This window comes from Amblyraja radiata, chromosome 14 (assembly GCF_010909765.2).
Source record: "Amblyraja radiata isolate CabotCenter1 chromosome 14, sAmbRad1.1.pri, whole genome shotgun sequence".
NCBI classification, from domain to species: Eukaryota; Metazoa; Chordata; class Chondrichthyes; order Rajiformes; family Rajidae; genus Amblyraja; species Amblyraja radiata.
Window position 1 is genome coordinate 71898 of NC_045969.1, and position 122745 is coordinate 194642.

Here is a 122745-nt window from a genome sequence, read left to right on the forward strand (position 1 = left end):
GTGCAGGAATCGTGGTCGGCGCGGACTCAGTGGGCCGAAGGGCCTGTTTACGTGCTGTATCTCTAAACTAGACTAAACTATAGGGATAGATTGGGCTGGCTCGGACTTTATTCCTTGGAGGCTGAGGGGTGATCTTCTAGAGCTGTATAAATTCATGAGAATAGATAGGGTGAACACACAGTCATTTACCCATGGACTCAAACCTACACAGGAAGTAGGTTTAAGGTGCAAAGGGCAAGATTTAATAAGGACCTGAGGGGCAACCTTTTCACTCAGAGGGTGGTGGGTATGAGCTGCCAGAGGAGGTAGTTGAGGCAGGTACTATAACAGCATTTAAAAGTGACTTGGACAGGTACATAGAAAACAAAGGTTTAGATGGATATGGAACAAACGGGCAAATGGTTTAGATGGAGCATCTTGGTCAGTGTGGATGAGCGAGGTCAAGGGGCCTGTTTCTGTGTTGTATGTCTCTATCTATCCAAATGCCATTTAAATGTTGTAATTGCATCTGCTCTCTCACCTCCTGACAACTTGTTCCATTTAACCTCCACACTGCATGAAAAGTATGACTGAGCGACAGAATGAATGATGTTAAAAGTGAAATGTTTGGAGTGTGAACAGAGAACCAATGTGATAAAGATGGGACGGTTCACTGCATAAAAGCGTGCTCAAACTGCCCAGCCCAGGGCCAGCAGAGAGGGCACTGAGACACGGCCCAAGGCACCGTTAGAGGGTGCTGAGTGACCCCAGCCCAGTCCACAGAGGGTTATCAGACCCCACAGAATAAAATTACAACATGATCAAGAGCTGTCTGTGGTCGTACTCGCTATGTCCCAGACAAAAGGCCTCAATGATGTACGGCTGCTCCAGTGAACTGACTCGAATCTTCTCATCGCGGTCGGCAGTAATCACAAATCGATCTTTAAGACTCACTGCCTATTGAGAGAAGCACAACAATTATTGGCAATAATCCTGAGAGAAGAGTCATTAACCACAGTATCAATAAACTGGCAAAGGTACGGAGCCTTGGCTCTGAAACGGTCCAGTTTGTTACTGAGCACAAGCATGCGTTTGTGGGTTCCCAACACGTGGAACCATGCACATTTGCTCCATCCACGCCAATCCCGATACTCACCACTGCTAACAACATGGAGAGGTGCCCGAGCTGCAGTTGCCCTGGTTTCTGTGGATCTACGATGGAGAAGCTGTAAACATCCCCAGATTTGTCAGCAAGTAAGATTTGATCCTCTGCCTCTGTAATTGCAAGCGAGGTAGATCGTCGAACAGCATGCCTGTAGTACAAGGGAAACAAGGTGTACATTTAAATGTACATGTGTGAGAAAGGACAGGGAGTATGGGCAGGCTCGAAAGGCTGCAAGGAACACCTTACCGCACACTAATGCACTCCCAGGGACTGGTCCGAAACAGGATCAGCTGCTTGTTGTCTGCAGTCACGGCAAGGTAGGTGCCCGAGGGAGAAAATACAAAGGCTACAACATCATCACTGCCCTCAGCATCAGCTTCCCTGATAAGTCAATAAAAATAACTATAAGCCAAGGGGGAAGTGGGAAATAGGAAAACACAGCAACTAGAATCCACACCCCATCTCCCCTCCCAACATCACATTAAGGCATGCCACCCAGAAGCCACAACCCTCCAATCAGGTCAGCTGTTGTCTCTTTGGTTTGTATGAAAACTCAAGCACGTCCAAGAGTCAGTGAGCACTCTGACAGTCAGAATGTTCCGGTGCCCACCACAGCGACCACTGTACTCAACGTTAGTGAAAGGGAAAGCAGTTCTGACCTGTCCTACATATTATGCTGCATAAAAACCCTGTCAGTATTGCGTACTATCAAGAATGATATTTGGCGAGGAAGCAGGGAACTTGAAGAGCTGCAATCAGATGATCTTGGGGGGTGGGGTGTCGAATGGGATAGTGGAGGATGGAGTTAAAGGGAAAGGGTTTCTTAAATGTGTGAGCGTAGAGACAGAGGGGTGTAAAATGAGGGTAGAAGCAATAGGTAGCAAGGTGAAAAGTAAAAGTGGCAGGCAGACAAAACCAGGGCAAAAATCAAAAAGGGCCACTTTTCAACATAATTGTATAAGGGGTAAGAGTGTTATAAAAACAAGCCTGAAGGCTTTGTGTCTCAATGCAAGGAGCATTCGTAATAAGGTGGATGAGTTTAATGTGCATGTTGAATAATGACTATGATATAGTTGGGATCACGGAGACATGGCTCCAGGGTGACCAAGGCTGGGAGCTGAACATCCAGGGATATTCAATATTCAGGAGGGATAGAGAAAGGAAAAGGAGGTGGGGTAGCGTTGCTGGTTAGAGAGGAGATTAACGCAATGGAAAGGAAGGACATTAGTTTGGAGGATGTGGAATCGGTATGGGTAGAGCTGCGAAACACTAAGGGGCAGAAAACGCTGGTGGGTGTTGTGTACAGGCCACCTAACAGTAGTAATGAAGTTGGAGATGGTATCAAACAAGAAATTAGAAATGCGTGCGACAAAGGCAAAACCGTTATAATGGGTGACTTCAAATTGGCAGGGGTGCTGAGGAAGAGGATTTCTTGGAATGTATGCGGGATAGTTATCTAAATCAACATGTAGAGGAACCAACAGGAGAGCAGGCTATTTTAGACTGGGTATTGAGTAATGAGGAAGGGTTAGTTAGCAGTCTTGTTGTACGTGCCCCCTTGGGCAAGAGTGACCATAATATGGTTGAGTTCTTCATTAGGATGGAGAGTGACATTGTTAATTCAGAAACAATGGTTCTGAACTTAAAGAAAGGTAACTTTGAGGGTATGAGACGTGAATTGGCCAAGATTGACTGGCAATTAATTCTAAAAGGGTTGACGGTGGATATGCAATGGAAGACATTTAAAGACTGCATGGATGAAGTACAAAAATTGTTCATCCCAGTTTGGCAAAAGAATAAATCAGGGAAGGTAGTACATCCGTGGATAACAAGGGAAATCAGGGATAGTATCAAAGCGAAGGATGATGCGTACAAATTAGCCAGAAAAATCAGCATACCGGAGGACTGGGAGAAATTCAGAGACCAGCAGAGGAGGACAAAGGGCTTAATTAGGAAAGGAAAAATAGACTATGAAAGAAAACTGGCAGGGAACATAAAAACTGACTGCAAAAGTTTTTATAGATATGTGAAAAGAAAGAGATTAGTTGAAACAAATGTAGGTCCCTTGCAGTCAGAAACAGGTGAGTTGATCATGGGGAACAAGGATATGGCGGACCAATTGAATAACTACTTTGGTTCCGTCTTCACTAAGGAAGACATAAATAATCTGCCGGAAATAGCAGTGGACCGCGGGTCAAAGGAGTTGGAGGAATTGAGTGAAATCCAGGTCTGCCGGGAAGTGGTGTTGGGTAAATTGAATGGATTAAAGGCCGATAAATCCCCAGGGCCAGATAGGCTGCATCCCAGAGTACTTAAGGAAGTAGCTCCAGAAATAGTGGATGCATCATGAACTCATCATCGACCTCAGACGCCAGCCACCCCCCAAAACTCCTGTGCTCATCAACGGCGAATCTATCATCATCACTGACACTTTCAAACTCCTTGGCACCCACATCAGCAACAATCTCAAATGGAGGACAAACGCAGACCACATTTATGGAAAAGCCCAGCAAAGACTTTTCCATCTTCGGCAGCTTAGGAAGTTCAGAGTAAGGCCTCATCTGATGCTCTGCTTCTATACAGCCATTATTGAAAGCATCCTCACTTCATCTATCACAGTTTGGTTCGGCAGCCTCGACTCACTCTCCCGGAAGAAACTACAACGCATTATAAACAGAGCTTCCAAAATTATTGGCTTACCCCTTCCATCACTTGAATCACTCTACCATAAACGGACACTTCACAAAGCCCGCAAGATCATCACTGACCCCACTCACCCTGCACACTATGCCTTTCAGCTACTGCCCTCTGGGAGGCGTTACAGGTCAATTGCCTCCAAAACAACCCGTTTCAAAAACAGTTTCATTCCTACCGCAATTAACTTTTTAAACTCCGTACGGTGAGGAAATACGAATAAGCATGGCCCTTATGTATTATGAAATGTGTCTGTTTGTATGTATATCTACGTTACGAGTTGAATGTTTGATGAAATGTTGGAACCTGTATCGAGCTGTACTGAGAACAAATTCCACCAGCCTGGCTGTGTGGTCATTAAAAAATACAATACAATACAATACAATTAGTAATAATCTTTCAAAACTCTTTAGATTCTGGAGTAGTTCCTGAGGATTGGCGGGTAGCAAACGTAACCCCACTTTTTAAGAAGGGAGGGAGGGAGAGAGAAAACGGGGAATTACAGACCAGTTAGTCTAACATCGGTAGTGGGGAAACTGCTAGTCAGTTATTAAAGATGGGATAGCAGCACATTTGGAAAGTGGTGAAATCATTGGACAAAGTCAGCATGGATTTACGAAAGGTAAATTATGTCTGACGAATCTTATAGAATTTTTCGAGGATGTAACTAGTAGCGTGGATAGGGGAGAACCAGTGGATGTGGTGTATCTGGACTTTCAGAAGGCTTTCGACAAGGTCCCACATAAGAGATCAGTATACAAACTTAAAGCACACGGCATTGGGGGTTCAGTATTGATGTGGATAGAGAACTGGCTGGCAAACAGGAAGCAAAGAGTAGGAGTAAACGGGTCCTTTTCACAATGGCAGGCAGTGACTAGTGGGGTACCGCAAGGCTCAGTGCTGGGACCCCAGCTATTTACAATATATATTAATGATCTGGATGAGGGAATTGAAGGCAATATCTCCAAGTTTGCGGATGACACTAAGCTGGGGGGCAGTGTTAGCTGTGAGGAGGATGCTAGGAGACTGCAAGGTGACTTGGATAGGCTGGGTGAGTGGGCAAATGTTTGGCAGATGCAGTATAATGTGGATAATGTGAGGTTATCCATTTTGGTGGCAAAAACAGGAAAGCAGACTATTATCTAAATGGTGGCCTGACTAGGAAAAGGAGAGATGCAACGAGACCTGGGTGTCATGGTACACCATGCAGGTGCAGCAGGCAGTGAAGAAAGCGAATGGTATGTTAGCTTTCATAGCAAAAGGATTTGAGTATACGAGCAGGGAGGTTCTACTGCAGTTGTACAGGGTCTTGGTGAGACCACACCTGGAGTATTGCGTACAGTTTTGGTCTCCAAATCTGAGGAAGGACATTATTGCCATAGCGGGAGTGCAGAGAAGGTTCACCAGACTGATTCCTGGGATGTCAGGACTGTCTTATGAAGAAAGACTGGATAGACTTGGTTTATACTCTCTAGAATTTAGGAGATTGAGAGGGGATCTTATAGAAACTTACAAAATTCTTAAGGGGTTGGACAGGCTAGATGCAGGAAGATTGCTCCCGATGTTGGGGAAGTCCAGGACAAGGGGTCACAGTTTAAGGATAAGGGGGAAATCCTTTAAAACCGAGATGAGAAGAACTTTTTTCACACAGAGAGTGGTGAATCTGTGGAATTCTCTGCCACAGAGGGTAGTCGAGGCCAGTTCATTGGCTATATTTAAGAGGGAGTTAGATGTGGCCCTTGTGGCTAAGGGGATCAGAGGGTATGGAGAGAAGGCAGGTACAGGATACTGAGTTGGATGATCAGCCATGATCATATTGAATGGCGGTGCAGGCTCGAAGGGCCGAATGGCCTACTCCTGCACCTAATTTCTATGTTTCTATCTGACAAGTTTCATTTTACATCAACATTTAAGCAGACAGCAGTGGTCTGTGTTGACATCCACCCCCCTCCACAGCACTGACCCTACTGTCAGCGTTCAAACCGGTTAGTGAGTAACAATCAAAGCTCACCCTTCTTCAGTTGTACAGTTGTAAACAAAAGGTTCCCTGCAAAGAAGAGAGAGCAATTAGAGACAAGTAATCTGTTAATAGGGTCGGGGAGATGGGGAGAGGAATGTGGGGGAAGGAGGTGTGTTGGGTGGGGTCATGTTGTGTCGTCCATCGTCCCCAACTGGTGACGTCTCTCACCCGCTGCTGCTGTTGCTGTCGCCCAGGCCCAGGCCCAGGCCGCCGTTGCCGCCGTTGTCCCCCAGGCCGCCGTTGCCGCCGTTGTCCCCCAGGCCCAGACCCAGGACGCGGGCGCCGTTGCCGCTGTTGTCCCCCAGACCCAGGTTGCCGCCGTTGTCCCCCAGGCCGCCGTTGTCCCCCAGGCCCAGGTTGCCCGCTGTTGTCCCCCAGGCCCAGACCCAGACCGCCGTTGCCGCTGATGCCCCCCAGACCCAGGCCCAGGACGCGGGCGCCGACGCTGAAGAACACGACGCGGCCGCAGCGGCCGAAGCGCATGTTGACCCTGCCCGGTGCGGTGCGTCGCGCCTGCGCGTCCCCCGGTGCCCCCGCGTTCAGTGTCCGTGCGGCGGCGCAGTTCCGGACCTTGGTTCCGCGCTGAGAAGATGGCGGCGGTGATGAGGCTGGGAGGCGGCGGCGCTCGGCGGGTAAGTGTCGGGGGGAGAAGGGGAGGTGTCGGGGGGCGAGGGGGAGGGAGGAGGTGTCGGGGGGCGGGGAGGGAGCATCGGGGCTCAGTCTGGGGCAACTCTGGGCCTCAGCCTGGGTTTATTGCCCGCGACCTTGTGCCGCCCTCTCGCAGGTCACTTGCCCTTCGGCCCGTCGTGTCCATACTGGCCATCATGCATCACTTCCCCCCGGCCCGGCCCGGCCCACCCGCCGCCTCTGGGCTCCCGGTGAAACCGCTCCAGCCGCTTGAGTCTCACACATGCCGGGGTGTGTGGGGACTGGGCCGGGGTGTGTGGGGACTGGGCCGGGGTGTGTGGGGACTGGGCCGGGGTTGGGGCGCTTTCACCCCGGGTGGCCGGGAGGATGGAAGAGGGGGAGGGAGGGAGGGACAGAGGGAGAGAGAGAGAGAGAGAGAGTGGAAAGGTGTTACACCTGCGGGCCGGAGCCGGCCCGTGGGCCGTATGTTGTCGACCCCTGACCTAGGGGTGAACTGAAGGAAATCCACATTAGGTAGGAGATTGTGTTGTGTAGACTGATGGGACTGAAGGCTGATAAATCCCCAGGGCCTGATGGTCTGCATCCCAGGGTACTTAAGGAAGTGGCTTTAGAAATCATGGATGCATTGGAGATTTTCCAATGTTCTATAGACTCGGGATCAGTTCCTGTAGATTGGAGGGTAGCTAATGTTATCCCACTTTCTAAGAAAGAAGGGAGAGAGAAAACGGGGAATTATAGACCAGTTTAGCCTGACATCGGTGGTGGGGAAGATGCTGGAGTCAGTAAAAGATGAAATAGCCGCACATTTGGAAAGCAGTAGCAGGATCGGTCCGAGTCAGCATGGATTTACGAAGGGGAAATCATGCTTGACTAATCTTCTGGAATTTTTTGAGGATGCAACAAGTAAAATGGACAAGGGAGAGCCAGTGGATCTAATGTACCTGGACTTTCAATAAGCATTTGAAAAGGTCATTTTGCCTAATTTAGTGGGCAAAATGAGAGCACACGGTATTGGGGGCAGAGTATTGACAAGGATAGAAAATTGGTTGGCAGACAGGAAACAAAGTGTAGGGATTAACGGGTCCCTTTCAGAATGGCAGGCAGTGACTAGTGGGGTGCCGCAAGGCTCGGTGCTGGGACCGCAGATATTTACAATATACGTTAATGATTTAGATGAATAAATTAAAAGTAACATTAGCAAATTTGTGGATGACACAAAGCTGGGTGGCAGTGTGAACTGTGATGAGGATGCTATGAGGATGCAGAGTAACTTGGACAGGTTGGGTGAGTGGGCAGATGCAGTTTAATGTGGATAAATGTGAGGTTATCCACTTTTGAGACCTGGGTGTCCTAGTACATTAGTCACTGAAAGTAAGCATACAGGTAAAACAGGCAGTGAAGAAAACAAATGGCATGTTGGCCTTCATAAAGAGAATAGTTGAGTATAGGAGCAAAGGGGTCCTTGGTGAGACCACACCTGGAGTATTGTGTGCAGTTTTGGTCTCCTAATTTGAGGAAGGACATTCTTGCTATTGAGGAAGTGCAGCGTAGGTTCACAAAGTTAATTCCCGGGATGGCGGGACTGTCATATGATGAAAGATTGGAGTGACTGGGCTTGTATACTCAGGAATCTAGAACAATCAGGGGATCTTATAGAAACATATAAAATTATTAAGGGACTGGACACACTAGATGCAGAAAACATGTTCCCGATGTTGGGGGAGCCAAGAACCAGGGGCCAGTTTAAGAATAAGGAGTAGGCCATTTAGATCTGAGATGAGGAAACAACACAAGTCCATGTGCACAATATCCACTGCCCTACCCTCAACAATCATTGTCTTTATCACTTCAAAAAACTAAATCAAGTTTCTAAGACGTGACTTCACACAAAGCAATGCTGACTCTGGAATGGGTGAATGGTTCTTTATTGTCACTATGCACAGCAGTGACATTCTTTTACACTCCCACAAATGCCACAATTATGGTGCCGTTTAAAATTTTTTAAAACAAAAACACAAACAGTCCAAAGTCCCTCGCCCTAATAAGTCTGTGCTTTTCCAGGTGTAATTAATTCCCATCCTTAAGAATATTCATCAATAATTTCATTGTGACAGGCATAGATAGAATAGTCAGAATATTTCTCCCAGGCCAGGGGAGGCAAAAATTAGAGGGCACATAAAGAGAGAGGGGAGAAAGTTAAAGGAGCCCTGAGATCTAGGTTTTTCACAGAGGGGGTGGTTATCTGGAACAAACTGCCATTGATCCCTGGGATGGCAGGACTGTCATATGAGGAAAGATTAAAAAGATTAGACTTGTATTCACTGGAGTTTAGAACGGTGAGGGGGAATCTTATAGAAACATATAAAATTATAAAAGGACTGAACAAGCTAGATGCAGGAAAAATAGTCCCAATGTTGGGTGAGTCCAGAACCAGGGGCCACAGTCTTAGAATAAAGGGGAGGCCATTTAAGACTGAGGTGAGAAAAAACTTTTTCACCCAGAGATTTGTGAATTTGTGGAATTTCCTGCCACAGAGGGCAGTGGAGGCCAAGTCACTGGATGGATTTAAGAGAGAGTTAGATAGAGCTCTAGGGGCCAGTGGAATCAAGGGATATGGGGAGAAGACAGGCACGGGTTATTGATTGGGGACGATCAGCCATGATCACAGTGAATGGCGGTGCTGGGTCGAAGGGCCGAATGACCTCCTCCTGCACCTATTTTCTACGTTTGTAGAAGGTGGTGCAGGCAGGAACAATTGCAATGTTTAAAAAGCGTTTGCGTAGGGAAGGCAGAGAGGGATGTGGCATATGGGGTTACTGTATAGGCTTTGTGTAGACCTGGACGGAAAGGGTTGTGTTCTATGCTGCCTGATTCTATGAAGTGTGGCCCCTAGGCAATGGACCCCGTGCTGGAAGCTGGAATATGACTGGTGGTCCCTTTCCAAATAGTGGCACATCTTCTCTGATTTTATCATTAATGTACTTTTATGTTACAATCTCAGATGCTGTTTCTGGGAAGACTGGAACTACAAGGGAAAGCTTTCACCACAAAAACACCTGGGCCACAGAAGAAGAAAAAAGTCAAGGGTAGGGGAAGTAGATTTTGCTCAAATCTGACAATAGACGATAGGTGCAGGAGTAGGCCATTCGGCCCTTTGAGCCAGCACTGCCATTCAATGTGATCATGGCTGATCATCCCCAATCAGTAACCCGTTCCTGCCTTCTCCCCATATCCCCTGACTCCGCTATCTTTAAGAGCCCTATCTAGCTCTCTCTTGAAAGCATCCAGAGAACCGGCCTTCACCGTCCTCTGAAGCAGAGAATTCCACAAACTCACAACTCTCTGTGAGAAAAAAAGTGTTTCTTCGTCTCCGTTCTAAATGGCTTACTCCTTATTTTTAAACTGTGGGGTGTGAATCAGCAAGAAAGCTCCACCCATTGAAAGTAGAGTGGACATAAGTCCTGCTTCAGAACTGTGTGGGGTTGTAGACACCAAGGCCTCAAACCAGGATATTACCTCAGCCTGGCTCTGGGTTCTGGTCACTAGCCATGGGTCTATTGCCCACTGCCTCATGGTCTCTCAGTGTGGAATGGTTACTGCTAGCATCATAGTGTCACAGTAAACTGATGGGGGAGGGAGGGGAGCTGGAATAGAGGAGGGGCAGGATCAGTCTCAAGAAGGGTCCCGACCCGAAATCACCTATCTATGTTCTCATGGGATGCTGCCTGACCCACTGAGGTACGCCAGGATTTTGTGTCCATCCCTTGGTAAACCAGCATCCACATCTCCTGGTTTCTACATTTCCTCCTACATTTAATGTCCAGGTTTTAAAAAGTTGGAACAAACTCCCAACTTCTGTATTCAATGCCTCGACTGATGGACCAGTACCCCATAGGTCATTCTAACCACGTTATCTACCTGCATCGCCACCTTCAAAGATCTAAGGTCTTGCACTCCGAGGTCCCTCTGTTCCTCCACACTCCCTAAGACATGAACATTCATGGTGTTTGCCCAGTGCCCCCAAAATGCACCACCTCACTGACTCACAAACTCCACCTGTCTCTGCCTGTTTCACCAACACACTATGTCATGATCACATTGAATGGCGGTGCTGGCTCGAAGGGCCGAATGGCCTACTCCTGCACCTATTGTCTATTGTCTCTCTGCCCTCCTACTATCAACAACTCTGCCAATCTTCATGTCACCCGCAAACCCAGTGATTGTGCCGCCCACATCACATCAGGTCATTCACTTGCATCATACACAATAAGGTTCTTAGCACTGCTGCGTTTGGGACACCAAGGACATCCCCTCTCACATTTCCTCACTATGTCATGTGATAGTAGAATTAGGCCATTCGGCCCATCAAGTCTACTCCACCATTCAATCACGGCTGATCTATCTCTCTCTTCTAATCCCATTCTCCTGCCTTCTCCCCATGACCTCTGACACCCTTACTAAGCAAGAATCTATCTAACTCTGCCTTAAAAATATCCACTGATTTGGCCTCCACAGCCTTCTGTGGCAAAGAATTCCACAATTCAAAGGTTTCAAAGAACTTTTATTGTCACGTGTACCAATTAAGGTGCAGTGATATGCGAATTACCATATAGCCATACGATAAAAAAGCAACAAGACACACAATTACATAAAAGTTAACATAAACATCCACCACAGTGGATTCCCCACATTCCTCACTGATGGAAGGCAATAAAGTCCAATCTTCTTCCTCTTTATTCTCCCGCGGTCGGGGCAGTCGAACCATCCACAGTCGGGGTGATCGTAGCTCCCGCAGCCGGCGGTGAATGCTCCCGTGTCGGGGCAGTCGAAGCTCCTGCGGCTTGGAGTTCCCGAAGTAGGTCTCTGACCAAAGACCGCGAGCTCTGTGATGTTAAGTCCGCAAGCACCCATAGTTGGAACTCCGAGGTCGATCCCTGGCAAAGGGATTGCGGGCTCCGTACGCTCCCCGCGGGGCAGCTCTCCAAAATCGGTGTCCAGCAAAGGCTGCCAACTCCTCGATGTTAGGCCGCAGTGCACAGAGATATCTCCGTCGAGGTAAGAGATTAGAAAAAGTTTCCCCCACACCCCACATAAAACAAGCTAAAGACCCTAAAAACATACATTTAACACATACTATTAAAACAAAAAGAAGGAAGGGACAGACAGACAGATTCACCACCCTCTGACTTAAGAAAACTTCCCTCATCTCCTTCCTAAAAGAATGTCCTTTAATTCTGAGGCTGTGACCTCTAGTCCTAGACTCTCCCACTAGTGGAAACATCCTCTCCACATCCACTCTATCCAAACCTTTCGCTATTCTGTACATTTCAATGAGGTCCACCCTCATTCTTCTAAACTCCAGCATGTACAGGCCCAGTGCCGACAAACGCTCATCATATGTTAACCTACTCATTCCTGGGACCATTCTTGTAAACCTCCTCCCTCAGATGTGGTGCTGAAAATTGCTCATAATATTCCAAATGTGGCCTGACCAGCGCCTTATAGAGCCTCAGCATTACATCCCTGTTTTTGCATACAAGCCCTCTTGAGATAAATGCTAGCATTGAGTTTGTTTTCTTTACTACCGATTCGACTGCAGATTAACTTTTGGGGAATCCTGCACCTGCTCCCAAGTCCTTTTGCACCTCTGATTTCTGGATTCTCACCCCATTTAGAAAATAGTCTACGCCTTTACTCCTTCTACCAAAATGCATGACTCCACACTTTGCTACACTATATTCCATCTGCCACTTCTCTGCCCACTCTCCCAATCTGTCCAAGTCCTTCTGCAGAGTCCCTGCTTTCTCTACACTACCTGCCCCTCCACCTATTTTCATATCATCCACAAACTTGGCCACAAAGCCTTCAATCCCCTCGGAATTCTTTCAGAATTTAACTTTTCAAATTGCATTATATACCATGTATGAATTAAATGTCCCCACTCCACCCAACCTAGCAGCTAATCTTTGCATCCTCATCTGTACTTACAATCCTAGCTCGTTTAGTCTCAGTCAGCAAACTTTGTCATTCTCCCCTCACTCAATATTGATGTTTAATAGCCTTACAAATTCTATTTGCTGGGCCGTAAATATCTCTGACCAAAGTTTTCTGCTTTTCTTGACCCTCGTTGATTTCAGCTCTGGGTCATGATTGAAAATCCAGGATCAGTTCTCAGAACCGCCTGACTCTTTCCCCCGTATTTATGATGTTAAACTGTCTTTTCCTTTATCAAATGCCCTGGAATAGTTCCGACCTTCGGAACCCTGAGGTGGCATTTCAATAAGCGCATTTGGATCATATTTGTTTAATTCAATTTGTGGCAATAATTTATTCGCTTTGTTGCAATGTTGGCAATACTCAAAACCAGTGCTTTTAATTTTTTCATTAACATGTTTTCGTACTTTAACCGTTTTGCTGTTTAATTTTAGTTTAGCCATCTATTTATTTTGCATACTATGTGTTAACTTCCTCTTTCCACTTTGTTCCTTTCCTTTCTTTGAGATTTCCACCCCCGTCAAGTTAGTTTAAACACTCCCCAATGGCACCTGGATAATGGTCCTGCTTCTGTTGAAGGTCCACCTGTTTGATTGGGACAAGCAACAGCAACAGTTCTATTTGCAGCAATGCCTCCCATAGTAACCTGAGATATCTCTCATCAGGGCATTAAACTCCATCAACCATTCATTCCGCAGCGCAAATGCCCAACCGATTAAGATCCTGCTGCAATTTTTGACAACCATCTTCACTATCTACAATACCACCCACTTTGGTGCATCTGCAAACTTACTAATCATGCCATGTATGTTCTCATCCACATCATTGATAGAGGACATACAGGTACGGGGCCAAGCACTGAACCCTGAGGCACATCACTGGTCACAGGCCTCCAGTCCAAAAAACAGCCTTCCACCATCACCTTCTGATTCCTCCCATGAAGTTAATTATCTATCCATTCGGCTAGATCTCCTTGGATCCCATGCGATCTAACTTTCAGGGCACCAACTGTACTGAACCTTGTCAAATAGCTTGCTAAAATCCATATAGAGAACATCTACAGCTCTGCCCTCATCAACATTTTTGGTCACATCTTCAAAAACCTCAATCAGATTCATGAGACATGACCACCCACATACAAAAACATGTTGACTATTCCTAATCAGCCCTTGTCCTTCTAATTACATGTATAACCTTTCCCTCAGAAAGGTCTCTGCTCAAAATACTCTTTAGTAACTTTCTGACCACAGATGTTAGACTTACTGGCCTGTAGTTCCCAGGCCTTTCCCTACAGCTCTTCTTGGAGGCATAACGTTTGCCACCTTCCAGTCTTCTGGCACCTCACCCATATATAACGATGACTCATAAATCTCAGCCAGGGCACCTGCAATTTCCTCTCAATGCCCTCGGATATATCTGATCAGGCCCAGATCTGTCTACCTTCAAACACGTCAGGACCTTCAACACTTCCTCAGCCGTGCAGTCTCTCTCTCTCTCTCTCTCTCTCTCCCTGCTGGTGTGTGTGTCTTATTGAGCTGTAGGGTTAACACCATCTTGCTCTGTGCTGTGGTGAGGTGCAGCCTGAGGCACTTTTCCTCTCATTGTCTTCTGAATCCAACCTACCTTCTTCAAAGATATTCTTTCTAACTTGATTGCCAGTGGCATTAATTGCTGCAACCCTTAATCTTGATGTGAGTGAATGATGTTGTTGCTGCCGCAGTGAGTGCTTGGACTGTGTTGCCATGAAATGCCTGTGCGCTACTGATGCCTTCTCCTCATGGTCTGTCGCACAGGACCCAGGGCTCAAGACCTTTCCCATGGGATTTCACTTGTTCGAGCTACAGACATGACGGCCAGAGAACGGGCAAAGCTCCTCACTACGAAAACACTGCTTCACTTTCCGGGGAAAAGTCCTGGCCCACCACAGGCAGCGCTCAGCCTGAGCGGGCAGAAGGAGGCCGGCTCCAGACCAGGACCTGAACATGGCCTGACGCAGACAATGGCAGCACGTCACCCGGGCATTACACAGGTGTCAGTGGGTGCAAAATCCGACTCCAGCTCCAGCTCCGACTCAGATGAAGAGACTGTGAGTGGGAATGCCCAAAAACGTCCGGTTAGATTTCTGAGGCATAATTCTCCGGCCGGGAGTGCTGACTGGTCAAAGGAGAGAAAACAAGTGGAGCAAAGGGCTTGGGCCAGCCAGCCCCAGACACATCTGGGAATTGCAGTGTCCAGCAGCTCTGACACACAATCTCCCTCACAGCCGAGCGGCCTGGATGAAAAGCAAGTTGCACAAGTTGCCCGTCCTGAAGCATCAGGCCAGAGGAATGCCCCTGAGGTTGCAGCAGCGCCAGTCAGTGCCACATCCATGGACCAAGACAGCGGATTTGGAAAGTCACGGATCACAGACGTGCTCCTCGCACAGAGAGGAACACAAGAGCAGGTGGTAGAGGAGGACGTGGCTGCTGATGAGGAGACTTCACCCTTGGCCCAGGCTGCAGACACATCACCGGGTATTTGTCGTGAGCAGGCGGTGTCCCATGCCAGGGGGCTGAGGGGTGGGGGTGGGGGAGACCCAGCACAGCAAATGTTGAGGGTGGAAAGGGCAAGGGGAGGATCTCAAACTGCTGACACTAATCCCAGACTGGCTGCTACAGTGAGGTTAGGGCATGGCCGTGAAGCCAGACTGAGTGAGACAGGATGGTGAGGCCAGGCTCAGTGGGTCAAAGCCCAGCAGATGACGTGCCAGCACTCAGATCTAGCCACAGACTGTGACCTGCATTTGAAAGGGGAAGGATGAGAAAGTAGTTCTGCTCGGCTAAATGCAGGAAAAATGTTCCCCATGTTGGGGGAGTCCAGAACCAGGGGTCACAGTTTAATTCCACAGATTCACAACTCTCTGGGTGAAAAAGTGTTTCCTCATCTCAGTCCTAAATGGCCTACCCCTTATTCTTAAACTGTGACCCCTGGTTCTGGACTCCCCCAACATCGGGAACTTTTTTCCTGCATCTCGCCTGTCCAATCCCTTAATAATTTTATATGTTTCTATAAGATCCCCTCTCATTCAAATTCCAGTGAATACAAGCCCAGTCGACCCATTCTTTCATCATATGCCAGTCACGCCATCCCGGGAATTAACCTGGTGAACCTACGCTGCACTCCCTCAATAGCAATAATGTCCTTCCTCAAATTAGGAGACCAAAACTGCACACAATACTCCAGGTGTGGTCTCACCAGGTGTAATGAGGCGAGTCATACGTACGTCAGGGTACAACACATGTTTATTAAAGTCTACTCACAGCATACGTCTGCAAGGTGTTACAGTAAGGTAGCAACTACACAGACTAATTACATAAGCAGACTTCTGATAATATAATCCGCATAGTAGGCGGAGCTTCTACTAACAAGCACTACAATTGGTTAGTAAAAAGTAACCAATCTACATCTTTCCTTGTAGAAACAAACTAAAGCATAGATACGTGGATACGTGGTGGCTAAATAATACAGTAGCCGAAACGTATATAGGGAAGTATAGATGGTTACACAAAATCACCGTATCTAAGGGGTGGCCTGCTGACCCGTCCGGCACATGCGGTACGAATCCGTGTCTCCTCCTTTCACCGGTGAAGTGACTGGGGAGGGGAGCGGGGATGTGACCGGGGACGGCACCGGAGACCCGCCGGGTGGAGGTGGTGAAATAGGTGAGCTGGGCGCTGAATGCCGTGGAGAGGCGCGGGGGACACAGTCTCTGGTTGTGGAGCAGTCGGCCCGGTAGTGGGAGGGTTTACAATACGCGAGACCTCTGGATACGGAGCCGCAGGACGTGGTTCCTTCACAGGAAGGAGGTGTTGACTTGTGTCTGTAAATGGCCCCATCCGCGCTTACCAGGTAAGAGCGCAGTTCTTTAGCAGGGCTGTGGATGTGACCCAGATGGCCATAGCCCTTGTTGGTCTGGAGGCGAACAACCTGTCCACTGGAGAGAGGTTTAAGTGGCTTACTGGGATTGTCAAAAAAACGTTTTTGTGCATCACGCTTCAATTGTAGTTGTTTCTGGACCACGGGAGGAGAACGGACCTGTGGCTGCAAAAGCTGCTGGGGTACAGGCTGGGCAGCATGGGTTTAACAAGACATCAGTCGTTGGGCTGGGGAACCCAGTATAGGATCCCTGGCAATGTTCCTGAAATTGAGCAGGTCCAGGTAGACGTCAGATTTTGCAAGATAAGAACGCTCCATTAGTGGTTTTGCGCTTCGGACGGCCCGTTCGGCGAGTCCATTGGACTGCGGAAACTCAGGACTGCTGGTGATATGTTGAAAGTCTCATCATTGAGCGAAGTTTCTGAAAAGCTGGCTGGTGAACTGAATGCCGTTGTCGAATAGAAAGCGTGCAGGGGAACCGTGCACAGAGAAATGGCGTTGCAACTTCTGGATAACTGCTTCAGATGTGATGGCTTGGAGTAGATCAATTTCAAACCAGCCCGAATATGAGTCGACGAGAACCAGAGAGTGTTTCCCATGCCATTCGAATATGTCGGTGGCTACCGTGGACCATGGTAGAGGAGGAACCGGGTGCGAGAGTAAGGGCTGCTCCTGCTGGTGTGGCGTCAGGCTTTTGCAGATGGAGCAGACTTCAGTTTTGTCACGTATGTACTTGGTCATGCCAGGCCAGTAAAACATGCTCTGTGTCCGTTGTAAGGTTGCCTCCACACCGGGGTGACCCCTGTGGACAGCATCGTAGTACTTGTCCCGGAGAACGGCTGGGATGACTGCTTTGTGACCCTTGATTATAATCTCGTCCTGTATCACCAGTTCATCGCGAACCAGGAAGTATGGGCGGACCGCGAGCGGGGTGCTGTGTTGTTTATCCGGCCAGCCACGCTGGATGACTGCGGACAGTCACATCAGCAGCCGTGTGCTCTGCCAGGCTACTTAGGCATTCAGTGGGAACATCCAATTGGAGGCATGGGTTCGAATCCCACTACTGACACCAGGTGTAATGAGGCGAGCCTTGCGTACGCCAGGGTACAACACATTTATTAAAGTCTACTCACAGCATACTTCTGCATGGTGTTACAGTAAGGTAGCAACTATTCAGACTAATTACATAAGCAGACTTCTGATAATACAAACCGCATAGTAGGCGGAGCTTCTACTAACAAGCACTACAATTGGTTAGTAACAAGTAATCAATCTACACCAGGGCTCTGTACAACTGCAGTAGGACCTCCTTACTCCTAAACTCAAATCCTCTCGCGATGAAGGCCAACATGCCATTAGCTTTCTTCACTGCCTGCTGTACCTGTATGCTTACTTTCAGTGACTGATGTACAAGCACACTCAGGGCTTGTTGCACCCCTTATCCTAATCTGACACCATTCAGATAATAATCTGCCTTCCTGTTCTTGCCACCTAAGTGGATGACCTCACATTTATCCACATTATACTGCATCTGCCGTGCATCTGCCCACTCACCCTGCAGCCTCATAGCATCCTCCTCGCAGCTCACACTGCCACCCAGCTTTATGACAAATAGCAATGGTCCCAGTGCCAATCCCTGAGTCCCTGGCTGAAAATAAACTTTCCACCACCACCTTCCGCTTCCTACCATCAAGCAAATTCTGTTAGCTAGCTCCCCCTGGATCACATGTGAACTAACCTTCTAGGGCAGCCTGCTGTGCAGAACTTAATGACAGATCTTCCTGGTCCATATATTTCATGTCTTTGGACTTGACCTCGTCAACTTCTTGGCTACTTCTAAAAACCTGAGTCAAATCTGTAAAACACAATCTCTCACATAAACCATGCTAACTATCCCTTTCAACCCCTGTATTCAAAATAAATGTATATCTTATTCCTCAGAATCCTCTCAGTAACTTAGCTACCACAGTTGTTAAACTCACTCGCCAATGATCCCAGGCTTTTCCCTGCAGCCCTTCTTTAATAGATGTACAGTAGCCACTCGATAGATACAAAAAGCTGGAGTAACCCAGTGGGGCAGGCAGCATCTCTGGGGAGAAGGAATGGGTGACGTTTTACAGAGTGCTGGAGTAACTCAGTGGGTCAGGCAGCATCCTTGGAGAGAAGGAATGGGCGACGTTTCGGGTCAAGACCCTTCTTCAGTGTCTATCTTCGGTTTAAACCAGCATCTGCAGTTCCTTCCTACTGTAGCCATTCTCCAGTTTTCTAGCAGCTCTTCCGTGTCTAACGATGATTCATATATCTCAACCAGTTTCTGCAATTTCTTCTATAGTTTCCCACTGTGTCCTTGGATACATCTGATCCAGAACAGGAGTTGCATTTACCTTCATACACATTAGAACGTCCAACACCTCCTCAATCATAACATGGACTATCTTCAAGATATCTATTAACTTTCCCAAGTTCCCAAGTCATCACCTCTTTCTCTGCATAAAAACAGAGGAGAGATTCTCCGGGGATACACATGATCCCAACTGCCTCTGCTTGATCCTTGCTTCCTCCGTTTTCCTGACCAGAGCCTCAGTTTCTCTTGTCATCCAGGGTTTCCAACTCCTGCTTACCTTGCTCTTCACTCTAACAGAAATTGAATGTTAGATGTAGAAACAATGCTGAGTTCCCCGTAATGGGCAGGAACCTGTTACATATTTTGGTTGACTCAAGGGTTAAAGTTCTCTGATAATCAGGTGGACAAACATAAACTGAGACTCATTGTCCAGGAAGATTTTGTGATGAACTAATGTCTGTCTCCCTGGTTCCTCTTTTGGCATCCTTTGTCATACAGTTATGCAGCACGGAAACAGGTCCTTCAGCCCAACTAATCCACACCGATCAAGATGCACCATCTTAGTTAGTCCCATTTACTGGCATTTTGCCCATATCCCTATCCATGTACTTGTCCAAATGTCTTTTAAATGTCAATATTATACCTGCATCAACTACTTCCTCTGGCAGCTCATTCTTTATACCCATCACCCTCTGTGTGGAAAAAGTTGCCCTTATGTTATCTCATGATTCACCTTAAACCTATGCCCTCTAGTTCTGATTCCCTACCCTTGGTAAAAACACTAATTCACCCTATCTCCCCATGATTTTATACACCCCCAACACTTTGTGTACAACCCGTAGGGATATGAGTCAAATGAAGGGAAAAGGAACTGGTGTTGAAGGACATCTTGGTCGGCGTGGAGGAGTTAGGCCAAAATGGCTGGTTTCATGCTGACTCCATATGACTCTCAAGGCCAGGCAACATCCTCTGTGCCCTTTCCAGCTTAACAACATCCTTCCTATTGCAGGGTAATCAAAACTGAACACAATCCTCCAAAAGTGGCCTCACCAAAGTCTTGTCAACTGTAACATAATGTTCCAACTTCTATATTCAATTCCCTAACAGCTAAAGGCTAAAGTACAAAAAGCTTTCTACACTTTCATTATCTATTTGTGATTCTATTTTCAGGGAACTAAATAACTTTGGTCCGAGATCCCTCTGCTCTACAACACTCTCCATTCATTGTGAAGGTTCTGCCCTGGTTTGGCTTTCGAAACTGCAACACTTATCTGAATTAAATTCTATTTGCCATTCCTCGGCCCACTTGCCCAGCTGATCATGCTCCCACTTTAATTCCTGATAACCATCTTCACTGTCTACACCACCTATTTCTGTGTCATCTGCAAACTTACTAAGCATGCCTTGTACATTCCCATCGAGATCATTGATGCAGATGATAAATAGCAATGGGCCCGGCAGAGATCCGAGAACACACCAGCAGGCACTGGGCTCCAGACACATGGATACTCACAGGACTCTAAAAATCAATTAAAATGTGATTAGTCCTGGCATCAATAAATCTACAGACGAAGAAAGTCAGACTAACTGAACTCTTTGTTAGCATGACATTAATTATTTAAGGCATTGTGGTTGAACTTGTGACCTCAGTCGCCAAGAGTCCTGACTGGCAAGAATCATTGGAGAGTGCAGCACTGGCATGATGTCCTGTCCTCACTCTCTGCTCAGCTGAGCTCAGGCAGCAGAGTGGGCTGTAGCAGGCTGTGGGGACTGTGACTGCAGACAGGGGACCACAGGTGGCTGCAGGACTGTGGACAGGGGACTACAGGAGACTGGGGACCACAGGTGGCTGTGGTGGCTGTGGACAGGGAACTACAGGAGACTGGGGACCACAGGTGGCTGTGGTGGCTGTGGACAGGGAACTACAGGAGACTGGGGACCACAGGTGGCTGCGGGACTGTGGACAGGGGACTACAGGAGACTGGGGACCACAGGTGGCTGTGGGGACTGTGACTGTGGCTGTGGACAGGGAACTACAGGAGACGGGTCGGTGGGGGCGCTGCGAGACGGCTGCCCTGCCAGCAGTGTGTTCGTCATTTCAACTCTTTTTGTTTTTTAATGTCCAAATGTGTGTTTTAATGTCTCTTAGTGTGTGTTGTGTGGGGCTGGTGACGGGGGAGAAATGGGGGAACTGCTTTCAGTCGCCTCCTCCACGGAGATGCGACTTCCTCGCGGCCTAACACAATGGATTGGTGCGGCCTTTCCCGGAGTCGGGCCCGGAGTTTCAGCAGCGGGCGCAAGCGTGGACTTTTTTCCAATCGCAGAGCGGGGCGAACCCATGCCGGGGTCACCAGAAGGGAGTGCTCCGATCGCTGGCCCGCGGACTGTTACAGCCTGAAGCCGCGGTCTGCGGAGCTTCTAGCCGAGGGCGCGGCGTCCGGAGCCTGGGATCCCTCGTTGGGGATCCCCGGAGAAGAGCTACGACCGCCGGCCCACGGCCTACAACATCCTGAAACTGTAGTCTGCGTTGCTTCTAGCCGCGGGTGCGGCGTGGACTTATCAACCGGAGCGGGATCCCTCACCGGGGATCCCTGGAGAAGAGCTCAGACTGCTGGTCTGCGGCCTACAACATCCTGAAGCCGCGGTCTCCGGTAGGCAAGCACCGATTCGGGACTTACCTTCCAGACAAGAGGGCCTGTACATCTGGCCGCCCGCAGCCACAACGGCGGAGGTTTATGGTCCCGACCACGGGGGAACAATGGAGGAGGACTGACTGTACTTTGTGCCTTCCACCACAGTGAAGAATGCTGTGGTGGATGTCTGTGTTAAATTTTATTGTGTATTGTGTGTTCTTTTTTATTGTACCGTTGCACTTTATTGTGTATGTGATGAATAAATCTGATTGATTGATTGATTGACTACAGGTGGCTGTGAGGACTGTGACTGCGGACAGGAGACTGGGTCTATTGGTGACTGGGGACTATAGGTGGCTGTGGGGACTGTAGGGGCTGTAGGGGCTGTAGGTGACTAGGGGGCTGTGGGGACTGTAGGGGGCTGTAGGTGACTGTAGGGGGCTGTGGGGACTGTAGGGGGCTGTGGCGACTGAGACTGCGGACAGGAGACTGGGGTCTGCGAGACAGGAGGTTGCGGGAACTGCAGGATGCTTGGTACTTGGAATAAAGAATAATTATCAGTTCTTTATTTGTGTTTTGTGCAGAACCAGTCAAGGAGCCTGCTGATGAAGCGTTGGACAATTCCACCTACAAGAATATTCAGCACCACGATTACACCCCGCTGACCTTTGTAGACCTAGACATGGAGATGGCAAAGTATCGGTTACCCCAACCCTCCTCAGGAAGATTGACTCCTCGTGACTGACTTGCTACTGGCAGCAAGAGTACGGGCTTGAAATAAACAGAATAAAATAGCTTCCTTCACTATCTGAATCCAGCTCCACTCATTTCTTCTCTAGTATTTTGATGCAAAACAATATGGGTAGAGCTAAAAAATAAGAAGGTCCAAATACTCATCAGAGATTATCCAATAGAGCTTGTGAGAATGGTGGTCAGCAGGAGCTTTGTGGGCCGAATGGCCTGTTTCCATGCTATATCTTTCAATTAATCCTCCTCTTGGTGATTAGGAAGGAACTGTAGATGCTGGAGTAACTCAGCGAGACAGGCAGCATCTCTGAAGAGAAGGAATGGGTAGCGTTTCGGGTCGAGACCCTTCTTCAGACTAGTCAGGAGTAAGGGAAACGAGAGATATAGACAGTGATGTAGAGATATGGAACAAATGAATGAAAGATGCAAAAAAGTAACGATGATAAAGGAAACAGGCCCTAGTTAGCTAGGTGTGAACAGGAACCTGGTGTGACTTGGGTGGGGGAGGGATGGAGAGGGAGTGCAGGGGTTATTTGAAGTTAGACAAATCAATATTCATACCACTGGGTTGTAAGCTGACCAAGTGAAATATAAGATGCTGTTCCTCCAATTTGTGAATAGCCTCACTCTGACAATGGAGGAGGCCTAGGACAGAAGGATCAGTGTGGGAATGGGAAGAATTAAAGTGTATAGCAACCGGGAGATCAGTTAGGTTCACGGGGACTGAGCGAAGGTGTTCAGTGAAAAGATCGCCCAGTCTACGTTTGATCTCGCCCATGTATGAGTTCGCATCTTGAACAACGGATACAGATGAGATTGGAGGTGCAACTGAACCTCTGCCGAACCTGAAAGGACTCTTAGGGTCCCTGGCCAGAGTCGAGGGAGGAGGTTTAGGGACAGGTGTTGCGTCTCCTGCTGTTGCAGGAGAAGGTACCTCGAGAGGGGGTGGTTTGAGTGCGAAGGGATGAGTTAACCAGGGAGTTGCAGAGAGAACAGTTTCTGCGGAAGGCGGAAAAGGATGGAGATGGGAAAATGCCGGGCTGCCAACATTGGGTGGGAGTTGGGAGTGAGAAATTGTGAGAGACCAAGCCCGAGGGAGCGTAGCGACTGAGGGGGGTGGGGGGGGATTGCTCCCCCCTCTGATGGTACGGAGCTTTCGCATTTTTCAGTTTGAAATTGTGCAATCTGGTGCATACTGTAACAAGTCTTTTAACTTACACTTGAATGCAATATTTATGCTTTAAATTGGATTAGCTATGAATAAGGTTAGGCTAAATTACATTCCTAATAATTCCACAGTAGAGCCAGGCTCTGATCAACAGGTGCAGCACATGAATGATCTTATGTATGGAAATCAGATTATAATCAAGCACTTGGCCCATGTTCACCAACCTGGGTCTCACTGCACACCTGGTACTACTACTGACCCTGACTCCAGTTGCATACCATCTCTCATTCCTGACCCTGAGCCAGCCTTACACCTGGCCCCCTATACTACCCTGATCATAGCTGCTTACCTGCTTAGGTTCCCAGTGCTGAACACTCCCATTGTCCCAGCTTTGACTGCACACCTAGTACTATTCCAGACCTTGAATCAGGATGCACACTTAGCCTTGCTCCTAGCCACTCTGCACTGACAATATATCTGGCCCACACATAAAGCCCCCTGGACTTAACCTATTACTTTCGTCCACAGGTGCTTATCTAATGTAGTAATCTTTTATGGGGCACTTCACAGACCAAATTTTGTATAACAAAATTTGCTACATCCATTGGCTTCCTTATTATCTAACATGCTAATTATTTTGTCAGAGTCATCAATTGGTTGAACACACTTTCTTATCCATAAAATTATACTCACTCAGCTGTATGCATGCTGTTATCACTTCCTTCATTTTCCTAAGAAGTTGTCCTGAAGTCATTTTCACCCCCAATATTTTCAGTATTTTGCTGTCTTCCTCTCAGCTGGGACTTTTCCGAAATGCAAAGTCCAATGACAATATATATTTAAGCAATAATATTCTATTTAATGTGATCGTGAGAGTACATAATATTTTCTGTGGTATTCATAACACAACAATGATAAAAAGATCTTTGTTTTGATTGCACCTACCAACATGCATACATTGTATTACAGTTAATATGTACAGAGGGCAAATTTTTGTTCCAATGCTCCCCATTCCTAATTACTTTTACATTGAAGTGATTGAAATCCAAATGAAGTTTAAATGGCATCAAAAACATCCAGAATGGATATTCTTTACGTGGTTGGTTGGAGTCAGTATCAGCACAATTACTATATTAAACTTTGAATGTTCAGATGTCCTGGTTCAAGCTGAAACTAAAGACAAATAATAACCTCCTCACACATTCCCCTACTTCTCTTGTAAAATATGCCCCTTATTTGAACAAGCTCTTAAACATCACATCTGAATCAGTTTCCATCTGATTACATTCCTTGAGATGTTCATCTACGTGTTCATAGAAAATAGGTGCAGGAGGAGGCCATTCGGCCCTTCGACCCAGCACCGCCATTCATTGTGATCATGGCTGATCATCCCCAATCAATAACCCATGCCTGCCTTCTCCCCATATCCCTTGATTCCACTAGCCCTTAGAGCTCTATCTAACTCTAGATCCATACAGTGATTTGGCCTCCACTGCCCTCTGTGGCAAGGAATTCCACAAATTCACAACTCTCTGGGTGAAAAAGTTTTTTCTCACCTCAGTCTTAACTGGCCTCGCCTTTATTCTAAGACCGTGGCCCCTGGTTCTGGACTCGCCCAACATTGGGAACATTTTTCATGCATCTAGCTTGTCCAGTCCTTTTATAATTTTATATGTTTCTATAAGATACCCCCTCATCATTCTAAACTCCAGTGAATACAAGCCTAGTCTTTTCAATCTTTCCTCATATGACAGTCTCGCCATCCCAGGGATCAATTTCGTGAACCTACGCTGCACTGCCTTAATCACAAGGATGTCCTTCCTCAAATTAGGAGACCAAAACTGTATGCAATACTCCAGATGTGGTCTTACCAGAGCCCTATACAACTGCAGAAGAACCTCTCTACTCCTATACTGAAATCCTCTTGTTATGAAGGCCAACATTCCATTAGCTTTCTTCACTGCCTGCTGTACCTGCACGCCAACCTTCAGTGACCAGTGTACAAGGACACCCAGGTCTCCCTGTACCTCCCCCTTACCTAAGGTTTCGTCCCGAAACGTTGCCTATTTCCTTCGTTCCATAGATGCTTCTGCACCCGCTGAGTTTCTCCAGCATTTTTGTGTACCTCCCATTGAGATAATAATCTGCCCCCTTGCTTTTGCCACCAAAGGGGATAACCTCACAATTAATTAATTCAATTAATAAAACAACGAGATTGGGGACATTTCTATTCAACCTGTCAATGGAATTTGGGGGGAGGGTTTAGAAATAGTCAGTGAGGTAAACAAACATAATAGTTGAGTGGCAAATGACAATAGTGCTACCTTCCCAATATTTAACCAAAGGAAATAATGGGTTATCGGGGCTGTATGTTGTGACAGACAGCCTGATACCTTGCATGTCATTTTAATATTGCACTTATCGTATCTCCCTGGATATTCCAGATTAATAAATTAAGGTTTTGTCAACTAATTACAAATCAGGCTAATTACAAATCAATAACATTAGCCAACTCTGAAATACGAAGCGCTGAGCATTGGGATCCAGACATCACGGACAACTGGCCTCAGTTCCCCGCTCACATCTGGCAGTGCTCTCCGTCTGAACCAGGGGCCGCGGAGCATTTTTGAAAGTGGGAGGGGGCTGAGCGATCACTGATCACTGGCCTTGGGGGTACCCAGCAAGGCAGTGGAGCAACCGAGTGGGGGGAGGGTGTGAGAGGGGGATGCTGTTTGAAATTTGTGAGAGTGCTCAATTTGTGCTCAATGCGTGAGTTGGCAGCTTTGGAAAATGTGACTCGTGGTGGGATCTTGTTGGAGGTAGCGAAAATGTCAGTGCATTTTTACTTCAAACCAATCATATTTTCATTTTCAAACCACATTAAGGGCACTCACAGTTGAGTAGACATGTGTTCAGTGTTATTCAGAGCTCAGATAGACGTAACCCTCTGGCTTCCTCCATCTTGCAGACTGTGAGGCACACCACTTCCTGATTTTATAGTCTCTCCTCCTCCCTCCAGCAGGGGCAGCAGAGAGAATAGGGATTTTTTTAAAAAACATTAATATCTCTCTGATTTTTCATCGATGGGAAAAATCCTCTGGTCCCGGAAGGCGGAGGGGGTCTCTGAGCGAGGTGGCCAAAAATGACGGCCGTAGGTGGTGGTGTTCTCCCAGAAATCGCAGCACAGTGGACCAAAAGCGGTCAAGATCAGACTTAGTAATATAGATGTCTGTTGATAATCTATCTCCGGTGATGGGCTGTGTCGCTGGATACTGTATATGGTAGGTATGTTATAATACTTACCTTCAGCGGCGCTGCAATTCTGCCACTGTCCGTGTGCGCGATTTTGGCGCGTTTGAGGGGGGGGCGGGGTTAAACGTGGTTTTCTGGTCCTGGTCCTGGATTATATTTTGTTGGAGTGCAAGTTTTTGCTGAAGAATCGTTCCGACGGCCATTCTGTGTGTTTTAAAAATAAATTCGCCCGACAAGTTAATCGCTGGAGTGATTTTAAAATCAGCTTCTGAAGCCGTCAACGCCGACAACGGGGCCGGATTTTACGTAGGGGACAGGTAAAAGAAAGTGATTTATTTTTATGTATAAAAGTGTTTCTTAAGATGCATTTAATTCACATTTTAAGTTGCGAAACGAACGAACCGGCAGTGTATTTGCTGCAGATATGGGTCTAAACCACCGCAACCGCAACATTCCAATTGATCGCGTTCCAGAAAAACCCACTCGCAAGCTGATTTAAATGGGCATTAATTTACAGGTATTAAACATTAAATTCCTTCCATTTGGCCTATAAACCCATGACAATGAGATTTAAAAATTATGTTATATTGTGAATTCTTGTGTTAATGTTATTTGGACACTTAGGCTATTTAAAAATGTTAATCTATTCTTAAGAAATGGATAGATGTTTAGATCTAGTAATTGAATTTTTTAATTAGCTACACTTAGAAACATAGACATAGAAACATAGAAATTAGGTGCAGGAGTAGGCCATTCGGCCCTTCGAGCCTGCACCGCCATTCAATATGATCATGGCTGATCATCCAACTCAGTATCCCGTACCTGCCTTCTCTCCATACCCTCTGATCCCCTTAGCCACAAGGGCCACATCTAACTCCCTCTTAAATATAGCCAATGAACTGGCCTCGACTACCCTCTGTGGCAGAGAGTTCCAGAGATTCACCACTCTCTATGTGAAAAAAGTTCTTCTCATCTCAGTTTTAAAGGATTTCCCCCTTATCCTTAAGCTGTGACCCCTTATCCTGGACTTCCCCAACATCGGGAGCAATCTTCCTGCATCTAGCCTGTCCAACCCCTTAAGAATTTTGTAAGTTTCTATAAGATCCCCTCTCAATCTCCTAAATTCTAGAGAACTTAGGTAACTAACTAATTATATGCTTTAATTTCAAGTCATCTAAGTAAGATTGTTTCATATTTGTCTCAGAATGCTTCAATCTATAATAACTGAAAATTTCTTTCAGTTCTCTTAATTTATAAGAAAGTTATGGGCTTTTGACTGTTCTCGATCACAGCTTTCGTGTTGTCAATGAAAAAGCAATAGGGAACAAGATGCTAATTTCCGAGTATGAAAATGGCCATAACTTTTTTAATACTGAAGATATGAAAGTGAATTAGGTGTCAAATTAAACTTCATTTTATGCTTTATCTGATGGGATAAATTACAGACTTGATTTTTAAAATCTCAAAATTTTGTAACATTGCTACATATGGGAGGCGATGGTGAGCCAGACCGGTGGGTGTGTGGGGACTGGGCCAGGCCGGGGTGTAGGGCCAGCCCGGGGTGTGTGGGGCCAGGCCAGGGTGTGTGGGCCCAGGCCAGGGTGTGTGGGGATTGGGCCAGGCCGGGCCGGGGTGTGTGGGGACTGGGCCGGGCCGGGGTGTGTGGGGACTGGGCCGGGGTGTGTGGGAACTGGGCCAGGCCAGGCCGGGGTATGTGGGGACTGGGCCAGGCCCGGGTGTGTGGGGACTGGGCCGGGGTGTGTGGGGACTGGGCCGAGCCAGGCCGGGGTATGTGGGGACTGGGCCAGGCCCGGGAGTGTGGGCAGGCTGGGGTGTATGAGGACTGGGCCGGGCCGGGATGTATGAGGACTGGGCCGGGCCGGGGTGTGGAGGGACAGGGTGTGTGGGGACTGGGCCAGGCGTTTGGGGACTGGGCCGGGCCGGGGTGTGTGGGGCCGGGGTGTGTGGGATTGGGCCAGGCCAGGCCGGGGTGTGTGGGATTGGGCCAGGCCAGGCCGGGGTGTGTGGAGATTGGGCCAGGCCCAGGTGTGTGTGGGGACTGGGCCAGGCCAGGCCGGGGTGTGTGGGGCCGGGGTGTGTGGAGACTGGGCCAGGCCGGGGTGTGTGGGGACTGGGGTGTGTGGGGACTGGGCCAGGCCGGGATGTTTGGGGATTAGGCCGGGGTGTGTGGGGCCGGGGTGTGTGGAGACTGGGCCAGGCCGGGGTGTTTGGGGACTGGGGTGTGTGGGGACTAGGCCAGGCCGGGGTGTGTGGGGACTGGGCCGGGCCGGGGTGTGTGGGGCCGGGGTGTGTGGGGACTGGGCTGAGCCAGGCCGGGGTATGTGGGGACTGGGCCAGGCCCGGGAGTGTGGGCAGGCTGGGGTGTATGAGGACTGGGCCGAGCCGGGATGTATGAGGACTGGGCCGGGCCGGGGTGTGGAGGGACAGGGTGTGTGGGGACTGGGCCAGGCGTGTGGGGACTGGGCCGGGCCGGGGTGTGTGGGGCTGGGGTGTGTGGGATTGGGCCAGGCCAGGCCGGGGTGTGTGGGATTGGGCCAGGCCAGGCCGGGGTGTGCGGAGATTGGGCCAGGCCCAGGTGTGTGTGGGGACTGGGCCAGGCCAGGCCGGGGTGTGTGGGACGGGGTGTGTGGAGACTGGGCCAGGCCGGGGTGTGTGGGGACTGGGGTGTGTGGGGACTGGGCCAGGCCGGGATGTTTGGGGACTGGGGTGTGTGGGGACTAGGCCAGGCCGGGGTGTGTGGGGACTGGGCCAGGCCCGGGAGTGTGGGCAGGCTGGGGTGTATGAGGACTGGGCCGAGCCGGGATGTATGAGGACTGGGCCGGGCCGGGGTGTGGAGGGACAGGGTGTGTGGGGACTGGGCCAGGCGTGTGGGGACTGGGCCGGGCCGGGGTGTGTGGGGCCGGGGTGTGTGGGATTGGGCCAGGCCAGGCCGGGGTGTGTGGGATTGGGCCAGGCCAGGCCGGGGTGTGTGGAGATTGGGCCAGGCCCAGGTGTGTGTGGGGACTGGGCCAGGCCAGGCCGGGGTGTGTGGGACGGGGTGTGTGGAGACTGGGCCAGGCCGGGGTGTGTGGGGACTGGGGTGTGTGGGGACTGGGCCAGGCCGGGATGTGTGGGGACTGGGGTGTGTGGGGACTGGGCCAGGCCGGGGTGTGTGGGGACTGGGCCAGGCCGGGGTGTTTGGGGACTGGGCCGGGCCGGGGTGTGTGGGGACGGGGGTGTGTGGAGGCTGGGCCAGGCGGGGCCGTGTGGGGGCCGGGGTGTGTGGGGCCGGGGTGTGTGGGGACTGGGCCGGGCCGGGGTGTGTGGGGGCTGGGCCGGCGTGTGTGGGGGACGGGCCGGGCCGGGGTGTGTGGGGGCCGGGGGGGTGTGTGGGGCGGGCAGGGGTGTATGGGGACCGGGCGGGGTGTGTGGGGGGGGGTGTGTGGGGCCGGGGTGTGTGGGGGCCGGGGTGTGTGGGGCCGGGGTGTGTGGGGTGTGTGGGGCCGGGGTGTGTTGGGCCGGGGTGTGTGGGGGCCGGGGTGTGTGGGGCCGGGGTGTGTTGGGCCGGGGTGTGTGGGGCCGGGGGGGTGTGTGGGGGGGGTGTGTGGGGCGGGGTGTGTGGGGCGGGGTGTGTGGGTGTGTGGGGCCGGGTGTGTGGGGCCGGATGTGTGGGTGTGTGGGGCCGGGTGTGTGGGTGTGTGGGGCGGGGTGTGTGGGGGTGGGGCGTGGTGGGGCCGGGGTGTGTGGGGCCGGGGTGTGTGGGGTGGGGTGTGGGGGGCCGGGGTGTGTGGGGACTGGGCCGGGGGGTGTGTGGGGACTGGGCGGGCGGGGTGTGTGGGGGGGCCGGGGTGTGTGTGGGGGCCGGGGGGTGTGTGGGGGCGGGGGGGTGTGGGGGGGGTGTGTGGGGGGGGGGTGTGTGGGGGAGGGGGGGGTGTGTGGGGGGGTGTGGGGGCCGGGGGGTGTGTGGGGGTGGGGGGGGTGGGGGGGGGGGTGTGTGGGTGTGGGGGCGGGGGGGGGGGGTGTGTGGGGGGGGGGTGGGGGTGGGGGGGGGGTGTGTGGGGGGGGGTGTGTGTGGGGTGTGTGGGGGGGGTGTGTGGGGGGGCCGGGGTGTGTGGGTGTGGGGCGGGGTGTGTGGGGCCGGGGTGTGGGCCGGGGTGTGTGGGCGGGCCGGGGTGTGTGGGGCGGGGTGTGTTGGGGGGGTGTGTGGGGGCGGGGTGTGTGGGGCCGGGTGTGTGGGGGGGGTGTGTGGGGCCGGGTGGGTGGGTGTGTGGGGCCGGGTGTGTGGGTGTGTGGGGCCGGGTGTGTGGGTGTGTGGGGCCGGGTGTGTGGGTGTGTGGGGCCGGGTGTGTGGGTGTGTGGGGCCGGGTGTGTGGGGGGGTGTGTGTGTGGGGGGGGGTGTGGGGGGGCCGGGTGTGGGGGGCGGGGTGTGCGGGTGTGCGGGGGGGTGTGCGGGGGAGGGGTGTGCGGGGGCGGGGTGTGGGGGCGGGGGTGTATGTGGGGGCGGGGGACTGTGTGGGGACGGTGTGGGGGCGGGGGTGTGTGGGGGCGGGGGTGTGTGTGGGGGCGGGGGGGTGTGTGGGGGGGGGTGTGTGTGGGGGCCGGGGTGTGTGGGGGGGAGGGGTGTGTGGGGGGGGTGTGTGGGTGTGGGGCGGGGGTGTGTGTGGGGGGGGTGTGTTGGGCCGGGGTGTGTGGGGGGGTGTGTTGGGGGGGTGTGGGGGTGGGGGGGGGGGGGGGGGGGGGTGGGGGGGGGGGGGGGGGGGGTGGGGGGGGGGGGGGGGGGGGGGGTGGGGGGGGGGGGGGGGGGGGGTGGGGGGGGGGGGGGGGGTGGGGGGGGGGGGGGGGGGGTGGGGGGGGGGGGGGGGGGGGGTGGGGGGGGGGGGGGGGGGGGGGGGGGGGGGGTGGGGGGGGGGGGGGGGGGGGGGGGGGGGGGGGGGGGGGGGGGGTGGGGGGGGGGGGGGGGGGGGGGGGGTGGGGGGGGGGGGGGGGGGGGGGGGGGTGGGGGGGGGGTGGGTGGGGGGGGGGGGGGGGGGGGGGGGGGGTGGGGGGGGGGGGGGTGGGGGGGGGGGGGGGGGGGGGGTGGGGGGGGGGGGGGGGGTGGGGGGGGGGGTGGGGGGGGGGGGGGGGGGGGGGTGGTGGGGTGTGTGGGGCCGGGGTGTGTGGGGTCGGGGTGTGTGGGGGACTGGGCCGGGCCGGGGCGTGTGGGGCCGGGGTGTGTGGGGCCGGGCCGTGTGGGGCCGGGGTGTGTGGGGCCGGGGTGTGTGGGGCCGGGGCGTGTGGGGCCGGGGTGTGTGGGGGCCGGGGCGTGTGGGGGCTGGGCCGGGGTGTGTGGGGCCGGGGTGTGTGGGGACTGGGCCGGGCCGGGGTGTGTGGGGGCCGGGGTGTGTGGGGTGTGTGGGGGCCGGGGTGTGTGGGGCCGGGGTGTGTGGGGGCCGGGGTGTGTGGGGGCCGGGGTGTGTGGGGTGTGCGGGGCCGGGGTGTGTGGGGGACTGGGCCGGACGCTGGGCCCAGAGGGGGCGGTGCCATAAGTACGTCACGCGCAGGGCGTGAGTGCGCGGCCCTGCGTGATGACGGGCGGCGCTGCGTGGGGCTGATTGCTGCAGCGCCTTGTCAGTCTGATGAAGATTGGCATTCAGGTAAGCTGTCAGTCAGCGCCCGCGGCCGCCCCGCTGCCGCCGCCCGGGCCCCGGCCCCGCACACACACACGCCCACGGTCCCGCACACATACACACGCACACACAGCCGGGCCCCGGCCCCGCACACACACATACACACGGTCCGAGCCCCGGCCTGGCCTCACCTCACACACACGGCCCGGGCCCGCCCGCCCGCCCGCTCGCTTTGTTGGGGCGCCTGTGAGGGGCGGGTTCGCGCCCTTGTGGCCGGGCGGGCGGGCGCGCGCATCCTGATGACTGGCGGGTCGGGTCGGGGTCGCGCGGCGGGGTTTGAAGAGCGGTGTGTGTGTGTGTGTGTGTGTGTGGGGGGGGGGGGTGGAGAGCCGGGGGGGGGGGATTGTGAGGGGGGGGCGGGCCGGCGGTGTGAGGCGGCAAAATGGCGTCGTCGCCACAAAGCGCGGGAGGTTCGGGGGCGGGGGCGCCAGTGATTGACGGTTGACAGTCCCGCCTCTGCAGTGATTGACAGCTGACCAAGCCCCGCCCCTGCAGACGGGCACCACACTGCGCGGCAATGACTGCGCGGCCACATCTCAGCCTTTGACAAATTGCCACCGTTTCTTGGTTTTTGTTAAACTACAGCCATTGGAGAAGAGTGATGAACCTTCTTAGCCTCCTTCGGTCATGGGTGTCCCCAGGGTGCTATTCCCTTTATAGAGGACGCCTGTGCGTGACTTTGTTTAACGTGGGGAGACAGAAAGACTGGTGCACAGAAAGCCACCCCATGGTCCATGACAGATCTGGGTCAGGATCCAGTGGCATGGAGTCCAAGACGACCGGGGACCCTTTTCTGTTGCAGCCTTCATCCGCCTTCCCAGCCGCTGTGACGCTCCACTAAAGTCAGCCATCATCCTCCGCCTGTTCCACCGTTGAGGTCTTGGTTGGATTGCTCTTTGTCAGAGACCTCCCCGTCGACCTTACCGCCATGGGTGGCCCTACCAGGAGCATAGCTCCAGACGGCATTGCTCTCAGGATCTCAGGTCCACACAAGCTTCTCCACCACGACAAGGTGACAATCCACGGAGAAGCATGAACCAATTAAGTGATGAACCATTGATATCAAATTAAACCAAAATGCTGGAAACACTGGCAGGTCTGGCACCAATGTTTGCATGCATTTATTTGGATCAGGATAAGGCCTGGTCTGCCCAATTCATCCATGCTGACCAAATTGCCTACCTGATCTAATCTCATTTGCCACACCTAGCCCATAACCCTCCAAACATTTCCACTTTTAAGGAACTATTTATGTACACTTCTAGATACCTCTGCAATTTTTTTTCTCTGACTTCCCTTAGTGTCCTTTGATATATCTGATCAGGCCCCCGAAAATGTATCTACCTTCCTCAAGACTTGCATGGTCCCCGGCTATGCCTGTCATTTTGTTGGTTCCGTTGAACACTCTTTGTTCCAAACCATTCCCCATTCTTTCTCTGCTACGTCGATGATTGCATTGCAGTTGCCTACTGTACTCGTGTAGAACTTGTTGATCTATTCAACTTTACCACTAATTCACACTTCGCTCAAATTAACTTTCACCCTCAAATCCCAGGCGCTTCTCTTCTCTTTCTTGATCTCTCTGTTTGCCTCATGGAATGGGTAAGTGCAAGCTCACAGAATCCCACAACTACCTTGACATTAACCACAGTTTAATGTGGATAAATGTGAGGTTATCCACTTTTATAGCAAAAACAGGAAGGCAAATTATTACCTAAATGGTGTCAAGTTGGGAAAAGGGGAAGTGCAACGGGATCTGGGGGTCTTTGTTCATCAGCCAATGAAAGTAAGTATGCAGGTACAGCAGGCAGTGAAGAAAGCGAATGGCATGTTGGCCTTTATAACAAGAGGAGTTGAGTATAGTAGCAAAGAGTTGTTCTTCTGCAGTTGTATAGGGCCCTAATGAGAGCACACCTGGAGTGTGTGCCGTTTTGGTCCCCTAATTTGAGGAAGGACATTATTGCTATTGAGGGAGTGCAGCGTAGGTTTACAATGTTAATTCCAGGGATGGTGGGACTGTCATATGCTGAGAGAATGAAGCGGCTGGGCTTGTATACTATGGAGTTTAGAAGGATAAGAGGGGATCTTATTGAAACATATAAGATTATTACGGGTTTGGACACGCTAGAGGCAGGAAACATGTTCCCGATGTTGGGGGATTCCAGAACCAAGGTCCATAGTTTAAGAATAACGGGTAAGCCATTTAGAACGGAGATGAGGAAAATCTTTTTCACACAGAGAGTTGTGAGTCTGTGGAACTCTTTGCCTCAGAGGGCGGTGGAGGCCGGTTCTGTGGATGCTTTCAAGAGAGAGCTAGATAGGGCTCTTAGGAAATTCAGAGTGTCTCCGAGGATCCTCCAGTGCTTCTACTCAGCGGCTGTGGAAAGCATCTTGTCCGGAAATATTACCATCTGGTTTGGGAATTGCTCTGCCCAGGACAAGAAGGCTCTGTAGAGAGTAGTGCATTCGGCCGAACGCACTATGGGAACTTCACTCGCCCCCCCTGCAGGAACTATACATCAGGAGGTGCAACTCCAGAGCCAATAAAATCATGGGAGACCCCTTCCACCCCTGCAACGGACTGTTCCAGCTGCTACAGTCAGGCAAACGCCTCCGTTGCCATACTGTGAGAACGGAGAGGTTGAGAAAGAGTTTCTTCCCAGAGGCCATTGGGACTGTAAACTCCTATCAGGGACTAACTTTTACTGTACCACTCGACTGCTTTTTTTTAAATTGCTGTTTTTTTCCCTTTTTCCTTCCGCCCACAATATTTAATATGTAAAAGAATATGTGATTCTGTTCCATTCTGTTTGTAGTTTGTTTGGTTGTTTGTTTGTTTGTCTTTTTGCACAAAGTCCGCGAGCATTGCCACTTTTCATTTCACTGCACATCTCGTATGTGTATGTGACGAATAAACTTGACTTGACTAAAGATAGCGGAGTCAGGGGATATGGGGAGAAGGCAGGAACGGGGTACTGATTGGGGATGATCATCCATGATTACAATGAATGGCGGTGCTGGCTACTCAGATTCAGATTCAGATTCAACTTTAATTGTCATTGTCCGTGTACAGTACAGAGACAACAAAATGCATTTAGCATCTCCCTGGAAGAGCGACATAGCATATGATTTGAATAAATATTTACATTAGCATATATACAGACATAGTGTTTTTCCTGTGGGAGGAGTGTCCGGGGGGGGGGGGTGATTGGCAGTCACCGAGGTACGTTGTTGAGTAGAGTGACAGCCGCCGGGAAGAAGCTGTTCCTGGACCTGCTGGTCCGGCAACGGAGAGACCTGTAGCGCCTCCCGGATGGTAGGAGGGTAAACAGTCCATGGTTGGGGTGAGAGCAGTCCTTGGCGATGCTGAGCGCCCTCCGCAGACAACGCTTGCTTTGGACAGACTCAATGGAGGGGAGCGAGGAACCGGTGATGCGTTGGGCAATTTTCACCACCCTCTGCAATGCCTTCCGGTCGGAGACAGAACAGTTGCCATACCATACTGTGATACAGTTGGTAAGGATGCTCTCGATGCAGCGGTAGAAGTTCACCAGGATCTGAGGAGACAGATGGACCTTCTTCAGTCTCCTCAGGAAGAAGAGAAGCCGGTGAGCCTTCTTGATCAGAGTTGAGGTATTGTGGGTCCAAGAGAGGTCATCGGAGATGTTAACACCCAGGAACCTGAAGCTAGAAACACGTTCCACCTCCGTCCCGTTAATGTGGATGGGGGTGTGCGTGCCGCCCCTGGACTTCCTGAAGTCTACAATGAGCTCCTTGGTCTTCTTGGAGTTAAGGGCCAGGTTGTTGTCAGCTCACCATGCTGCTAAGTGCTGGACCTCCTCCCTGTAGGCCGACTCATCGTTGTTGCTGATGAGGCCAATCACCGTTGTATCATCTGCATACTTGATGATGGTGTTAGTACCATGTACAGGTGTGCAGTCATAGGTGAAGAGGGAGTAGAGGAGGGGGCTCATCACAGCCCTGTGGAACGCCGGTGTTCAGGGTGAGGGTTGAAGAGGTGTGCTTGTCTAACCTAACAGACTGTGGTCTGTTGGTTAGAAAGTCCAGTATCCAGTTGCAGAGGGAGGGATCGATGCCCAGGTTACCGAGTTTGTGATCAGTTTAGATCTCCTGCACCTTTTGTCTATTGTCTACACCTCCACCCACCCTGCCTCTTGCAAGGATACTATCTCTTTCAATTTCTTTGTCTCTGCCAAATCTGCTTCCAAGATGATGCTTTGCACTCAAGACCATCGGAGATGTCCTCTTTCTTCAGTAAATGTGGTTTCACCTCTGCTGTTATGGATGGAGCCCTCACCTGTGCCTCCTGTTTCCCGTAGTTCTGCTCTGGCTGCCCCTTTCCCCAGACGATACCAGATAGAGCTCCCCTGACCCTTACCTATCACCCCACCAGCCTCCACATCCAACATATCATTCTACATAATTACCACCGCCTTCATCGTGATCGCATCGCCAATCAGATCATTCTGTCTCCAACCCTTTCTGTGGACATTACTCTCTCTGCAACTCCTTGTTTTGATCATCCCTCCCAACCCAACCCATGCACTCCCCAGCAACCACAAGAGATGTAACATGTGCCCCTACATCTCCATCCATGGATCCCAGCAGCCCTTCCAGATTAGACCTCTTCAAACCTCATTTTGATACTCCCGATGTGTTCTCCTCTACAAACATAGAATAGGCGACTGTTTCATTGAACACTGGCGCTCTGTTTGCCAAGGCCTGCTGAAACTCCCAGTTGCTAAGCATTTTAACTCCCCCTCCCATTCCCATACTGACCTTTCAGTCTTTGGCCTTCTCCACTGCCAGAGTGAGGCTACAAGCACACGGGAAGAACAGCACCTCCAATGCTGCTTGAACAGTATGAACATCGAATTCTCAAATTTTAAGCAATACTTCCCTACCCCCCTCTTCCCACCATCCACACCCCCCCCCCCCGCGATGCGCGCACATTACTCCCACCATCCCATCACATGGTTCTTTACCCTCCTCTGATTTCAAATACTCCCTCTTGTTTCCTTCGTATTGTTCCTTTCCAGCCATTTCCCTCCCTCCCGCTCTATGTTTCACTCTTTTTGTCTCCTTTTCACATAGCAACGGTTTGGATGAGAATGTACAAGGCATGATCAGTAAGTTTACAGATGGCACTACAATAGATGGTATCATAGACAGTGAAGATGGTTATCGAGAATTTTAGTGGAATCTTGATCAGCTGGGCAAATGGGCTGAGGAATGACAAAATAAAGTTTAATTCAGATAAGTGTGAGGTGTAGCCTTTTGGGAAGACAAACCAGGCCAGGAACTACACCATGAATGGTTGGGCCCTGGGTGGTCTGATAGAACAGAGGAATCTAGCTGGATTGTTTTTCCTACAACCGAAATGGGTAATGAAACATTTACTGAGCGGTGTCCAAATCTCAGGATTTGGGGGAATGGTTTGCAGGGATGGAAGAGTTGGTAAGCTGGGTCCAATGATTTAAAGTAATATATGAGAACCGGAGAGAGGATAAACGACAAAGAGAGGATGAATGGCTAAGCACTCCTAGCTGAAGAAGTCTGAAGAAGAGTTTCGGCCCGAAACGTTGCCTATTTCCTTCGTTCCATAGATGCTGCTGCACCCGCTGAATTTCTCCAGCATTTTTGTGTACCCACTCCTAGCTGAGTTAGGGCATTAAATTCAATCGTTTTCAAAAGAAAAGATGATAAATATTAAAAGAGGAAATGGCTATTGAGTAGAGCAGGAGGATATGGCTAATTGAAAAACTTGTTCAAAGAGCCAGATGGTCTGACTAATCTCCATTTGCACAATATAATTCTGTGATAACAGTTTACTTTTAAGTATTGGTAATTTCTGCCAACATATTAGCAAAGTGTCACAGCCACCATCCAACAAGTTGCTGAAGGTCAGATCATTGATAGCAAATACCCACCATTAAAGGACTGCCTTGGTTACAGCTGGATGGACTCTCATGTATTCCTTATCTTTTTAGACAATACTGCTTTTCACGAGGTGACCTTTGCTAACAAGGTGACCTTTGCTAAGGGCACTTTTGAGCTTGTTATTAATTGCAACCATGTGCTAATTTAAAAGACAATTGTATTGTGAGTCCTGTTTGAACTTCCCAGAATGTGAAGCTTTAACTTTTTGGACTTTCCCAGAGGCCAACAGCATGATTTAAACCATTTCTTGTGACCCACTTGAAAGACTTAGATCATTTTTCAGCAGTATCCTTATATGGAATTGGCTTCTGTGTAATTGCCTGCCCTCTCTTAGATATTCAGTGTCCGGGTTAATAGAGGGCAGAAAACGAATAGCCTACCAAAGAGAAATCTTAAATTTAATCCCAATCAACGATTGCACCAGGAAATTGTAGTAATGCAGTCCTCCATTTTGGTTATCCACATACAACCTTTTAGAACATGTATCATAGCGTTGCACAACACATTAACAGGCCCTTCATCCCATCACATTCATGCCCAACTTTTTTGAGTCATACAGTGTGGAAACAGACCCTTTAGCCTAACTTGCCAACACCAGCCAACATGTCCCTGCAACACCAGTCCCACCTGCCTGCATTTGGTCCATATCTCTCCAAACCTCTATGTTTAAAAATAATCTTTCCCCTCAAATCCCATTTCTCCTTTCTTTCACTTTAAACCTATGCCTTTTTGTATTTGATACCCCATCACGGGAGAAAGATTCTGATTACCAACTCTGTCTCTGCCTCTTATGATTTTGTATACCTCCATCAGGTTACCCCTCGGACTCCTTTGTTCTAGGAAGGAAATTCCAAGCCGATCTGTCACAGAATTTCTTCCATTCGTGTTCAGATAATCAAAATACATTTCACGATGTCTGATATGGAGCAGTCACTCACTGCAATAAATATTTTGTTGAAAGGATTTTCTGTGCATATATAAACAAGCCCTCTATTTCCGTAACACTGGAAGACATTTTCGCCCATTTTGTTCAGCCATCTAGTCAGTTGCCAGTTTTGTTGTGCCATTTTATTGTTTCTTACGTGTAAAATAAAAGCAAAACGTGTTAGATTTGAAGTGTGATGTTTGTGTGTTCTAATGTGAACAGCTTATGCTAGCATTTATTACTCATCCCTAATTGCCTTTAGGAAGGTGGTGATGTGTCACTTGGAATCACTGCAGTACCTCTGGTGAAGGAACTCCAACAGGGCTATTGGGTGAGGAGTTCAATTACCATGCTGCCTCTAATAATCTGGTCAACTCTATCAGTGTCCCTCAGAATTTTATCCACTTCCCTGTCTTATCCCTGCTGCCCTTGAATAAAGTTGTCCGCACCTCACCTATGGCAAGCAAAGATTTTAAAATCTCTGTCCCTGTCAGGATCCCAGCAATCTCCTCCCTTGCCACCTAAACAGTCCAGGATACATTGAACAACACAGCACAGGAACAGGCCCTTCTGTCCATATTGTCTGTGCTGACCATGATGCCAAATTTAAACTGCACATCTGTCTGCACACAGTCTATATCCCTCCATATCATGTCGCTCCATCTGTCTATAACCCTAATGCCTCTTAAACATTGCTATCTTATCTAGTGGCCCTGACAACCACCTACCATTCAGTGTAAAAAAACCTTCCCCCTTAAAGCTATGCCCTCTGTCTTTAACATTTCCAACATGGGTAAAAGGTTCTGTATCTATGCCTCCCATAATTCTATAAACTTCCATCAGGTCTCTGACGCTTCAGAGAAAACAATCCTTTTGGGAACTCATTATTAAAGTTGTTGGGGTACTTGCAGGTGGTGTTTTATAGGTCTTGTCTCATGATTGGCCTTCCCTAATTTAAAGGCACAGAGTTAGAGAGCAGCACAGCATGCAAACATGTCCTTCAAATAATCTTGTATATCCCGACATACTGCGCCATTTGTCTGAATTTGGCCCATAGCGCTCCAAATCCTTCCTTTCCATTTATCTGTCCAAATATCATTTAAAATGTGGAATTGTATCTGAATCTATAGCTTCCTTTGGCAGCTCATACCAGATGCAGATTACCCTCTGAGTGAAAATGCTACCCAAGTGTAGGATACCCAAATGAAATATGAGGTGTTGCTCCTCTCGTTTGCATGAGACCTCAGTTCCAATCCCCAATTTGCAGGTGTTTCAGGGATGTTACATATTAACGTGAATACAAAATAACATTTCCCATTTTATTTTCCTTAATTCATTAGACTTGCTTTCCTTGTTTAAAAATATCCACATAAAGTCTTACTATGTTTGTACATTCTAGCTACCTTTGTCTTGCATTCTATGATTAATAAGACAGGAAAAACCTACGTCACCTGGCAACAACCTACGTTAACCTGGTGACAACCTACGTTAACCTGGCGACAACTACGACAGCACCTATGTCAGAAGTCAAGTTACGCTCATTGGTGTCAAACCCACTGTCGCCGACTGTCTCCGAAAATGTTTCAACATGTTGAAAATCCAGCGTTGACCAGAAAGACGCTATGACTCTTTGAGTGCCTGAGGAGACTACTCACGACCATACAGGCGACACCCCGACGACCATGTGACGACAGCCTAGTCGCCTGTGGTCGCCTAAAAAATCATCTAAGTGGGACATGCCCTTTAGGCTATTCGACCCACCGAGTCTGCTCTGCCATTCAATATGGTTGATCTATCTTCCCCCTCAACCCCAGTCTCCTGCCTTCTCCCCATAACCTTTGACACCCATACTAATCAAGAACTTATCAATCCCCACGTCAAAAATACCCAATGACTTGGCAGCCATCAAAGCAATTCCTCCTCATCTTTCTTCTAAAGGTAGGATTCTTTTAATTTGAGGTTGTGCCCTCTGGTCCCAGTAGTGAAAACATCTTCTCTACATCCACTCTAATTGTGAACATGCAATAGATGACATTCCTGAGCGTGTCTTTATTCAGTACATGTGAGGCATCCTTAATTTTCCATTGTAAAGGCTGTCCATTCAATGAATAATTGTCAGTATTTCTAAAGTAAGCAAAAAGAACAATATTAGCTGGCTCAAATCACACCATCCCTTAATTTTCTATCTGGTTATATTTCAGGGGCATTGACTTCCTCCCTCATGATGCAAAAGTTGAAACTATGATGGCAACGCAGCCCATTCCTGTTGATTCCTATCAGGACGAACAGTTGGTAAGATTGTTTTCTAATAATTATCGAGTTCATGATTAAAATATTAAATTAATGCATGGAATAATTTAGAGAAGCTTCATAGAAATTTACAACAGAGCAGGAAGCCATAGGAAGCAGACCCTGAGACCCCCCCCCACACCCACGCCAAACAGGTTTTAAAACTGATCGGGTCCCATTTGCCTGCATTGAACCCATATCCCCCTAAACATTTCATACTATGTACCTATCTAAATGTCTTTTAAATGTTGTAATTGACCTGCCTCTACAGCTTCCTCTGGCATCTCATTCCATAGACCCATCAAAGTGTTGCCCCCTCAGGTCTCTTTGAGAAGACCATATGCCAGGAGCAGAATTAGGCCATTCGGCCCATCCAAATTTCTCTGCCATTCAATCATGGCTGATATTTATTTCCATCTCAACCCTATTCTCCTGCCTTGTGCTCGTAACCTTTGACGCCCTTCCTAATCAATAACCTATCAATTGCCGCCTTAAAAATACCCAATGTCTTGGCCTCTAAACCCACCCACTCGCCATCCTCTGGCTAAAAATATTCCGAGGATGTTCCCGATATTGGAGGAGTCCAGAACCAGGGGCCACAGTTTAAGAATAAGGGGTAAGCCATTTAGAACGGAGACGAGGAAACACTTTTTCTCACAGAGAGTTGTGAGTGGAATTCTTGCCTCAGAGGGCGGTGGAGGCCGGTTCTCTGGATACTTTCCAAGAGAGAGCTAGATAGGGCTCTTAAAGATAGCGGAGTCAGGGGATATGGGAAGAAGGCAGGAACAGGGTACTGATTGTGGATGATCAGCCATAATCACATTGAATGGCGGTGCTGGCTCGAGGGGCCGAATGACCTACTCCTGCATCTATTGTCTATTGTGTCTCCATTTTGAAGGTGCATCCTTTTATTCTGAGGCTGTGCCCTCTTGTTCGAGACTCTCCCATCACTGGAAACATCCTTTCCATGTCCACTCTATCTATGCCTTTCATTACTCAGTAGGTTTCAATGAGATACCCCATCATTCTCCTAAGCTCCGGTGAGTACCGGCCCAGAGCCTTCAAATATTTCTCAGAAATTAACCCAATCATTACATCCTTCCTCAGATATGGGGCCAAAAACAATTTTACAAATGTGGCCCAAACAGTGCCTGATAAAGCCTCAGCATTACATTCTTGCTCTTATATTCTGGTCCCCTTGAAACAAATGCTAGCATTGTATTTGCCTTCCTTGTTGCCAACTCAACCCGCAAATTAACCCTAGTGGTATTCTGCACCAGCACTCCCAAGTCCATCCTATTTCCGAATTCTCTCCCCTTTTAGAAAGTAATCTATGCCTTTATTCTTTCTACCAAAGTGCTGGAGCGTACTGGTATGCTGTATGCCAAACATTTGGTATGCTGTATTCCATTTGCCATTTCTTTGCCCACTCTCCCAACCTGTCCAAGTCTTTCTGCAGTTTCCCTGCTACCTCAATATTACCTGCCCCTCCGCCTATCTTTGTATTGTCTCCAAACTTGACGACAAAGCCATCAATTCTCTCATCTGGATTGTTAACATATAACATGAAAAGTAGTAGACCCAACACCGACCCCTGCTGAACAGCAAAACAGAAAAGGCCCCCTTTATTTCCACTCTTTGCCTTTTGTCTGTCAGCCAACATTCTATCCATGCTAGTACCTTGCCTCTAATGAGCTTCTACCTTGTTTAGCAGCCTCATGTGTGGCACCTTATCAAAGGCCTTCTTTTAAATCTTTCCCTTCTCACCTGAAAACTATGCTCTCTAATTATGGACTCCTCTATGCTGAGAAAAAGACTGTGACCATATATCTTGAAGAAGTAACCAAAAAGGTTGATGAGGGCAAAGCCATACACGTTGTCCACGTGGACCTCAGCAAGGCCTTTGATAAGGTTCAGCATGGTAGGCTGCTCAGGAAGGTTAGATAACATGGGATGCAAGCAGGTGGTGGAAGGTTATTTTTCAGAATGGAGATCTGTGACTAATGAAGTGCCTCAGGAATCGGTACTGTGTCTATTGCGTGATTTATATCAACGATTTGGATAAGAATGTACATGATTAGTAAGTTTGTAGATGGCACAAAAGCAGGTGGTTTCGACAAAAATGACAGCAGGATCTTGGAGGTGAATGGAGTTTAATGCAGATAAATGCAAGGTGTTGCATTTTGGGAAGTAAAATCAGGGTAGGATCCTCACAGTGAATAGTAGGTCCCAGGGCAGTGTAATAGGCCAGAGGGTACAGGTAGTACAGGTAGAATAGAAAGTGCTGGAGTAGCTCAATGGGTCAGGCAGCATCTCTGGAGGACATGGATAGACAACATTTCGGGTCCGAAGAAGGATCCCGACACAAAACAGCACCTGGGCATTTCCTCTGGAGATGCTGCCTGAAGTGTCGAGTTACTCTAGCACTTCCTTGTGTAAGGAGTACAGGTACATAGCTCCCTGAATGTGGCTTCACAGATAGATAGTAGTAAAAAAAACTTTTGTACATTGGCCTTTATCAGTTAGGGTCTTGAGTAGAGAAGTTGATATGTTGCACTGCTATAAGCTATTGGTGATATTATAGTTGGAGCACCGTGTGCAGTTTAAGTCACCTTGCAATAGGAAGGATGTCATTAAGCTGGAAAGATTTACGCGGATGTTGCCCGGACTCAACGGCCTGAGCTACAGGGAGAGGTTGGGCAGGCTAAGACTTTATTCCTTGGAGCGCAGGAAGATGTAGGATGTTCTTATAGAGGTACACAAAATCATGAGAGGAATACATCTGGTAAATTTACAGTCTTGTTCAAAAATTACAGTAGGATCTTGATCAGCTGGACAAGTGGACTGATGAATGGTGAGTGGAGTTTAATACAGATAAGTGCAGATTGTCTGTCCATTTCATCCACAGATGCTGCTCTGACTTGCTTGTTTGTTCCTCAAGATTCCAGCATCTGTAGTCTCTTGTCTTGCAAAGTTGTTTATGGTTGCAATCTAATGAACATTGCAGGTGTAAGAGAGCAGTGAGAGATTGCTTGAAACAGTACAAGGTGCTCCACTCACGGTACCTCTCCAGAGTCCCCCTCCCCCGACTCTGACCCCAGCCCTTACCCCTGTCGTGTTTTCACCACCACCCCTGACGTTCCTCTTTCTGATGCAGAATGGTAATTCCTCAGCATTTCTCAAAGGAAAGAGTAATCCCTGCTGGGGTTAAAAACCTGAGTGGTTGTCATTGTCTCGAGCCCCACCTATGAATGCAGTACTTGGATAGAATGTGGGAATCTGTTTCTCTCTGCTCCCTCAAGCTAGTTTCAAATATATATCCCTTAAACAACTTCAATCACTTACTGTAATTACAGTAGTTACCCACGGCAACAGTATTTTGCCATTGGGTATGAATATGTACGTATCAAAGCTTCATTAGCAAGTTGTAAATGTGTATTAATTAGACCATTGACTGTTGGTTCCTGTGAGAGAAGCAAACCTATCTCAGCTTGTCCTGTAGCTGGCTGTCAGCTGCTCTGATGGAATGTACCTCAAAGATAGCATTGTCCTTGTTCTCCCAAAACGTTGACAGTGCACTCCACTGGAAAGAAGGGCCAAAGTGAGAACAGATTCTTTTCAGAGGTTGGTCTAATCAGCGTGATGTTTACCTGAGCAGGGAAGGCAGTTAGTTAATGGTGGTTGGATCAGAGCATCTGGTTGGATAGAGTTTTAGAAATGGCTATTGAGCATATTCGTAACATTTTTGATGTAATTGTGGAAACAAACTCTTTTGAAGTGTTAAGTTTTGATTTAAAGTAGTGAATCATTTCTCCTTTCCAAAGTATTTGCTTATAAAAATCATATTTTTTTCAGAAATAAAATCTGTAATAATGTTAAATATTTTACTACATTGCAACTAAATTTAAAAAATAATTATAATCATGTTTGCTTTTGCAATATTTAGCAAGTTTGTATTAATATTGTGAACTGTATGCAGCTAAAATGAAAACAGAAAGTTCTAGAAATACTCTACAGGTCAGGCTGCATCTGTGGGAAGAGAAACAGAGGTAACAAAGTTCTGACAAAGGACATTCCATCTGAAACATTAGCCTTTTTCCCTCTTTCCATAGATTCATCCTGATCTGTATTTTAATCATTTCCTCATTGTTATTTTAGACTCCCAGCATTTGCAGCTTTTTTTTCAATTTTCTAGTGTGGCTATTTTTATTCTCTTTTAAATAAAGTATTTGTCTTTAAGAGTCTGGGTAGAGCCAGGTTTTATTTTATGGACAGGATGGTTGAACAGTTCACCAGTCATTTTTCAATTAGCATGAAAGTCAAGTTCAGTTTGTTATGTAAACAAGATCATGACAGAATTGAGGATTAATGATAAAGAGTTTGTCAGTTCCCCTCAAATGTATACTGTATGCCAGGAATATACACGTCTCCATATAATGATTGCTGTGAACAGACCTATAATGGCAGTTGTGTTGTATTGTGCCCGCTCAGTGCCCACTGGTTCGGTTTCTACTAAAGATTGTTAAAGGCTTTGTTCGGCACGGACTAGAAGGGCCGAGATGGCCTGTTTCCGTGCTGTAATTGTTGTATGGTTATATGACACGCTAGAGGCAGGAAACATGTTCCCGATGTTGGGGGAGTCCAGGACCAGGGGCCACAGTTTAAGAATAAGGAGTAAGCCATTTAGAACGGAGACGAGGAAACACTTTTTCTCACAGAGAGTGGTGAGTCTCTGGAATTCTCTGCCTCAGAGGGCGGTGGAGGCCGGTTCTCTGGATGCTTTCAAGAGAGAGCTAGATAGGGCTCTTAAAGATAGTGGAGTCAGGAGATATGGGGAGAAGGCAGGAACGGGGTACTGATTGGGGATGATCAGCCATGATCACATTGAATGGCGGTGCTGGCTCGAAGGGCCGAATGGCCTAATCCTGCACCTATTGTCTATTGTCTACGCAATGGTTTGTTAACAGTCCACTTTGGAACCACTTTACTGTTTTAATAGCCTAATATTCCTGGGGATCATCCAGTGGGTGTAAGATGGAAATACGAAAGGGGGGCGGGTGATCACTTTGATGGGATTGTATAATAGACCCCTAATAGTCATCGACAGTTAGAACAAATATGTTGGGATTTTTTAATAAGCCAATACATAAACCTAGCTGCAAGAATAATAGGGTTTGAATATTGGGGAATTTTAACTTTCCAAATACTAACTGGGATGCCTAAATGCTAGTAGCTTAGATGGGGTGGAATTTGTTAAGATTGTTCAAGAACATTTTCTCAATTAATATGTAGATGGCCCAAAGGGCAAAACTCGACCTTAGAAATACGAAGGACAGGTGATGGAGGTTTTGTCTGGGGGAGCACCGTTGGACCAGTGACTATAATTCTATTTATTTTAAAATAGTTATGGAAAAGAGTAGGACTGGTCCACAAGGTTAAAGTCTTAAATTGGGGCAAGGCCAATTTTTATGAGATTAGGAACTTTCAAAAATTGATTGAGGGGGTCAGTGTACAGGTAAAGAGAGTGGGAGGCTTTTAAAAGCAAGAGTTTAGGGTCAGCATATTCCTGTTAGAGTGGCAGGAGTAGGGAACCCTAGACCAGTAAAGATATTGGGCTCTGGTCAAGAAAAATAACTAGGTACATGTCAGGTATAGACAGCAAGGATCGACTGAATCCCTTGAGGAGTATAGAGGGTGTAGGAATGTATTTAAGAGTGAAATCAGGACCATGCAGTCTCTCCTCAAAACTAAAACATTTCATCCCAGGCATGTCATGGTGAATCACATCTGCATCCTCTCGAGTGTAATTATGCCCTTTCTATAATGTAGAGAGCAAAACTGCGCGCAACTCTCCAGTTGTGATGTAATCAACATTTTATACATTTATACCAAGACTTTCCTGCTCTTTGAGTTTACCCGGCTAGTGAAACAGACTTCCTGTTTGCCTTCTTCACCTGCCACTCATGGTGTATGATGTCTCAGCCTCAAGAGTACTCCCAGTATTCATAATCTTATATTTAAGGATTAAACTCCATCTGCCATTTATCAGCCCATTTTACCAACACATCAGTATCACCAGCCAAAGACTACCTTCTAACAACAACTCCACCCAATTTTTATGCCATCTGCTAACTTACTGATTATGCCTCCAATAGCCACATCCAAATCATTCACATATTTTACAAAGAGCAAGGGTCCAAGCATCGATGTCTTTTGGACACCATCTTCTTCTTGCATATGGAGTGCACAGCCTAAAGTTGTAGACACCAAAACACCAAAACATTTGTTTGTGCACGTCGGGTTGATTGCATTAGTCAAAACAGGGTGTACCACGTGAAGGTTGCAATTTCCCACCCCTTTGGACACCATTAGTCACAGGCATCCAAACACAAAAAACAAATCCCTGCCACCTATCTACTAATGCCAAGCCAATGTTGGATCCAATTTACCAACTTTCACTAGATCCCATAGGCCTAAACCATTTGGACATTTTCAAATACTTTACTGAAGTGCAAGCAAATCGCAACTGCTGCACTGCCCCTCATTAGTACACTTTGATGTCTCTTCAGAAAATTCCATCAATTTGGTCAGACGGCCTCTCAAAAACCTCTAGTGTATCTGCCCCCACCACCAGCACCCCCAACCTCCAGCATGCCAGAGATAACCGTCCAAGTTTTACCAGCCTCTCTTTGTAGCTAATACTCGCAGGCATCATTCTGGTAAACCTCTTCTGCACCATCTCCAAAGCTTCCACATCCTTCCTGTGAAAAGGCAACTAGAACAGCACACAATACTCTAAATGCAACCTAACCAAAGTTTTATAAAGCTATCCCATATGTTCCTGGCTCATATACTCAATGCCCCAACCGATGAAGGCAAGCATACCATATGCATTCTTTATCACTCTAAATACCCGTGTTGCCACTTTCAGGGAGATATGGACATCAATTCCACATCTAGTTCCCTTCTTAAATAATGGAACAACGTTGGCTACTCTCCAATCCTCCGAGGCCTTGCATTAGTTAGAGAAGATACAAGGATCGCTCCAACAATCTCCAGGCTTGCCATTCTCAATAACCTGGGTCAGATCCCATCCAACCCTCAGCAATTTCCACTCCTGCCTCTCTCAATAACCTGATGCAGATGCCATCATGCCCTGGAAAATTAATGCCCTTGTACATTCATATTCCCTGCACTGATCTCACTGTCCTCCATGTCCTTTTCATTGGTGAATTGTGCTGGTGTGACAAGCTGAATTGAGGATTACAGCAGGGTGTGCTCCAGATGGACCCTTGCTTACTTTTGCCATTCAGTTTGGAAGTCTTTACTGAGCTGCTGCATTTGATCTCTTTGTTTCCAGATGCCAGTCGTACCACAGATGACTAGCAACACGGAGCCAGCATCTGGCTGCACTAAATCCGACCCTGATGCCTCAAGCCCGGTGCCCACAGAGTCTCAGACATCTATGGAAGCTGATAAAGGAGCCATCTACAGGTAGAGATACAGTAGATCTGCCTTTAACTATAGACAACTACAAAAAACACCAGGGGAGATAAAAAATATTGGCTGAGTTGGTAAATTAGTGTTTATCAGGGAGGGGTTGCCACTGTTGCCAGTTGGAGTAGTGGTCTGAATCATTGTGCCACATTCTCTGTGGACCTTGTGCACTCCTAGCACTTTAGTTACTTTAATGAGATATATTTTAACATGTGGTTGCCAGTAATTCACCTTCTGCATGTGTGCCTGATACTAGGTCTTACGTTGATGCGAGTGACCCTAGTGATACGTCACAAACTGAGCTTCACTGAGAACACATGGAAATAACAAATTGAATAAAGTTTACTGAGATAATTTAGAGGAAAATTAAACATGGTAAATCCTACAATTTTTTAAACGGAAGCTTTTAATTACATTGTAAGAAATGACTAGTATAAATGTCTACATCAAATTCTTACCTCCCGAGTGTGGTTTGAAAGGTTGGTAGGTAACAAGTGAAACATAAAAGGGGGTGAGGAGTATTAACAGGGTGCATGTGGAATCCTCTTTGTAAAAGTCTAGAACTCGGGGTCAGGATTTAAAAATGGGGTCATTCATTCAAAGAGATCTACAGTGAATTTGTTTCTCTTTGAGAGCCATAGATTTATAGGATTTGTTCTCAAATGGCCGTTGGAATAAGGTCACTCCTCACACGCCACCATCTCTCATGAGAAAAAGGCCAAGCAGAAACATATTTCCGGAAGGGAAAATTGAGAATATCATCTTTTGTAGAAAGAATAGAGGTGAATATAATAATGTAGGAATTATTAAATGTGGTTTGGAGAAATCTAGGTGAGAGAGTACATGAAGCACAGGAAGTTAGCACACAAACTGTAGTTGTTGGGAGATCAGTCACCAACAGTTTGACTCTTAAATATACAGTAGCATAAGCAAGTCCCTCAGCCCACCGAGTCCATGCTGACTGTAAATTACCCATTGTACAATTCAATTTACCAGAAGAGTGCATAGCCTCCTGTGCCTGGATACTTCTGAAATGTCAGGGTACCCACTTTCACCACACACAGTTCCAGATTCCAAGCATCCTTGGGTGAAAAAAGTCTTCCCAAGGTCCGTTCTAAACCCCTTCCCAAGATCCTGGAAAACCTCCCCCTTATCCTAAACCTATATCTTTCAGTTTTTAACATCTATGTTATGGGGAACCAATGTAGAACCTTAGGAAATTTAGAAGTTGGCAATCAGTGCATCCACTATGCCAAAAACCACCTCCTTCAAATCTCCAGAATGCAGTCATCAGGTGCTGGGGATTCATCATCTTTCAATAGACAATAGGTGCAGGAGTAGGCCATTTGGCCCTTCGAGCCAGCACCACCATTCAATGTGATCATGGCCCCGTTCCTGCCTTCTACCCATATCCCCTGACTCCGCTATTTTTAAGAGCCCTATCTAGCTCTCTCTTTCGATCCCATTAATTATATTTTTTATGTACTTGTTTTTTTAACATACTAATTTTTTTACGCTCCTTATATACATTTAGTTTTTCTCTACTGTTTCCTCATTTCCCCAGTATAATTTAACTTTGCTACTCTTTTATAGAACAGAAAGAACAGTACAGCACAGGAACAGGTCCTTCAGCCCACAATGTCTATACCCAACATGGTGCCAAGACCAACTTGTATCTGCCTGCGCAGAGTCCATATCGCTCCACAGCCTTCTGTGGCAAAGAATTCCACAGATCCACCACCCTCTGATTAAAGAAATTCCTCCTCGTCTCCTTCCTAAAAGAACGTCCTTTAATCCTGAGACTGTAACCTCTAGGCAAGAACAAGGGGGCAGATTATTACCTCAATGGGGTTAGGTTAGGTAAGGGGGAGGTACAGCGAAACCTGGGCGTCCTTGTACACCAGTCACTGAAAGTTGGCGTGCAGGTACAGCAGACAGTGAAGAAAGCTAATGGAATGTTGGCCTTCATAACAAGTGGATTTCAGTATAGGAGTAAAGAGGTTGTATAAGGCTCTGGCAAGACCACATCTGGAGTATTGTGAACAGTTTTGTCTCCTAATTTGAGGAAGGACATCCTTGTAATTGAGGCAGTGCAGCGTAGGTTCACGAGATTGATCCCTGGGATGGTGGGACTGTCATATGAGGAAAGATTGAAAAGACTAGGCTTGTATTCACTGGAGTTTAGAAGGATGAGAGGGGATCTTATAGAAATATATAAAATTATAAAAGGACTGGACAAGCTAGATGCAAGAAAAATGTTCCCAATGTTGGGCGAGTCCAGAACCAGGGGACACAGTCTTAGAATAAAGGGGAGGCCATTTAAGACTGAGATGAGAAAAAACGTTTTCACCCAGAGTTGTGAATTTGTGGAATTCCCTGCCACAGAGGGCAAGGGAGGCCAAATCACTGGATCGATTTAAGAGAGTTAGATAGAGCTCTAGGGGCGAGTGGAATCAAAGGATATGGGGAGAAGGCAGGCACGGGTTATTGATTGGGGACGATCAGCCATGATCACAATGAATGGCGGTGCTGGCTCGAAGGACTGAATGGCCTCCTCCTGCACCTATTTTCTATGTTTCTAGACTCTCCCACTAGTGGAAACATCCTCTCCACATCCACTCTATCCAAGCCTTTCACTATTCTGTATGTTTCAATGAGGTTCCCTTCATTCTTCTAAACTCCAGCAAGTACAGGCCCAGTACCGACAAATGCTTATCATAGGTTAACCCACTCATTCCTGGGATCATTCTTGTAAACCTCCTCTGGACCCTCTCCAGAGCCAGCTCATCCTTCCTCAGATATGGTGCCCAAAATTGTTCACAATATTCCAAATGTGGCCTGACCAGCACCTTCTAGAGCCTCAACATTACATTCCTGTTTTTGTATACAAGCTTTCTTTACCACCGATTTGACTTGCAGATGAACCTTTTGGGAATCCTGCACCAGCTCCCAAGTCCCTTTGCACCTCCGATTTCTGGATTCTCACCCCATTTGGAAAATAGTCTACGCCTTTATTCCTACTGCCAAAATGCATGACTCCACACTTTACTACACTATATTCCATCTGCCACTTATTTGCCCACTCTCCCAATCTGTCCAAGTCCTTCTGCAGAATCTCTGCTTTCTCTACACTACCTGCCCTTCCACCTATTTTCGTATCGTCCACAAACTTGGCCACAAAGCCTTCAATCCCCTCGTCCAAATCGTTAATATACAACGTGAAGAGCAGCAGCCCCAGCACCGACCCCTGCGGAACTCCACTAGTCACTGGCAGCCAACCAGAAAATGCCCCCTTTATTGCCACTCTTTGTCTTCTGCCATCCAGCCAACCTGCTATCCATGCTAGCTAGTATCTGCCCTTTGATACTGTGGGCTTTTATCTTCCTAAACAATCTAATATGTGGCACCCTATCAAAGGCTTTCTGTAAATCTAGGTAAACAACATCTACTGACTCTCCTTTGTCTGTCCTGTTACTTACTTCGTCAAAGAATTCCAGCAAATTTGTTAAGCAAGATTTCCTTAACATTTGTTAAGCAAGATTTCCTTCACAAAACCATGCTGACTTTGACTTATTTTATTGTGAACCCTAAAATCTTACCAACCACCGAAGTCAGACTAACCGGCCTATAGTTCCCACTTTTCTGCCTTGCTTCCTTTTTGTGCAGCAGGGTAATATTGGAAATTTTCCAATCATCAGGGACAACTCCTGACTCTGGTGATTCCTGAAATATCACTATCAATGCCTCCACAATCTCTAAAAACTCCTTTCAGTCCATCCGGCCCAGGTGACTTATCCACCTTTAGCCCTTTCAGTTTCCCTGTACTCCAAGATACCACTGCTTCTCAGTGCTCTATACAACCCCATTTTAATACTCCTTAAGATCTTCTAGTAGTAGTTTTAAATGATATTTTCTTCCTATTTCCCACTAGGCCCTTGACTCTCCAGTACATTTGACAGGCCAATGCAGCTGACATTTATTCCTGTATTTCTTTGCAGACACCCTCTATTCCCACTTCTGGCTCTTCTGTTTGAAAAGTGCGAGCAGTCGACCCAAGGTTCTGAATGTATCACCTCGGCAAGCTTTGATGTCGACATCGAAAACTTTGTTCGCAAACAGGAAAAGGAAGGAAAGCCATTTTTCAGTGAAGACCCAGAGATTGATAATCTGGTGAGATGTGGTGTAATGCCATCAGCCTGTAATTGGCTCCTTTCAACATTACCTTTACTGTACTTTCAGGAAGACTTCCAAGTTTCTTGTCGTGCACGTACGGTGAGGTACAGGTACAATGGAAATCTTGCTTGCATCTGCATTTCAGGCATGTAGACTCAGACAACATCCAAAAACTTAAATTATACATAAATTCTACAGGACAACATAACGAAAAAACAGTGGAAAATAAAACAGGACCAGTAAAAAAAATGTACATTTAAAAGACAAGCTCATGGTAGTGCAAGAAAGGTCCATAATGTTCTGTTGCTAAGGTAGGATTAGGGCTGTGCAGGTCAGTTCAAGAACATTTGTAAGGAGCTGTTTAGTTACAGCATGGAAACAGGCTCTTCGGCCCACCGAGTCTGCACCAACCAACGATCCCTGCACATTAATACTATTCTGCACACATTTTAGGGACAATTCACATTTATACCATGCCAATTAACCTACAAATCTGTGCGTCTTTTGAGTGTGGGAGGAAACCGAAGATCTCGGAGAAAATCCACATGGTCATGGGGAGAGCATATAAACTCCATGCATACAGCACCTGTAGTCGGGAAATTAGAAATGCGTGCAACAAAGGTAAAACAGTTATAATGGGTGACTTCAATCTACATATAGATTGGGTGAATCGAATTGGCAGGGGTGCTGAGGAAGAGACTTTCTTGGAATGTATGCGGGATAGTTTTCTAAACCAACATGTAGAGGAACCAACGAGAGAGCAGGCTATTCTAGACTGGGTATTGAGTAATGAGGAAGGGTTTGTTAACAGTCTTGTTGCGCATGACCCCTTGGGCAAGAGTGACCATAATATGGTTGAGTTCTTCATTAGGATGGAGAGTGACATAATTAATTCAGAAACAAGGGTTCTGAACTTAAAGAAAGGTAACTTTGAGAGTATGAGACGTGAATTGGCCAAGATAGACTGGCAATTGATTCTTAAAGGGTTGACGGTGGATAGCCAATGGAAGGCATTTAAAGACTGCATGGATGAACTACAAAAATTGTTCATCCCAGTTTGGCAAAATAATAAATCAGGGAAGGTAGTGCATCCGTGGATAACAAGGGAAATCAGGGATAGTATCAAAACAAAAGATGAAGCATACAAATTAGCCAGAAAAAGCAACCTACCAGAGGACTGGGAGAAATTCAGAGTCCAGCAGAGGAGGACAAAGGGCTTAATTAGGAAAGGGAAAATAGATTATGAAAGAAAACTGGCAGGGAACATAACTATTGACTAAAAGTTTTTATAGATATGTAAAGAGAAAAAGATTAGTTAAAACAAATGTAGGTCCCTTGCAGTCAGAAACAGGTGAATTGATCATGGGGAACAAGGACATGGCAGACCAATTGAATAACTACTTTGGTTCTGTCTTCACTAAGGAAGACATAAATAATCTGTCGGAAATAGCAGAGGACCGGGGGTCAAATGAGATTGAGGAACTGAGTGAATTCCAGGTTAGCCGGGAAGTGGTGTTAGGTAAATTGAATGGATTAAAGGCCGATAAATCCCCAGGGCCAGATAGGCTGCATCCCAGAGTAGTTAAGGAAGTAGTCCCAGAAATAGTGGATGCATTAGTGATAATTATTCAAACTCTTTAGATTCTGGAGTAGTTCCTGAGGATTGGAGGGTAGCTAATGTAACCCCACTTTTTAAAAAGGGAGGGAGAGAGAAAACGGGGAATTACAGACCAGTTAGTCTAACATCGGTAGTGGGGAAACTGCTATAGTCAGTTATTAAAGATGGGATAGCAGCACATTTGGAAAGTGGTGAAATCATTGGACAAAGTCAGCATGGATTTATGAAAGGTAAATCATGTCTGACGGATCTTATAGAATGTTTCGAGGATGTAACTAGTAAAGTGGATAAGGGAGAACCAGTGGATGTGTTATATCTGGACTTTCAGAAGGCTTTCGACAAGGTCCCACATAAGAGATTAGTATACAAACTTAAAGCACACGGTATTAGGGATTCAGTATTGATGTGGATAGAGAACTGGCTGGCAGACAGGAAGCAAAGAGTAGGAATAAACGGGTCCTTTTCAGAATGGCAGGCAGTGACTAGTGGGGTACCGCAAGGCTCAGTGCTGGGACCCCAGCTATTTACAATATATATTAATGATTTGGACGAGGGAAATGAATGCAACATCTCCAAGTTTGCGGATGACACGAAGCTGGGGGGCAGTGTTAGCTGTGAGGAGGATGCTAGGAGGCTGCAAGGTGACTTGGATAGGCTGGGTGAGTGGTCAAATGCATGGCAGATGCAGTATAATGTGGATAAATGTGAGGTTATCCACTTTGGTGGCAAAAACAGGAAAGTTGACTATTATCTGAATGGTGGCCGATTAGGAAAAGGGGAGATGCAATGAGACCTGGGTGTCATGGTACACCAGTCATTGAAAGTAGGCATGCAGGTGCAGCAGGCAGTGAAGAAAGCGAATGGTATGTTAGCATTCATAGCAAAAGGATTTGAGTATAGGAGCAGGGAGGTTCTACTGCAGTTGTACAGGGTCTTGGTGAGACCACACCTATTGCGTACAGTTTTGGTCTCCTAATCTGAGGAAAGACATTCTTGCCATAGAGGGAGTACAGAGAAGGTTCACCAGACTGATTCCTGGGATGTCAGGACTTTCATATGAAGAAAGACTGGATTGTACTCGCTAGAATTCGGCTTGTACTCGCTAGAATTTAGAAGATTCAGCGGGGATCGTATAGAAAATTACAAAATTCTTAAGGGGTTGGACAGGCTAGATGCAGGAAGATTGTTCCCGATGTTGAGGAAGTCCAGAACAAGGGGTCACAGTTTAAGGATAAGGGAAATCTTTTAGGACCGAGATGAGAAAAACATTTTTCACACAGAGAGTGGTGAATCTCTGGAATTATCTGCCTCAGAAGGTAGTTGAGGCCAGTTCATTGGCTATATTTAAGAGGGAGTTAGATGTGGCCCTTGTGGCTAAAGGGATCAGGGGGATGAAGAGAAGGCAGGTACAGGATACTGAGTTGGATGATCAGCCATGATCATATTAAATGGCGGTGCAGGCTCGAAGGGCCGAATGGACTACTCCTGCACCTATTTTCTATGTTTCTATGAACCTGGGTCTCTGGTGCTGCAAGCACTGTAAGGGAGCAACTCTACCGTTGTGCCATCTTGCTGCCCAAGGTCTTGAACCAAGGTTCTTCACCAAGGTCTTGTACAATTATAACATAACGTTCTAATGTCTATACAATACCTTGACTGATGAGGCCAATGCACCGAGCCTTCTTGGCAACCTATATACTGATGACGCGATTTGCAAGAACTAAGTATCTGTGCTCCTACAATTTCTCTGCTCTATACCTCTCCCCAGAGCCCGACCATTCACTGTTAACGTCCTGCCTTGGGTTGACTTCCCAAAATACAACACCTTTTATTTATCTGCAAAATCTGCATTAGCCACTCCTTAGCCCACTTACATAACTGATGAAAATCCTATTAATTTCTGTTAACCATCTTTATGTCATCAAGTCATACAGCGTGGATACTGCCCCCTCCACAATAACTGCTTGATAGGTTTTTGATTCAGATTACCAGCATATTTTTTTAAGAAAGAACTGCAGATGCTTGAAAAATCGATGGTAGACAAAAAATGCAGGGAGTTACAGAGACCATTCCCTCCGTAACTCCCTGGTCAATTCGTCCCTTCCTACCCAAATCACCCCCTTCCCGGGTACTTTCTCTAGCAACCGCAGGAAATGCTACACTTGTCGCTTTACCTCCCCCCTTAGAGTCCATCCAAGGACCCATTCAGTCTTTCCAGGTGAGGCAGAGATTCACCTGTACCTCCTCCAACCTCATCCACTGCATCCGCTGTTCCAGGTGTCAACTTCTCTACATCGGTGACACCAAGTGCAGGCTCGGCGATCGTTTCGTCCAAAACCTCAGCTCAGTTCGTACTAACCAACCTGATCTCCCGGTTGCTCAGCACTTCAACTCCCCTCCCATTCCCAATCTGACCTTTCTGCCCTGGGCCTCCTCCATTATCAGAGTGAGGCCCAGCGCAAATTGGAGGAACAGCAACACATATTTCGCTTAGGTAGTTTAAGCGATATGAACCCCAGCGGTATGAACATTGACTTCTCTAATTTTAGATAGCCCTTGCTTTCTCCCTCTTTCCCCTACCCCTTCCCAGTTCCCCCACAAAGCCTACTGTCTCGCCTCTTCCTTTCTTTTCCAGAAATCAGTCTGAAGAAGGGTCTTGACCTGAAACATCGCCTATTCCTTCTTTCCATAGATGCTGCCTCACCCGCTGAGTTTCTCCAGCATTTTTGTCTACCTAGCATTTTTTTTTCGCCATTCTTTTCCTCTTTCTACAACTGCTGCCTGACCTGCTGACCATGATCAGCATGTTTTGTTTTTCGTTCAGATTTCTATCAAAAGCAGTCACTTCATTTTCCATTTACTTGCCATCAGTTCTGTCTACAGCTCAAAAGACCCTTCCCTTTCGTCTGTTGCTACTCAGTATTGTCATTCATGTTACTTATCTTCTGTGTTCTGGATGAGTAGATAAATACTCTAATATAACCATTGTGGTCATTTTTCTCTTGTCACTACCTGTATTATTTATGTACAGCTTGACGGTATTCATGTCTGGTATGATTTGGCTGAATCCATGCAAAACAAAACTTCACAGTTATCTCCATACATGTGACAGTAATAAATCAATATTTATTAAATAACTTATTTAAAAGTGTGTTTTAGTACTCATCAGGTCAGGCCACATTTGTGAACTGAATGTATATGCAGGCTCTCCAGCACCTTGTGCCCATATGTTTTAGACGGTCAGAGCTACAGCAGGTTGAAGAATCAGACTGGAGGTCGGCTGGAGCAAAGCAACATGTTCAAATCCAGAACGATTCCACATTCAATATAGTTTTTATTGCATAGGTAGTCCCGAGGTTACGAAGGGTCTGTTCCTGCGAACACTTTGTAGCCCAAATGTTTCATAAGCCAGAAATTAATAAAAATCAGTCTGTGGGAAAGGATTGCAGCAACAGCTGCAATGGGAAGAGCAGCTGCCAGCAGGCCTCGCTGGCTCAGTGAGCGAGCGAGTGAGTGAGTCTGCTCAGCACTGCCCGGCTCCACCCAGCACCTGATTGTTGCAGAGTGCTCGTATGTCCATATGTCTGCCGTTCATAACCCACAGAGGCTCTGTAACAATATTCCTTTCTTCCTTACTTACTTTAGTGTAGTTACACACTGGAGATGCTTTCTGTCAAAATAACTCTGTTTCGTAAGTCATTTACAATGAATTAAGTATTTTGATGACTTTTGAATGAAGGATTCTTTATCACGTTAGACTTTACATTCTGAACACTCATGAAGTTCACAACTCCTGCCATCACTACCCAACAGGGGAAGCATTTTCTGTATTGTTTCTCAAAATTGTCTCGTATCTTTAAACAGACCTAGTAGAATTCTCTGTCCTTACCTACTTCCTTAATGCGCATATCCCCTTGTAGACCTCCCAATTTCTAATCATTGCCTTGAATAGAAAGTATTAGCTATAAGGAGAGGTTGGACAAATTTGGATTGTTTTCTCTGGAGCGTTGGAGGCCGAGGAAGACCGAACTGAAGTTTATAAAATGACAAGAGGCACAGAGAGGGTAGACAGCAGAACCTTTTTCCCAGAATAGAAATGTCAAATACTGGAGGGTATCAGTTTAAGGTCAGAAGGGGAAAGATTAATGGATATGTGTGGGGCAAGTTTTTTTACACAGAGAGTGATGGGTGCCTGGAATGCGCTGCTAGGGGTGGCAGTGGAAGCAAGTGTGAGCACAATGTTTGAAAGGAATTTAGACAGACATATGAACAGACAGGGAATTGAGAGACACAGTTCACAAGCAGGCAAGATGTGCAGTTTAAATTGGCATCATGTTTGGCATAGATATCATGGCCAACAATCCTTTACTGTACTTTCAGAAAGCCTTCCACTAAATATATAATATCTCTCATTATCCAAAGTTCCCAAACCTTGCCAAGCTTATATTTAATCCTCACAGGAACATGCTGGTCCTGAACTCTAACCAGCTGGCCTTTCAAAGATTCCCTTGTGTCAGATGTGGATTTATTCTCAAACAACTGCTCCCAATCTACTTTCTTCAGTTCCTGCCAAACAACGTTGTACAGTGTCCTGCATAATGTTTGGGACAAAGACCCATCATTTATTTATTTGCCTCTGTACTCCACAATTTGAGATTTGGAATAGAAAAAATGACATGTGGTTAAAGTGCACATTGTCAGATTTTAATAAAGGCCATTTTTATACATTTTGGTTTCACCATGTGGAAATTACAGAGTGTTAATACATAGTCCCTCCCCCCATTTCAGGGCACCATAATGTTTGGGACACAGCAATGTAATGTAAATGAAAGTAGTCATGTTTAGTATTTTGTTGCATATCCTTCGCATGGAATGACTGCTTGCAGTCTGCGATTCATGGACATCACCAGTTGCTGGGTGTCTTCTCTGGTGATGCTCTGCCAGGCCTGTATTGCAGCCATCTTTAGCTTATGCTTGTTTTGGGGGATAGTCCACTTCAATTTTCTCTTCAGCATATAAAAGGCATGCTCAATTGGGTTCAGATCAGGTGATTGACTTGGCCACTCAAGAATTGACCATTTATTTAGCTTTGAAAAACTCCTTTGTTGCTTTAGCAGTACATTTGGGATCATTGTCTTGTTGTAAAATGAACTACCTGCCAATGAGTTTTGAAGCATTTGGTTGAACTTGAGCAGATAGAAAGTGTCTATACACTTCAGAATTCATTATGCTACTACCATCAGCAGTTGTATCATCAATGAAGATAAGTGAGCCAGTACCTTCAGCAGCCATACATGCCCAAGCCATAACACCCCCACCACCGTGTTTCACAGATGAGGTGGTATGCTTTGGATCTTGGGCAGTTCCTTCTCTCCTCCATACTTTGCTCTTGCCATCACTCTGATATAAGTTAATCTTCGTCTCATCTGTCCACAAGACCATTTTCCAGAACTGCGGTTGCTCTTGGCAAACTGTAACCTGGCCATCCTAATTTTGCAGCTAACCAGTGGTTTGCATCTTGCAGTGTAGCCTCTGTATTTCTGTTCATGAAGTCTTCTGAGGACAGTGGTCATTGGCAAATCCACACCTGACTCCTGAAGAGTGTTTCTGATCTGTCGGACAGGTGTTTGGGGATTTTTCTTTATTATAGAGAGAATTCTTCTGTCATCAGCTGTGGGGGTCTTCCTTGGCCTGCCAATCCGTTTACGATTAGTAAGCTCACCAGTGCTCTCTTTCTTAATGATGTTCCAAACAGTTGATTTTGGTAAACCTAAGGTTTAACAGTTTTATTCTTGTTTCTCAGTCTCTGACTTTCATTGGCACAACGTTGGTCCTCATGTTGATAAACAGCAAAAAAAGTTTCCAAAGGTGATAGAAAGACTGGAGGAAAGACTAGGTGCTGAGAGCCCTCTTATATCTGCATGAAGGAGGCAATTAAACACAACTGAGCAATTACAAACGCCTGTGAAGCCATGTGTCCCAAACATTATGGTGCCCTGAAATGGGGGGGGGACATGTATAAACACAGCTGTAATTTCTACATGGTGAAACCAAAATGTATAAAAATGGCCTTTAATAAAATCTAATATGCACTTTAACCACGTGATTTTTTCTATTACAAATCTCATATTGTGGAGTACAGAGGCAAATAAATAAATGATGGGTCTTTGTCCCAAACATTATGGAGGGCGTTGTAAATAGCCTTCCCCCAATTTAGCACCTTCACCCAAGTACCAGTCTTATCTTTATCCACAGCTATCTTACAGAATCATGACTACAGGATAATCCCAAAGTATTGATCTCACCTTCCTTATTTTAGTTCCACCCTAAAGGCCTCGCAGGATAAGTCCTCCATGGAGTGCAGCTGTGGCATACTCTCAGTAATGCCATTCTCCTTCCTCTTTTACATCTCTCTCTGTCACATTTAACGTCACGTTGTCAGTCCTGTCCTTTTCTCAACCAGGTATTTGTAATGGCTGCAACATCATAATTCTATGTACTAACCTCGACTCTACCCTCTTCCACCTTCTTGCTTGAAAATAAATACACACGAGACGATCATTTCCTCAACATTCCTTATCTTGGCCCTGCTGGTTTTTGCTGCTGGACTTTCTTCACTTAGCCTCTACCTTCCCCCCAAACACAACCTGTGGCTGACTCTGGTTCACACTCCCCATCACACTGGTTTAAACCCTCCTGATCCCAACAATGATCCCTGCACTACATCTCTGGTTACAAACATTCAGACCCCTCAACCACCACCCTCTGCCTCCTGCCACCAAGCCAATTTTGGATCCAGTTTGCCAACACACCTTGGATCCCATGTAAAGTGCTGGAGTAACTCAACAGGTCAGGCAGCATCTGTGGAGAAACAGGATACCATGCTGAACACAGTGGAGCAGCATATCATGCAGGACTTTGTGAATTCATGTGTATTATTTGAGCATGGAATAGTACAAAACAGGAACAGCCCACGACCCACAGGATCTGTGCCAAACGATGCCAAATTAAACTAATCTCCTCTACCTGGACGTGATCTATATCTCTCCTTTCCTTGGTTATCCATGAACCTATCTAAAAGCCTCTTAAACACCACTATCATATCTGCCTCCTCCACCACCACCCCTGGCGGGACACACCAGGCACTCACCACCCTCTGTGTAAAAGATCTGCTCCGCACATCTCCTTCAAACTTTGCCCCTCTGACCTTAAAGTTCTGCCGTCTAGTCTTTGACATTTCCTCCGAGGGAAATAGGTTCTGACTGTCTACCCTATCTGTGCCTCTCATCATTTTATATACTTCTATCAGGTCTCCCTTCACGCTCGGATGCTCCAGACAAAACAATCCAAGTTTTGTGAATCAACTTTATACCTTTACTACTGAGGAATTTAGTGTTTAGTTCCTTCAGCATGGATGCATATTCTGTCAGTCTAGGTAAATATAAAGCCTCAAAAAAATATTGTGATTGCTGTTAATTTGATTCGACTTCAACTGTTATACAGTGTTATTGTTTAATCCATTAGCTCAACTTCTTTGTGCTGTCTTCTGCTTAATTTGTCTTTCCATTTGTGGCTTTGCAGATGGTGAAAGCAATCCAGGTGCTGCGTATTCATCTATTGGAACTAGAGAAAGTTAACGACCTGTGCAAAGATTTCTGTAACCGTTACATTGCTTGTCTAAAAACTAAAATGAACAGTGAAAACCTGCTGAGCTCTGACCCTGGTGGACCTTATGCCTCTGTTCAAACTCAGGTAAGAAATGATGTCCCCTCTACAAATTGTCTGATTCCCAGGTTCAACCCACCATGAGTTCATTAACTGAAGGTCTCACGACTTATAAAAGTGAAAATGTGATAAATATAAAGCTGGGTCTTCAAGTATTGAATATCATATTCAATTTTAGAAACAAAGAAGTAATAAGTATAGACAAAGTGATGGAGTAACTCAGCGGGTCAGGCAGCATCTGTGGAGAACATGGATAGGTGACGTTTCACAGAGTGCTGGCGTAACTCAGCGGGTCAGGCAGCATCTCTGGAGAACATGGATAGGTGATGTTTTGTATCGGAACCCTTGCTCAGACTCCAGTTTAAACTTCATTTCTTCGGTATATCTCCAGTATACCTTCGGTATAAGTTCAAAAGATATACTGGAGTAGAATTAGGCCATTCGGCCCATCGAGTCTACTCTGCCATTCAATCATGGCTGATCATAAACCAGGATCTGCAGTTCCTTTCTACACACTTAATAATTAATGAGGATCTGGAAAAGGTTTTATATTAGGGAGATGTTTGTTTCTAAAACATTTCTAATTGGATCCCAAATTATGATTAAATGTTTATTCATTGGACTAATTTATATTTGTTTTTACCACTATCCCTTTGGGGACAGGGCTGTTAACTTATTTAATGAATTTGGACAGATTATTTTTGGACTGAGGGAAGGTGTGATATTTCCTAAAATGTGTTCTTCTCATTATGTATTAATAACTTGGATTTGGAAGCACAGGTAACAATTTAAAAATATTCAGACAATTCTACAATTCTAAAAATTAGAGCACATGGTATTGGGAGCAGGGTGTTGACATGGATAGAAAATTGGTTGGCAGACCAGAAGCAAAGAGTAGGAGTGAACGGGTCCTTTTCAGAATGACAGGCAGTGGCGAGTGAAGTGCCGCAAGGCTCGGTGTTGGGGCCGCAACTGTTTACCATATATATTAATGATTTGGAAAAGGGAATTAGGAGCAACACTAGCAAGTTTGCGGATGACACAAAGCCGGGTGGCAGTGTGAACTGTGAAGAGGATGTTAGGAGGTTGCAGGGTGAACTGGACAGGTTGAGTGAGTGGGCAGATGCATGGCAGATGCAGTATAATATAGATAAATGTGAGGTTATCCACTTTGGCGGCAAAAACAACGGGGCAGATTATTATCTCAATGGGGTTAAGTTAGGTAAGGGGGAGGTGCAGCGAGACCTGGGTGTCCTTGTTCACCAGTCACTGAAAGTTGGCGTGCAGGTACAGCAGGCAGTGAAGAAAGCTAATGGAATGTTGGCCTTCATAACAAGAGGATTTCAGTATAGGAGTAAAGAGGTTCTTCTGCAGTTGTTTGGGGCTCTGGTGAGACCACATCTGGAGTATTGTGTACAGTTTTGGTCTCCTAATTTGAGGAAGGACATCCTTGTGATTGAGGAAGTGCAGCGTAGGTTCACGAGATTGGTCCCTGGGATGGCGGGACTGTCATATGAGGAAAGATTGAAAAGACTAGGCTTGTATTCACTGGAGTTTAGAAGGATGAGGGGTAATCTTATAGAAACATATAAAATTCTAAAAGGACTGGACAAGCCAGATGCAGGAAAAATGTTCCCAATATTGGGCGAGTCCAGAACCAGGGGCCAGTCTTAGAATAAAGGGGAGGTCATTTAAGACTGAGGTGAGAAAAAACGTTTTCACCCAGAGAGTTGTGAATTTGTGGAATTCCCTGCCACAGAGGGCAGTGGAGGCCAAGTCACTGGATGGATTTAAGAGAGAGTTAGATAGAGCTCTAGGGGCTAGTGGAAACAAGGGGTATGGGGAGAAGGCAGGCACGGGTTATTGATAGGGGACGATCAGCCATGATCACAATGAATGGCGGTGCTGGCTCGAAGGGCCGAAGGGCCTCCTCCTGCACATATTTTATATGTTTCTAGACCACACAATGTTATGGCTACAGAAAATTTGTAAGTGTAAAGAGTGAAGAGGATAGCATTGGTCCACAAGGCCACACACAGGCCTGTGGAATGCAATGTCATATGGCAGATGAGGAGATACCTTCCGAGAAAAAGAGCAAAGTAAATCAATATAATGTAAAGATACGGGTTTAAAGGATGTGCCACAGAAAACTTTGTATGAACATAAATCAGTTGAGGTGACAGAACGGGTTATAACAGCACATGTTATCCTCGGTTTCATAAACAACATTAACTATCAAGTATAATGGTGCGGAGATTGTGATGAATCTATCAAGCACAGAAACAGGTCCTTTGTCATTGCCGAACATGATGCCAAATTAAACTAATCTCAAGTACAGGATCCACGATGATCTCAAACACAAGATCAGTCTCAACTGGTGTTTTGGATCCAAATCAGATGACTCAAAGGAAGGATGTAAAGGCCTTGGTGAGAGCGTAGAACAGGTATACAGGAATGATACAGCTCTTATAGATAGCAGAGTCAGGGGGTATGGGGAGAAGGCAGGAACAGGGTACTGATTGTGGATGATCAGCTATGATCACATTGAGTGGCGGTGCTGGCTGTAAGGGCCGAATGGCCATACTCCTGCACCTATTGTCTATTGATTCAGTGAATGTAACTTGCATTGGTGGAAAAGACTGAAAAGCTAATCATCTCATGACAGAGAATTGAATTGAATGGAATACTTTATTGTCACATGTGACAAGTCACAGTTAAATTTTTGCTTGCATATCCAAGGTATGCAAATACGTATATCTCTTCCTCTTCACTGATCTGGATCAGTGTCGACTAGTTTTATTCCGCTCTGATAAAGGGAGAATCAAACAATCAGATTCTTGAACAAACCCGTACAACCCTAATGTGTAGGAAGGAACTGCAGGTGCTTGTTTAAATCGAAGATAGACACAAAATGCTGGAGTAACTCAGCGGGACAGGCAGAATCTCTGGAGAGAAGGAATGGGTGATGTTTCGGGTCGAGTCTGAAGAAGGGTCTCCACCCGAAACGCCACCCATTCCTTCTCTCCAGAGATGCTGCCTGTCCCGCTGAGTTACTCCAGCCCTTTGAGTCTACGCACGACCCTAATCCTGCCTTGACAAGGGAACACTATGGTCCACCTCTTGCACTACCTTGGACTTATAATTTTTCTAATTGTGTACTTGTGTTTGTCTTCTTTATTTGCCAAGTCTTTCTTTTAGAAATTCTGTGTGTAATCTATGTATAATTTGTTTCTGTGTGTTTGGCTGAGTGTATGTGCCTGTGATGCTGCTGAAGCAAGACTTTCATTGTACCTGTACCTCATCATACTTGTGCATATGACAATAAACTCAACTTGAAACGTTTCCTGTAGTCTACCCTATCAACAACACTCATCATTTAAAAAAAAATCTTGGCCTTCCCGTCTGTCATAAGGTCATAAGGAATAGGAGTAGAATTAAGCCATTCGGTCCATCAAGTCTACTCCACCATTCAATCATGATCACCATGGATCTATCTCTTCCTCCTAACCCCATTCTCCTGCCTTCTCCCCATAACCTCTGTACTCAGGTGTCTCTCCCTGAGGAACTGAGGAACCTCAGACACCTCTCCTCATAACTGCTCCATCCCAGGCAAGATCCTGGTGACTCTCCTCTGCATCTTCTCTAGCACCATCACATCTTTCCTAGAGTGTGACAACCAGAACTGCATGCAGTACTCCAGCTAAGGTATGGCCAGTGCTTGTGCTCAATGTCCTGACTAATGAAGGCCTACATTCTCTATACTTAATCGGGATATCGACCTGTGCTGCCATCTTCGTGGAGCTTTGCACATACACACTCGGCTCCTCAGTATTCCCTAGGACCCTATCTTTCATGGTGTATGTCCAAGCCTCATTCATCACCCCACATGCTCAGGATTAATCTCCCTTTTCACCAACATATCATTATCACTTAGTAGCTTAAATGCCCCTGTCCCACTTAGGAAACCTGAACGGAAACCTCTGGAGACTTTGCGCCCCAACCAAGGTTTCCGTGCGGTTCCCGGAGGTTTTTGTCAGTCTCCATAATGGTCGAAAGTGGTTTCCGCTTCTTCTATGTTCCAGCGATTATTTCAAAAAATTCAAAACCGGCCGCGACTAAAAATAGGTTGCCGGAGGTTGCAGGTAGTGGAAGGTAAGATCTCCCACTACCTGCAACCTCTGGAAACCACCTTCAACTAGCATCGCAACCGGCTTTGACTAAAAAATTACCGATTTTTAAAACGGCAACCTATTTTTAGTCGCGGCCGGTTTTGAATTTTTTGAAATATTCTGTACATTGGAATTGCCATACAAGGTCATGAGGGAACCAGTCAAGATACCAGGTGTTCTATCTCTGTCCTTTATCTTGACTTATCACCACCAATGATTCAGCTAACCACAGAAGTGTTGTAGATGGCATTGGACTGTGTTTAGCCACAGTCATGGGTTTAACGAGAGAGGGTACACAGCCTTGAAGTGCCCCCGAGTTGATGGTCATTGAGGAGTGGATGTTGTTATTGATCCGCGCTGATTGAGTTCGGCTGATGAGGAAGTCAATGATCCAGTTGCAAGTGGAGGTACAAAATCCCAGGTTTTCGAGCTTAGTGATGTTTGGACGGGATGATAGTGTTGAACGCTGAGCTATGGTTGATGAACAGCAGTCAGACATGTGTCCCAGTTATCCTGAGCAGAGTGGAGTGGATAGCAAAAACCATTCCTACAGCTTCCTCTGGAATAAAGACTGGAAGCTGAGAGAAGGAGATTGAACAAACAGCCGTTAGTTTCTGGTCATTAAGGGGAGTGATGAGGGCAAGGCAGTGAAGTTGTCCATATGGAGTTTAGTAAGGCCCTTGACAAGGTCATGCATGGTTGGCTAGCCTGGAAGGTTAGATCACATGGAATCTAAGGTAAGCTAATTGAATTCAAAATTAGCTTGCAGGAAAAAGCAGTGTGGCGAGTAGCTTTTCTGATTGAGGCCTGTTAAACCAGGTCAAGACTCACACAGTAAATAGTAGAACTCTGGGGATTGATGCAGAATAGAGAGTTCCAGGGAATACAGGTGCATGGTTCCCTGCAAAGAGGTTCAGGTCAACAGGTGATAAAGAGAGCACATTTGACATGCTTGCCTTCATTGGGAAAGATACTGATTATAACATTTGGAACATCATGTTGCTGTACAAATTGTTGATGATACTGTACTTAGTGTACTGCATGCATTTCTGGAAGCCCAGCTACAGGTATGTCATTAAGTTAAAAACGGTGCAGAATTATGCCTGGATTAGAATCATAGAGTCATACAGCCTGGAAACAGGCTCTTCGACCCAACTTGCCCTCGCCGACCAACATGCCTGCGTTTGACCCATATCTTTCTAAACCTATCCTTTCCATGTACCTATCTTATCCCTCAGAATACCCTCTAGTAACTTTCTGACCACAGATGTTAGGCTCACTGGCCTGTAGTTTCCAGGCTTTTCCCTGCAACTCTTCTTGAAAAGAGGCACAACACATGCCACCCACCAGTCTTCTGGCATCTCACCTGTATTTAATGACCACTTGTAAATCTCAGCCAGGAATTTCCTCTCTAGCTTTCCACAGTGTCCTTGGATATATCTGATCAGGTCCTGGAGATGTGTCTACCTTCATACGCGTCAGGACCTTCAGCACCTCTTTGATCGTAATATTGACTGCTCTCAAAACACTTTCATTGACAGCCCCGAGTTCCCCAGTCCTCCTGTGTTTCTCCACGGTAAAAACAGAGGAGAAATACATGTTGAGGAACTTGCCCATTCTCCTGTGGCTCCACACAGGGTTAACCGCTTGGATTCCTGAGGAGTCCCACTCTCTAGTTACAGTTTTCCTTTCATGTACTTTTAAAGTCTGTCGGGATTATCCTTAATGTTATCTGCCAGAGTTGTGTTATCCTGTGCCCTTTTTGCCCTCCTGATTTCTATTTTTATGCTTACTCTTCAGTTCCCAAAACTCCTCCAGGGATACACGATCCCAGTTGCTTATACCTGCCCCATACCTCTTTCTTTCCTCTCTCTTCACTGCCTGCTGTTTCCTTGTACATCAGTCACTGAAAGTGAGCATGCAGGTACAGCAGGCAGTGAAGCAAACACATGGCATGTTGGCCTTCATAGCGAGAGGATTTGAGTATAGAAGCAAGGAGGTCCTACTGCAGTTGTGCAGGACCCTGGTGAGACTGCACCTGGAGTATTGTGTGCAGTTTAGGTCTCCTAGTTTGAGGAAGGACATTCTTGCTATTGAGGGAGTACAGCGTAGGTTCACCAGTTTAATTCCCGGGATGGTGGGACTGACATATGATGAAAGAATTGATCGACTGGGCTTATATTCACTGGAATTTAGAAGCTTAACAGGGGGTTTATAGAAACATATAAAATTCTCAAGGGATTGGACAGGCTAGATGCAGGAAAATGTTCCCGATGTGGGGGGAATCCAGAACCAGGGGTCACAGTTTAAGATTAAGAGGTAGGCCATTTATGGCTGAGATGAGAAAAACTTTTTCACTCAGAGAGTTATGAATCTGTGAAATTCTCTGCCTCAGAGAGCAGTGGAGGCCAATTCATTCGATGTTTTCAAGGGAGAGTTTGATATAGCTCTTAGGGCTAATTGAATCAAGAGATTGGGGAGAAAGTAGGAACGGGGTACTGATTCTGGATGATCAGCTATGATCATATTAAATGGCGGTGCTGGCTCGAAGGGCCAAATGGCCTCCTGCACCTATTTTCTATGTTTCTTACTCTTGACCTGAACCTCAGTTTCCCTCGTCATCCGTTTCTTCGCTCACCTGCTTGCCCATCACTCTAACAAAATTAGGGAGTTTTAGCTACAGGGAGAGGTTGGACAGACTTGGATTGTTTTCTCTGGAATGCAGGAGTTCAAGTTCAAGTGAGTATTTTGTCATTTGTCCCTGTATAGGACAATGAAATTCTTGCTTTGCTTCAGCACAGGAGGTTGCAGGTAGCACTGGTACAAGTATGTCTTTTTACAATACTGGAGAGATTTTGAGGAACAAGATCATTATTCAGTTTTTTGCACCGATACACTGTTCTTAACAAAAATCGACCCATCATGTGAAACCTTATAAATAACAGATATAAATTAGATAACTTCAAGACCGAAAGTCAAAAACTTTTTTCATGACATACAAATCTTGGACACCAATATTGTGACATTAAAAATGCTGCCACATTTAGTCATGAATAATTAATTCATAAATAAACTTCATATGGCCCCTCATACATATACGTTTTGATAATGATCCAGGGATTCATTATCATTTGATAATGATCTTGGAAATATCTTCATCAATACCAGGAGAAAAATACAGTAACATAAAGATAATATTGTTTTTCCAATTTAATATATCAAAAGTATCATGGTGTCAAAAAGGCAACGACCGTTTACGATATATTTTCCGAAATTCTAAAATCAATTTAAAAATAATTTTGGACATAAATTGGTCATCAAAACTAAGAAATGGAGCCAATCTTCAATTTGGCAACACACTGTCTCTTGTTTACCTTTTGTACGGACCAAGTCGCTAACTTCATTCCTTAGTGTCAACTTCCGCAAGCTCCACAACGACCGTTACGGAGACATTTACTTACTAAAAAATCAGCCCAAATCAAACGTTCTGATGAATCATCGGCCATCGATATAGCTCAGATCCATAAGATGATGTACCATTTAGATCACATTGGTGAAAATCTTTGGTTTTAGCTAATAATGTAACGTACGTTTGTGTGTATAATGTGTAACGCGCGTTGCGGTGTCCACTCAGATGGATGCAGCATTCTCCTACATGATCAGGTGAATGAAGTGGAAATGGTGTTTGCAATTTTATTGTTCCATGTGGTATTCATAAATATAGAAAGGAATAAGAAATACTTGCACTTACTGTGCCAACCAGGTGGACACCATGCGACAACCGTTACACAAAATGCATTTGTGTATTCTGATGCCATTTTTGGAAACGTACTATCTTTTCTTATATTTTTTGTTGATACTATGTTAGTCATGAACCCAATAAAGTGCTTGTCAACTTTTTTGAAGGAATTTGAAATTTGACCCCCTTTGTCATATTGTTGTGTGCAGTATTGTAAAAAGACACATATATAAAATAAGAGGCATGGATAGGGTAGACAATCAGAACATTTTCCAAGGATAGAAAAATCAAATACTAGTGAGCATAGCTTTAAGAAGAGAGGGGCAAAGTTTACGTAGTAACATACAAAATAGGTGCAGAAGTAGGTCATTTGGCCCTTCGAGGCAGCAACGACATTCAATATAATCATTACTGATCATCCAAAATCAGTACCCCGTTCCTGCTTGTAGATCGGTTATTTCCTACTAGCCAATTGTAGTGCTTATTAGGGGTGGCTCGCCTAATATGCGTCTTATATTAACAAGAGCTTGCCTGCACCATTCAGTATGAGTAGCTGCTAGGAACTGTAATGTCAATAGACAACAGGTGCAGGAGTGTGCCATTCGGCCCTACGAGCCAGCACCACCATTCAATGTGATCATGGCTGATAATCCCCAATCAGTACCCCGTTCCAGGCTTCTCCCCATATCCCCTGACTCCGCTATTTTTAAGAGCCCTATCTAGCTCTCTCTTGAAAGTATCCAGAGAACCGGCCTCCATCGCCCTCTGAGGCAGAGAATTCCACAGACTCACAACTCTCACAATAAGGCTTACCCCTTATTCTTAAACTGTGGCCCCTTGTTCTGGACTCCCCCAATATCGGGAACATGTTTCCTTAACAATCTTATATGTGTCAATAAGATCCCCTCTCATCCTTAATGTCCTGCAGATCGATGCTGTGCATAGATTTAATAAACATGTGTTGTATCTTGATATGTGTTTGACTCCACTCATTACATGGTGTCATAGAGTGAGTCTTACCTATTCCGTTCACGTTTATCGGGTTTTGTTTTTTTAAATTAGTTTATGTGCCAGTTATCTCTATCATGGCAAATTCATCTCGCCGTCCTAGTCCTCTGATCTTTGACTGTGACATTGCTGAACACTGGCGTCTTTTCGAGCGTGACTACACTCACTATGTTCTCATCGTTCATCGCAACAACCCCCCCAATGTGCGTGCTTCTGTATTGCTCAACTTAGCGAGACCTGAGGCAATGAATCATGCCGACAATTTTACATTCGAGCCTGCCGTTTTGGATGCTAATGGACAGGTCCTGGTGCCTGCAGAGACGATTGATGACCCTGCCGTTTTGCTTGCAAAGTTGAGACAGTTGTGCAGCCTACCCTCGAACTACATTATTGAACGTACCAAGTTTTATGCTCGTATGCAACAGATTGATGAACCGATTGAACGTTTTATTTGCGACTTGAAACACATGGTTGCACGCTGCCAGTTTTGTGATCTGTGCGATGAACTCATCTGTGACAAGCTTGTTGGAGGTATGCTTGAAGTTATGGGGTGAACTTCTTCGTAATACTGACCTAGACAATAGACAATAGGTGCAGGAGTAGGCCATTTGGCCCTTCGAGCCAGCACCGCCATTCAATGTGATCATGGCTGATCATCCCCAATCAGTACCCCGTTCCTGCCTTCTCCCCATATCCCCTGACTCCGCTATTTTTAAGAGCCCTATCTAGCTCTCTCTTGAAAGCATAGACCTAACCCTTAATCAAGCAGAGCACGCCTGTTGGATTGCTGAGATAACATCTTCCCACACTGAGTCTGTGCCCTCCGGTCACCATTCGCAGTATAGTGTCAATCTTACAGACAGCTCCTCTCATAACACCCGTTCCCAGCCTTCCCCTGCCTGACAGCAGAGAGGGTCTGCTGTTCGATGTCAAAATTGTAACTATTTTCATAGAAACATAGAAAATAGGTGCAGGAGTAGGCCATTCGGCCCTTCGAGCCTGCACCGCCATTCAATATGATCATGGCTGATCATCCAACTCAGTATCCTGTACCTGCCTTCTCTCCATACCCCCTGATCCCTTCAGCCACAAGGGCCACATCTAACTCCCTCTTAAATATAGCCAATGAACTGGCCTCAACTACCTTCTGTGGCAGAGAATTCCACAGATTCACCACTCTCTGAGTGAAAAATGTTTTTCTCATCTCGGTCCTAAAAGACTTCCCCCTTATCCTTAAACTGTGACCCCTTGTTCTGGACTTCCCCAACATCGGGAACAATCTTCCTGCATCTAGCCTGTCCAACCCCTTAAGAATTTTGTAAGTTTCTATAAGATCCCTCCTCAATCTTCTAAATTCTAGCGAGTACAAGCCGAGTCTTTCCAATCTTTCTTCATATGAAAGTCCTGCCTTCCCAGGAATCAGTCTGGTTAACCTTCTCTGTACTCCCTCTAAACTGTACGCAATACTCCAGGTGTGGTCTCACCAAGACCCTGTACAACTGCAGTAGAACCTCCCGGCTCTTATACTGAAATCTTTTTGCTATGATTGCTAACAAACCATTCGCTTTCTTCACTGCCTGCTGCACCTGCATGCCTACTTTCAATGACTGGTGTACCATGACACCCAGGTCTCGTTGCATCTCCCTTTTCCTAATCGGCCACCATTCAGATAATAGTCTACTGCATCTGCCATGCATTTGCCCACTCACCCATCCTATCCAAGTCACCTTGCAGCCTCCGAGCATCCTCCTCACAGCTAACACTGCCCCCCAGCTTCGTGTCATCCGCAAACTTGGAGATGTTGCATTCAATTCCCTCATCCAGATCATTAATATATATTGTAAATAGCTGGCATGCTACGGGTCGGCAGTTCTGTGTTGCTTACCATAAAACCTGTAATTTCTGCAAGAAATTAAGCCACTTTGCAAGATGCTACCGTTCCCGTGCGACTCAGGCGCTCCAAGGACAAGCCTGCACTTGACACAACATGAACTTGCTGATAACGAATGCCTAGAGCCTGACTTGCCATCCCCCGCTCTCAGCAAGTACTGATACCAGCTCAGCAATCCATTCTCTCCTCCCTTTGTCTAACGAGCAACTTGACCATGAGGTAACCATGTTTGTGAATAACAGACCTTTGATTGCTAAGGTTGATACGGGGGCAAAATGCAACGTCATCTCGTTATCAGAGTTTTTAAAAATCCGTAATGCTGAAGTACTGAAAAGGCCTCGGCCACGCTTCGGGCTTACGGGGGAGATGATCTACACCTACTTGGACAAACTAATTTAAAGTGCACCATAGACACGCAGCCCCATACCTTAAAGTTTTATATTGTCAAGTGGGATTCAGAGACTTTGCTCAGTATCAACGCATGCCACGATCTAGGCCTGGTATACTTTGGCCGTGCTGTCGATCAACTCTTTCTTGCTGACGGGCCCACTCAGCAAGTACTCTCTTAATACAAGGAACTGTTTAACAACGAGCTTGGCAAGTTGCCTCTCAAATACCACATTGTCGTTGATCCCAACATTGCTCCTGTGGTCCGAGCACCACATCGTGTTCCGCATACCATGCATGACAGAGTTCACAATGAACTCAAGCGGATGGTCTCCATGGGTGTTATAGCTGAAGTTACAGACCCATCTGACTGGGTTTCCACCATGGTGGTCACAACAAAGAAAAACTAGGAGGAGATCCGTATCTGCATAAACCCCAGAGATCTTAACTGCTATCAAACGCCCACACTACCCTATGCAAACAGTAGAGGAAGTTGCTGCTCAAATCAGCAACTCATCAGTATTCTCCATTCTAGATGCCAAAAGCTCGTTTTGGCAGATTCCACTGGACCCAGACTCGTCCAATCTTACTACGTTCGGCACCCCCTTTGGCCGATACAAATTTCTGAGAATGCCCTTTGGCATCAACTCCGCCAGCGAAGTTTTACAGCGTGTGATGGAACAATTGTTTGCTGAGTATCCATGAGCCATCATTGTTGATGACATTCTCGTCTACGGACGCGACCTGGCTGAACATGATGCCAATCTGAAGAAAGTATTAGACCGTGCCAAAGACATTCAGCACAAACTCAATCCCCTGAAGTGCAAGTTTTGATCCCAGAAGTTACTTACGTCAGACATGTTTTCACAAGTGATGATCTCAGACCAGACCCATCAAAGACTGCAGCAATCAACAAAATGCCGGTTCCTACTGACGTTGCGAGTCTACAAAGGTTCCTTGGAATGGTCAACTACCTGGGGAAATTTATTCCCAACCTCAGCGATATATCTGCCCCCCTGCGAGAACTGATACACAAGGACGCTGCATGGTCCTGGTATCCACAGCACTAAAGAGCTTTTGACACTCAAATTGCAGCTGGCTAGCGCACCTACTCTCGCCTACTTCACTTTGGAGTTACCAGTAATGCTCACTTGCCATGGGTCCCAGTACGGACTTGGCGCTGCTTGCCTGCAGACCACTACCGAAGGCAACTGCAAGCCTGTCTCTTATGCCTCTCGCACACTAACTGACACTGAACAACGTTACGCCCAGATTGAAAAAGAATTGCTCGCAGTGGTTTTCGCCGGCACAAAATTCAAGGACTTTATTTTTGGGAAGTCTGTGACCATAGAAACTGACCACCAGCCGTTGGTCACCATTTTGAATAAATCCATCCACGCTGCCCCAGCCCGCCTACAACGAATGATGATGCAGCTGCAGCAATTTGATTTCAACATGGTCTATAAGAAAGGCAAGGACATGCACATAGCTGACACGCTATCAGGAACCCCACACAAAAACGACATACAACACCTCTCTGAACAGGACCAGTTCTCAGTAATGAAGGTATCATATGTTCCTACTGATTGTTTGAGCAACCTGGCAGAGCACATGGCTGCTGACGAGACTTTACAATTGCTGTCTGCAGTCATCCGGTGTAGCTGGCCGGATAAACAACACAGCACCCCGCTCGCGATCCGCCCATACTTCGTGGTTCACGACGAGTTGGTGATACAGGACGAGATTATAGTCAAGGGTCACAATGCAGTTGTCCCAGCCGTTCTCCGGGACAAGTACTTCAACGCCGTCCACAGGGGCCACCCCAGCGTGGAGGCAACCTTACACCTGGCACAGAGCATGTTTTACTGGCCTGGGATGACCAAGTACATACGCAAAAAAAACAAAGTTTGCGCCGTCTGCAAAAGCCTGACGCCACATCAGCAGAAGCAGCCGTTACTGCCGCACTCGGTCCCTCCTCTCCCGTGGTCCACGTTAGCCACTGACATATTCGAATATCATGGGAAACACTATCTGGTTCTTGTTGACTCTTACTCGGGTTGGTTTGACATAGACTTACTCCAAACTATTACTTCTGAATCGGTTATCGAGAAGCTGCAGCGTCACTTCTCCCTGCACGGCTCCCCTGCACGTCTTCTGTCTGACAACGGCAGACAGTTCACCAGCCAGTCTTTCAAAAACTTTGCAAAACTATGGGACTTCCAACATATTACCAGCAGTTCTGAGTTCCTGCAGTCCAACGGACTCGCCCAACGCGCTGTCCGAAGTGCAAAACAACTAATGGAGCGGACTTACCTTGCAAAATCGGACGTATACCTAGACCATCTCAACTTAAGGAACATTACAAGGGATCCCATGCTGGGTTCCCCAGCCCAATGACTGATGTCTCGCCAAACCCGTGCCCCCATGCCTGTGTCCCAGCAACTTTTGCAGCCACACGTTCGTTCCCCGCCTGCAGTTCAGAAACAACTACAATTCAAACATGATACACAGAAACGTTTTTTTGACAAATCCAGTAAGCCACTTAAACCTCTCGCTAGTGGACAAGTGGTTTGTCTCCAGACCAACAAGGGCCGTCTGGGTCACGTCTACGGCCCTGCCAAAGAACCACGCTCTTATCTGGTTGAAGCGGACGGAGCCATTTACAGATGCAACAGTCAACATCTCCTTCCAGTGAAGGAACTGCGTCCTGCAACTCCGTATCTAGATGTCTCGCGTTTCGTATACCCTCCCACTGCGGGTCCTGCTGCTCCACTATCAGCGAATGTTTCCACCGCGGCCTCCCCGCGGCGTTTGGCAACTAGCTCGCCTATCTCTTCACCTCCCCGGTCATTTCCCCCATTCCTTCCCCGGTATCTTCTCCGGTGAAAGGAGGTGAGGCGGATTTGTACCGCACACGCGCCGGACGGGTTAGCAGGCAACCCATTAGATGCGGTGATTTTGTGTAACTATACAAACTTCCCTAAATGCGTTATTAACGCTCCGCCACCTATATTGCTTAGCCACCAATGCTTTATTTTGTAGATGTAGATTGGTTATTTCCTACGAGCCATTTGTAGTGCTTGTTATTAGTGGCTCTGCCTAATATGCGTTTTATATTAATAAGAGCTTGCCTGCACCATTCAATATGAGTAGCTACTGGGAACTGTAATGTCCTGCAGATCAATGCTGTAAGTTGTATCTTGATATGTGATGTGTTTGACTACACTCATTACATGGCTTTTAACCTATCTCCTCTGATTCCGTTAGCCCTAAGAGCTAGAGTGCCCTCTATAATGTTTGAGACAAAGACCTATCATTTATATATTTGCTTCTGTACTCCACAATTTGAGCTTTGTAAGAGAGCTCTCAGCACCTAGTCTTTCCTCCAGTCTTTCCGTCATCTTTGGAAACTTTTATTGCTGTTTATCAACATGAGGACCAAAGTTGTGTCAATGAAAGTCAAAGAAGCCATTATGAGATTGAGAAACAAGAATAAAACTGTTCGACACATCAGCCAAACCTTAGGCTTACCAAAATCAACTGTTTGGAACATCATTAAGAAGAAAGAGAGCACTGGTGAACTTACTAATCACAAAAGGGACTGGCAGGTCAAGGAAGACCTCCACAGCTGATGACAGAAGAATTCTCTTTATAATAAAGAAAAATCCCCAAACACCTGTCCGACAGATCAGAAACACTCTTTGGGAGTCAGGTGTCGATTTGTCAAAGACCACTGTCCGCAGAGACTTCATGAACAGAAACACAGATGCTACACTGCAAGATGCAAACCACTGGTTAGCCGCAAAAATATGATGGTCAGGTTACAGTTTGCCAAGAAGTACTTAAAAAAGCAATCGCAGTTCTGGAAAAAAGTCTTGTGGACAGATGAGACGAATATTAACTTATATCAGAGTGATGGCAAGAGCAAAGTATGAAGGAGAGAAGGAACTGCCCAAGATCCAAAGCATACCACCTCATCAGTGAAACACGGTGGTGGGGGTGGTGTGGCCTGGGCATGTATGGCTGCTGAAGGTACTGGCTCACTTATCTTCATTGATGATACAACTGCTGATGGTAGTAGCATAATGAATTCTGAAGTGTATTGACACATGCTATCTGCTCAAATTCAAACAAATGCCTCAAAACCCCATTGGCCGGCGGTTCATTCTATATCAAGACAATGATCCCAAACATACTGCTAAAGCAACAAAGGAGTTTTTCCAAAGCTACAAAATGGTCAATACTTGAGTGGCCAAGTCAATCGCCCTTTGATCTGAACCCAATTGAGCATGCATTTTATATGCTGAAGAGAAAACTGAAGGGGACTAGCCCCCAAAACATGCATAAGCAAAAGATGGCTACAATACAGGCCTGGCAGAGCATCACCAGAGAAGACACCCAGCAACTGGTGATGTCCATGAATCGCAGACTTCAAGCAGTCATTGCATGCAAAGGATATGCAACAAAATACTATACATGACTACTTTCATTTACATTACATTGCTGTGTCCCAAACATTATGGTGCCCTGAAATGGGGGGACTAGGTATAAACACAGCTGTAATTTCTACATGGTGAAACCAAAACATATAAAAATGGCCTTTAATAAAATCTGACAATGTGCACTTTAACTACATATGATTTTTTCTATTACAAATCTCAAATTGTGGAGTACAGAGGTAAATAAATAAATGATGGGTCTTTGTCCCAAACATTATGGAGGGCACTGTATTTCTAACTCCCTCTTAACATATCCAGTGAATTGGCCCCCACTGCCTTCTGGGTGAAAACGTTTTACCTCGTCTCCATTCTAAATAGCCCACCTCTTATACTTAAACTGTGACCCCTGGTTCTGGACTCCCCCAACATAGGGAACATGTTTCCAGCCTCTAGTCCGAATCCTTAAAAATGTTATACATCTCTATAAGATCTCCTCTCATCCTTCTAAATTCCAGTGAATACAAGCCCAGTCGACCCATTCGTTCATCATATGTCAGTTCCATCATCTAGGGAATTAACCTGGTGAACCTACGCTGCACTCCCTCAATAGCAAGAATATCCTTCCTCAAATTAGGAAACCAAAACTGCACACAATACTCCAGGTGTGGTCTCACCAGGGCGATGTACAACTGCAGTAGGACCTCCTTGCTCTTATACTCAAATCCTCTCGCTATGAAGGTCAACATTCTATTTGCTTACTTCACTGCCTGCAGTACCTGCATGCTTACTTTCAGTGACTGATGTACAAGGACACCCAGGTCTTTTTGCACCTCCCCTTTTCCTAATCTACCATTCAGGTAACAATCTGCCTTCCTGTTCTTGCCACCAAAGTGGATAACCTCACATTTATCCACATTATACTGCATCAGCCATGCATCTGCCCACTCACCCAACCTACCCAAGTCACCCTGCATCCTCATAGCATCCTCCTCGCAGTTCACATTGCCACCCAGCTTTGTGTCATCCACAAACTTGGGGATGTTACATTTAATTCCCTCGTCTAAATTGTTAATATATATTGTAAATAACTTGGGTCCCAGCACTGAGCCTTGCAGCACCCCACTAGTCACTGACTGCCATTCTGAAAAGGACCCATTAATTCCTACTCTTTGCTTCCTGTCTGGCAACCAGTTCTCTATCCATGTCAATACCCGACCCCCAATACCATGTGCTCTAATTTTGCACACTAATCTCTTGTGTGGGACCTTGTCAAAGGCTTTTTGAAAGTCCAGATACACCACATCCACTGGCTCTCCCTTATCCATTCTACTTGTTACATCCGCAAAAAATTCCAGAAGATTAGTCAAGCATGATTTCCCCTTCATAAATCCATGCTGACTTTGACGTCACTGCTTTCTAAACGCGCTGCTATTAACTGGTCTGCCATTTCCTTGTTTCCCATTATAAATTCACCTGTCTCTGACTGTAAGGGACCTCCGTTTTATGGGTGGAACTGAGAAATAGGATGGGGACCTTGTTGGAATTGTACTATAAGCACCCAAATAGTCAATGTGAATTAGAGAGACAAATAATCAGGGGGATTGTGGAGAGTTGTTAGAATAAAGCTTTATAGGACTTTAGTTAGCAACATTTGAAGTATATCGCTCCCCTGACTCTCAGCCTTGACTCTTCTCTGCTGCAGACAGAATGCTGGAGTATCTCAGCGGGTCAGGCAACATCTCTGGAGTACATGGATAGGTGACGTTTCACAAAGTGCTGGAGTAACTCAGCGGGTCAGGCAACATCTCTGGGGAACATGGATAGGTGACATTTCACAGAGTGCTGGAGTAACTCAGCGGGTCAGGCAGCATCTTTGGAGTACATGGATAGGTGACGTTTTGGGTCAGGACCCTTCTCCAGACATTGTCTCAAAATGTTACCTATCCATGTTCTCCAGAGATGCTACCTGACCTGCTGAGTTGCTCCAGCACTTTGTCCTTTTGTGTATTAACCAACATATGCAGTTCTTTGTTTCTATGCAGAAACACACAGTTCATCACACCCTGAACATGCTGACCATCAAATGCCCATCTACACTCATCCCAATTAGAGCAAGGAACAGCACAGGAACAGGCCCTTTGGCTCACCATGACTGTGCCAAACATGATGCCAATGTTTGCCTGTGTCTGGTCTATATCCCTCTTCCCTCCTTGTTTATGCACCTGTGTGCCCCTTGAACGTTGTTTCTACCATCTGTCGTTATTCTGGCTGTTTATATTCCACCAAGTGCCAACGTCAAGCTAGCACTGAACACCCTGCTAGCATCAATCAACAAACTACAGACTGCGCACCCTGATGGGATTTTCATCGTGGCTGGAGACTTCAACCAGGCTAATCTAAAAACTGTCCTTCCTAAATTCCACCAGCATGTCACGTGTCCGACGAGAGGTCAAAATACACTGGATCACATGTACAGCAACATTAGGGATGGATACAAAGCCTCCTCTCTCCCTCACCTCGGCCAGTCTGACCATCTATCACTCTTTCTCACCCCGGCATACAGACCTCTCATTATGAGAACCAAGCCCAGTGTGAGAAGCATAAAGACTTGGCCCGAGGGCGCTGCCGCCCAACCTCAGGACTGTTTTGAGCGCACCGAGTGGGACCTGTTTGCAAACCAGGACATACAAGAATACACATCCACAGTCATGTTCTATATACAGAACTGTATCAACAATGTCACTGTCGACAGGGAGGTCAGGTGCTATCCAAACAACAAACCATGGATGACCAGGGATGTCAGGAAACTGCTGAGGGAACGCAACTCAGCCTTTAGATCTGGCAATGATGAATTGTACAGCACTGCCAGATCTAAACTAAAGAGAGCCATTAAAGAGGCAAAGATAGCCTATGGAAGAAGGTTAGAGGGGTATTTTAACGAGAGGGACCCTCGGCGTGTCTGGCAGGGCATTCAGCAACTCACAAACTACAAGGGCAAGGGGGGCCGATCATCAGCAGCAGTAACAACTCGCTAGCTGAGGAGCTCAACCACTTTTTTGCCCGTTTTGAGCTGAATGAGGCGGAGCCTGCACCTGCAGCCGCACCCAGCACTGACGACCTGGCACTCACTGTGCCACTCACTGTGAGTACGGAGGACGTCAGAAGAACACTCCGCAGGGTCAACCCCAGGAAGGCTGCTGGCCCAGATGGCATCCCAGGGAGAGTATTGCGGGACTGTGCAGACCAGTTAGCGGAGGTTTTTAGCGACATCTTTAACCTCTCTCTGTCAACGTGCACTGTCCCTAAATGCTTCAAGACTGCTACCATCGTGCCTGTACCCAAAAAAACATCCATTACCAGCTTGAATGACTATAGACCTGTTGCTCTCACTTCAACGGTGATGAAGTGTTTTGAACGGCTGGTCCTGGCCCACATTAAGTCCTCACTCCCATCCACCCTGGATCAGCATCAGTTTGCATATAGAGCTAATAGGTCAACGGAGGATGCCATCAACATAGCTCTACATTCTGCACTGACACATCTGGAGCGTCCTGGCTCATATGTGAGGATGTTATTTGTAGATTTTAGTTCTGCATTTAATACCATCATCCCCAGCAGAATGGTGGACAAACTGTCTGATCTGGGTGTTAATGCAAACACATGCGGATGGATTAAGGACTTTTTAACAGACCGCCCACAGACTGTCAGGATGGGGTCCAATTACTCCCCAGTCCTGACGCTTAGCACAGGTGCGCCACAAGGATGTGTGCTGAGTCCCATCTTGTATACAATATACACTTATGACTGTATACCAACACACAGTACAAACAGGATCATCAAGTTTGCAGACGACACGACTGTGGTGGGACTGATAAACAACAACGACGAGTCTGCCTACAGGGATGAAGTCCAAAAACTGACTGTCTGGTGTACCAAAAACAACCTGGTACTCAACCCATCAAAACAAAAGAACTGGTCGTCGACTTCAGGAGGAAGAGGAGAGAGGAACCTGCTCCCTTATACATCAAAGGAGACATGGTGGAGAGAGTCACTGGCTTTAAGTTCCTGGGAATAAACATCTCCCAGGACCTCAAATGGCAAATGAACACCGTCACTCTCGTGAAGAAGTCACATCAGCGGCTGTATTTCCTGAAGTCTCTGCGGAGAGCTAACGTCTCACAGCCGCTGCTGCTGTCCTTCTACCGATGCGCCGTGGAAAGTATCCTCTCCTATGGAATCCTGGTGTGGTTTGCTAGCTGTACTGTGGCTGAGAGGAGGGCGCTGCAGGGAATTATAAAAACTGCACAGAACATTACAAACGCCCAACTGCCCTCCTTGGATGATATATATAGGGCCCGATGCTTGTGCCGGGCCACAAATATCAAGCAGGACACATCCCACCCTGCCAACCACCTTTTCACTCTGCTACCCTCTGGGAGGCGATTCAGGTCTCTGAAGGCTCGCACCGGTAGACTAAAAAATAGTTTCTACCCATGTGCGATAAAAGAGCTTAATTCCAACAGAGAACACTGGGGAAGCAAAATGTAATTCCAAGAAATGCCGCTAAATTCTTTTAAATTCTTTTTAAATACTTATTTATTATTTTACTAATAAGTGTACATATGTGTCAATGGTTGTCGTGTTTGTATTTTTTTAACCGGAGGAGATGTAATGGAATTTCGTTGCACAGTATTGTGCAATGACAATAAACGTATTCATTCAATCATTCATTCATCTCTTTTCCCTGAGACCAATTATTTTCAGGGAACTGTTTTCATGCGACTTACACTAAATCACTTAGTCTAGTAAAACTGAACTTCCCAATGTCGAACCTACAATCTTATTTTATCTTTACTCTTTTCCATAACCATGTTAAATTAAACTGAATAATGATCAGAATTGAAAGCTAGAAATGTATCTACCACAGTGCCAAATTACATTAAGATACGGCATGGTTATATCGGGGCAAAGTTCTGAGCTGAACCAGAATGTTGAATATAATGAAAAAGACATTGATCAATGTGATAAATACAATACATGATTAGCTCTCTTTGATGCATCTTTTTGCAAAAATGTTCTTCAGCAGCTTCCTGTCCAGAACACAATGATCACCACCCTACCTGGTACAATCAGCCCCCAGGGAATTGTGGTTCCAGCTTCAGCATTGCAGCAGGGGAATGTCACAGTCACAACCGTCAACCCCACACAAGTTGTATCAGGTATGTTGACACGTGGAACTGTAGGTGCTGCTTAACAAAAATAGACCACAGAATGCTGCAGTAACTCAGCAGGTCAGGAGCACATTATTGCAGACTTTGTATCAGGTATATATGGTCATTAACGACAGGTAACCAGCAGGCTGAGTTTTATCTGGAACATGTTACAGATGTTATCCCACTTTTCAGCTAATGTTATCCCACTTTTCAGCTAATGTTCAAGAAAGGAGCGAGAGAGAAAACAGGGAATTACAGACCAGTTAGCCTGACTTCAGTGGTGGGGAAGAATGCTGGAGTCAATTATTAAAGAGGTAATAATGGGGCATTTAGATAGCAGTAAAAGGATTAGTCCAAGTCAGCATGGGTTTATGAAAGGAAAATCATGTTTGACTAATCTTGTGGAATTTTTTGAGCATGTGACAAGTAAAATGGATGAAGGGGTGTCAGTGGATGTAGTGTATCTAGACTTTCAGAAAGCCTTGGATAAGGTCCCGCACGGGAGACTGGTGACTAAAATTAGAGCACATGGTATTGGGGGTAGGGTGTTGACTTGGATAGAAAATTGGTTGGCAGACAGGAAGCAAAGAGTAGGAGTGAATGGGTCCTTTTCAGAATGGCAGGCAGTGGCGAGTGGAGTGCTGCAAGGCTCGGTGTTGGGCCCGCAACTGTTTACCATATATATTAATGATTTGGAAGAGGGAATTAGGAGCAACACTAGCAAGTTTGCGGATGACACTAAGCTGTGTGGCATTGTGAACTGTGAAGAGGATGTTAGGAGGTTGCAGGGTGACCTGGACAGGTTGAGTGAGTGGGCAGATGCATGGCAGATGCAGTATAATATAGATAAATGTGAGGTTTTCCACTTTGGCGGCTAAAACAAGGGGGCAGATTATTATCTCAATGGGGTTAGGTTAGGTAAGGGGGAGGTGCAGAGAGATCTGGGTGTCCTTGTACACCAGTCACTGAAAGTTGGCGTGCAGGTACAGCAGGCAGTGAAGAAAGCTAATGGAATGTTAGCCTTCATAACAAGAGGATTTCAGTATAGGAGTAAAGAGGTTTTTCTGCAGTTGTATAGGGCTCTGGTAAGACCACATCTGGAGTATTGTGTACAGTTTTGGTTTCCTAATTTGAGGAAGGACATCCTTGTGATTGAGGCAGTGCAGCGTAGGTTCATGGGATTGATCCCTGGGATGGCGAGACTGTCATATGAGGAAAGATTGAAAAGACTAGGTTTCTATTCACTGGAGTTTAGAAGGATGAGGGGGATCTTATAAAAACATATAAAATTATAAAAGGACTGGCCAAGCAAGATGCAGGAAAAACGTTCCCAATGTTGGGCGAGTCCAGAACCAGGGGCCAGTCTTAGAATAAAGGGGAGGCCATTTAAGACTGAGGTGAGAAAAAACGTTTTCACCCAGAGAGTTGTGAATTTGTGGAATTCCCTGCCACAGAGGGCAGTGGAGGCCAAATCACTGGATGGATTTAAGAGAGAGTTAGATAGAGCTCTAGGGGCCAGTGGAATCAAGAGATATGGGGAGAAGGCAGGCACGGGTTATTGATAGGGGACGATCAGCCATGATCACAATGAATGGCGGTGCTGGCTCGAAGTTCCGAATGGCCTCTTCCTGCACCTATTTTCTATGTTTCTATGTAACATAGTCTGCCTATCTGACATTCAAATCAGTAGAATTTCCTGCAGGAAAGTGAAGTTCAAATGCCTTGGTCGTGAACTTTCCTTTATGCTATGAAGGAGAGGGGGTCTATTCTTCGGGCAGAATCAGCAGGTTCTATGAAATAGCTCGTCCTTATCTGGATTTGAAAGGCTAGTTATTTAGTGATAGAGATAAAGCACCAAGCTGCAGACAAAGCGTAGAAGGGAAGGAGAAATAACTTACAGAGGACAGGGAAATCTCTTTTATATTTGATCTGCCTCGTTCAAGCTCTTTCAGGCTCTCTTAGATGTTCCTTTGTTGTTTTAAGTGCGATCCTGGACTGTACTGTTCGTTGAGTGAGATGAACACAAGAAAATAAGAGCCACAAGGAACTGCGGATGCTGCAGAAAATAGGAGCAGGAGAAGGCCACAACCTCTCATAGAGACATAGAAACATAGAAACATGGACAACAGGAGCAGGAGAAGGCCACAGCCTCTCACAGAGACATAGAAACATGGACAACAGGAGTAGGAGATGGCCACAGCCTCTCACAGAGACATAGAAACATGGACAACAGGAGTAGGAGAAGGCCACAGCCTCTCATAGAAACATGGAAACATGGACAATAGTAGGAGAAGGCCACAGCCTCTCATAGAGACATAGAAACATGGACAACAGGAGTAGGAGAAGGCCACATCCTCTCATAGAGACATGGACAATAGGAGTAGGAGAAGGCCACAACCTCTCTTAGAGACATGTACAATTGGAGTAGGACAAGGCCACAACCTCTCTTAGAGACATAGAAACATGGAAACAAGGACAACAGGAGCAGGAGAAGGCCACAGCCTCTCATAGAGATATTATTATGGGGAACAAGGAAATGGCAGATGAGTTGAACAGGTACTTTGGATCCGTCTTCACTAAGGAGGACACAAACAATCTTCCTGATATTGTAGTGGCAGAGGATCTGTGGTGATGGACGAACTGAAGGAAATCCACATCAGGCAGGAAATGGTGTTGGGTAGACTGATGGGACTGAAGGCTGATAAATCCCCAGGGCCTGATGGTCTGCATCCCAGGGTACTTAAGGAAGTGGCTCTAGAAATCATGGATGCATTGGTGATAATTTTCCAATGTTCTATAGACTCAGGATCAGTTTCTGTAGATTGGAGGTTAGCTATTGTTATCCCACTTTTTAAGAAAGGCGGGAGAGAGAAAACAGGGATTTATAGACCAGTTAGCCTGACATCGGTGGTGGGGAAGATGCTGGAGTCAATTATAAAAGATGAAATAGCCGCACATTTGGATAGCAGTAACAGGATCAGTCCGAGTCAGCATGGATTTACGAAGAGGAAATCGTGCTTGACTATTCTTCTGGAATTTTTTGAGGATGTATCTAGGAAAATGGACAAGGGAGAGTCAGTGGATGTAGTGTACCTGGACTTTTAGAAAGCATTTGATAATGTCCCACATAGGAGATTAGTGGGCAAAATTAGGGCACATGGTATTGGGGGTAGAGTGCTGACATGGATAGAAAATTGGTTGGCAGACAGGAAACAAAGAGTAGGGATTAACGGGTCCCTTTCAGAATGGCAGGCAGTGACTAGTGGGGTACCGCAAGGCTCGGTGCTGGGACCGTAGCTATTTACAATATACATCAATGATTTGGATGAAGGGATTCAATGTAACATTAGCATATTTGCAGATGACACAAAGCTGGGTGGCAGTGTGAACTGTGAGGAGGATGCGATGAGAATGCAAGGTGACAGGACAGGTTGGGGCAGATGCATGGCAGATGAAGTTTAATGTGGATAAATTAGGTTATCCACTTTGGGAGCAAAAACAGGAAGGCAGATTACTATCTAAATGGCGTCGTTGGGAAAAGGGGAAGTACAACGGGATCTGGGGGGTCCTTGTTCATCAGTCCATAAAGGTAGGCATGCAGGTACAGCAGGCAGTGAAGAAAGTGAATGGCATGTTGGTCTTTATAAAAAGAGGAGTCGAGTATAGGAGCAAAGAGATCCTTCTGCAGTTGTACAGAGCCCTAGTGAGACCACACCTGGAGTATTGTGTGTAGTTTTGGTCCACTAATTTGAGGAAGGACATTCTTGCTATTGAGGGAGTGCAGCGTAGGTTTACAAGGTTAATTCCCGGGATGGCGGGACTGTCATATGCGGAGAGAATGGAGCGGCTGGGCTTGTACACTCTGGAGTTTAAAAGGTTGAGAGGGCATCTTATTGAAACATATAAGATTGCTAAGGGTTTGGACACGCTAGAGGCAGGAAACATGTTCCCGATGTTGGGGGAGTCCAGAACCAGGGGCCACACACTCAGTTTAAGAATAAGGGGTAAGCCATTTAGAACGGAGACGAGGAAACACTTTTTCTCACAGAGAGTTGTGAGTCTGTGGAATTCTCTGCCTCAGAGGATGGTGGAGGCCGGTTCTCTGGATACTTTCAAGAAAGAGCTAGACAGAGCTCTTAAAGATAGCGGAGTCAGGGGATATGGGGAGAAGGCAGGAACGGGGTACTGATTGGGGATGATCAGCCATGATCACATTGAATGGCGGTGCTGGCTCGAAGGGCCGAATGCCCTACTCCTGCACCTATTGTCTATTGAAACATAGAAACATGGACAATAGGAGCAGGAGATGCCACAGCCTCTCATAGAAACATGGACAATAGGAGCAGGAGAAGGCCACAGCCTCTCATAGAAACATAGAAACATAGAAACATGGACAATAGGAGCATACCACCAGGGGCGACCGGGACATGGCCAGCCCTGCCGGCAGTCCGTTCGTTTTTTAATCTTTTGTTATTTTTAGCGTCTGTTAAGAGTTTGTACTTCGGTTTGTTTCATGTGGGGGGAGGGGGGGGATCGGGGGAAATTATTTTTCAAGTTCTTACCTTCCCGGAGATGTGATTGATTTTCGGATCACATTCTCCAGGCTCTGCGGCCTACCATCGCTGGAGCTGGGAGCCGCCTCGGACTGTTGTGAACCCCACTGTGGGGCGCGGACATAACATCGGAGCGGATCCCTTGCCTGCGGACTTACCAACAAGGGCTCGCAGTCTCGGGAGACATCAAGGGAGCTCCAACGCCGCAGAAGGTTCGACCAGCCCCGACACGAGGTTCGATCGCCCGTTGTGGGGGAGCTAATAACCCCCCAATGCAGGAGCTGAACGCCTCGATGTGGAGGGCCCGAACCCCACTTGCTACGGGAGTCAAGACAGTCCCGTCAATGGAGGGCTCGAGGCCCATGACCGAGGAAGAACAAATGGAAGGACTTGAACTTTATTTCGCCTTCCATCACAGTGAGGAATGTGTAGGAGTCACTGTGGTGGATGTTCATGTTAAAATGTGTTTTTGAGTCTGTTGCTTTTAATTGTATGACTGACCTGGCCAATGAAATTCCTCGTATGTTGCAAAACATACTTGGCGAATAAAATCTGATTCTGATTCTGAGGAGATGCCACAGCCTCTCATAGAGACATGGAAACATGGAGCAGGAGATGCCACATCCTCTAATAGAGACATGGAAACATGGACAATAGGAGCAGGGGAAGGCCACAGCATCTCATAGAAACATGGACAACAGCAGCAGGAGAAGGCCACAGCCTCTCAAGCTAACCTGTCTTTCAAAATGACAATATCTGTTCTCAGCTGGCATCAATGTCTGTGCCTGGGCTTTACACAGTTACTCCTCCCTCCTGTGGTGTCGGTTTTGAATACCTTTCATTTGTTCTACTGTCAACTCCAGCTTTCATTTATGTACTTTGTACACATTCCACATAATTAATCACCTGTGGAGCCACCTGGTGGTCAAGCCACTTCCTGATTGAACCTTGGTCACCAGAACTGGAAGGATCACGTCTCAGGGAGTTGACAATTGACAGTTGGACATGAGAAGCTCAGCTCGAGCCCACGAGTCAACAGACTGACGTGTGTTGCTCCTCTCAACGGCAACAAGCACACAACTGTTCTCCGAACTAAGGGTGGATGTGTTCAACCACTGTTTCGTTAATAAAACCCGTTTGCTTCACAACGCTTGATTTACTACTTGATTTGGTGATCCTCGACCATGCAAAACGGCTTGTTTTGGATTTCGACAATGAATGCAGACGACAACCTGGCCCAGCAGAATGCAGTCGCTCACAAACTGCCCGTTTTCTGGACCGCACAGTCACACTTGCGGTTCTAACAGACCAAGGCCCAGGTCAATATTCAGCGCTTTACCGCCGTTGCAGCCAAGTATTTCTACGTGGTGGGCGTGCTGGATCAAGACACCGCCGGGCATCTCATACATTACCTTTGCCAACCCCCCGATGACGGCAAGTACGAGGGCCTCAAAGCACTCCTGTTACCCACTTTTGGGCTCAGCCGTCGCGAATGGGCCGCCCGGCTCCTTCACATGGATGGGCTCGGCGATCGCAAGCCGTCAGTGCTGATGAGCGAGATGCTGTCCCGGATGGACGGACATCAGCCTCGCCTCCTATTCCAGCAAGTGTTTCTGGAGCAATTGCCTAATGGCACCCGCCTTCTCCTCGCCGGTAGGGATTTCGCCGACCCCCAGCAGCTGGCTGAACGAGCAGACGAGCTGTGGCAGGATGGTGCTTCCATCGGTCAGCAACTGCACGGCGGTCCCAGTGGCCATTTCCAGCCCCCGCTGCCAGCACAGTCTCGGGCAACACCGGAAAAGGTACAGGGTGCTACTACCACCAACGCTGGGGTACAGAGGCCCGTTGATGCTGTTCTCCTGATAATTGCTCGTTCCTCAGCTTCCCTCCAGTCTAGTTTCAGTAAAAACACTGAATCAAGCACATGAATTAACTACATTTTATTTTACCAAAAGTGGGCCACAGATCACAGATCACACACTGTACCAATCCCCCACCACGGGTTCGATCCCTGTGTCTCTATCTGTTCAAGGCCTCTAGGCCTCGCGCAGACAGAGACACTCCAGAAGATCGACCTTAAGCCTCGTGATCATGGCCTTTTATATGAGGGCCGAACCACACAGGGGTTGTCTTCCAATCACCCAATTACAGATATCGATTAACCCCATACATAACTGACATTTCCCTAACCCAATGATACAACAGTTCAATACATTGTATTCACAACGGACTTTGAGATGGTCAACTTTTCAAACCTTCGCTCCATAGATGCTGCTGCACCCGCTGAGTTTCTCCAGCTTTTTTGTGTACCTTTGAAACATTTACCCTGATTAACAGAACTCTCAGATAAGGCTCAACACCCCATCCAATCAACATCCAGCAGTCAGATTCTGCAACATTATTTACAAGCTATTTACAAAATGTATATCTAGTTTGCAACCACCCAATCCATTCTATGCATTTGGTATCTGATTGACAAGGCTTGCAGGGCTTCCTATTCTTTGCATATGAATTGTATCTAAGTTCTAGACTCTCTGGCACCTCTTGCAGCCTGTCCCAGCTCTGTAGAGAGCAATCCCAATTTGACCAAATCTTCCAGTAAGCCCTGACACTTAACCCCATTTTGGAGTCCTGGCTGGTCCAACTTAGCCAGGATTAACACTCCCTGCGCGCATCCGGGAAACGCTGCCAGTAGTGGCTGTTGCAAGGTCAGCATATTGCCCCTATCGGGAGTCGACACCCGTTCCTGTAAGCGAGGGCCTCCCCTGACCTCCATCCGGATGTACGGAGTTCGCACGGTTCCCCTTATCTTCAGCTCCTGCCACTTCACTTGGCCTTTCACCATCGCAGACGTCTCCCAACCGCCGATTTCATCCGGGCACATTCACTGCAATTGGATGTGAAGGGACAACGTCTCATCCACTCTGTGACTTTTCAACCCATATCTTTGCGCCCCGCCATTCCCGCTGCCCCACACCTCGACTCAGTATCATCCGCTGAGTTGGGGTACGGCACCCCGCTTACGGTCCCAAGGGACTTCATCCCAGCAGCACGTGGGCAGCAAGAGCCTCCTTCAGCCGTGCTGGTGCGTGTCTGCGAGTAGCTGGGCCAGCTGGCTCCTGTACCGACATCTAGCCATGGACTTACTACTGCACACATCCCGCCTACCCTCAAGGACTGTCAGTATGTTTTCCTTCGCAGTGACTCTCATCGGACCCCGCTACAACGGCCTTACCAAGGTAACATGGTACCGCATGGGGGGCAGACGGGAGATTGTTTTGGTCGCTCGACTTAAGCCTGCTCATGTCGACATTGATCAGCCGGTGCAGGTAGCACAGTCCCGTCGTAGGAGTCTGCCACTTGGCCTCCCGCACTCACCCTCGCCTCTGTTGGTGGTGCCTCTGAGCTCGCACCATGTGTACACATGGTCTGGACCCTTCCAGTTCTGGTGGGGGGGGGGCATGTGGTGCCACTTGCTGATCGAACCTTCGTCACCAGAACTGGAACGATCATGTGACAGGGAGATAACAGTTGGAGATGAGAAGCTCAGCTCGAGCCCACGAGTCAACAGACATGTGGTGTACCTCTCAATGGCAACAAGCACACAACTGTGTCCAACCACTGTTTCGTTAATAAAGCCCGTTTGATTCACAACGCTTGCTTCACTACACACCCAGTTTAGTTCAAACACATTAACTAAAAAGGGCACAACCTTAACCCTCTGTTCTTTTTTTTACTCTGAACTCAATTTGTGCACCTGCTTATTGACACACTGCTGAATTTTATACACCTGTCAGATCACAGAGCTATTTAGAATGCCCGCAAGTTTAACTTGCTAATTCTCATTCCTTTATTTGATAGGTGGGACAGTTTATCAGCCTGTAACCGTGGTGACGCCTCAAGGACAGGTAGTGACACAAACACATGGTACAATCCGCATCCAGAATGCACAGGTATGTTGTATCCACACCTGCCCTACGAATACTGACAGCAAACGATCACCAATGACTAAAAAATATGTAATAATGAAATAATTGTTAAAGATAACTGTGTAACCATTTAATTAGTTACAACACCGGCTCAGGAAAAGTAAATAAATTGGCTCTATTATTGGGTATGGTCCAGTACAGCCTAGGAACAGGCCCTTTGGCTCACAATATCCACGCCAAACATTATGCTAAAATTAACTAATCTCTGCCTGCGTGTGATCCATATCCCTACACATCCAAGTGCTTATCTAAAAGCGTCTGTTCTCATATTGTCTCTGCCTCCACCACCATCACTGTGGCACATTTCAGGCAATGTCCCTCGTCCCACACATCTCCTTTAAATTTCCCCCTCTCACTTTAAAGCTAAATGTCTTTGACATTTCTACCCTGGAAAAAGGTTCTGACTGTCTATCCTATCTATGCCTCAGATTCAAGGGACCGATCAACCTGTATCATAGATTAAGGGTAAAATTTATGAGGAGATCAGTTTAATATAATCTAGGATAAAATAATTTTTTCCTAGTTAGAACGGAGATGAAGATTAGAACGGAGGAGGAAACACTTTTTCACACTGGGAGTTGTGAGTCTGTGGAATTCTCTGCCTCAGAAGGCGATGGAGGCTGGTTCTCTGGATACTTTCAAGAGAGAGCTATAAAGGGCTCTTAAAGACAGTGGAGTCAGGGAATATGGGGAGAAGGCAGGAACAGGGTACTGATTGGGGATGATCAGCCATGATCACATTGAATGGCGGTGCTGGCTCGAAGGGCTGAATGGCCTCCTCCTGCACCTATTGTCTATTGTCTAAAATCAAGGGGATAATTATCTTCCTCTTCCTATCGTTCTATGATGGTACTTCTTCTTTCGTATGACAACTTGTTCTATTTGATCTTCCGTTTGTGCACGTCGAGTTGATTGCAGTAGTCGAAACAGGGCGGACCACGTGAATGTTGCGATCTTCCACCCCATGATGGTACTACAATATCCAAAATGCAGGTTGCTGGTGGGAGTACTTACCAGATTCTTGTTTGGAGATCCCTGTTTGTGACTGTTCGGTGTTGGAATTAAATTCTCTGACGTGACCAGACAATGATGAACCAGGTTTTGATGCCTCTGGATGCTTCCCCATCTGTAGACCTGTACCTGTGAAGAATGTGGGAATAAATGCTCGTCGCTTGAGAGCTAAATTGCACCATAGATGATGGATTATACGCCATCTGGCTGCAACATGATTGGAATGACCCAAATATTAAACTATCCACCACTGTGGATTGTTTTAGATTTATGTTATTCCAGGTGTTAGCTCGTGTTTAACCTCACAATATCTCATGCAAGAGCTTTAAATCTCAGACTTTTAAACAGGTAGGTTTGTTTATGCATTAAAGGTTCTTTGACATGAAATACTTTTTTTATAGCTTCAACTGCAATTAAATCAAGATGTGAATGTCTTGCATCAAGACAGTGAGAATTCTCCAAAAAGTAAGCGGGGAGTGTTACCTAAGCAAGCTACAAATGTCATGAGATCCTGGCTGTTCCAACACATTGCGGTGAGTATGGTGTGTAGCTATGCTGCTGGTGTTAGCTGGTGGGCACATCATTAATCAGATGGCTGTTTCTAATTAGTCATGCTTGTTTACAAAGAGTTGCTTTTTTATTTTCTGTGTTGAATTGGTTTCACTATTGGTTCCATCAGAAAGCTGCTCATATGATGAACATTTTCAGTTGCATGTCCAATCACATGCCCAAGGGCTTAGTTGCCTATTTTACTGCTCTGCTGGGATTTTGCATTGACTCTGACCACTACATGGAACAGTACAGCACAGGAACAGGCCCTTCGGCCCACAAATATGATGCCAAGTTAAACTAATCTCTTCAGCTGTAAAAAAAATTGCCCTGCACATCTCCTTTAATCTTTCTCCCTCTTAGACCTTAATGCTACACCCTCTAATCTTTGATATTTCCAACCTGGGATAAAGGTTCTCACTGTCTTTCCTATATGTGCCTTTCATAATTTTATATACTTCTCCAGTCTCCCCTCAGCCTCCAATACTCTGGAGAAAATGATCCAACCTCTTTATAAATAATACCCTCTAATCCAGGCCTCATTCTGGTAAACTTCTACTGCACCCTCTCCAAAGCCTTCACATCCTTCCTGTAATAGGATAACCAGAACTACATTCAATATTCCAAAAGCAGCCAACATGACTTATTATCGTTTACTAGACCAGGTGCGGACCCGTTAGCCCCGTCCCCCAACGCAATATTCCACCACTCACCCATAGCCCCCAACTGCGCAGGCGCGGCTGACGGGTTCCCGTTGTGAGGCGAGTCACGGCAACCCTACCCCAACTGCGCAGGCGCGGCTGAAGGGTTCCCTGTTGTGACGCGAGTCACGGCAACCCTCCCCCAACTGCGCAGACGCGGCCGGCAAGTGGGAGCGCGACTGCGATGTTTTTAAAGTTCAAAATGGCAATAACCTGTAAAATATAAGATCAATGTGAATGCATTTCACTCTTCCTCTATTCCCCTCCTCCATTATCCTCCCTCTCCACATCTCCACCAACCCTCCTCAGCTTCCTCCCCTCACCCACCCCCCCCTCCTCTTCACACCCCCTCTTCTTTCCCCTCTCCTCTTCCCCTCCCCCACTCCCTCCCTCACCTCTCCCTCCCTTTCCTTTCCTCTACCCTCAGCAACTCCCTCCAAAACCCCTCTCGCCTCCCTACCCCCCTCCTCGCCCTCTATCCCCCTGCGCCCTCACCCCTATCCCACCCCCCCCCCACTCTCCCTCCTCACCTCCCCACTGCCCTCCTCTCCCTCTATTCCCCCTCCTCCACTCTCCCTCACCTTTCCCACTTTCCCCTCCCTCTTCCCTCCATACCCCCCTCTACCCCCCTGCTCTGCTACTATTCACCTCCACCCTATCCTACACCCCCACCCCCCCCCCCCCCCCCACAAGGAAAATCGCAATTTTTTAAAATGCAATTCTCAATGAAAATCACGTTTTTCCTTTAAAATAACCTAAACACAATGTTATCTGTTAATGAAAATGGTGTGGCAGCACTGGGTGATGGGTCGCGCACTGTACATAACCTTCGGCTCTTGGGGGGGTCACGTGTCCCGGTGACGAGAGATAGGGGTCACGATTTGCTCACGGGTGCCCCTGGGTAGTATTTAAGGGTTAATCGCACGCACATAGTGTTGGTGAGTGAGGAGAGTTAGTGTAGAATAAAGTACCAGTATTTCGGATAAACTTCGTGTCTGCCTCATTCTTTAACGGACAACTCCGCGTCTGCTACAACGGAAGAAACTGATTTTTTTTAGAATAAAATCAATGTCAATAAAAATCGCGATTTTTTAATGTAAATGAAATTTGGGATCCCATTGTGACGTCGAAGGCGGCTGACGGGCAGGGCAAGTGGTTTGAAAAGTGTTTTTTGTAAAGTTTCAAATGTCAATAACTTGTAAAATATAACATAATTCTGAACGAAACTTGGTACCGCATTTCGCAGGACAATGGTGAGTAATGTGGGCCAGAAATTGTAGCGCACACGCACGCACGCATGCATACAAACAAACAAACAAGATGAGTGTTTTAGTAATATACTAGACCAAGTGTGGACCAATTGGGTCCGCTCCCCCAACGCAATATTCCACCAAATTACGCATGCGCGGCTGCTGCGTTCAAAGTTGTGCCATTGATGGCTGAAATTAAGTTAAAGTTAAAAAGGTGAATTGAGGACCCGTGGAGGCGTTTGTAAAGTAGAAGGAAACTTACCCGTGGAGCCGTTGGGTCTCCGTTGTCAGGCCAGGCAAGTACACGCAGGGGAAAAAAAGCCTATTTTTAACAAATGAAATTTGACATCATTGTGACTTCGAACGTGGTTTTCAGGCAGGCCAAGTGTCTAGTGTTTTTTTTTGTAAAGTTGAAAATGTGAATAACTTGTAAAATATACCATCAATCTGAACGAAACGTGTTTCATTTACATCACAGGACAATGGTAAGTAAGGTGGGCCAAATATTGTCGCGCTATCGTGTACCGTTTTGACGGAGTTTCCGGAACTCACGCACATGCACGAACGCATACAAACAAATAAACCAGATGAGAGTTTTAGAAATATATTGGACCGTTGGGTCTGTTCCCCAGCGCAGCCATCTCCTACCAGTAGCCCCCACAGGAAGCGTGGGGGGCAGTGAGGGAGGGGGGCAGAGAGGGTGGAGGGGGGGGCAGAGAGGGTGCGGGGGGGGGGTGTCGTCATAGGGGAGGGCTGGTTTCCAAACGCAATACTCCCTCACTGGCATGTCCCGGCTGGCGGCTCCCGGCTGCAGGCTCCCCTGAACCACCTGTCCCCTCCCCATGGGAGGCCGGCTCCAGGCAGGGCCCGAGTTACGGGGGGGGGCATGGTCAGGGGGTGACGTCACTCGCAATGCAAGCAGGAAGACTTTTTTTTTTAAAGTATTTTCAGATTTTTGAACATTTTCAATAATAACTCGAGAAATAAAGCATGAATTTTTCAGATAAGGTGATTTTGGACTCCAGGGGGGAAATCTCTACTGGAATATATAAATATGTTACCTTTGATTATAAACACACCCACATACAAGATCAGAGTTTTAATAGTTACTAGACCAAGTGCAGACCCGTTGGGTCTGCTCCCCCAACGCAGCTGTTCCCTACCCGTAGCCCCCACGGGAGACGTGGTCCTCCAACTGATGATTCGAGCACTCAGCAGTGTTTTTAAATGGCGTCTTTGAGGAGAGAGGCGGGCGCCAGCAGCCGTTATGGTAGCTGGCCAGCGGGAGGCGACAAAATGGGTGAATGGGGGGGGGGGGGGGGGGGGGAGAAGGATTTTATTAAAAATGTGTACATAAACACGACGAAATTTAATGAGGAGTGGATACTTGGAATGAAAAGTGAAATCTCTAACGAAATGGAAAAATCTGGGCGTTTGTGGGTCTGGTGTTGGCATAGCAACAAATCAAAGGCTGGCACCCACAAGTCAGGCAGAAACACAGCCAGCCAGCAGCCACAGAGTTTTAATATTATATAGATATATATATATATATATATATATATATACTAGTTCAAGTGGGACTTGTCGGGACGCAACCCGTTCCCCCAACGCAATATTCCACCACTCACTCATTGCCCCCAACTGCACAGGCGCGTCTCGCTTCCCCTCATCCCCCAGCACTCCCTCCTCCTCCTCTTCACCCTCCCTCTTCTTTCCCCTCTCCTCGTCCCCTCCCCCACTCCCTCCCTCTCCTTACAACAAAGTAACAAATCTCTCATTACACTAGGAGTCCTGTCTTTGTTAACATTGTAACATTGGAACACTGCTGACAGGCAGTTTATGTAAATGAGATCCCATTGTGACGTCATTGCTGCTAATTGCCACTGCAACTTCAAGTGATTTTTTCGCAAACTGGATTTTGTAAAGTTAAAAATCTGAATAAACTTGTAAAATATAACATAAATCTGAACGAAACTTGATAAAAACACACCACAAGATAACCGTGTTTAAGAAGGAACTGCAGATGCTGGAAAATCGAAGGTAGACAAAAATGCTGGAGAAACTCCGGGTGAAGCAGCATCTATGGAGCAAAGGAAATAGGCGACGTTTCGGGTCGAGACCCTTCTTCAGACTGATGTGAGGGCGGGGGAGGGGGGGGCGGGAAGAAGAAAGGAAGAGGCGGAGACGGTGGGCTGAGGGAGAGCTGGGGAGGGGAGGAGAAAGTAGGGACTACCTGAAATTGGAGAAGTCAATGTTCATACCACTGGGGTGTAAACTGCCCAAGCGAAATATGAGGTGCTGCTCCTCCAATTTACGGTGGGTCTCACTCTGGCCATGGAGGAGGCCCAGGACAGAGAGGTCGGATTTGGAATGGGAGGGGGAGTTGAAGTGCTGGGCCACCGGGAGATCAGGTTGGTTATTGCGAACCGAGTGGAGGTGTTCGGCGAAGGGATCGCCAAGCCTATGCTTGGTCTCACCAATGTAGAGCAGCTGACATCTAGAGCAGCGGATGCAATAGATGAGGTTGGAGGAGTTGCAGGTGAACCTCTGCCACACCTGGAAAGACTGCTTGGGTCCTTGAATGGAGTCAAGGTGGGAGGTAAAGCGACAAGTGTAGTATGTCCTGCGGTTGCGAGGGAAAGTACCAGCTCAAAGTGCCTCCCCCCCCACAGCTCTCCCTCAGCCCACTGTCTCCGCCTCTTCCTTTCTTCTTCCCGACCCCCCCCCCCACCCTCACATCAGTCTGAAGAAGGGTCTCGACCCAAAACGTCGCCTATTTCTTTCGCTCCATAGATGCTGCCTCACCTGCTGAGTTTCTCCAGCATTTTTGTCTACACAAGATAACTGTGAGTAAGGTGGTCCAAAAATTGTAGCACTATCATGTACCGTTTTGGCGTAGTTCCGGCTGCACAAAGGCACGCAGACACACACGCAGACAGAATTACAAATAAGATGAGAGTTTTAGTAATAGATAGACAGACAGACAGACCAAGTGCGGACCCATTGGGCCCGTCCCCCAAGGCAATATTCCACCACTGACCCGTAGCCCCCAACTGCGCAGGCGCGGCTGACGGGTTTCCGTTGTGACGCAAGTGACGGCAACCCTCCCCAACTGCATAGGTGCAGCTGGCAAGTGGGAGCGTGACTACGATGTTTTTAAAGTTCCAAATGGCAATAACATGTAAAATATCCCTCCCCTCCTCCCACTTCCCCCTCTCCATCTTCATTACCTTGCCACCCCGCTTCCTACCCCTATCCTCCTCAATTCTCCCTCATCCCCCAGCACTCCCTCCCCCTCCTCTTCGCCCTCCCTCTTTCCTCACTCCTCCTCCCCTCCTCCACTCCCTCCCTCAACTCTCTCTCCCTCTCCTTTTCCCTACCCTCAGTCGCTCCATAACACCTCCCCCCTATCCCACCCCACCAATTTCCCTCCTCACCTCCCCCACTGTCCTTCTCTTCTATCCCCCACTTCCCCTCCTCTCCCTCTATCCCCCTCCTCCCCCACTCTCCCTCCTCACCTCCCCCACTTTCCCCTCCCTCTCCCTACCCCCATCCTCTCCCTCTAATCCCCTGCTCTCACTCTCCTCACCTCTCCCATATCCCACCCCCACCCCCCACAATGAAAATCACAATGGTGTTTTTTTTAATGAAATTCTCAATGAAAATCGCAATGTTTTTTATTTTAAGATAACCTAAACACAATGTTAGCTGTCAATGAAAATGGAAGAATTTGATTAAAAGGGTCTCCTTATTAGAATAAAATCAGTCAATGAAAATCGTTATTTTATGATATTCGGGATCCCATTGTGACGTCGAAGGCGGCTGATGGGCCGGGCAAGTGGAAAACTTGTTGTGTAAAGTGGTTTTTGTAAAGTTTAAAATGTGAATAACTTGTAAAATATACCATCAATCTGAACGAAACTTGTTTCATTTAATCGCAGGACAATGGTGAGTAAGGTGGACCAAAAATTGTGGCGCTATCTGCACCGTTTTAGCGGAGTTTGGGAAACACACGTACACGCACGCACGCATACATACAAACAAACAAACAAACAAGATGAGAATTTTAGTAATATATATAGATAGATACTAAGTGCACCGAACGATGAAGACAAGCACATCGTACACCTTCGTTACTACTTTACCTCCTTGGTTTGCCATTGTCATTGACGCGTTGACTTTTTTCCATCACCCAGCATCCTTATCCTACAGAAGATGAGAAGAGGCAAATCGCTGGTCAGACCAACCTCACATTGCTCCAGGTCAACAATTGGTGAGAGAATTATTTTATCTTTGTTAGACTTCATCAAACAGTTCCTGGTGTACATTAAACCTGTTTTTACTTGAAAGTAATTGTACCCAAGAATTGATCAATTCTCGTTACTCGTGATTCATGGGGTAAATGCTTGGGAACATAGAAACATATAAAATAGGTGCAGGAGGAGGCCATTCGGCCCTTCGAGCCAGCACCGCCATTCATTGTGATCATGGCTTATCGTCCCCTATCAATAACCCGTGCCTGCCTTCTCCCCATATCCCTTGACTCCACAAACCCCTAGAGCTCTATCTAACTCTCTTAAATCCATCCAGTGATTTGGCCTCCACTGCCCTCTGTGGCAGGGAATTCCATAAATTCACAACTCTCTGGGTGAAAAAGTTTTTTCTCACCTCAGTCTTAAATGACCTCCCCTTTATTCTAAGACTGTGGCCCCTGGTTCTGGACTCGCCCAACATTGGGAACATTTTTCCTGCATCTAGCTTGTCCAGTCCTTTTATAATTTTATATGTTTCTATAAGATTCCCCCTCATCCTTCTAAACTCCAGTGAATACAAGCCTAGTCTTTTCAATCTTTCCTCATATGACAGTCCCGCCATCCCAGGGATCAATCTTGTGAACCTACCAGGCTGAGCACTGCTGCTCATGGTCGACGTTCTCAGGAAGGATGTTGCCATTCTTCAAGGAAGCGTTGAGCATTTCCTTGAATATACTCTTGTCTCCTGATAATCTCCCACGATGAAGACTGAGGTCAAACTGTGGATAACATGGTCAACTCAACACAGAGAATGAACTGGGTCTCAGTGAAGGGATGTTGACCTGGGGAGGTCGCTGACGTTGGTTCGTTGACCTTTCCAGTGCGGGATGGGGGGGCTTGGTGCTTCTTCCACTACGTTGGTAGTACGTGTCAGAAACCTGCAGGATTTAGGAATCACAGTTCCGGAGTAAAGTGGCAGGTCTTGATCTCCAATCACTACTAAACTGTTCCATGTTTGGCCACAGGTTCATCAATGCTCGAAGGCGGATATTACAGCCCATGCTTGATGCCAGCAATCCGGACACTCCGCCCAAGGCCAAGAAGATCAAGACACAGAGTCGGCCAGTGCAGCGCTTCTGGCCGGACTCCATTGTAGCAGGAGTGGCGCAGCAGCATGTGACCAGTATTACAGTGTCGGACAGTAAGTCAGCCACATCCTGCACCAACCCCGACATTCTCTGCAATGCAAAAAGTGGCAGAGGTTCATGTTACTGCAGAGTGGAGCCAAGCCCATCAGTCCTAATATTGTCACCACACTTCTGTACCACTTGCCTGATGGGAGGGGGGAGAAGAGGGAGTGACTGGGGAGAGATCCACCCTATGCTGGTGGCCTTGCCGAGGCAGCATGAAGCCCTGATGGTCTGGGCTGTGTCCACAATTCTCTGCAATTTCTTGCGGTCTTGGATATACTGTAGCTGTTCCCAAACCATGCTGTGATGTATCCTGATAAAGTGCTTTCTACGGCGCATCTGTAGGATTTAGTGAGAATTGTTGAGGACATGTCAAACTTCCTAAGCCTTCTAAAGAAGTAGAGGTGTAGGTGTGCTTTCTTGCTGATTGCTTTGATATAAGTTCATGTCAAATGAGCAGAGTAGACCATTCGACCTATTGAATCTACTCCGCTATTGATTCATGGCTGATCTATCTTTCCCTCTGAACCCCATTCTCCTGCCTTCTTCCCATAACCCTTGACACCCCTACCAATCAAGTATCTGTCAATCTTAAACAATCTAATGTCTTGGCCTCCACAACCGACTTTGGTAATGAATTCTACAGATTGACCACCATTTGACAATAGACAATAGGTGCAGGAGTAGGCCATTCGACCCTACAAGCCAGCACCGCCATTCACTGTGATCATGGCTGATCATCCACAATCAGTACCCCGTTCCTGCCTTCTCCCCATATCCCTTCATTCTGCTATCTCTGGAATTCTCTGCCTCAGAGGGCGGTGGAAGCCGGTTCTCTGGATACTTTCAAGAGAGAGCTTGATAGGGCTCTTAAAGATACTTCCCTTGTCAGCCACGGTCGCCTATTAATCCCCTTAGAATCTTTCTTCCTCTTTGGAATGAGCTGATCCTGCACCATCTGTATTGTTCCCAGAAATACCTGCCATTTTTGTTCCACTGTCATCCCTGCTAGGGTATCTTTCCAGTCATCTTTGGCCAGCTCCTCCCTCATGGCTCCAAAGTCCCCTTTGTTCAACTGTAATGGGCCTGCCCCACTTAGGCAATTTTTTAGGTGACTAGGCTGTCGCCACATGGTCGCCAAGGTGTCACCTGTACGGTCGTGAGTCGTCTCCTCAGTCGCCCAAAGAGTCGTAGCGTCTTTCTGGTCGCCGCTGGATTTTTCGGCGACAGTGGGTTTGATGCCAATGAGCGTAGCTTGACGTAGGTGCTGTCATAGGTTGTCACCAGGTTAACGTAGGTGGTCGCCAGGTGACGTAGGTTGTCGCCAGTGCTGACTTTGCTGAATTCCATTGTCATATTCGCCTAAGTGGGACAGGCCCATTAGTCCAGTCGCCAGTTTTTCGGCGACCTGCTACGACTATGACAGTCGCCGGCAATCGCCTAAAAAGTGGGACAGGCCCATAATACTGACACTTCCGATTTTCCCTTCTCCCTCTCAAATTGTAAAGAAATTCCTCCTCATCTCTTTTCTAAAGGTATGTCCTTTTATCCTGAGGCTGTACCTTCTGGTTCTCGACTCTCCCACTGGTGGAAACATCCTGTCCAGGAAATTCACTACGCGGACATTTTCAATGAGGTTCCTCCCCCTCAACATCCAAATCATTGTGGAGAGTAGCAGCCCCAACACCGACCCCTACAGAAGGTTGCTAGTCATCGCTGCCTTCTGCCATTCAGCCAACCTTCTATCCATGCTAGTATCTTCTCTATAATAGCATGGGCACTCATCTTCTCTAGTACTCTCACATACAGCACTTTATCAAAGGCCATCTGAAAATCTCGGTAAACAACATCCACTGACTCTCCTATGTCTGTTGCTATTAATTTCCACAAAAAATTCCAACAGGTTTGCCAGGCAAGATCTCCCCTTCACAAAACCACACTATCCGGCCTATTTTATCATGTGCTAAGTACCCGTGTTTATGTTTAACCCGGTGATTGTGAAATGCCACATCCACGAGAGGCCATGCTGGCATTACTGATGTAGAAACTGAATGCTCTTCTCCCCTCCTGCAGGTGCCATGGTCTCGATATCAAGTCCCGTGAACGTGAATGTGGACAGTCTGCAGTCCTTGTCTTCTGATGGAGCAACACTGGCTGTGCAGCAGGTCATGATGGCTGGGCAGAGCGGAGACGATTCTGGAAACAGTGTGCAAGAAGATGACAGCGATCTCTCAACAACAAACATAACTGTCTTGGCCTTAGACAACAGTGACTCCCTGCAATAGGCACAAGCACTCAGACCAGGCATTTTTATTCTTTGCACTCACAGTGCATTTTATTTCTGATCTCTTTTATACATCGGTAGGAGAGCACACTTTTCTATTTCACCTTGTATTGAATGAACGGGGGTTTAAATATTCTCACATTGAAGCAGCTGCTTGAATGTGAGCAGTAGGCAACGTTTACTGATCGATGTACGGACTCAGACTGAAGGTTCAACTTTGTGTGCACTTTGTCTCTTTCATTCAGAAATAACTGGCCATAATTGACAGGTGCTTTTCAAAAACTCAGCTTAGCTGCCCGACAAACAAACATATTATTGGATCAAATCCTGCCTTGGTTAAATTGATGACTTTTATTGTCAAAAACATTTTGCAGCCAGCCTCCCACATACTTGGGCAGGGATAGGTTTCAGGACAGAGTGTTGGCACACAACGCAGGTGAGCATACAACGCAACAACTGCTCTGAGGCAGGTGATATGTGAAAGGTACTGGTGAGGGCAGGTGGGGAGGGGGACCACTCACCCTAAGCTGTAGGGTTTGGTGGGCAGTTTCCCCAGTGCCCTGGACCTGCTCCAACAGTCACTGGCTTTAAGTCTTCTGTTCTTACTCATGGGAACCTCTTGATCTAGCGAAGACATGGCCTCAATGAGTCTCTCCACCATCTTCAGACCCAAGGTTGGTGGAGGGGATGGAAGAATGGGCTGAGTGCTGGTGATATTGGGAACTAGACACTGTTTACCTGATCCACTCCTACACCATCTATTGCATACTCTACATCATCGGCAGCAAGACCAGTGGGAATGAACTGCCTCCAGTTGATCAATTCTGCTCACTTGGGTTTCAGTGCTTTTACTGAGATTCTTTGTGCCATTAATACAAATAATGTAAGCTTTATATATTTTAAGTATCTTTAAAATAAGTGCCGTAGCACTGCAGTGAACATGAGTGCTAATCAATTCCTTGCTCCTTAGGTAATTGTTCAAACACTCCTCCTGTCCGCCTCACTCTACAACTTCCTGGCACTGGCCCTTCCTGACAGCCAAGACAGAGGAGACTGAGCAATGACTCTCACTCTAACCCAGGCAGAGTTGTCTAACCACACATTGAGATTGAGATAGAGTGAATATCCCACACCACAACACTCACTCACCCAGAGTTACGAGGAGCATATTTTACTTCATTATTATTTGCCTCATTTATTAAACTGAAGAGAAGCATCATACTAGATTTAAATTATATTCTTGTTACAATGCTATTAGTAGTCTACTGTGTTCATTGACCAGTAATGGGCTGAATGAGTGTGTCCATCGCTCGATTACACCAGCTGTGGTCTGTAATTAAGTCGTTGTAAGGATCAGGATATCGGCGTTCTATCCACGCTGGTCCCACCAAGTAAGTGGGTGCAAGGCCATTTCAGAAAGGTGTTCACATCCTGCACCTGGAGTCGCAGATCAATAGCGGAAATTCCCACAACCTTCCATTTCCTTCCCTGTATGGCTTCTGTGTTCTGACAGGCTCTGAGAGTGTGTGTGCGTGTGTAAGCGTGTACGTATATGTATGTGACTACATCGACAAGCCAGGGTGTAGAGGAGGGTGGCACAGCTGGTAGAGTTCCTCCCTCCGTCTCCAGTAAGCTGCTTCAGTCCTGACCTCATGTGCTGTCTGCAGGGAATTTGTCCATTATACACTGAAATAAGGTCACCCTTCAGCCTTCTGTACTCCAAGGAATAAAGTCCTAGTCTGTATCGAGCTCCTGCTGTTGGAATAAGTTAAGTCACACACAGTGATTAAGATCCAAACTTTATTAGTGTTACACCATGGGTAACTTCATCTTAACACAAAACCCAAGACTGAGGGAGAAAGTGCAGAGAAGCTTTCTGTTAAACTAGTGGAAGGAGCTACAAAGTATGACATAACATGAGTGACACTGATCTACATCCTCCCTCTTAAAGAATTAATTGTCAGTACAAAACCATTGACAAAATAAGGCATGCATAGTAATTGATATAAGCTGGAGGAAAGTCAAACATAGCCCGGGTATTTCACGGTGGGCTTGCAAACACGACCAGCACGTGTGCGATAAAGACCATCTCCATGTTTCCCCACCGGGGACAGAGCCGGTGGCTTAGGGGTGACGGAGGTTGAACCAGCATTCCCGGTGACGAACCAGACGGAGATTGAACCGACATTCCCGGTGATGAACCAGACGGAGATTGAACCAGCATTCCCGGTGATGAACCAGACGGAGATTGAACCAGCATTCCCGGTGATGAAAGGGGACTGTAGCGCAGGCGTTGCCACTGGTAAAGCAGCCGTTCCCGAAGTGGGTTGTGCTGGTGTAGGTGGATCAATGCCACTGGACACGGACGGAAGTACACTTGTACGGTCTGGATAATACGGAGGTGGGGCCGGCTCATTCACAGGCAGGATATGTTGTCTGTTACGCCTGTAGGAGCTGTTATTGGCACTGACCAGATATGAGCGTGGCTCAGAAGCAGTTCCTGATATTACACCGATACGGTCATGGCCTTGTCAGTTTGCAAACAAACCACCTGCCCCTTGGTTATTGGAGGCAGTGGCCTGCTTGTTTTGTCATACCACTGTTTTTGAATGTCACGCTTTTGTTGTAACCTGGACTGGACTTCCGATGGTGGAACCACCTGAGGGATCAATGCCTGATCAGCCACAGGCACCGTGGCTCGGGTCTGCCTTGACAATAAACGTTGAGCGGGTGAACCCAAAATGGGGTCGCGGGAGATGTTGCATCGGTTGAACAGGTACACGTCGGAATTAGCTCTGTGCGATCATTCCATGAGCTGTTTGGCACTCTTGACAGCCCGCTCAGCTAGTCCATTCGACGGGATCTTCAGGGCAGCAAACTCCATGAAGTGTTGGCTGGGAAATTTGTTGCCGTTATCAGTTGACAGTATGCATGGAGCTGGCAGCTAAGAAAATCGATGTCAAACCCTCCAGAATACGGATCGACAAGTACCAGGTACTGCTTGCCATGCCGTTCAAATATGTCAGTTGCCACTGTAGACTACGGGAGGGCAGGAGCCGGATGTGAAAGAAGTGGTTACTTTTGTTGATGTTGTGCCAAGCTGTTGCACACATTCTTGCTGATGTATTTGGCCATGCCAGGCCAGTAAAAAATGTTTCTTGTCCGTAGGACGGTGACTTCAGCGCCTGGTGTCCTGCATGGACAGTGTTAAAATACTTGCTGTGCAGCGAAGCAGAGACCACAGCCTTGTGTCCTTTTACAATAATGTCCATCACAGCCTTGTGTCCTTTTACAATAATGTCCATCACAGCCTTGTGTCCTTTTACAATAATGTCCATCACAGCCTTGTGTCCTTTTACAATATGTCCATCACAGCCTTGTGTCCTTTTACAATAATGCCATCCTGCAGCACTAGCTCATCACGGACGACAAAGAAAGGCCGGACTGGCAGTGGAACATTGTAGTGTTGGTCTGGCCAGCCGCGTTAATGATGGAGGTGAGCGATCGTAAAGTACTGTCAGCAGCAGTGTGGGCAACCAGGTCCTCCACACAGGACAAGGGGATAAAGGACACAGTCATTACGATAAAGTCAACATCCGGCGAGGACGGACCCTCACAGGTCTTCCAGGGTGCCTGCGAGAGAGTGTCAGCCAGATGCATATCCCTACCATGTTTGTAGGTCAGAACAATGTCATATTTGAAGTTATAACAGCATCCGCTGTAAGCGCGATGGAGAGGCATGAATCAGAGGTTGGTGGTCAGTATCAATCGTGACCGTATGTCCGAAGATAAAGTCGTTACATTTCTTGCAGGTGAAAATCCAAGGGGTCAGCTACGGGAGCAATCACACCTAGAGACACCATTCTGTTGAGTTCACTTTGAACACGGTCCCGCATAGCATGGGGAATCTTGTGAGCTGGACGGACGGACAACTGGGAGTATCTCAGGGTTAATGGTAATTGTTTACATAACATGCAACCTGCCCAGCTTGTCGTTAAACAAAGCTTTGTATTGTGTCAGGATTTGTTGGCTAAAGTCACAGGTTGTAGTCAGGTGACAAACAGAAGGGCTGAAAGAGCTTGTTTGTCATCTCCATGACCAAATTACAGCGTAACTCACAGAACTGTCGGAATTTGCATAGTAGGCAATCAGGGTCCCGGATAGACTCAGCGAGAGTGATCTGGACACCAGCCGGATAGACTCAGCGAGAGTGATCTGGACACCAGCCGGATAGACTCAGCGAGAGCGATCTGGACACCAGCCGGGTCAAACCTAGCCAGTTCATCATGAAATATTCTGGCAATTAAGAAGAATAGACGCCTGAACACCGGGAGCAGCAGCAGGGTGAGCCACTTCAATGTAAATTGAGAAATCTTCTTCAAATACGCGCCACCGTTCTGCAAAGTCTTCGTCAAACACCAGGATCTCTGGTTTTATGAGAGCAGAAGCCATAGTAATATATACTGGAGAAAACAACAAAATAAAATAACAGCAATATAATTAAGCATGGAGTGAGTCCATCCACTCTGACATCATGTTGAGCTTCTGCTGTTGGAATAACTTAAGTCTCACACAGTGATTAAGATCCAAAGACTTTATTAGCCTTACAGCATATGTAACTTCATCTTAATATGTAACTCAAGACTGAGGGAGAAAGTGCAGAGAGGTTTTCTGTTGAACTAGTGGGCGGGTGTAGCTACAAAGTATATAACATGAGTGACACCGATCTACAGTCTGCCCAACTTTTCCCTTTAGCCCAGGCTCTGGCAAAATCCTTGTAAACATATATAAAATTATAAAGGAGATAGGATAGAAAGTCAGAGTCCTTTTCCCAGATCAAGGTACCCAAGAACTGGAGGGCACCGGTTCAATGAGAAATGGGAGAAATTTAAAGATGAGAGAGGCAAGTTTTTCATACAGAGAGTGGTGGTTGAGCTGCTAGAGAAAGTGGTGGAGCTGATACAATTATAATGTTGGCATGTAGACATGCAATAGGATAAGAAAGAAGTAGAGGGATATAGAAACATTGAAAAATAGGTGTAGGAGTAGGCCATTAGGCCCTTCGAACCAGCACCGCCATTCAATGTGATCATGGCTAATCATCTAAAATCAGTACCCCTTTCAGGCAAAGGACAATAGTGTAGCATGGATAAAGTCAGCTGAAATGGCCTGTTCCATGCTACGCGATTGTAATTCCCTCCCCATCCATTTGGGGGAGATTGGATAGATTTGCATTGCTTTTTCTGATAGACAGGTTAGAGAGACATGAAGGAAGTATATAAAATGATGGGAGATATAGATAGGGTAGACAGTGGAAATATCAAAGACTAGAGGACATGGCTTGAAGGTGAGAGGGCAAAGGTTAAAGGAGATGTACAGGGCAAGTTTGTTTTACACATAGTGTGGTGGGTGCGGACAGATTTGATTGGTGTTTAAGAGGCACATGGTTATGCGCAGAGTAAAGGGATCATGTGTTGGCAAATTAAATGGTTTATCTCAACCTCATGTTCAGTACAAATATTAGGGCCGAAGGGCCTGTTCCTGTGCTGTATTTTTCTACGTTCTGAGAAATGTTTGAGAACAATTGCCTTGCATCAAATTGTATTTCTATTCTTATTTTGGATTCCCAGCATTTTCTGTATTTGTGTCTTGTGGTGGAGGGCAGTGTGTCTGAACAGGGTGAGTGAACCTTTGTAAAAGTACCAGGTTCCCTGGTTACATTCAGGAAGCAGTGAACTAGGATTCACTCCAAAGGACGTCATGCCTGTGCCCTGCAAACACTCAAACTTTTCACTTTCCTGCCAATGGGATAAACGTTATTGACCTGAAATGTCAGAATCTAAACAGAACCAGATTTCAAATTGCGCAGTTCGAATGCAGAAAAAAAGACGGAGTAAACATAGAAATTGGGCTATTTCTGCCTCTCTGTTTATATGTGTTAATTGTACACAGCAGTTGTTTTAAGGTGAAAGGGGTTTAGTTGAGGGCAGCGGCTCAGTTCCTGAACCAGTAATGCAAAGCAGGTGGAATTTGAACTCAGCTGTTAAAAATCATAAATTTGATAGGGACAGCAAAGTGGTAGAGTTGCTGCCTTGCAGCACCAGAGACCCGGGTTCGATCCCAACTACCGGTGCTGTCCGTACGGAGTTTGTACATTCTCCCTGTGACAGCGTGGGTTTTCTCCGGGTGCTCCGGTTTCCTCCCATGCTCTAAAGGCATACAGGTTAGGAGGTTAATTGGGTAAAGTAATTTGTAAATTATCTCCAGAGTGTGTAGGTTAATGTAAAGGGGGTGATTGGTTGGTGCAGACTCATTTGGCCACTGGGCCTGTTTCCGCGCTGTATCTCTAAACTCCAAAGGGGAAAAAGAGCAGTGCCATGAAAATGACAACATTGTACAAACTCAACAGGTCACTATTAAGGTCCTTCAGGGAGTTTGACCTCTCGTTGGCCAGGGTCTATCGCCTCTCGAATGTCCCACAGGCTCCTCCATTTACCATCACTCTAAAGTTCAAACAGAGAAGGGATTGACTTGTTAGAGGTGACTCTCTCAATGAGGCGAGTTGGCAAATTGCATGTAAAATTGGTTTGACAATGGGACACGGGCTTCTACCATCACTGTAGGGATTGGTGTAGGCATCCTCACTGGCACCATATTCATTCATGATTTGCATCTGAATCAAGGAATATGGTAAGTTTGCAGATGACAAACAATAGGTGATGTTATCTCACCTTTCACCCCACCAGCCGGCAAATACAACACATAGTCCTCCGCCATTTCCGCCACCTCCAACGTGACCCCACCACTCGCCACATCTTCCCATCTCCCCCCATGTCTGCCTTCCGCAAAGACCGCTCCCTCCGCAACTCCCTCGTCAATTCTTCCCTTCCCTCCCGCACCACACCCTCCCCGGGCACTTTCCGTTGCAACCGCAAGAAATGCAACACCTGTCCCTTCACCTCCCCCCTCGACTCCATTCAAGGTCCCAAGCAGTCGGTCCAGGTGCGACAAAGGTTCACCTGTATCTCCTCCAACCTCATCTACTGCATCCGCTGCTCTAGATGTCAGCTGATTTACATCGGTGAGACCAAGCGTAGGTTGGGCGATCGTTTCGCCGAACACCTCCGCTCAGTCCGCAATAACCTACCTGACCTCCCGGTGGCTCAGCACTTCAACTCCCCCTCCCATTCCCAATCCGACCTCTCTGTCCTGGGTCTCCTCCATTGCCAGAGTGAGCAACAGCGGAAATTGGAGGAACAGCACCTCATATTCCGTCTGGGGACCTTGCGTCCTTATGGCATCAACATTGAATTCTCCCAATTTGGCTAGCCCTTGCTGACTCCTCCCCTTCCTTAACCCTCTAGCTGTCTCCTCCCACCCTCCCATCCGCCCGCCCTCGGGCTCCTCATCCTCCTCCCCTTTTCCTTTTTTCTTTCCCCCCCCCCCACCCCCCATCAGTCTGAAGAAGGGTTTCGGCCCGAAACGTCGCCTATTTCCTTCGCTCCATAGATGCTGCTGCACCCGCTGAGTTTCCCCAGCAATTTTGTGTACCGGTGATGTTATCAAAACAGGTCCTTCAGCACAAGCATTTGACCCATATCGCTCTAAAACTTTCCTATCCATGAACCTGTTTAAATATCTAGACATTTAATGACAAACAACAGAGATCTTTACAAGCTATTTATCATCTATTTCTCTGGATTGGACCAGAGTATTAAACGTGTTTGGAGCAATACAGGAGCATATATTTGTAGTTGTTCAGTACAAGCAAATGGGGTTGAAAGGGAGAAGTAGATCCGCCATGATTGGATGGGAGAATAGACTTAATGGGTCAAATAGTCTAACTCGGTCTCCCCCTGCACCAGTTCCTCAGCCATTCACTCATACCCAATGACTTGGGCTCCACAGTCATTTGTGGCTATGAATTGAACAGATTCGCCACTCTGGCTAAAGATCCTCCTGTACTTATCCTCACTAGCACGTGGTGCCAGGGCAATCCAGAAATGATTGGCTTCATGGAAGGAAGCAGAGGGTGATGGTGGAAGGTTGCTTCTCGGACTGGAGGCCTGTGACTAGTGGTGTGCCTCAGGGTTCGGTGCTGGGCCCGTTACTGTTTGTCATCTATATCAATGCTTTGGATGAGAACAAACTTGGCAAGATTAGCCAGTTTGCTGATGATACAAAAGTGGGCGTTTTTTGCAGATAGTGAAGATGGTTGTGAAAAATCTTGATTGATTGGCCAGGTGGGTTGATGGAATTGAATAGAGAAATGTGAGGTGTTGCATCTATGGAAGTCTAACATGAGCAGGAGTTACACAGTGAATGACAGGGCTCTGGGGAGTGTTGTAGGGCAGAGGGATCTAGTACAGGTGCATGGTTCCTTGCAGGTATGTATGGTGCTCAAAATGCCTGTTGGCACATTGGCCTTCATCAGTCAGAGTATTGTGTGTGGAAGTTGGGGGATCATGTTGCAGTTGTATAAGATGTCAAGCTGGAAAGGGTACATAGAAGATTTACGAGGATAGACACAAAATGCTGGAGTAACTCAGGCAACATCTCTGGAGAGACGGAATGGGTGACGTTTCGAGTTCAGACTGATGTCAGGGGAGTGGGCGGTACAGAGATAAAATGTAGTCGGAGACAGTAAGACTGGTGGGAGAACTGGGAAGGGGAGGGGATGGAGAGAGAGGGAAAGCAAGGGCTACTTGAAGCTGGAGAAGTCAATGTTCATACCGCTGGGGTGTAAACTACCCAAGCAAATATGAGGTGCTGTTCCTTCAATTTGCGCTGGGCCTCACTCTGACAATGGAGGAGGCCCAGGACAGAAAGATCAGATTGGGAATGGGAGGGGGTTTACAAGGATGTTGCCAGGACTAGAGGGTGTGAGCTATAGGCATCTGTTGAGTAGGCTGGGACTACAGGAGGATGAGGGGTGATCTTATAGAATCATGAGAGGAATAGATCAGGTAGATGCACAGAGTCTCTTGCCCAGAGTAGGTGAATCAAGGACCAGAGGACATAGGTTCAAGTGAAGGGGAAAAGATTTAATGAGAATCTGAGGGGTAACGTTTTCACACAGAGGGTGGTGGGTGTATGGAACAAGCTGCCAGTGGAGGTAGTTGAGGCAGAGACTCCCAACGTTTAAGAAACAGACAGGTACATGGACAGCACAAGTTTGGAGGGATATGGACCAAACGCGGGCAGGTGCGACTAATGTAGCTGGGTCATGTTGGCCGGCGCCTCAAGGTCAAAACTATGACTCAAGGTCATTTTTAAACTTTTGCTTAACTCCCCATATTCATTGGCCAGGACCTCATTCCGTTTTCTAGCTGTCATTGTGCCAACATGCACGACAACTTCTGGCTGCTCCCTCTCCCCCTTGAGAATGTTCTGCAGCCACTCGAAAACCTCCTGAATCCTGACAGCCTGGAGTCTCGACCTCAGACACAGAACCTCCCCAAACATTCACTAACGTTCGGCCTGACTTGCTCAGAGCCAGAGTGGGAACAAACACATGGCTTTCACTCACAGCTGTGTCGATTCACTCGTTGTTCCTCTCAGCTCCGCAGCCTCACCAATGAAAGACAGGACTAGGAAATCAAATTGTTTATTAAATCGGGGTTACAGAGTTTGTAACTGATCACAATTGCAGAAGTCAGCAACATCACAACTGACAGCCAGATTTCACCGCTTTACTTGTGGGAGCACCCAGGCGCAGACAGCAGACAGCAAGCAGACAGGAGGGCAGACAGTGGAGGAGCCACAGTCCCAGGCCAGCACAAGACACATGGGAAGCCCTCAGTACCTGAGACTATTCCAGAGTCATCTACTCCATAGATGAGAGCGTTCCCTACTGCCAGTATAGATGTGGCCGGGACCCTCACTCTGAGCAGACGACCCTCTCTCGTGTGATAAAATCCAGCAGGTCTCCGGGCGTCAGGATACCAGTGACCACCGGCGCTGTGGACAGAGGGGTGACAGGTCAGAGGGCAAGTGGCATGGGGGGGGGGGACAGATGTCGTGTTGGTGCGGCAATGCGTGATGGATACTCACGTGTTTCCTGGCGATCCATGACCAGAGCGAAGGGGCAAGCGTCCAATCGTCCGGCCACAGCTCCCAGCTCATCCTCAGCCTCGACCTGTAGACACAACGGCCAGGGGACAGTAGCCAGAGGGGGGAATAAACACACAGACCCTGCGGACCCTGCCCACAGACCCTGCCCACAGACCCTGCCCACAGCGTGGACCCTGCCCATAGCACGGACCCTGCCCACAGTGTGGACCCTGCCCACAGCACGGACCCTGCCCACAGCACGGACCCTGCCCACAGACCCTGCCCACAGCACGGACCCTGCCTACAGACCCTGCCCACAGCACGGACCCTGCCCACAGCGTTGACCCTGATGGGGCAGAGGTCCAAACAATGTCATCTTTCCAAGAGAAGAAATGCTTCCTTAGTTTCAAATGAGTTCTGCTGTTCTCCACTCTCACCGTCTCCGAATCTCCCACGAGATGGCGTCAACCCCAAAAATAACACAAAGACCCTCAATTACTTTGTGCAGTTTCCTGCAGTTTTTTCCTTCTTTGCATCTCACCTTACAATACCTCCTTGCTTTCTTCTTTCACTTGCTTTTCCACCTATTTTGTGTCTTTCCTTCCTCTAAGTCACTGGTCTGATGTACACTCCAGGGGATAAACTCCCAATATCTGTGTTTATATTCCCTGCTAGCGGGCGGTTATTTTTTCACCCTGGCTTCATCCCTTTGAGTTTATCCACCACAAACGTTTGCCTCAGTTGTGTTCTATGTCGATGACATCTCCCTACCTCCTGCAGCTCATGGTCTCCCTCTGCCTCCCTTGTTGCTGGGAGCCATGAAAAACCTTGTTAAAAACTGCCACTGGCTCCCTCCAGCCTCCAATACATCCCACTGCAGACAGTCCAGGGTGGGTGGAGCGGCTCAGTCTCTAACCCTCACCCAGAGCATGTAACAAGGAACTGCAGATGCTCATTTATACAAAAGGACACAAACTCAGCAGATCAGGCAGCATCTCTGGAGAACGTTAGGGTTAGGTGACGTTTCAGTTTGAAGAAGGGTCCCGACCCAAAAAAACATCTATCCATGTTCTCCAGAGATGCTGCCTGACCCGCTGAGTTACTCCAGCACCCTGTGAAACGTCACCTATCCATGTTCTCCACAGATGCTGCCTGACCCGCTGAGTTACTCCAGCACTCTGTGAAACGTCACCTATCCATGTTCTCCAGAGATGCTGCCTGACCCGCTGAGTTACTCCAGCACTCTGTGAAACGTCACCTATCCATGTTCTCCACAGATGCTGCCTGACCCGCTGAGTTACTCCAGCACTCTGTGAAACGTCACCTATCCATGTTTTCCACAGATGCTGCCTGACCCGCTGAGTTACTCCAGCACTCTGTGAAACGCCACCGATATAATGAAAAATATGTACTTGAGAAAGAGGGGAGGGGACGGGCAGGTGCTGCGTCAGCAGAGAGCACGGCAAGATTACTGTCACTGTAGGGAGAGCAAGAGTGGAGCCATTCCCCAGTGCACGGCATCGGGAACCCCAGCTTCAGTTACAGGACAGGAGGGAAACACAAGGAGGTTGCACAAAGCTGTGAAACACCCTTCTGGTTTGGATTACTGGAGCCAACGGCAGGTCAGACTTGGCTCAGCGGTCCCAGGGTGAGAGGTGCCGACCAGTAGCAACAATCAGTGACCTTTGTAGAAAAAGGAGACAAGAATGCTGGAGAAACTCAGCGGGTGAGGCAGCATCTATGGAGCGAAGGAATAGGTGACGTTTCGGATCGAGACCAGTCTTCAGACTATGCCACCCCCCCCTCACTCCTACATCAGTCTGAAGGTCTTGACCTGAAACGTCACCTATTCCTTCGCTCCATAGATGCTGCCTCACCCGCTGAGTTTCTCCAGCATTTTTGTCTACCTTTGATTTTTCCAGCATCTGCAGTTCCTTCTTAGACCTTTAAATAAACATATCTGGATGCAAAAACTTCAATAGGGGCGCAGAGAGATGTAAATATGGAGCCCTCCCTCAGACAGCTGTTACTGGCAGGTGGGCCAACTGGTGCCCTGACCTCAACACAACAGTCCCCAGTCCCACCCACACCCCCGTCCCACCCACACCCCCGTCCCACCCACACCCTACCCCGGTCCCCACCCCAGCCCGCCCTGGTTCCCACTCCACCCGGCCTCACCCCCACCCCCACACCAGTCCCAGCCTCACCCCCACTCCAGGAGCAGTACCTGTGGAAATTGCTTGATGAGAGCTTGGTCCACTGGGTCATCACGTTGAACCTTGGCAGCCAGGACAGAGCGAAGCAAATGGCTGAGGGTCACCACTCCCAGGACCTGTCTGAAAACGCAACACACCTGGTCAACACCACACCTGGTCACTGCACTTGGTGCAACACCCTCACTGCAGACGACCATGGCCACCCCCTCCCCTTCCCCCCACCAGTCACTCACCCGCCCTCACACAGCACGGCCGCCCGCTCACACCCACGCTGCCGCAGAGTGTCCAAGGTGCTGCGGACAGAGAGCGAGGGAGGGAGGGTCAGCGGCCGCGAGACGTCCAGCTGCTTCACGCGTGCTCGCCACCACCTGGGGAAGGACAGAAACACACGTGACCGTGAACCGGGAGCAGTGAGGCCCCCCCAACCCCCACCAGACCCCCCCCCCCCCCAACTCCCCCCCCACCACCACACCCCCACCACACACAGTCATGCTCACCAGGGCTGCTGGACACCTTCCGGAAGTTTCTGTTGGAATCCCTTCTGTGCCATCCAGTCATTGCTGAGGAACTTGGTCCTGGAGACATAGGCAGTCAGTAGGAACATCGAGCCCCAATATACACCCCCTCCCCCCAATATACACCCCCTCCCCAATACACCCCTCCCCCAATATTAGATTAGATTAGATTATTTAATGACCACACAGTCAAGCTGGTGGAATTCAGGTTCAGTACAGGATGTTACAAGGTAGGCTGATTCCCGTCAAACATAACATAAAACACAACATCATACAATATACAGTACATGCATGGGGAGGATATGTGCTGTTGTCATAGTGTGTTCAGAATTCGGATTGCGTGTGGGTAAAAACTGTTTTTAAATCGAGATGTCTTGGCGGACAGTGAGCTGTAGCGCCTTCCTGATGGCAGCAGGTGGAAGATGTGGTGAGCTGGGTGGGAGGGATCAGAGATGATTTTCTTCACCCTTGACACGGACCGTTTGTGATGGAGTGATTCTATTGATGGAAGGGGAGTGCTGATATTTTGGATGCTTTGTTAACTATGCGCTGTAATTTATTACGGGAGTGAGTGTCTAAACTGCTGAACCAGACTGTAATTGATGAAGTGAGCATGCTTTGGATGATGGCTGTGTAGAATCGGATTAGGAGGTGTTTCCTCACTCTAAACATCTTGAGCTGGCGGAGGAAGACTAGTCTCAGTTGGCTTTCTTGTAGATGTGATTTGAATTGATTTTCCATTTGAGGTTATTGCTTATGTGAGTGCCAAGAAATTTGAATGAGTCAGTGGTGGATATGGGTTCGCCTGAGATGAGTAGGGGGGTCTTGGGTTGTGCCTTACGTCTGAAATCAATGATGAGTTCGTGTGTTTTTGATGTGTTGAGTAAGAGGTTATTGTCTGTGCACCAAGTGACTGCTTTGTGTGTTTGAGTGCGGTATTCTGTTTCAATATTGTTCGAGATGAGACCTATGATGGTTGTGTCATCTGCGTATTTATATATTTTAACTGAACTATGCTGGGATGTGAATTGGTTTGTGTAGAGTGAGAATAACCAGGGTTACAAGACGCAGCCCTGAGGGGCTCCTGTGCTGAGGTGCAGGGGGTGAGATATGGTGTTATGTATCTTCACCCTCTGTTGTCTGTTCCAAAGGAAGCTGTAGATCCAGTGACAGATGCAGGGGTCAATGTTCATGTCCGTTAATTTATGGAAGAGTTTAACCGGGTTGATGGAGTTAAATGCCGAACTGAAGTCCATGAACCCCCTCCCCCCAATACACCCCCTCCCCAATACACCCCCTCCCCTCAATACACACCCCTTCCCCCAATACACCCCCTCCCCCAATATACACCCCCCCAATACACCCCCTCCCCAATATACACCCCCTCTCCCAATATACACCCCCTCCCCAATATACACCCCCTCCCCAATACACCCCCCCCCCCAATATACACCCCCTCCCCCAATATACACCCCTCTCCAATACACACCTCCCCAATACACCCTCCCCCCAATATACACCCCCTCCCCCAATATACACCCCCTCCCCCCAATACACCCCTCACCCCAATGCACCCCCTCCCCAATATACACCCCCTCCCCAATATACACCCCCTCCCCCCAATATACACCCCTCCCCCAATATACACCCCCTCCCCCAATATACACCCCTCCCCCCCATATACACCCCCCCCCCCCCAATATACCCCCCCCCCCCAATCCCCCCCCCCCCCCAATATACACCCCCTCCCCAATATACACCCCTCCCCCAATATACACCCCCTATACCTGAGGGTCAATATACACCCCTCCCCAATATACACCCCCTCCCCCCAATATACACCCCCTCCCCAATATACACCCCCTCCCCCAATATACACCCCCTCCCCAATACACCCCCTCCCCCTATCCCCCCCTCCCCCAATACACCCCTCCCCAATACACCCCCTCCCCAATAAACCACTCCGACCCCATGAACCACTGCCCCTCCCGCTTCACCATCCCCCCCCCCACCCCCCACTCACATGTAGTTGCGGACGGAGTCGGGCAGGATGACCACACATCGCTGACCCGCGGCCAGACCACGGGCCGCTTCCACGGCAACTGAGACGGCGCTCCCGGAGCTACCACCTGCAGGCCAGGATAACGGTCAGTGCGGGCAACACGGACACAGGGAACGCGCGCACACAGAGACACGGAAACACGCACACGGAGACACAGTGACACGCACACAGAGACACGGAAACACGCAGAGACACGGAAACACGCACACGGAGATAGGCACAGAGACACGCACACAGAGACGCGGAAACACGCACACGGAGACACGCACACGGAGACACGCACACAGAGACACGGAAACACACACACGGAGACACGCACACGGGGACACGCACACATGGAGACACGCACACAGAGACACACACACGGAGACACAGAGACACGCACACAGAGACACGGAAACACGCACACGAGACAGGCAGAGACACGGAGACACGCACACAGAGACACGGAAACACGCACACGGAGACACGCACAGGGACACGGAGACACGCACACAGAGACACGGAAACACGCACACAGAGACACGGAAACACGCACAGAGACACGGAAACACGCACAGAGACACGGAAACACGCACACGGAGACACGCACACGGGGACACGCACAGAGACACGCACACGGAGACACGCACACAGAGACACGCACACGGGGACACGCACACAGAGACACGCACACAGAGACACGCTCACAGAGACACGCACACGGAAACACGCACACGGAGACACGCACACAGAGACACGGACAGACACGCACACAGAGACACGCACACGGGGACACGCACAGAGACACGCACACAGAGACACGCACACGGAAACACGCACACGGAGACACGCACACAGAGACACGCACACGGAGACGGAGAGATGTGGACCTGTGCTCTGAGACGGACACGCAGGGATACGGACGGTCGGGGAAAGATCACTGCCCCCCCTCCCCCCCCCACAGAGCAGCCCCCCCTCCCCCCCCACTCACCACAGAGCAGCCCCTCCTCCCGGATCAGTTCCCGAGCCATGAGGAAGGAACGTTCATCACTGCTCTTGTACCACTTGTCCACCACCTGCAGAGACCAACACCACCAGCCTGAACCCCAACACCACCAGCCTGAACCCCAACACCACCAGCCTGAACCCCAACACCACCAGCCTGAACCCCAACACCATCAGCCTGAACCCCAACACCACCAGCCTGAACCCCAACACCACCAGCCTGAACCCCAACATCACCAGCCTGAACCCCAACACCACCAGCCTGAACCCCAACGCCCTGAACCCCAACACCACCAGCCTACCCCAACACCGCGGAGACGATGGCCCTTGTTTGACGTATTATGGCGCTGGGTTTGCTTTTGATTTATTTTGTTCTGTAAATATTATTTTAAATAATTTTGGGGGAAAAACCCTCAACTCCAACACCTCCCCCCAAACTCCCTCCCCACCCCCCCACATCACAACCCGTCACCCCCCCCCCCCACCCTGGGGAACCCCCCCTCACAATACGTCACCCACCCCCCCCGTCACCCCCCACCAAACCCCCCCCCCCACCCTGGGGAACCCCCCCTCACAATACGTCACCCACCCCCCCGTCACCCCCAACCCCGTCACCCCCCCCCCCCCCCCACCCTGGGGAACCAACCCCCCCCAAAATCTGCCCCGCCGTGCACGAGGTCACAGGGAATTCTGGACCGTGGCGATTGTGTCACTGGGGTCAGGGGGCACGGGAGCCACTGACCGATCGGTCCAGGACGGTGGGGATGAAGTCGTAACCAATCCCCTCCACCTCGTAGCCGCTGACGTCCGTCTGGTTGAGTTGTGCCGGCTCCGCCAGGATGGAACCTTCCGGATCAACACCGACAATCTGAAGGTCAACAGAGCAGTGAGAACGAGAACAGTCGGTGACTGTAACTAATGATCATAACTAGTGACCCCGACCAGTGACCCCGACTAGTGACCACAAGTACTAGGGGACCGAGGATCTAGTGGGAGGGAGCAACTGAAGGGAATCCACATTAGTCAGGAAATGGTGTTAGGTAAACTGTTGGGACTGAAGGCAGATCAATCCCCAGGGTCTGATGGTCTGCATCCCAGAGTACTCAAGGATGTGGCCCTAGAAATCGTGGATGCATTGGTGATCATTTTTCAATGTTCTCTCGACTCTGGATCAGTTCCTGTGGACTGGAGGATAGCCAATGTAACTCCACTTTTTAAGAAAGGAGGGAGAGAGAAAACGAGGAATTATAGACCAGTTAGCCTTACATTGGTAGTGGGGAAGGTACTTGAGTCGATTAGTTAAAGATGTTATAGCAGCGCATTTGGAAAACAGTGACAGGATCGGTCAAAGTCAGCATGGATTTATGAAGGGGAAATCATGCTTGACTAATCTGGAATTTTTTGAGGATGTAACAAGTAGAATAGATAAGGGAGAGCCAGTGGATGTGGTGTATCTGGACTTTCACAAAGCCTTTGACAAGGTCCCACACAAGAGATTAGTGTGCAAAATTAGAGCACATGGTATTGGGGGTCGGGTATTGACATGGATAGAGAACTGGTTGGCAGACAGGAAGCAAAGAGTAGGAATTAATGGGTCCATTTCAGAATGGCAGGCAGTGACTAGTGGGGTGCCGCAAGGCTCAGTGCTGGGACCCCAGTTATTTACAATATAAATGATTTAGATGAGTGAATTAAATGTGACATCTCCACGTTTGTGGATGACACAAAGCTGGGTGGCAGTGTAAGCTGTGAGGTGGATGCTATGAGGCTGCATGGTGACTTGGATAGGTTGGGTGAGTGGGCAGATCCAGGGCAGATGCAGTATAATGTGGATAAATGTGAGGTTATCCACTTTGGTGGCAAGAACAGGAAAGCAGATTATTATCTGAATGGTGTCAGATTAGGAAAAGGGGAGGTGCAACGAGACCTTGGTGTCCTTGTACATCAGTCACTGAAAGTAAGCATGCAGGTACAGCGGGCAGTGAAGAAAGCTAATGGCATGTTGGCCTTCATTGCAAGATGATTTAAGTTTAGGAGCAGGGAGGTCCTACTGCAGTTGTACAGGTTCCTGGTGAGACCACACCTGGAGTATTGTGTGCAATTTTGATCTCCTAATTTGAGGAAGGACATTATTGCTATTGAGGGAGTGCAGCGTAGGTTCACCAGGTTAATTCCCGGGATGGAGGGACTGACATATGATGAAGGAATGGGTCGACTGAGCTTGTATTCACTGGAATTTAGAAGGATGAGAGGATACCTTATAGAAACATATAAACTTCTTAAGGATTGGACAGGCTAGAGGCCGGAAACATGTTCCCGATGTTGGGAGAGTCCAGAACCAGAGGTCGCAGTTTGAAAATATGGGGTAGGTTAGGACTGAGATGAGGACATTTTCTTTTCACCCAGAGTTGTGAATCTGTGCAATTCTCTGCCACAGATGGCAGTGGAGGCCGATTCACTGAATGTTTTCAAGAGAGATTTAGCTCCCAGGGCTAAATAAATCAAGGGATATGGGGAGAAAGCAGGAACAGGGTACTGATTCTGGATGATCAGCCATGACCATATTGAATGCTGGCTCAAAGGGCCGAATGGCCTACTCCTGCAACTATTTTCTGTTTCTATGTCCCCATGCACCTACCCCTCCCCATTCCCCCCACCCCCACCCCTCACCTGGCACTGCGGACATTTCTCCTTCAGTTTGCGGGCGATACCGGTGATGGTTCCCCCGGTGCCAGCGCCAGCCACCAGCATGTCCACTCTCCCTGGCAACAGGACAGTGGTCAGTCTCGCCGCTCACCCTCCCCGCCCCCAGCCTCACACTGCATCACACCCCCCCCCCCCCCCCCACCTGATGGGCAGTGTGGAAAGACCCTTCGGCCCAACTTGCCTACCCTAGCCAACATGCCCCACCTACACTAGTCCCACCTGCCCACGTTTCGTCCACATCCCTCCAAAACTGTCCTATCCATGTACCTGTCTAACTGTTTCTTAAATGTCAGGATAGTCCCAGTCTCAACTACCTCCTCTGGCAGCCTGTTCCATACGCCCACCAACCTTTCCTATTAAATATTTTCCCCTTCACCTTGCACCTATGGCCTCTGGTCCTCGATTCCCCTACTCTGGGCAAGAGACTCTGTGCATCTACCTGATCTATTCCTCTCATGATTTTGTACACCTCTATAAGATCACCCTTCATCCTCCTGCGCTCCAAGGAATAGAGACCCAGCCTACTCAACCTCTCCCTATAGCTCCGACCCTCTAGTCCTGGCAACATCCTCGTAAATCTTCTCTGAACCCTTTCAAGCATGACAATATATTTCCTATAACAAAGTGCCCAGAACTGAACATAATATTCTAAATGCGGCCTCACCAATGTCTTATACAACTGCAACATGACCTCCCAACTTCTATACTCAATTCTCTGACTGATGAAGGCCAATGTGCCAAAATCCGTTTTGACCACCTCATCTACCTGCGACTCCACCTTCAAGGAACCATGCACCTGTACTCCTAGATCCCTCTGCTCTACAACACTACCCATCAACCATTCCTCAGCCCACCTGGCCAATCGATCCAGATCCTGCTGCAATCGTTCACAACCATCTTCACTGTCTGCAAAACCACCCACTTTTGTATCATCAGCAAACTTGCTAATCTTGCCCTGTATGTTCTCATCCAAATCATTGATGTAGATGACAAACAGTAACGGGCCCAGCACCGAACCCCGAGTCACACCACTAGTCACAGGCCTCCAGTCCGAGAAGCAACCTTCCACCATCACCCTCTGCTTCCTTTCATGGAGCCAATTTGCTATCCATTCAGCTCTCTCTCCTTGGATCCCATGCAATCTAACCTTTTATTTCAGGGAGAGGG

The 122745-nt window shown here is 47.5% G+C and overlaps 4 protein-coding genes across 7 annotated transcripts in view; 2 read left to right on the forward strand and 2 right to left on the reverse strand.

Moving 5' to 3' along the window:
* The window catches only part of wdr4 (WD repeat domain 4), a 12410-nt gene extending 6042 nt beyond the window's left edge, over nt 1–6368 (reverse strand). The window contains exons 1-5 of one of the 2 annotated variants that reach the window (XM_033032316.1): nt 6094–6368; nt 5850–5886; nt 1391–1525; nt 1136–1292; nt 824–936 (exon numbers count right to left, since the gene is read on the reverse strand). In XM_033032316.1, coding sequence (XP_032888207.1) covers nt 824–936; nt 1136–1150 — 128 coding nt within the window. In that variant the 5' untranslated portion in view covers nt 1151–1292; nt 1391–1525; nt 5850–5886; nt 6094–6368. Of the gene's footprint in view, nt 1–823; nt 937–1135; nt 1293–1390; nt 1526–5849; nt 5887–6026 lie in introns of both variants that reach the window. The other variant, XM_033032315.1, reaches the window with a different exon arrangement.
* Nucleotides 6355–22205, forward strand: ndufv3 (NADH:ubiquinone oxidoreductase subunit V3). Its single transcript, XM_033032314.1, has 4 exons — nt 6355–6490; nt 9508–9592; nt 14294–15013; nt 21977–22205. Exons 1-4 carry the CDS (start codon nt 6449–6451, stop codon nt 22135–22137), a joined length of 1008 nt encoding a protein of 335 aa, XP_032888205.1. The 5' UTR covers nt 6355–6448; the 3' UTR covers nt 22138–22205.
* Nucleotides 22206–32115: 9910 nt separating this feature from the next.
* Nucleotides 32116–104293, forward strand: pknox1 (PBX/knotted 1 homeobox 1). Of its 3 annotated transcripts, XM_033032317.1 has the most exons (12): nt 32133–32192; nt 39374–39442; nt 41313–41403; nt 48761–48894; nt 52896–53067; nt 62270–62440; nt 83130–83265; nt 91674–91765; nt 93214–93345; nt 99509–99585; nt 100591–100766; nt 102829–104293. In XM_033032317.1, the coding sequence occupies exons 3-12, from the start codon at nt 41353–41355 to the stop codon at nt 103038–103040; spliced, it is 1353 nt and encodes a 450-aa protein (XP_032888208.1). In that variant the 5' UTR covers nt 32133–32192; nt 39374–39442; nt 41313–41352; the 3' UTR covers nt 103041–104293. The 3 variants fall into 3 exon arrangements, with proteins under 3 accessions (XP_032888210.1, XP_032888209.1, XP_032888208.1); XM_033032319.1 differs by lacking the exon at nt 39374–39442 and having other exon boundaries at nt 32116–32192; XM_033032318.1 differs by lacking the exon at nt 39374–39442 and having other exon boundaries at nt 32121–32192; nt 83133–83265.
* An 8337-nt stretch (nt 104294–112630) lies between these two features.
* cbs (cystathionine beta-synthase) lies at nt 112631–121667 on the reverse strand. Its single transcript, XM_033032327.1, has 9 exons — nt 121543–121667; nt 119615–119740; nt 118859–118943; nt 117847–117952; nt 115806–115883; nt 115542–115676; nt 115320–115428; nt 113093–113177; nt 112631–112999 (listed from the first exon to the last, which is right to left on the reverse strand). Exons 1-9 carry the CDS (start codon nt 121621–121623, stop codon nt 112920–112922), a joined length of 885 nt encoding a protein of 294 aa, XP_032888218.1. The 5' UTR covers nt 121624–121667; the 3' UTR covers nt 112631–112919.
* Nucleotides 121668–122745: the final 1078 nt, after the last annotated feature.

What these genes read in the sequence shown, in the direction of transcription:
- pknox1 (XM_033032319.1), top strand. Translation starts at nt 41,353, where the DNA reads ATGATGGCAACGCAGCCCATTCCTGTTGATTCCTATCAGGACGAACAG. An exon ending in CCTATCAGGACGAACAGTTG is followed by an intron (nt 41,404 to 48,760) that starts GTAAGATTGTTT and finishes CTTTGTTTCCAG; the next exon opens with ATGCCAGTCGTACCACAGAT. An exon ending in ACCCAGAGATTGATAATCTG is followed by an intron (nt 53,068 to 62,269) that starts GTGAGATGTGGT and finishes GTGGCTTTGCAG; the next exon opens with ATGGTGAAAGCAATCCAGGT.
- cbs (XM_033032327.1), bottom strand. Translation starts at nt 121,623, where the DNA reads ATGCTGGTGGCTGGCGCTGGCACCGGGGGAACCATCACCGGTATCGCC. An exon ending in GACTCCGTCCGCAACTACAT is followed by an intron (nt 115,884 to 117,846) that starts GTGAGTGGGGGG and finishes CTATGTCTCCAG; the next exon opens with GACCAAGTTCCTCAGCAATG. An exon ending in GAAGGTGTCCAGCAGCCCTG is followed by an intron (nt 115,677 to 115,805) that starts GTGAGCATGACT and finishes GTCCTTCCCCAG; the next exon opens with GTGGTGGCGAGCACGCGTGA.
- ndufv3 (XM_033032314.1), top strand. Translation starts at nt 6,449, where the DNA reads ATGGCGGCGGTGATGAGGCTGGGAGGCGGCGGCGCTCGGCGG. An exon ending in GAGGCGGCGGCGCTCGGCGG is followed by an intron (nt 6,491 to 9,507) that starts GTAAGTGTCGGG and finishes TTACAATCTCAG; the next exon opens with ATGCTGTTTCTGGGAAGACT. An exon ending in GGCTGCAGACACATCACCGG is followed by an intron (nt 15,014 to 21,976) that starts GTATTTGTCGTG and finishes TGTTTTGTGCAG; the next exon opens with AACCAGTCAAGGAGCCTGCT.